Source organism: Anabrus simplex, chromosome 6 (genome assembly GCF_040414725.1).
Source record: "Anabrus simplex isolate iqAnaSimp1 chromosome 6, ASM4041472v1, whole genome shotgun sequence".
Lineage (NCBI taxonomy): Eukaryota > Metazoa > Arthropoda > Insecta > Orthoptera > Tettigoniidae > Anabrus > Anabrus simplex.
In genome coordinates, this window is record NC_090270.1 from 74075281 (window position 1) to 74197176 (window position 121896).

The 121896-nt window shown below is 42.0% G+C and overlaps 1 protein-coding gene across 1 annotated transcript; it reads left to right on the top strand.

Annotated features, from left to right (window-relative positions):
- The first annotated feature begins 4352 nt into the window (after nucleotides 1-4352).
- LOC136876143 (uncharacterized) lies at nucleotides 4353-108886 on the top strand. The gene is made up of 6 exons (XM_068228300.1): nucleotides 4353-4507; nucleotides 93617-93697; nucleotides 97500-97587; nucleotides 97708-97781; nucleotides 100548-100713; nucleotides 108640-108886. Exons 2-6 carry the CDS (start codon nucleotides 93623-93625, stop codon nucleotides 108738-108740), a joined length of 504 nt encoding a protein of 167 aa, XP_068084401.1. The 5' UTR covers nucleotides 4353-4507; nucleotides 93617-93622; the 3' UTR covers nucleotides 108741-108886.
- Nucleotides 108887-121896: the final 13010 nt, after the last annotated feature.

Below are 121896 nucleotides of genomic sequence, written 5' to 3' on the forward strand. Positions count from 1 at the left end.
GATAGGATACTTCCCTTGCCATGCCATAACTTTAGTTTTCGTTCTGGATAACCGAAGATTATAACTTTTACAAATGGTGTTTAACTGATGTATTGATTTCTGGAGTTTATCTTCATCATCTTGCAGGACAAATTGATCATTTGCAAAGAGCATACTGTAGTAGTTATGTATGTGTGTGCTTTCGGTTTTATTCCAGAGTGCAAGTTCGTTCACAGTTTCTGATTACTGATATCTACATACTGAAGTGTTGGATAGAGGTTGCATCCGTGACGTACACCTTGATTAATTAACTAACTAATTAATTAATTAATGCTGGAGTTGTAATTTAATTCAGGCCACGGTCACCATCTCCCCCCCTTGCGTCACCGATTATCTCCCAAGCATTAGTGCAATATTAAACTAATCATTATCATCATCATCATCATCATCATCATCATCATCATCATCACGTACTAAAGACCAAGCCTCCTATCTCCTCTGCCACTCTCTTAATTTCCTTGTACAGTAATCTGTTTTCTCCGTTTACGTTGTTCAGGTCTGCGAAATATGATTTTTCTGGGTCTTTATCTGTCTCCCTTTTCCCGGAATTTTCCTTCAAAACCATTTCTGAGGGACTTATCCTGTCTCTCGGAAAACTTAAGAAATGAAATTTCCACTTCCGGAGGTGCGCATGGGCCTGAGGTTTACTCAGCCTGCACCAAAACTGAGTACGAGGTTAATTCCTGGGAGCAAAGGCGGCCGGACGTAGAGCTAACCACTCTACCCCATCTAGTGCCGAGGTTACGGATAGTGACCGTAAGGCAAAAAAAAAAAAAAAAAAAAAAAAAACCGTACGTCTCTTTGCTGTGGAGATGTTGCTTTCACACTGCAACGGTTTTTTGCCGTGGAAGCTCAGTGCCTGTGTTGATGCTAGTCATACAAAAGAGTCCTGAAATGGATCGTGAACAAATTATTGCGTTATAGTTATTTCATCGTCGCCGAAGGAGACAAAAACGAAATCCTCGTCTTTGGGTGCATCCTATCATCAGAGGAGGGAGGAAGTGGGATTATTTTACACATTGTTTGAAGATCTCAGGAACGACCAAAATAACGTTTTTTAACTACTTCCGTATGTCAATTTCTTCCTATCATGAATTACACGGCAAACTGAAGGATGTTCTTCAACATCAAAACACGCAATTTAGAAATTGTATACAACATATTTAAATATTTCTATACCGGTTTAATAATATATATTTTTTATGGATCTGTATTGTGTAATAATATCGTGTAACTGAAAATACGCTTACCAAACGCTTTTTTTTCTTTGTCTTCAATTACATCAATATCTGGTTTCATTCCTAAGCAAAGTTCACGCCAGCATTTCTTGTTCCATTCCGATCTTTATAAATTTGTATGTATGTATGTATGTATGTATGTATGTATGTATGTATTATTATTATTATTATTATTATTATTATTATTATTATTATTATTTTATTATTATTATTATTATTATTATTATTTGCAAGTTGCTTTACGTCGCACCGACACAGATAGGTCTTGTGGCGACGATGGGACAGGAAAGGGCTAGAAGGTGGAAGGAAGCGACCGTGGCCTTATTTAAGGTGTGAAAATGGGGAAACCACGGAAAACCATCTTCAGGGATGCCGACAGTGGGGCTCGAACCCACTATCTTCCGAATACTGGATACTAGCCGTACGTAAGCGACTGCAGCTATCGAGCTCGGTATAAATTTTTAGTTTTGTCCCACAACACAGGTAGAGGACTAGAGTAATCAGAATTTCAGAATCTACGTCAGCCATTTCACAAAGCCAACCATAGATCCTAGAATGCAATGCATTACGAACAAAGAAAAGCAGTAAAAACACTGTGATAGTAATGTGTACAATCTAAACTAGACACAAGTTATCTCTCGCGTTATCTCCTCTACAGCTGCCGCACGTTTAAAAACCGTATAGTGTGAAAGCATGCATTTAGCTACATGCGCCACTGAGTCAACGGCAGCCGTCCATTCCAGTGGCAATTCACGGCTGCTATACTCCTGACGCTGAACGTTATACCCATGCGGCAGCTTCTGATCCCAAAACTTGACCCGCCCTAGTGATAATGAGGGTTGACAGTCGTTCTCTTTCCTCTGCACACAAGTGGTGTGTGTCGTTTAAAAGGCAAGTGAGAGCTGTCAAGAGCAAGGTTGTCATACTGTATTTGGCGTCGATTATTTAAACATGTTAGCATTTCAATTATTCTTAAGAAAATATAAATATAAAAACCCGATCATGAACCACAGCACAAACCAATATCGCCGAATTTTTTGTTTCGTGCATAACCCGTGCAGTAGTCGCAGATGTTAGAAGGAAGGAAGAAGGAAAGAAAGAAAGAAAGAAAGAAAGAAAACAGAAGGAATTGACAAATAAACTCGACGAAGAACTTTTAAATAGCCGTAAATGATCGCCACGAGCTATTTTAAATACAAATAGCAGGTCTCCCTAAATTACTTTTATGCAGCTAATATCAGTGTTTCGCTTTCGGTAAAGAAAGCTAAAGTAAAATCACGAATTATAGACTGGGATAATAATAATAATAATAATAATAATAATAATAATAATAATAATAATAATAATAATAATAATAATAATAATAATAATAATAACTCTTGCCTACGTTGTTCTTCGTAACGTATTCGTATGCATTACATATCAGCCGTTGACTTTGCATTTTAAAGTTTTATTCTCCTTTCTTTTCTTTGCAGATCTGCTACTACTTGGTTGCGTATCACTCGTGGGCGCGGAACCAGTAGTATTCGGTCGAGTGCCACTGCTACTGGTGCTCGGTTGAAGATCGTTTGTGTGCACTGGCAGATATAATTCAGGTTCTGGTCCGTTAATTTCCAGGTTTGAATCCCATGGCCTCCACGTTATTACATGAAGCTAAGTGAAAAGCAATGCACTTCACAAATATTAATCAAGTAAATATTACAAGACCTTCAAACAGCGAACAAAGCACGTGCGAATTGTCTGAGTTGGCAACAGTGCTACACGGATTTCTGTTAGGGAATGAGAACTTCCGGTTTAAAGCCCATTAACGTCATAAATCACCGTCTACTGGGCAAGCAAATGGCCGAGAGATCAGACGTTTGCCGAACTGTTTGAATGCTGATGGGTATGCGTTGCCCGTCTCAGCTATACACGGCGACGGCACTGTGACCGTGTTATGTACGCCACTGAAAGAATGTGGCCGTACGGTTCTTTTGCCGTACGGTCGAAACCGTGTTGTGTGAAAGGAGCCTAACCGCACTACCAACTCGCTCGGTGCAAAGTATACCTATTAGGTTACTAAAAAGTGACCATTACTAGAACGTAACGATCTCAATTTTATTTCAAGAAGTAAATTACGTGTAAAAATATTAATTACTATTTTTATAAAAAAGAATGATTACAAGTAAGAATTACTAATAAAGTATTCATAACAAATAATTTGATTGATTTTACTCAGTTACTTCCAAACTCTGTTGATAACGTTGTTCGAGTGTTGCTTTGGATTTTTCCCCCTACTATTTTCACGTCGCACTCACATCGAAGTGTGGGGAAGGGCTAGGATTGGGAAGATAGTGGCCGTGGCCTTGATTAAGGCACAGATCCAGCATTTGCCAAGTGTGAAAGTGGGAAACCACGAACAACCATCTTTAGGGCTACCGTCGGGGGAATTCGAACCCACCATCCACTATGTAAATCCTCTTTAAACACATATTATACATTAATGTAAGATCAAGTATATCTGTTCTCCTTCATACAATGCCGGAAATAGCATATGGAAAATTGGTTAATATTTTGAATGCGAGAGTCTCCGTGGCTCAGGCGGCAGTGCACCGGCCTCTCACCGCTGGGTTCCGTGGTTCAAATCCCGCTCACTCCGTGTGAGATTTGTGCTGGACAAAGCGGAGGCGGGACAGATTTTTCTCCGGGTACTCCGGTTTTCCCTGTCATAATTAATTCCAGTAACACGCTCCAATACCATTTCATTTCATTAATCATTGTCCCAGAGGAGTGCGACAGGCTTCGGCAGCCGGCACAATTCCTATCCTCGCCGCTAGATGGGGCTTCATTCATTCCATTCCTGACCCGGTCGAATGACTGGAAACAGGCTGTGGATTTTCATTTTGTATGCGAACGACTCATTAGTACCCTAGCTCGTCCACGCCTGCTGTGTCAAGATGCTCATTCTGATACAAGCGCATGACCTCGGTAACCAAATTCTTTAATGCACCAGCATCATGTCAATGGATAGCACCCATTGTCCGAGTTGACGCAATGGTATAATTGAGTGTTCTGGGAACGTGGTGATGGTGTGGATGGAGTAGTAGGGGGCCTTGGCTGGCAAGGCACGACGTAAACAGCTCTGGCTGGCAGAAATCCTGTTCTGCAACTCTGGCCAGCTACGGGGGGCTCAGTCGACTTAGTTTGTGTGTGGAGTGCAGCTGACGCTAGACAAGGCTACTCTAAAGCAGGTAACGAATATAACGTTCTTCTTTACATGTAACAATAACGTCACTTACTGAGTGAACATATGTGCGTATTAGTCCTTGACGCTCCTTGTGATCTACTGACACATCTGCGTGAGAGATATTGTGCAGCGATTATAGGAAAGATTTATCAGTGGCGGTTCGCGAGAACGCACTGTACTACAAACAGTATAGTGAGTTTTTACAACTTTCTGAAAATGAAACGATTTAAATTTTGACCAGTGTTTATGTGTTGTCTGTAATATTGTTCATTCATCTTTAATTTGAAACTGTGTACTATACTTGATTTCTTGGGGAGAATGTAGATAAAATGAAGGATTCCACATTGAGAATAGCCACTGTAACAAAATATTTGCCTTGAAAAAACTACTGCACTTCGGATCCCATTGCTTTCGTGATTCTTCCGTTATGATGATGATGATGATGATGAAGATGATGGTGATGATAGCGATTCCAACAAAAACCGAAGTTGGAAACCAAGAAGTGGTAAGAAGGCGGTTCACAGAAAGTGAATGTGGTAATACCGGGAAAGAATTAAAGTTCAAGAATGTAAACGGTTGAAATAATGTGGTCCACAGCCAGCCGAAAATAATAATAATAATAATAATAATAATAATAATAATAATAATAATAATAATAATAATAATAATAATGTTATTAGTTTTACGTCCCACCAACTATTTTTACGGTTTTCGGAGACGCCGAGGTGCCGGAATGTTGTCCCGTTGGAATTCTTTTATATGACAATAGATCTACCAACATGAAACTGGCGTATTTGAGCCTCTTCAAATCTACCAGACTGAGCCGGGTTCAAACATGCTCACTTGTCAGTAGATCTGCATTTTGCCGTCTGAGCCACTCAGCCCTCCATAAATGTCAATGTTCTTTAAACTGAAACACCAGGTATACAAATAACTAAGAAGAGGTAGGATGCAATACTCAGGATGAACTAATACCCGTGGAATATAATGTCATTTGTTTTTACGCCCCACTATCTATTTTTACGATTTTCGGAGGCGCCGAGGTGCCGGAATTTAGACCCGCAGGAGTTTCTTTTGCGTGCCAGTGAATCTACCTACACGAGGTTGAAGTGTTTGAGCACCTTCAAATACCACTGGACTCAGCCAGGATCGAACCCACCAAGTTGGGGATTAGAAGGTCAGAATACCCGTGGAAATGTCCACAATATCTTAGGACTGTACATATCGTAGAAATCAGTTCTAACTAACGCTGTGCTGTAAGCAGGTTTTGAATGAATTGTATGACATATAAATTATGCACAATTGAGTTTTTCACCTATTCAATACTAAGTTGTATTTACAATATTTACATTACATGGGAATAGTTTCAACCCTACTCGGGGTCATCATCAACCATATTAAAACATACACAATATTTGTCGAAATCCTAAAACATGTTTTCTAGCAGTAATAATCCTTATGAATGTATAATTTACAATATGAAGTGTGGTTGAAATGTTGCAATGAAAATGAAATATTACGTGTGATGTAGGTGAATAATAATTAATACAAGTACATTATACAAGCTAAGAAGTCTGGAAGTCTCCATATTACAAGCCCATTCAAGTGCTAAAATGTATACAATTTCTCCCCAGTTCTAGTGTTCGTTGAAGGTTGTGTGTTCATTTGAATTTTTATTATCATTATTACTATAATTATTTTACAATTTACTTTACGTCGCACCAACCCAGATAGGTATTCTGGTGACGATGGGGTAGGAAAGGGTTAGGAGCGGGAAGGAAGCAACCGACAGCCCCAGCAATTGCCTGGTGTGAAAATGGGGAAACCACGGAAAAACATCTTCAGGGCTGCCGACAGTGGGGCTCGAAGCCACTATCTCCCGGATGCAAGCTCACAGCTGTACGCCCCTAACCGCACGGCCAACTCGCCTATTGGAATAAATTATGATATGAAATAAGTTTATGTCCAATTTCAACCTTTCGATATACCGTTGATAAATGTGGCGTTCGACCGCAATGCCTTGTTAACTCGCGGCGCTAGAGCCCGTAGATGCCGGCAATGAGGGTACAGGCTCGACTGAACGGCCGTTCATTTCTGCGAGATAGGTAGGCCTATAAGCGGAATAAAATTTATCGCTAATTACGTCTAGGAAGGCACATGGCTCTAGGGTTCACTCAGCCTAGAATAGAAATGAGTGCCAAGTTAATTCCTGAACATATAACTGGTCGAGCATAGACTACTCTGTTCTCGACTGATTTGAAGAGTTAAAAGAAAATTTAAAAACTCTTTTAATTTAGTGTTCACTTGAGAGTAAATGAAATGTCGTATGGCTTTTTTAGTGCCGGGATATCCCAGGAAGGGTTCGGCTCGCCAGGTGCAGGTCTTTCTATTTGACTCTCGTAGGCGACCTGCGCGTCGTGATGAGGATGAAATGATGATGAAGACAACACATACACCCAGCCCCCGGACCATTGGAATTAACCAATTAAGGTTAAAATCCGCGACTCGGCCGGGATTCGAACCCGGGACCCTCTGAACCGAAGGCCAGTACGAGGGTGATATTAGTAAGTTAATAAGCTTGAATGGGGTTTTTACGATGAGGAAATATCATAATATGAGGATAACGTTGGAATTCTAGAGAAAAACTTGGGCCTAGATTTACGGCCACATGGCCTTCCTGACTGCAATGAATATTCCACAGTTTAGAAAGTACATGCAATTTCTGTGGTCCTGTAAATTGATACCAGGCAGTGAAAAATAACGTTCACTAGCTAATGATTTATTTAGAAGGATTAACGGACCTGACCAACACGGAACCGTCATCAGCCTTGCGACAACTGAAATACAAAACCAGCCTCTTACGGTCTGAGCTCCACCTCAAAACCACAACCAGCCTGAATAAAATCCGACACTATGTTTCATTGGATCATACCACACTTCGCCGAACCTACGAGGTCCAAACAGTAACTTAATGAGCCCAGGTGACGCGACTGCGCTCTGTGTTTCTGCTTAAAGATTGCTGCGCTGACAAGCTGGATATTGTCTAGTACATTCTGCATTGGAATGTAGATATGATTTCAGCCAGTGTCGCTTGCCTGTTACGGCTCACGATCTTCAAACACTCCTAGTTAACCATCCTGATGTCCCAACACTCTCCTCTTCATATTCAGCTGCCTGCGAGACTGATTACCTCGGATCGATTTCAGTCGCCTTGACAAAGAATACTGCAACGTATTCGAAACGTCGGCAAACTGTACGTAATGTACAGAAAACAACACGGTTCAATCCGGAAAATAAACTAAATAATTCTACACACCGTGGAGGCTTCACCTCTTAAGATACAACGAAAATTTTTCTGATGGACTGCATATGAATCGGAAGAGTATCGTCACATAAATGGTATTATTTCTTAACACCCAATTTATTCCCCGAAAATTCTGTTTCGATTTATCTCCGTTCCAGCCGTCAATCCAGAATTAAAATCCCTTGTCCAGCCTGGAATCGAACTCGGAGACCTCCAGGCAAGATGCAGGCATACTACCCCAACACTACAGTGCTGAACATTTATTCATGCTCTTGGGGTTTATTTGATGACTTTTTTTTAATAAGGCTCAACTCACTCTTAAAATGACAGTAACATTACGTAAACAATAAACATGGAAACAGATTTCACATAGGCCTATATTATATGGATCACAATAACAACACGAATATTAAGTATAGGCCCACCTACATTATTGATAATAAATTAAAACTCTAGGTGTGTAGTAAATTAAGTTTAATAATATTTAGTCATAAGATGTCCGACTCATTGGCTGAATGGTCAGCGTACTGCCCTTCGGTTCATAGGGTCCCGGGTTCGATTCCCAGCTGGGTCGGGTAGTTGAATCGCCTCTGATTAATTCTTCTGGCTCGGGAACTGGATGTTTATGTTTGTCCCAACACTCTCCTCTTCATATTCAGACAACGCACCATACTACCAACCACCACAGTAACACGGAATAGTGATTACATCCGTCCATATAGGGTTGGCGTCAGGAAAGGCATCCGGCCGTAAACAGGGCCAAATCCACATGTGCGATGCAGTTCGCACTCGCGACCCCACAGGTGTGGGAAAACGTGGTAGACAAAGAAGAAAGAATATTTAGCCATAAGATGATCTTATGGTGTGTTGCTGTTAGCTTCCATTCGGGAGACAATGGGTTCGAACCCAGCCCTGAAGATGATTTTCCGTGGTTTCCAATTTACACACCAGGCAAATTCTGGAGTTGTACCTTGATTAAGGCCACGGTCCTAACACTGTCCTATCCCATTGTCACCTTAAGAACTGTCTGAGTCGGTACGACATAAAACAAACAAAAGTACGGCTTTATGTACAATGATTTATAATAATATTTCAGAACTGTATAATGGTTGAATGCAATATGATTTTGTATAATAGCAGGATTCTTAGACCGAGTCCTGCCATATAAGAAAGAAAATAAGCAATAATAAACACTTCTTCGCCGGGCTGAGTGGCTCAGACGGTTGAGGCGCTGGCCTTCTGACCCCAACTTGGCAGGTTCGATCCTGGCTCGGTCCGGTGGTATTTGAAGGTGCTCAAATACGTCAGCCTCGTGTCGGTAGATTTACTGGCACGTAAAAGAACTCCTGCGGGACTAAATTCCGGCACCTCGGCATCTCCGAAAACCGTAAAAGAGTAGTTAGTGGGATGTAAAGCAAATGACATTATTATTAAACACTTCTATATAGTTACTGCAGAAAATGCGTCAGCCATTCGTTCACTATAATAATTAGTTCCGGTTTTAACTCGAAAGAAGAAACAAACCAATTAGCATTTTCTCATCATATATTATAACTGAATATCCAGTTACAAGCCCTATTTTACCAGTAGTATATTAGGGCTATAGATAATGAGACTAAGTTAATACATGAAAATTACATTTAATACGGAGATGAATTATAAATGAGGTGGAGCAATTTAACAAACACTTTATAATAGCATCTTCTCTGAAATACCATAGTGAGAGGTGCTTGGTATTCAATATTACACATGCTTAAATGCATTAAACATTCATTTCTACTCCTGTCAAAAATTGGACTCTCAAATAAAAGATGAGGAACAGTGTGTGTCATTTCACAGGTACAGCTGTAGGGCTTCTGAATATTGATTTTAAATCTCTCGAAGTACGGTCCAAACTTTCCATGTCCTGTCAGAAACTGAGTTATATTATGTTCATGTTGCAATAACCTACGTTGTAGTCTGTGTTGAATATTTGGAAAGGACAAGTCCCTCGTTAACCGGCCGTTTGTGCTGGTGATCCATTGGTTGTTCCACATATCTTGTGTATACCCTCTCAGTTTCTTTTTTTACAAGAGACACAGGGCACTTTTCATATATTAACAAAGCGTCAGAAGAAGTAGTAGCTGCTGTGGCAAGTTCATCAGCTCTCTCATTTCCTTCCACTCCGTCATGCCCTCGGACCCATTTCATGCATATATGTTTACTGTAGCCTAATATGTGTGATATTTCTTAGGTTAACAGCTACCGGATGAAAGTTATATCTTTCTTAGATTGCGTTCAAAGCTTCCTGAGAATCACTCAATATTTGCGCAGCACAACTGTGTTTTTTTAATTTGAATAACTGCCTGTTGTATAGCCCACAGTTCTGCTTGAAAGACTGAACATGAGGGAGATAGTCTAAATTTTTCAGCATACACCTCACTGTTATTCTACAGCACTGCAAAAGCACATCCTACAAATCAACCATATTTTTCTTTGCTAATCTGGGACCCATCCGTATAAATATTGTAATGATGTGTGTTGCACATTTCTTGCACAAGATTATTGACAAATTTACTTCGGTGATCTGCTGTCAATGCATTAGCTTGCAGCTCAGGAGTAACCCTTAAGATCCTATCAGGATACAAAACACCTTTTTTTTTGTTAATGTGAGCTCAGCTTTGACAATAGCTGTTAAATGTAAATGTGGGATTCCCACCACAACAAGGGCTGCTTCCGTGGATATTGTACGGTACGTACGAGTAATTCTGAGTACAAAACCTCTTTGAATTTGGGCTAGTTTGGCTTGAACCCACTTCCTTTACAATACATTATGTTAAGCAGATGCACCATACAGTAATAACGCTTCAACTGGTCCATGATACATTGTCTTTGATAGCTCTGGATTAAGACCCCATGTCAATTCGGTAGCAATAGTGAAGCCAGAGAGCAATTTGCTAGCTTTGATAGACAGAGCGTTGAAGTGAGCTCTGAATGTTAGTTTTCTGTCTAAAACAACTCCTACTGTCGGCGCAGAAAGTATGTGCGGTCGAGTTTAAACGTTAATAACATTTGAACCAGTCCACCAATCTAAAATATAATCTCGCCATCGTAAATCTTGTTTTATTCTGCGTTCATTGGTGGTATTTGCATATTTTTGTTATGTTTCTTGTGAAAGTTATGTTAGGCGGAATGCAAAAAGTACCCATTTTCTTGCCCGTTTTTTGTAAACAACAAACTTCGTAGTACGATTACATGAAAACGCACTGTCCTATTTTCATGAAATTTAGTTATAATATAGAATGCACTATTTTAAATACATTTCTGAAGTTTAATTACTTTACACACTTTGGCAAAAAAGTTATTATCTTTGTAAAAGGCTGTCCGCTAGATACTCGATGATCTTCCGAAATCGAAATTGAGTTCATCAGAAAGGTCTGACGTTTCTTTTTTGTTTCAAATCGTTGTATACCGAAAGAGTACAATGATTTCTGTATATTATACCGATTTTTATTTGAAAGCGAGCGAGCGATATGCAGTCAGGCGTGTCAAGCAGCTTGAGCATAGGGTTGTCCAGTAAGCGGGCAAACCCCGATGCGTGAGCTCCCTTTTAAGATAAGATGACCAGCAGGTGACTTGTTTGTGGTGTAGTTATTTGCGTTCATCTTGGTTTTCAATATCACTGGCTGTACTGCTCAGTTAAGACATAGTTAAAATGTCTCCAAGGTCATGTCTTAGGGAAGGTGAAATACGTATGATTGCAAGTGCAATTTGCTTTTTCGCGCTAGAGGGAAAAAGGCTACGTGAAAACCGATATCCTGTGTACCAACGCGTGGTAGATTATCTTGGTATTTTGCTCTGATCAGTGCAGAAAGTTAAAGCGGAAAATGCGAGAAAAATTCCTATGCTGATTTATCGACCCCGTCTAAGAGGAAGAGGATGTTGAGCGGACGGACGAGTATAAGTGGGTCAATTCACTATTGGAGTAATTCGCAGGTTTATTCACAAGTTCTTTCTGGCCAAACTGTTTCCAGCTATTAAAAAATTGAAGGTTAAAGTGGGTATAAAGTGTATTACGCAGATGAGACTTAGTGCGGTCAAAATCACGTGGTTACATATACCTGGCAAGAAAACGTAACAGGAAGCATTGAATTGAAATTCCTCAAACTACGACTACTATCGCGGTCATGTACAGGAGGTTTTTGGATTGAGAGGGCGCTTTAGAATCCCATCTCGGAAAATGTGTAATTATACTACATACAGATAACTTAGTGAAGACAGCTTTTTGAAAGTGGCGGAACTCCACTTTGTAGGAAAGAAATGGACTGGAGACTATCACAAGGAGAACGGATTCTCTGCATTTTGAAGAATGCTTTCTCAAGATTTCAATGAAACTCCCACCGAAGTCGGCTATTGTACTTGATCAGGCACCTTACCATACAGAAACAAAAACAACGATGGCTTGGCTGAAGACTAATATTTACTGGATAGAGAAAAGGATCATTTATCTATCTCCCGATGCCTATAACTTCAATATAGTAACAAAAGCCACCCCGATTGATCACGCTAAGCCTTGTTTTGGAATTCCGCAAAAGAGACTTGACCAAATTACGAAAGAATTGCGCCAAGATATTGAATTGATACGGTTGCCTGTTGCGCATTGCGAGTTAAATGCCATAGAACTCATTTAGGCTTACGTGAAAAATAAAATAATAAGCCTCCAAGGTCATGTTTTAGGGAAGGTGAAATACGTATGATTGTAAGTTCAATTTGCTTTTTCGCGCTAGAGGGAAAAAGGCTACGTGAAAACCGATATCCTGTGTACCAAGAAATAAATATATGCAAATGCCACCAAGGAACACAGAATAAAACAAGCTTTACGATTGCATGATTATATTTTAGATTGGTGGACTGGTTCAAATTTTATTAGCGTTTAAACTCGACCGCACATACTTTCTGCGCCGACAGTAGGTCTGACATTTGATCCACTAGTTTTATAGCTTGTCCATTCATGTGAAATACAGGTGTTTTAACTTTTCTCTTCCTCGTAATGAACATGCCGCTTGTTTTTGAGGGTTGAACTCCAATTTATTTTCAAATCCCGAGTAGTAAATTATATGCAGCACTGTATTCGCTCGAAAAGTCAAACTTGAAATATCATCACTTTTAAGTAGGAGAAGAGCATCGTCTGCATAAGCAATTATGTGACAGTCAGTCGGTAATTCCAAAGTCAGTAAATCATCCTAGAGGATTGTCCAAAATTCTGAACTACATGCAGAACCTTGAGGACAGCCTTTTGTGACATTTTTGGTAAATGTACTACCGCCCATTGTGAGCTTTGCCTTTCGATTATTAAAATAGTTTCGAATTATTATTACATACAAGTTTCTAGGACCTCTTTTTTTTATCTTCAGCTGATGTAATATTTTCGGCCACCAGGTATTATCAAACGCTCCTGAGATATCTAACGATATCAGCAGAGCTGTCTTCCTTCCTGAAAAACCCTTCTATCCATTCGACTACCAGTCGTATTGCATCCTCTGTTGACTTATCAGATAGAGAGAACATTACTTAGAAAACGTCATTAAACGCTCTTATGCTTTCGAAAGGGTTAGATTATGGTTACTATACTTCAGATAAACTTTAGAAACTCCATTTCCAAGACTCTATTGATTGAATTAAGAAACGTAGAAACATGCGAAGCTTTTCACAGAATTCTCATGATACCACTGATCTGCCCGAACACGCAAGCTTCTTGGTATCCATTTTCTGGTTTCCAAGGACGAAGGAGACTGCTCACAACTTCATCCCCAGTGGCATTTAAGAAATTCGAATTAGTGCTTTTGATTTTCAAACGTTCAAAAGCTTCGAAGATTGGTAGGTTGTATTTATGGATGTACATTTTTCTAGTTCTAAAGAGGATGTTACGTACAGTCTGACGTCAGCTGTAATATATCCATACTGAAGCAAGGAAGGAAACTATTTTTCCTGGCTGATAGCCACCAGAAGCACAAGCTTTAGCTAGAATCAGAACGAGTGGGACGTGACTTTTCATCGAAAGATCCCCACACGTTTGGGCTGGTATGTTTCCCTCCTTTTTCCTAGTGGTCTATAACGTCGCAGTATCACATCAGTCTGCCAAGCCCACTGAAATGAATTTACCAACCGATCCAATGAGCAACACTTCCACACCATTCATCACAGGGACTAGCCAGGGGAGAAATATTTTTTTCAAGATCTTGTGGCAAACTGTTCGAGATGTTAGACATTCTATGAATAATGTGTGAGACGCAAGGGTGCACATTTTGAACACATGCTGTACCGGTGCAGTTATATACGTGTTGCCATCGTCTCTTTACATGTTATAATGGCGTATGCCGCCTGTTGCCATTTCTTGATGGATGCAGTATTTTTGTATCCGTCTCTTGGCACGGGCCAAAGTGAAGTGTAGCTTCCACCAAAGTCCCAGTCTCATCCATGGCTGTGACAATATGGAAGCTGCTGGGGTATAGGTGGTGCCGAGTAATGACATTCGGAGCACAACTAGTGTCTGAGTGTTGCTCATAGGATCAGTCGTGCTGCAGTAGCACCTTCTGGCCCAGTGAGGAAAGCAATGGCAAACTGCCTCACTCCTCATCTTACCTAGTACGCTTCATTTGGGCTCTGCCATTGGTTTTTGCGGTTTCCCTATAACTGCATAGCCTTCAGTGGTGCTATTTGAGGATCCAACCAGCCTCTGGGCTGATGATCTAACAGACAGACAATGGCGTATGTTGGTGTTCAGTGCATGTAATTTTAGTACTCTTTGCTTTTCCATTATAACGTGAAACATCTATCTCCCTTAGTTCTTCAACTGGGATAAAAATAGCAACAAATCACACCCAAAAGTATTTTAACCTATTAAAATGGGCTTTATTCCGGAGATAGTGGGTTCGAGCCCCACTATCGGCAGCCCTGAAGATGGTTTTCCGTGGTTTCCCATTTTCACACCAGGCAAATGCTGAGGCTGTACCTAATGAAGGCCACGGCCGCTTCCTTCTCACTCCTAGCTCCTTCCTGTCCCATCGTCACCATAAGACCTGTCTATGTCTGGGCGACGTAAAGCAATTTTTTTTTTAAATGGGCTCTCCTCCGCCTCTGTGGTGTAGTGATTAAAGTGATTAGCTGCTACCCCCAGAGGCCCGGATTCGATTCGCGGCTCTGCCACGAAATTTGAAAAGTGGTACGAGGGCTGGAACGGGGTCCACTCAGCCTCGGGAGGTCAACTGGGTAGAGGGATCGGGGGTCCGATTTCTGCCTCAGCCATTCTCGAAGTGGTTTTCCACGGTTTCCCATTTATAGCAGATGAGGCTGCTTGGGCGAGGTATTGGTGTTCCTCTCCAGTTGTATCCTCCGATCAAATGTCTCACTGCCCTTGAGACGGTAGAGGTGGGATCCCTCGCTGAGTTCGAGGGAAAACGGACAGTAAACGGATTAAGAAAGAAAGAAAATCAGCTCTCAGAAAGGAAATTAGGAGGTGGTTAGTGCCATGTGATTTATATTTTAGGAAAACACAGTTTGCACTATTTTGATCACTTAAGGAAGTGTTCTGAATTTCATTGCTCTAGCTCTTACAGTTGCTAAGAAAAATGTTCCTAAATCATTAAAACATTTCCCTTTGGAAAAATCAAATTATCCTAAATATCTTTCAATAAATGAAACTCAAATTGATAACGATTTTTTTTGCATCTACCGAACTTTTTTGAGATACATCTGTGGGGATAAGTCAATAAGTATGGGATTCAGCGAATCGAAAGGGGGAAACCGACCCAGGGCCTGTGAAACTACTACGAATGAAATAATCAGTTCTCTAGAGTGGAGAGATGAGGCCTCTTTGACAAAAAGAGCCTTCTAAATGTGTCTCAGTCATGGCCATCCATCAATCAGTAGTTCACATCACAGCCTGCACGGTTGCTAGGTAACATCACGTCACACATGTATCGCTAGTTACAGATGGCCCGCAGCAATACTAAGACATATTTACGTCAAAATGTCACTTTCAGAAATGTTGTGTTAGATGACAGCTAAGGGGAGTGCCAGTGGTGCCGCCATATTTAAATAACCATTTAAAATACACGTTTGCCATAGGTGTACACAAGTATTATACAATGACTTAGCAAATGTCATGGGATAGTCGCCTAATAGCGTGTGGGGCCTCCTCTGGGCCTGCGAACTGCAGTGAGACGCCGTGGAAGGAGTCGACAAGTCCCTGGTAGTCAGGGGCGTATTCTCCTTGAATGCAAGGCATTCACTGCATGCGTTATGATAACACAAAGAACTGTCTGATGTACGATTTTAGGTTGTTTTAAGTCAAATATTAACGATTTCATCTCTCAGAAGTTCAAAAGGTCCGCGCAACTGTACTAGTTCCGTTGCTTGACTACGTGTGGTGCTGGTGTAGTCTCGCCGTCTACTCCTCTCTAGGAGTAGGAAGAAAGAGACAGCATGGCGGAGTTAAGGCTGCAGGCATTCAATCTTAAAATTACATTCGGTGGCAGACGTAGTTCTGAAACCCTCCGAACGATGTCGCTGCAATTGAAACTTGGTCAGAATTTGTCACCCCATACCCGTGGTACCCTCTGCCATCTGTTAGCAACTTGGAGAAAGTCGACATGTTTACAGCGAACGGGACCCACAGATCATCCCCCAGCGAGAACCCAACGTGACGAAACTGACCAATGCCACTGAGGTGACTTTCCTCCAGTGCTTCAGTTGTGGCTAACTAGTGAGTTAATTCATTGTGTGTTTTGCTGATTAGTGAGTTCATTCTGTATGTGCTGTTCCTGTTTTCGGTCTTTTATTATATTTTGCGCTTATTGTGGTATTAACGATGGATGAGTCTAAAACGGATATAATTGTAAATCAGTTTACTGGCCGTTCGTTTGATGAAAAGATTCAAATAGTTCAAGCCGGGAGACCTCAACCTTCCCTCGTATATTTATCCTTTACCGGGCGAGTTGGCCGTGCGTGTAGAGGCGCGCGGCTGTGAGCTTGCATCCGGGAGATAGTAGGTTCGAATCCCACTATCGGCAGCTCTGAAGATGGTTTTCCGTGGTTTCCCATTTTCACACCAGGCAAATGCTGGGGCTGTACCTTAATTAAGGCCACGGCCGCTTCCTTCCAACTCCTAGGCCTTTCCTATCCCATCGTCGCCATAAGACCTATCTGTGTCGGTGCGACGTAAAGCCCGTAGCAAAAAAATTCTTCTTCTCCTTCTTCTTAATTTGCTTACCCTCCAGGGTTGGCTTTTCCCTCGGCTTTTCGGACTCAGCGAGGGATCCCACCTGTATCGCCTCAAGGGCAGTGTCCTGGAGCTTCAGACTCTTGGTCGGGGAATACAGCTGGGGAGTATGACCAGTACCTCGCCCAGGCGGGCTCAGCTGCTATGCTGAACAGGGGCCTTGTGGAGGGATGGGAAGATTGGAAGGGATAGACAAGGAAGAGGGAAGGAAGCGGCCGTGGCCTGAAGTTAGGTACCATCCCGGCATTTGCCTGGAGAAGTGGGAAACCACGGAAAACCACTTCCAGAATGGCTGAGGTGGGAATCGAACCCACCTCTACTCAGTTGACCTCCCGAGGCTGAGTGAACCCCGTTCCAGCCCTCGTACCACTTTTCAAATTTCGTGGCAGAGCCGGGAATCGAACCCGGACCTCCGAGGGTGGCAGCTAATCACACTAACCAATACACCACAGAGGCGGACTCTCGTAAATTTAAAAATAGAAAACAAGAATTGTGTACGCACGTTCAATCCAGGAACTTACAGTAAAACTGTTTGGCTCGAGTTCACTTAAATGTAATTAGGGTGAGTAGAATTGAAATTTACTTAATACATTGTGTTAACTGCATGGTTACTAGTTGCATGCCCCAGTGGAGATTCCAGGATACGCCACTGCTGGTAGTCCTCTGGACGCAGCTGACACCAAATCATTTGCAGAGCTGCCACCAATGCTGGTCTGTTCGTGGGTGCAGGATACACGGCACGGAGCCTGCGTTCCAGGACATCCCAGATATGCTCGATAGGTTTCATATCGGGGCTCCTGGGTGGCCATGGCAGTCGTTGGACCTCCGCTGCATGTTCCTGGAAAAATTCCCGGGCGACGTGGGAGCGATGTGGCGGCGCGTTACCATCTTGAAACACCGCAGAACCGTCTGGGCGCTGGAAGGCCAAAAATGGGTGGAGATGGTCTCCGAGCAGCTCAACATACCGCGTACCATTCAAAGTCTCTTCCAGAACAACTAGGGGCCCCATTCCATACCAGGAAAATGCACCCCAGACCATAACAAAGACACCAGCCCCCTGGACCACACCTTCGAGACAGGCGGGATCCATCGCTTAATGTGGTCTGTGCCACGCACGGTCCCTCCCATCGGCATGGTGCAGTTGAAATCGTGATTAGTCCGACCATATCTCTTTACACCATTGTTCCAGTGTCCATCCCTGGTGACTGGTGACAAACGCGCGTCGTTGTGCCCGATGACGTTGGGTTAACAGTGGCACCCGTGTGCGGCGCCGGCTCCTATACCCCATAGAACCCATGTTCCTACGGATTGTCCACTGGGAGACGTGTCTAGCACGGCCTGTGTTGAATTGAACCATGATTCGTTGCACGGTTGCCCGTCTGTCACTATTGACAATCCGTCCGAGATGTCGCCGGTCACGGTCATCGAGGGTGGCTGGACAGCCGGTCGTTCGTCTGTTGTGAACGGTGACACCCGGATTCGACCATTCACTATACACCCTGGACACGGTTGATCGTGTGAAGCCGAATTCACGCACCACTTCCGAAATCGTACGTCCCATCCGTCGGGCACCGAACACCATACCCCGTTCGAACGGTGTCAGCTCACGACGACGTTCCATGTTACACCTGTCACATGCACAGCCACTGCTCACAAGGTCTCCTATACAACTGCCGCTGGCACAGGGGGCGTGTGGTGCGCAGACAACACACCTGCGCATCAGTGCTCCACTATCCCATGATATTTGCTCAGTCAGTGTATATTTTTGGAGAATGAATTCGGACACTAATATTTTGCACTGGAGTCGGCTATATAAGTAGGGAAAAAATAATTCTTTTGTGACAGACCCTTTTGTACTTAATGTCCAGGGTTGTTCTCCAGTCATGGAAAGTTTAAAAGCTACTATGCAGGTGATTTACTTGTGCTTTTGCGGATCTTCACAAACGGTGGACCATTTACTGTTCGACTGTGCCATGTTTGGAAAGACAAGATTCGAACGTGAGTGTCACCTAAACAATTGCAATGTGGAACTTTCAAAGCCATTATACCATCTGTTTAGAAAATCCTGCTGCTACAAACAGTTTCTTAAGTTCATTCCCCACATCTTCAATAATTTAGTTTCCTAATTTTGTGTCAAGGACAATAATTTAAACAACTGATCAAAACTATAACCTTAATATAATCATGTACATTGGCTTCAAACTGTAAGGATATTTAATAAATAAATAAATATATATTTGGAAACATGAAAGCTTACTCTGTTCAAATAAGTTAATTTTGCTTTTTTAAACGCTGTTTATTCGGGGCGTCGACCTAAGATCTTTTGCCCCTACTTTGCACCATATGGTATGAACCTGCAGGTATTTGGAAATTGTGGAAGTGTAAAGTGTTCAATGTGAGGAAAGGAACATTAAGGACGACACAAATACCCAGTCCCCAGGCCAGGAATATTAATCATGTACAATTAAAATACCCTTACCCGGCTGGGAATCGAACCCGGGGCCGCCGGCGGACGCGTTGCCCCCTACACCGCGGTGCCGGACTAATTTTGCTTACTTTTCACGCTCAGTACCCCTGCTGCCAGTTGCCTACCGCATCTCTCCAAAACAGCACCCTCCAATTCCTGCGGACATTTTCAGGATTCGATCCTGTAATCTGGCACTGGGGGTGAGCGTCTAATAATTTGTTCCCCACAGATGCCCAACTATTCCCCAGTGGGCAGAGTGGGAATCGCTGAGAGATTTCCCCACAGATGTCCAACGATTCCCCAGTGGGTATACTGGGAATCGCTGAGAGATTTCCGACCAATTTCACAGTGCGAACAGTCATAACATGTGCACGTTGGAGAAGAATAGTAGTTATTAAGAATCGATAATAATCACCGAGGGTAACAAGCTAAAGAATGCGATTTGCCCGTTCTTGACATCAAGGGAGTTCATGCCAGAAGTGGTGATAACTCCGGTCAACTTTGGCTCATAATAACGGTGACCTCATTATGGGTGTCTTGAAAAGCACTTGCCAGTAATATTATGGTGCCGCCTACTTTCGATGACCTTGTGGCTTACGTCATGGAGCGACGTGCGCGTGTGTATATGTGCACCAGGATTGCGATAAATTGTCACGTGACACCAGATCAAAACAAAAACTCAGGCTCGGCCACCACGTTTAATTCTTTTTACAATGAAGAGTTGAGCAAAGGGAACCTCTTCTTTTATAACCGAAATAATTTGCTGTTTTTCTCAGGTGAAAATGCCAACCCACGATCGGTCGAGATTCGAACCTCGGCCGTTCGGCCCGTAACCGTTGATTACAAAGTTAATACAGGATGGCACAGGGAAACGGGAAATTATGAAGTAACGTAATTTGCAAGAATAAAGAAGAAAAACTACAACCTGTTTTCCAGTCAATGACCGGGTCAGGAATGGAATGAATGAAGTCCCATCTTGCTGCGGGGATAGAAATTGTGCCGGCTGCCGAAGCCTGTCGCACTCCTCTGGGGCAATGATTAATGACTGACAGATGAAATTAAATGATAGTGGAGAGTGTTGCTGGAATGAAAGATGACAGGAAGAACCGGAGTACCTGGAGAAAAACCTGTCCCGCCTTCGCTTTGTCCAGCACAAATCTCACATGGAGAGACCGGGTTTTGAACCATGGAACCCAGTGGTGAGAAACCGACGCGCTGCCGTCTGAGCAACGGAGGCTGCTTGCAAGAATAAACACAGGATAAAATATTTTTATTGATGAAAGTACATGTATACAGTGTGCCATTTATGTTTTTATTACAAATTGTCACAAACTGTCACTTTACTTCTTAAAGACGACATCGGAAAGATGTGCTCCATTTCGGCGTTCACATTTTAATAACCTGTTATGAAAACTCTCGAATGCTCGCTCTAGCACGTGTCGAGGAATGGCAGTGCTTCTGTTTCAGTTCGTGGATAGTTGCAAGTTTAAGATGTCCTCATAGAAAGAAGTCGCCGACACTAAGATCAGGTGATCTCGCAGTTCCGCGAAATGATGCCCCTTCCAAAGAGTTGGCGAACGGCTTCCATCGATTGTCGAGCAGTATATGACGTGGCTCCGTCCTGCTGAAACTATATGTTTTCGATGTCCAGAGCGTACAGTCTTGCACTACCCCAAAGCTGCATCATTACTAAATGGCAACGCGCTCATAACAACCACGCATCGGTTCCGGAAACCTGCCGGTACTGCAGTGATGACAACACCAACGTTTAACATTTGCCATTCCCCTGTATTTCAGAGGATTTATTCATTACAGAGTAACTGCAATCAAAACTGGCAATACCTTGGGTACATGTATAAATATAATGATCTCCTAAACTTGTGTCTTCTAAAGCTTCCACCGTCATCAACTCACCAAAAGCATTAAACAGAATTAGGGAGAGGGTACGAACTTATCTTACTCTTTTTTTTTTTTTTTTTTTTTTTTTGCTAGTTGCTTTGCGTCGCGCCGACACAGATAGGTCTTATGGCGACGATGGGACAGGGAAGGGCTAGGAGTGGGAGGGAAGCGGCCGTGACCTTAATTAAGGTACAGCCCCAGCATTTGCCTGGTGTGAAAATGGGAAACCACGGAAAACCATTTTCAGGGCTGCCGACAGTGGGGTTTCTCACCTACCATCTCCCGAATACTGGATACCGGCCGCACTTAAGCGACTGCAGCTATCGAGCTCGGTACTCCTTTTCTGATAGGAACTGGATTGATAAGACGTTCTCTCAAACGTACAACTGCATTTTGACCCTTGTAGAGGTTCCATATGATATGAGTTGTTCTTCCACTCCTATATTCCTTAATAATAATTTATAGCAGGAAACTCTTTCAAAAACAATATACAATGTTGATCCCATTTCAACCAAGAGAACTTTGAAAGAAAGTCTTCTGCGATGACCGTCTTTCGTGCAGTGGAGTGTACCTTATGTACCGGTTGCCGACGTTTCGAATACTTATTTTTTTTGGTGGGGGCGGTGGGCATGAGAGCCGAAGGGCATAGTCACTGGTTTCTCGCCAACCGAACAGGTGGTCGCGTGGTGGATCACGTAGCTGTCAGCTTGCATTCTGGAGATAGTGGGTTCGAACCCCACTGCCGACAGCCATGAAGATGGTTTTCCGTGGTTTCCCAACTTAACTGAGACCACGGTCAACTCCTAGTCCTTTCCTATCCCATCGTGTAAAGCAGACTGAAAAATCTCTTTATATACACAAAACACAACACACTCGACTACCAACCACCATAGAAGCACACAGGACATCCCTACAGCCGGGCTAAGTAGCTCAGACGGTAGAGTGCTGGGCTTCTTAGCCCAGCTTGGCAGGTTCGATCCTGGTGCAGTCCGGTGTTATTTGATGTGCTCAAATACGTCAACCTCGTGTTGGTAGTTTACTGGCACGTAAAAGAACTCCTGCGGTACTAAATTCCGGCACCTCGGCGTCTCCGAAAATCGTAAAAGTAGTTCAATCAATCAGTCTGCATTCAGGGCTGTCGCCCAGATGGCAGATGTCCTATCATTTGTTTACCTAGCCTTTTTTTTATGTTTTCAAAGAACTTGGAAATTTATTGTACATTTCCCTTAATAAATTATTCCAATCCCGTACTCCTCCTAGAAATGAATATTTGCCTCAATTTGTCCTCTTGAATTCCAACTTTATCATCATTTTATGATCTTTCCTACTTTTAAAAGCTCCCTTCGAGCCCATTCGTTTACTAATGTCGTCCTATGTTATCTCTCCACTGACAGCTCGGAACATTCCACTTACCTTTCTGAAAGAATGTCTCTTGAGGGTCCACCGTTTCAACACACAATGTCCCTTATTAATTTACATAAATATTGTTACATCATTAATATGTCCTAAGTTAGTGGGACGTAGAGCCAATAAAATTATCATTTTCATCCTTATTTGTAGGCATGATAATAAGCTTCTGAAAACAAGGTGAAATTCTTTACTTTTCGCAGTCTTCAGAAGAAAATCTCATCTGTTCACGAGCAATACTTCTCTGTCAAAATATTAGAGACGTCTTGCTCTCTAATGAACTTCATTAACAGAGGAAGTCTTGCTCGTGAATGGTCGAGCCTTTCCTCTGAAGACTCGGAGTCGAAAAGTAAAGTATTTCACCCTGTCTTCTTGACATGGCAAAAGCCAAAAGCTTATTATCATGTCTATGATTACGGATCGTGAAAGCATCATTCTGAATATCCCTGCATTTCGCTGCCGTCAGGAAGTGCATCCGGACGGAAAGCAGAGCCAAGTCCAAATATACGACACAGTTCGGACTCGCGACCCCACCATAGCCGGAGAAAAAGTCGTGGAAGAAGAAGAATATGAAGTGTTATTTTTGTTTTACGACCCACGAACTGCTGTTAAGGTTTTCGGAGATTTGTCTTTGATGCTGTGGCGGTAAATGTATCGACACAAGGCTGCGTATTTGAGCACCTTCAGAAACTACCAGACTGAGTCGGGATTCGAACGACCACCTTTGGCTCAGAATGCTCTACCATTTGAGCCACTCAGCCCGGCTAATACTTTTGAAGTGGTTAGACAAAAAATGAGAAATTAGCGTGTAAATCGTAGAGAAAACTAGCGATAAAAATCGGGAATAGTGTGAGTCTTGGAGAGGACAGACGATGAGCCTGCCAAGTCTGACAGGGCGCACGCGGAATGTACACACGAGATATGAGCACAAGCAACAACAACATGGAGTAACATTCCGACATGCACTGCTTGTTATTCTCAGCATCACGGTAAGGAGTGTACGTACAGTGATTTCTTGCCGTGCGATGGACATCATTTCGATCACGAGGGATGCATGTTTAGTAGAGTGGTATGACTGTTTTATCTTTAACATCACTTCAATTGCTACACATTTTTGTCGAGAGAGCTTCGAAACTGAAGGATTACTGCACTGCGAAGGTCTGCGAATGTTTAAGATTTCGCGCTTGATTATTCGTTAACAACATTATATGCAAACCTAGCCTAGGTCAATTTTTGGCGAGACGTAGTGTTTCCACTTTTGGTATAGCCGAGAGCAAGTTTCTTACTTTCGGTGACCTGTCTCAGTCTGGTCTTTGGCTTTGACAAAATAGAAGTGTTTGAAGTAGTTTTTTTCCTAATGGTTTAACCTCGTACTAACACATCGAAGACTTTCGGTGACGCAAGGAGAAAAGGCTGGGATTGGAAAGGTAGCGGCCGTGGCTTTAATCAAGGTAAAGCCCTAGCATTTTCCCGGTGTGAAAATTGGCTGTCGACAAATCCACCATCTCCCGAATGCAGGAGCGATGCTAGTAATACCATTCCTTATACAGCGATTCCCTGTTATGAGTGATGTGAAAATGTCACTCTTTGGGTCTGTTTGTGTGTACATTCCAGTGGGCTTAGCAGACTGTTATGAAATAGCACCTTCTGGCTTAGTGAGGAAAGCAACGGGAAATTACCTCTCTCCTCATTTCCTTAGTACGCCTCTTAACTAACACTCTGAGTGGCTCAGGCAGTTGAGGCACTGGCCTTCTAACCCCAACTTGGAAGGTTCGATCCTGGCTCAGTTTGCTGGTATTTGAAGGTGCTCAAATACGTCAGACTCGTCTCGGTAGATTTATTGGCACGTAAAAGAACTCCTGCGGGACTAAATTCCGGCATCTCGGAGTCTCCGAAAACCGTAAAAGTAGTTAGTGAGACGTAAAACAAGTAACATTATTATTATTATTATTATTATTATTATTATTATTATTATTATTATTATTATTATTATGTCCGGCACCATGGCTAAATGGTTAGCGTGCTGGCCTTTGGTCACAGGGGTCCCGGGTTCAATTCCCGGCAGGGTCAGGAATTTTAACCATCATTGGTTAATTTCGCTGGCACGGGGGCTGGGTGTATGTGTCGTCTTCATCATCATTTCATCCTCATCACGACGCGAGGGTCGCCTACGGGTGTCAAATCGAAAGACCTGCACCTGGCGAGCCGAACTTGTCCTTGGACACTCCCGGCACTGAAAGCCATACGCCATTTTTATTATTATTATTATTATTATTATTATTATTATTATTATTATTATTATTATTATTATTATTACTATGTTACATCTAGACTGTCTAATGGTGGCAGTCTTGGGAACCCGGTCGTCGGGTTGAATACTTGATATACGGCTGCATCCCAAACGGCTCCCATTTCCCCCACTCGGCTCTGAGGTTTGAGGTGTTATAACATCCCAGATGGCTTACCAAATTCCTGCTTTTTTTTTTTTTTTTTTTTTTTTTTTTACAGACTTATGACTGCCTACGGGAAGTCGGTAGGTATTGTTTAAAATGTGTTGGTGTAATGGTTCATGAACTAGTCGTCATAATTTAGCATAAAGAAGGGTTCTCTTCAATCGTCATGAAACTGCTGAACAGCATGCTTTTCAGGCAAATATGATTTATAAAGTTGAGTCGCGTAATGTCATCAGTACCCATCTGACCGATAAGGTCCTCAGCCAGTGGCGGCGCGTTCTCTATGTTCAGTGATTCAGTGAACCCCCTAGAAATACGGTAGATAACTTTAGAAAAATGGTTTATCAAGAGCCTATTACTTTAATTAGCTCATTATATTCGCGCACGTTGCGACGATTTTGACACCAACACTGGTTGCTCTCCGGAACCAGTGAAAAGGTTCAATTTCAGGACTGCGGGCGCGGGGCTATGGGACGTAAAGAGAGTGCGCATGGCGAGGGGCTGTGAAGAGCGACGAAAACATAACCCAGGAATCGCTGGCAACTGGACTAGCGATAGACACGAGCAGCCCAGAAATTAGCCGAAGCACTGTCACAGCGCGCGGTTAAAATTTGCTGTAAGTGGTAGGTTTTGAAGGGATTTTAATTTCATGTTTAACGATTGTGAGGTAATTAACCGCAATGAGCCATCATATTTGGGTAACTACGGTTTGAAACTTTTCATTAATAATACACATTTTATGAAAAGTAAACAGGAAAATACGTCAACACACGAATAACAGTAGCCTGCCTAACACATTCTTGAAGCAATTATTCCTACGCAAGCAATGTCATCAAAATCAGAGGAAATTGGATCAGCTGAAAGTAATTGCACCTCATATTCTCTTTCATACTTCATTGTTTGGTAACTTCTTCGAGCTGTAGCTGCGTGCCTTCAAAGGGAAGTCGCGTTGCCAATCAAGCAATGACACTATTTTACATCAATGTATATATCAAGTAACAATAAATCTGAACACGTTATTTTCCACAGCAGTGAAGCCCGCCGCTGTCCTCAACGAACTTCCTTTATTTCCTTGATTTCTTTCAATATATCCAGACCATGGCAAATATTACGATGGACAAAATATAACTTTAATGAACTTGTTATGAAACGCTTCACAACTGTCCGTGGCAACACAAGGGGAAGATGAACATTCAGTCCACGTTTGGGGAGGGGTGACAGTCATCTACTATAGATTTACAATTGATATATAATTTTCAAAAAATAGTCGAACACTTTGTCAGTAGCGTCACATATAGGTAGAAGCATGATTTTTCCGCATTAATTTTTGTTCGATTTCGCGAAAAGAAAAGAATTTTTCGCGTTATTTCGCGTATTAGGGCTGACCCCATCGCTTTAATTTCGCTTTAATGATTTCGTAAAATTATTCACAAAATGTTTAATTCGTGAGATTTGTGAATTATTTATGTGAAAGATAGATAAAGAGAAACAAAATTGTTAATCATTCGTTATGCCTTATGTAACTAAATATTGATTAGAACTATAATATAGGCCTAATCAAGTTTAATAATAAATTGCCCTTTTCACTATATATGGCCGCAGCTGTCACTCTATATCGCCATACCATTAAGGGTTCTTAAAATTTTAATTAATACGAAGAGATACTTCTGTCAAATTGAGAAATCGTTCTTCTGCCATCTGTTTCTCTTCACACGCGTGATATTCGAATACAATTTCAAGATCGTTATTTTCAATTAATTTCGCTGCATTTTCGCAAAATAAGTGCATTTCGCTTTAAACTGGCCTCATCGCTTTAATTCGCAGTAATTCGCGAAAACAAAATCACTGATTTCGTAACCAGAATCATATGATTCTTTAAGATATCTCAAAATCGCTTCAAAATATTTTTGTCGCGTTTATCGTTAAAGCGAAAAAATCATGCCTCTACGTATAGGTATGATAGCCATTAAAGCTTCAATAAACAGTTCAGGACGTCTTTTGGCTGCAGTATGGCAGTTCGAATAAATGTTTCAATACCTATTTCAAACACTTCGTTTCCGAACGCTGTAACGATACCTACTAACGGAATTCCCTTCCATCAGCTCGGGCCTATATGCAACCTACATACCTTTATTTGTCTTAATTATAATCGGCCAGTATCCAGTATTCGGAAGATAGTAGGTTCGAACCCCACTGTCGGCAGCCCTGAAAATGGTTTTCCGTGGTTTCCCATTTTCACACCAGGCAAATGCTGGGGCTGTACCTTAATTAAGGCCACGGCTGCTTCCTTCCCACTCCTAGCCCTTCCCTGTCCCATCGTCGCCATAAGATCTATCTGTGTCGGTGCGACGTAAAGCAACTAGAAAAAAAAAAAATTATAATCGGCGCCTCAGTAGCTTTGGCTACATTGTGCTGGAACCATCTGAAAAAATGGAAAAGTGGGAAATTGGAAAATGAATGAAACTGTATGAATTCTAAAGGGTTCATGGCATCAATGACGAACAAAATGTTTCAAGCAAGCATTTTCCTAATGTGAATTTGGTGAAATAGAGGGAAGTAGCCAAAAATCGGCATGTTTCGACATTTGATCATACACATTTGGCTTCCTGTAGGACTTAGCATGAAGTGGAGTGAGTGATAAATGTGGCCTATCCGTGATTTGAAATCAGGTACCGTGCCATCCCAGAGGTCCAATATCTGGAACGTGGAACAAGCAAGTTCAAATTCCGGGGTGCTATACTGGAATTGTTTCCTGTGGTTTCTCCTTATCAACATCAGGAAAACACAAACATAATTCTTTTCACACTAACCACAGCTATTTCCTTCCTAATACTAGTCGCAATTATAAATAGACCAGTTTGAAACGTCACAACGCTTTAGACGATCAGGATCATTTCGTTCAGATGCTAAGCACGTAAGTTTGTAGACCGAGAGGTCCCAAAATCCCTAAATGAAACAAAAACATTAATAGCAGAATATGAAGCTGGAGGTAAAAATTCCTGAAACTTCGTTAATTTAACCGTAATATTTTACACGTGTTTTACTACCTATAACACAAAAATTAGATAAAAGAGGTCCGGCTCCTTGGCTGAACGGTCAGCGTAGTAGACTTGGGTTCAGAGGAACACGGGTTCGGTTCCCGGCTGGGTGGGAGATTTTTTCCTAGCTCTGGGACTGGGTGTTTGTACTGTCCTAAACATTCTTGCAACTCTCACACCACACACAACATTACAAAACACGCGCAGTCGTATACACACCAGATGCTGCCCATCTTCGTCGGAGGGTCAGCTTTACATGTCGTCGGACACTCCCGGCGCTAAAAGCCATAGGCCTACAATAAATAAATAAAAAATGTAGAAAATAAATTCAAATGGGGCTGTGTCGAGGCCATGACTGCATGTTTTCACTTACCACATGATACTATACGTACTGTAGAAATAAAGTATCTAGTCGATATGCGTCTGTGAAATTTTATAGTTGGATTCCAGCCCACTATCTCCCGGATGCGAGCTCACAGCTGTGCACCCCTAACCGCACGGCCAACTTACCCGGTGTATACATCTTCAAAACGCAGTCGATGTGCATCGACACTCGGCCACCTTGACTTGGAGAGAGGCGCTCCAATAAGCGTTTTGACGCTCAGCGTTGGTGATTCTGGACATTTTGGAATTCTGACAAGCCGCTTTTGAATGAGTTTTCGATTATTTTAAAGCCATTTATTGTCCGCATGTCGTGAAACTTCTCGAAAGGAAGTAAATCGCACTTCTTCGCACCATAATTTTCGCAAATGCTCACTTTTCAGTAAGTTATACAAGTACATTGCAAAAAACAAACGTCTCCTCAAATGATGTGCTACCATGCTGGAGTTAAAAGCTATAGTAATAATAATAATAATAATAATAATAATAATAATAATAATAATAATAATAATAATAATAATAATTGTTCCGAGGTATCTGTGGAACAGCAGAGATAAAAGAAGGTGCGGGGGTGAACAGGTCTCAGGCTACGAAATTAAAGTTAATTTAAAATTTAACCAGGTTATATTTTCTTTGCAAAATCAAGAAATAACAAGCATGGCAGGTACAGAGTAGCAAGACAACAAAGGTACAATCACAGTATTTACAGGATTTGGGCTTCGAGCCCCGAACTCACAATTCTTGAGCAATTAGCCCAGTTTTACCCCACAACAAGTTTCAACAGAGGGTCAGAAAACCCCATTCATACTCAGGAGCACTTGCTCCAAATTACACAGTAAAGCCTCCTTGAGGCGCGCAGAAAACAAAATTTTCAAGAAATAGCAACTCGCTCTCAAAATTTAAGCCTGTCAAAGGCCACACCAAATTCCACCTTAAAGCTGTCCTCTAAGGACATAAACACAGGGGTAAAATACCCAACCTACTAAGGCCTATTAAGTGAGAAAAGGTTAATTACATGGCCTCTAAAATACCAATTTGAGAGGAGGCGATCTGCACTCCTAATACCTTTTGTTTAAAACCTAATCTGGCTCTAGGCCGCTAATGCAAGGGCTAATCCCATACTAAAGAGGTGACTTTAGAGTGAAAAAATTTACATTACGTTAAGGCAGAAACGGTTGAGAAAAAAATAAGTTCACCTCAATGCAATATGAGTGGGAGCTCGAGAGGGTTAAGCACTCTCTATCCCAAATTTTTAGTTTAAAAAGATAGAATTGAAACTAAGTGTCTTTACATTTTAGAGGAAAGTTACATGGTGAAAGACTTCGGACCTGCCCCGAGAGTTAAACTGCTGAGCTAGCAAGAAAAGAAGTTATTAAACGGCCATTACCTTGTTGTTGTACTGCTGCCCGAAGAAAGAGGCGCTTCCCGCCCCCTGCTACGTACTTTACACTTTGAAAGTTGGTACTGAAGTGGCGCAGGGACCCGAAAATCAGCAGTTTATATACTCTCGTGGAAAGTTCGAGGCGTTTCAGGAATGAAAACACCCGCCCACAATCATTTTATTGAATAACCAAGAAAACCCCTACACAATATGAAGAAGAAACACATAATTAGTGGAAAATTAATTCAAGAAATTCGGGATTGGCTAAATTCAAAACAAGGGGAAAGAAAGGGTTAATATTGCCAACTTATACAATGACTGAAAAAAATTTAACAAAGAACAAACTTATGAATTCAAAATTTCTCCAAAAACATAGTTCTTTCACTTCGCACTAGGGTGCACCATTGTAGTTCTTCAGTAGTGTCCTCTAGAAGAGAATGTTCACACTTCTTACTACAGGAAAAACAAAAATACATCGAAAACGACCCAGTTCAGAAACTTCAAAATTTCCAAGTAGTGACATCTTCTGAGAAACTTGAAAATTAATACAGTAGATAAAGTTCAGACTTCCTCCAGTAGGGGAGTTTCAACTGGCGCAAAGTTTGAATTAGCGGCGTGGAGGTGTACCGCCCGGTACAATAATAATAATAATAATAATAATAATAATAATAATAATAATAATAATAATAATAATAATTGGTTTACGTCCTACTGATTACAACTTGATAGTTTTCAGAGACGCTGAGGTGCCGGAATTTTGTCCCGCAGGACTGACATATTTGAGCACCTTCAAATACCGCCGGACTGGGCTCAGAAGGTCAGTATACTAATTGTAACTCGCGCGGAACGGCGACTTTTAGTACCGTAAGATAGCGGCGCTTTGTGTCACCCGATACCGTCATACTGAGGTATTGAATACTGTCATCGTACGAGTTGTCTGAAATTTATTTCAATTTTAAAATTTTCGTGTTTTTGTAAAGCTCACCTGCCCAAGTGTTGTTCCGAAACTGTAGACTAGCAGAATTAATTCTTTATTACTCCAAAGGGCTGGTTGGTGGAACACCAAGCAGCTTCTTGGCCCCATGCAAAATGTCTGTTGTTCGCGTCATCATTAGCCACAGGATCTTCAATTTTATGTGGAATTCGAACAACAGAGGCGTGACATTTTATTTCAAAAATCCCCAAACATTGACCAGGATTCAAACTGTGGTTGCCTTCTGGCACGCTGCTAACACATCCCAGGTCATCGGTTCGATTCCAGTCAAATCCGGTAGATATGCCTATTTATATAGTAATAATGTTTGCTTTAAAAGGCTTAAAAACTAGACCATCGACCTTAAATATTTGGAAAATGAATTACCCTTATCAAGGCTTGTCTTATTTGTCGACACAGAAAACGAACCATCGTGCAAGCATTAGATGTTCAGATGCCGAGCTGGGTAGCTCAGGCAGTACAGCGGGTTGTTGGGTTCGATCCTAGCTCTGTCCAATGGTAATCAAAAGTGCTCAAATACGCCAGCCTCGCATCGGTAGAATTACTGCCACGTAAAAGACGAAATTCCGGTAACTCTGCGTCTCCGAAAACCGTAAAAGTAATTAGTGGGACGTAAAACCAATATCATTATTACAAACGTACCGACATTATCAAAGTGATCCCCATACGCATAAAGTACAAAGGGTCCACGAAATCGTAAAGCTATCTTTACAGCAGCCGTAAATCGAAGTCCTATTAATATAAACTTAACACAAACTTCCCAGCATTCGACTGCAGCGGCTTATTACTACTGACCACATCCGATCCACCACCAGTCGAGATAAGCAGTAGAAGGAAAATGTGCTATTACTGGCAGTTTCAAAACTTGGCGCCTTCCTTCGTGTTACTAGAAGGTGTCCATGAACCAGTTCCCGTATTTAGTGCGATGACTGCTGTCCACTGATGCCATCGCCATGACGAAAGAGCTGCATTCTACGCGTCACCGCGGCTCCACTCCCACGAGTGTCAGCTGGGCGGCTTTGGGTTCATTCTCAGGCAAAGGTAACGGGGTTGAGTGGCGGTTAAAAGGCGTATGAATGCCAACGTCATAATTAAATGAGGTTATCTATTCTAGCTCCGTCGCAATATGTTCAATCGGTGAAGAATGGTGATTAACACGATGTGAAGAAATATACGTATTATTTCTCTCTGTGGGCTACATGTAGTTCACTGCCTTCTCGGTGTTTCCTTCCTGATATATATACAATTTGCTTTTCGTCGCACCAACACAGATAGGCGACAATGGGATAGGAAAGGCCTAGGAGTGAGAAGGATGCGGCCGTAACCTTAATTTAAGGTACAGGCCCAGCATTTGCTGATGTGAAAGTGGGAAATCATGGAAAACCTCGGAAAACCATCTTCAGGGCTGCCAACAGCGGGGTTCGAACCCACTATCTCCCGGATGCAAGCTCACAACTGCGCGCCCCTAACCGCACGGCCAACTCACCCGGTCTTTCCTGATAAAAACAGAGCAAAACATTTTCATGAGAATATTTGCGACGTAAATGCAAAATGTTATTTACAAAATGTTATTATTCCACTTTGCTCACTCCTTTTTAGAAGAACTTCTACTTGCTCCAAGTATCAAGTACCAAGGGATTAAGTTCGGACGTTATTGATGTATTATATATACAGGGTTATTCGGGAGGAAAGAGCAATATTCTAGGATATGATAGTACTCGTCATTGTGATCAAAAAGTTCGTGTGAACATGGGGTCAATGTGAGATGGTTGTCGAGATCGCCCCGTTTGAATGTAAACATTAATAACCTGGGAAAATAAGTTTATTGTTTTAATTGCTTTTATGCTTTTCTTTCTTCCACATCAGTAATAACAAGATTACAATGCACAACATTTTTTCTCCATGTCGTATCATTTTGTGGTCTAGTGACAATGATTTCACAATAAGTTCTCAAGGATCTCACCATTGACCTCAATGCATTTGTCAACTCGCTGCGAGCGGGCAGTTCATCTCGTGTCTTAAAGTTTCTTCTGTAGACTTCATTCTTCACCCAACCCCGTAAACAATAATCTAAGGGGTTGAGGTCGGGAGACCTGGGTGGCCAGTGAATGGTACTACCTCGACCAATCCACCGATTAGGAAATGTGGTATTGATATGTTCCCTTACCTGGTGCCAATGATGAGCAGAGGCTCCATCATCGTGAAAGTACAAAACAAAACGTGTAGCCAAAGTACACATGGCTATCTCGACAACCGTCTCATATTGACACCATGTTTATATGAACTTATTTAAAATCACAATGACCAGTACTATAACATCCTAGAACATTGTCCTTTCCTCCCGAGTCACCCTGTATATACAGGGTGGTCGGAAACAACGTGAACTAGGTATAAGAGCGTTGGCCATACCGATAAGTGATTTGAAAAAAAAATACGTAGATTGCTCACAGCGTTGTCATTTTATCAGCTGCTGAAGTTAGCCTATCAGGTGCTTCGCGGCCGACTTCAGATGGGCTTTGCGAGGCGGTGTTGCTAAATCTGCACTTGGCTTATGACTGGATTGAGAGCGCCAATAGAAGAAATACACTTCTCCAGGGGAAGGTCTTGAACAAGGATCTCCCTGCTGATAGACTTGGTCCACAGCAAGCACGTTACGGCGACATTGGCTGAAACCCACAATGTATTAGTGTTTGATACTCATTTGTCGGCATGGCTCTGCAGCCCGACCAACCCACCTGCAGATTTAGCAACACCGCCTCGTAAAGCCCATTTGAATTCGCCCGCGAAGCGATCTGATTGGTTAAATTCAGCAGCTAGTAGAATGACAACGGCGCAAGATATTGACGTACCTTTTTTTTTCAGATTACTTGTTAGTAATGGCCAACGATCTAAGGCTCATAAACTCGGTTCACGTTGTTTCCAACCACCCTGCATATACTGTATATGCATTTTGTTCATAAGAGTATCAGTACACGTACTCTGTGTGACCACCAGGATCCTAAATTTTACAGAAACGCTAGTAGACGTAATGTTACCATTTGAAGAAAAAATCAATTATTCGCAAACGCAAATGAAAACCATTAATTAACGTGGGATTTCTGTTACCTTAACACTGATGTGTGACTGAGGGACCATCATCAAGTGGCAGGTAATAAAACGGGAATACTTCAAAATGTCTTGAATATAGACACGTAAAATAACCAAACCCCAGCCCCGAATGGCACCTACCAAGCGACCGCTGTTCAGCCCAAAGGCCTGCAGATTGGGAGGTGTCGTGTGGTCAGCACGACGGATCCTTTCTGCCGTTATTCCTGACTTTCTAGACTGGGGTCACCATCTCACCGTCAGATAGCTCTTCAATTGTAATCACGTAGGTTGAGTGGACCTCGAACCAGCCATCAGATGCAGGTAAAAGTCCCTGACCTGGCCGTGAATCAAACCTGGGGCCTCCGGGTAAGAGGCAGTCACGCTACCTCTACATCGCGGGGCCGGCTAATATATGTACATGTTATAAATATCTTTCTTCTCTGAGGCAACCTCAATAGCCTGCTCAAAGTGTCTTTCATAACACTATAGCAGCGCGCTTTCTTGGACGAATGGCGATAACGTCTGTTAGTCCCCGTAGAAGATACACAGTGAACAATATACAGTTCATTTATAATTATTAAGCCTAGTACTATTTGGCTACTATTACATTCTACTAGGCCGTTATTATTTAGTCTGAACAGTGTTTAAAATGCGCAAATAGATCAGCGAAACATTTAATACCATAAATAGGCTTATTCATCATACAGTGCAGTTAAACTTAAGAATGGTTTATAGTAGCTGTGACCATGGCAGAGTACACTCGTGCGGTATACGACTGACAATAACGCTGTTCTGACTTAAAAGTATAACATGATGGCGAGAATGCCGATTTTTTGCTACTTCCCTCTATTTCACCAAATTCGCATTAGGGGTGGATAATGGGAGACTATTAGAAAAAATGAGTGCAATTGGACTAGACAGAAGAGTGGCTGCAAACAGATCTCGGAGAATTAGAGTAGGCGAAGCTTTACCTGACCCTGTAATAATTAAGAGGGGAATTCCTCAAGGCAGTATTATTGGACCTTTATGTTTTCTTACATATATAAATGATATGAGTAAAGAAGTGGAATCAGAGACAAGGCTTTTTGCAGATTGTGTTATTCTACAGTATATAGAGAATAAGATTGTGAGCAACTGCAAAATGACCTCGATAATGTTGTGACATGGACAGCAGGCAATGGTATGATGATAAACGGGGTTAAAAGTCAGGTTGTGAGTTTCACAAACAGGAAAAGTTCTCTCAGTTTTAATTACTGCGTTGATGGTGTGAAAGTTCGTTATGGGGATCACTGTAAGTACCTAGGTGTTAATATAAGGAAAGATCTTCATTGGGGTAATCACATAAATATGATTGTAAATAAAGGGTACAGTTCTCAGCACATGATTGTGAGGGTATTTAGGGGTTGTAGTAAGGACGTAAAGGAGAGGGCTTATAAGTCTCTGGTAAGACCCCAACTAGAGTATGGCTCCAGTGTATGGGACCGTCACCAGGATTACGTGATTCAAGAACTGGAAAAAATCCAAAGAAAAGCAGCTCCATTTGTTCTGGGTGATTTCCGACAAAAGAGTAGCGTTACAAAAATGTTGCAAAGTTTGGGCTGGGAAGACTTGGGAGAAAGGAAACGAGCTGCTCGACTAAGTGGTATGTTCCGAGCTGTCATTGGAAGGATGGCGTGGAATGACATTAGTAGACGAATAAGTTTTAGCGGTGTCTTTTTGTATGAGTTACGCAACTGCAATATAAGAACTTTTTCTGCTACTCCGTGCTAGTCTGCAGGATCACCTGCTGCGTCCGTTGTCTGCACACCGCAAATAGTAGGTAGACGGGCGTGTGGTGATGACGTTACAGGGCTCTGAGCAGGAAATAATTGACCTACGTACCACTGTCATACTCGCGAAGTTCTGTCATCTTTCCAATCCGTTCACTTATTGTTCTATACTCATGTCCTCCTTCTTCCTTGCCCCTGTTGGTAAAAATTCAAATACACCGTGGTATCGTCACTTGTCAAAGGTGAAGAATAACCTCGTTCAGTTCAATGGACGGACGCACGAGTGGGGAGTGTGCGTATTGGTGGACTTCAGGCGTACTTCAGGCTTAATATGTAAGATTGTATCTACCACGCGTGTTTGTGTTGTCATGTTCTTTTTATCGCGTCCTTGATGCCTATTTCTTTAACATTTAAATCAACGTCGCATATCCCCTGAATACTAATACAGTTACTTCGATGTCCCAAACCCATGGGCCTATTTCTGAACGTTGTCCTTCATCCGGGATCAATGAATGAATGAATGAATCAGCAAGTTAGGAGATGCACGTACTGATCCGAAGAGTTATCAGTGTTGAACCATACTCTCTCATTTGCATAATAAATCGGTAGGCGGTGTAGAAATTAAATCAATACCTTTCGGTAGCTATGACATAGAAATGCGACCACACCAGAGAACTTGTTAGTCCGCCGCTGTAGTCTATGCGTTAGCAAAGTAATTTACACCTCTGTCACAAATTTTAAGGGACTAGAGCGGGGAGTTCTAAGCTTCGAATAATATAGTTTCAAAGAAAAGGGATTAAAATACCACAATCAGTCTTCCTAGAAATAGTGTTCCTTCCAAGTCAAAGCCGGAAAGATGTACGTCACGGCAGATTCATTCCCAATCGGAGTACCAGTTAGCTATAAAGGCACACAATAGTGCAGATATCACATCGACAAAAATAGTCAGATAAAAGATATCACCTATCATACACAGGTTCTTTGATCGGGATGACCCCAAGCTCTAACACGAAGAAGTAACAACAGAACAGTTTTAACTCACACAGTGTCCCCTCACCCTCGTTCCTCCTGTGGATGGGGGCGTGTTCCCTGCCTGTCGTAAGAGGTGACTAAAAGTGGCACCCCCTCACGCCCCAGGCTGAAAACTTGGGAGCGTAACCACGGACTCCCTAGCTGAGATGGGTATTGCTTCCACTTGCACCAGAACTTCACTTTCCTATCCGATTATTGTCCTTTCAACCTGGACAATATTAGGTTTGCGAGGCCTACAGAATTTTCAAATTCCATGCCCTTCGTGGCTTTCCCGTTCCTTTGTCGATGTTTTCGTGCCCTTAAGCTCATCTTTTCAAAGTAATAAGAGAGTTTCGAATCGCGTTTAGTTGTATTACTTTTGTTGCTACTATGGCTATATTCAGTTTAGTCGATGACCGTATATTAAACTCCTCACTTTCAGTCCTAGAGGTTAAAGAAAGCGTAGGGTTCTGACCTCCAAAACCATCACTGGTCATCAGGTCAGAAGTAGTATAATACTACCATGAGTCTCATTGACATCAATTTTACTCGACTGGCTCGACGTAATTGGTTATTAACTCATCTCCCGCGCTGTACGGCTCCGTGGCTAAATGGTTAGCGTGCTGGCCTTTGGTCATAGGGGTTCCGGGTTCGATTCCCGACAGGGTCGGGAATTTTAACCATAATTGGTTAATTCCCCTGACACAGGGACTGGGTGTAAGTGCCGTCTTCATCATCATTTCACCCTTATCACGACGCGCAGGTCGTCTATGGGCGTCAAATAAAAATACCTGCACAAGGCCTCTCCGGAGGCCACACGACATTTCATTTCATTATCTCCTGCGCTCAAGATTGTGGGTTTGATACCCAGTACAGCTGGTTGGCATTTAAAAAAATACTTAAGACAGTTTACCGGTGGCACGTTAACGAATCTTTTCTCGGGCAATGTTCACGCACTCCTGCAGTTCTCAATTAATAATGTTATTCGTTTTACGTAGGTGACAATCATTTAATTTACGCAAATATACCTTCAAATACCATCAGACTGAGACGGGATCGAGCCCGCTAACTTGGGCTCAAAAGCAAGCTTCAACCATTCAGTCAGTCAGCCGCGACCCTTCAGACTTAAGACACCCATAGTAATTGGAAGATCACCATTGCCTAGTTTTACACAGCTGATTGTGTAGTACAGTGGTCGCCTCGCGGATAGAAATCTGTTCAATGTTCAAAAACAACGTAAAAAAAGCAACATATTTCTGAACACTTTTTAAAATCCTCAGAATTTCGCATATTGAGCAGAAAAGGAGAAGACTGCGTAGCCGAGGCATTGAAGGTGTCGTCGACTGGCCTGGAAGAACGTGGGTTCGATTCCCCAATTGGAATTTGAAAATGTACAAACCAGATTTCCACTTCTGTAGAGGCAAGTAGACGTAATGTGTAGATATAAACTCGTCGTTGTCCGGCTCCATGGCTAAATGGTTAGCGTGCTGGCCTTTGGTCACAGGGGTCCCGGGTTCGATTCCCGGCAGGGTCGGGAATTTTAACCATGGGTGTATGTGTCGTCTTCATCATCATTTCATCCTCATCACGACGCGCAGGTCGCCTAAGTGAGTCAAATCAAAAGATCTGCACCTAACGAGTCGAAGTCCTCGGACACATTCCGGCACTAAAAGCCATAGGCCATTTCATTTTTTCAACTCGTCGTCGGCACTGAGTTGTGGCCAGTATGTATGGATTTATTCGTTAATTTTTGTACTGGCATATCTCCTTGGCAGAATGGGCAGCTTGGTGGTCTTCGGTTTAGAGAGCCCCGGGTTCTATTCTCGGCTAGATCGAGGATTTTAACTTCGTCTGGTTAATTTTCTGGTTCCAGGGTCTGGGTGTTTGTGTTCGTCTAGTACAATCTTCATATACATACAGAACGTCAGAGTGCAAACCACCATAGAAACACGACATAGGCACCCGGCCGTAAAACGGGGCTAAATCCATACAAAAAGCCCATCCATGATAATTGGAAATAGGCGAGGAAGCAGATCTAGTCGGTGGAAATGGGCTGCAATTGTGACTTTGGAAATAGTCGGGAAACCTCGCTGTTTCCAGTTCACTTTCCACTTCAGGACAGATACATGATCTTGAGGTTCATTCAACCAACACCAGAAATGAGAAATATGTTAATTTCTGGTGGCAACGATGGCCAGGTGTAAGGTTAAATTAATAATAAATAATGTTATCATTTTTACGTCCCGCTAACTACTGTTGACGGTTTTCGGAGACGCCGAGTGTCGGAATTTTATCCCGTAGGAGTTATTTTACGTGCCAGTAAATCTACCGACACGAATCTGACGTACTGTATTTCAGCACCTTCAAATACCATGGGACTGCACCAGAATCGAGTTTACCAAATTTGGGTCAGAAGGCCAGCGCCTCAACCGTCTGAGCCACTGAACCCGGCAAGGCTAAACTAGTGCCGAGGTTGTACAGAGGGAGAAACGTCACCTTTCACTATACCAACGGTATTTGAATTTTATCAATCAAATCAATCAACCAATCAATCAATAAATCACTACTGATCAGCATTTGGGGCAGTCGCCCAGGTGGCAGATTACCTATCTGTTGTTTTCTTAGCCTTTTCTTAAATGATTGCAAAGAAATTGGAAACTTACCAAACATCTTCCTTGGTAAGTTATTCCAATCCCTAACTCCCCTTCCTATAAAAGAATATTTGCCCCAATTTGTCCTCTTGAATTCCAACTTTATCTTCATATTGTGATCTTTCCTACTTTTAAAATTTCACAATTATGCGTAAAACTGCTGGTATTGAGACATGATATAGAATTTTTCAAAAATGGTGCAAATTAACATTTAAATAAATGAATAAAACAATGTATAAAAAGGTCATCGTTTTTTATCATTTTCTGATTAGAAGATGTTTAATAATAATAATAATAATAATAATAATAATAATAATAATAATAATAATGATAATAATAATAATGTTATTTGCTTTACGTCCCACTAACTACTCTTTTACGGTTTTCGGAGACGCCGAGGTGCCGGAATTTAGTCCCGCAGGAGTTCTTTTACGTGCCAGTAAATCTACCTGACGTATTTGAGCACCTTCAAATACCACCGGACTGAGTCAGGGTCGAACCTGCCAAGTTGGGATCAGAAGGCCAGCGCCTCAACCGTCTGAGCCACTCAGCCCGGCAGATGTTTCACGTCGCATCCGTTTTCACCCACACATAGAACAAAATAAGTTTTCAACAACTGTTACATTATTTATCGTATTCATAATTATTATTATAAAGTCAATGCTGAGTCGTCCGACTCCATAGCTAAATGGTTAGCGTGCTGGCCTTTGGTCACAGGGGTCCCGGGTTCAATTCCCGACAGGGTCAGGAATTTTAACCATAATTGGTTAATTTCGCAGGCACGGGGGCTAGGTGCATGTGTCGTCTTCATCATCATTTCATCTTCATCACGACGCGAAGGTCGCCTACGGGAGTCAAATCAAAAGACCTGCACCTGGCGAGCCGAACTTGTCCTCGGACACTCCCAGCACTAAAGTCATACGCCATTTCATTTTTTTTTTCAATGCTGAGTCTAAAAAACTGAACTCTAACCACTAATGCATTCCTGTTTAATGAGCAATTCTAAAGAGGAATAAGAAAAATGAAAAGCTGAGCTCCGTGGATCAGGAACCTGTTGCATTTAACTTGCTGAATGCAATCTGTAGTACAGCAGTAAAAAAGCACCGCCCCCCCCAATTACCGAACAGCTGATTTCGTGGTAATAGGCCAAAGGACTGTGGAACTTGAGATTAGCTCGCCACTATTGTATTTCTGTTGAGTCGAACATCGTTGGCCTCGATGGACATTGTAAATTCTCGGATCCTAAATATTTGAAATGATCCACCTTCTCCATTTTTGCATTCCCGATCTGAAGATTACTCCCTTAGCTTTCTTCCCAACTGACATCACTTTACTCTTGGGAACGTTGTATTTATTATTATTATTATTATTATTATTATTATTATTATTATTATTATTAACTGTGACACACATCTGTATCTATGCACTAGATCTTGATAAACGGGTTGAAGACTTCAACAGGCCACATCACTTACTCCTGCATCTAGGCTACATGCGACTTGTTCTAGCCCAACAAGCATGTTATTGCTCAACAAGATGTATGCTTGTGCGATTTAATTACATACTACATTTTTTTTCTGTGGACGAGTTCTCCATAAATATTCTCTGATCGTACACTGGGTCGTTTTCAACTGTATATAGAGGTCCCGGCCTACTTAAAATGTTACAGAAAGTTTCCTTCCGATATAGAAATGACCTTTTTACAGTTAAATTTATATTGCTTTTCTAGAAATAATTGACCGAGCAAGTTAGCCGTGTGGTTAGTATCACGTAGTGTGAGCTTGCATTCGGGAAATAGTGGGTTTGAACCGCATTGTCAACAGCCCTGAAGATGTTTTCTGTGGTTTTCCATTTTCACACCAGGCAAATGCTGGGGCTGTACCTTAATGAAGGTCACGGTCAGTTCATTCCCCAACGAGCTAGAATAATATAGAGAGGCGGAAGCGCTGCCTGGATGAACCTAATAGAACGAACGTCCGCCATGTTTCCTGTGGTCACACAAGCAAGTAGGCATGGCCTTTAAATGACGAAAAGTGTAGAAAATGCGCATTTTAGAATCGCTGGGAGAGAATTAAAGACCGTTGCCGAAAGCTTGAAGCATGAAAGCGAATACCGCCACTTCATCATATTGCGGCACGAGGCCAACATCACGATCGGTTGATTGTAGGGTAGTTCGAAATCATCGCACAGTGACATACGAATAGGCCTCGAAATCGGAACAAGAGCGTTACCCTGCTTGGACATAAATATTTATGACAGGAAACCTCATTCTGTTCATATTTTTAAAATTATTGCATCCTCATGAGTACTGTGTTTCTTTCTTAATCTGTTTACTCTCCCGGGTTGGTTTTTCCCACGGACTCAGCGACGGATCCCACCTCTGCCACCTCAAGGACAGTGTTCTGGAGCGTGAGACACTGGGGCGGGGGATACAACTGTGAGAGAGGGCTGCACCTGCTATGCTGAACAGGGGCCTTGTGGGGGGGAGAAGGAAGCGGCCGTGGCCTTAAGTTAGGTACCATCCCGCATTTGCCTTGAGGAGAAGTGAGAAACCACGGAAAATCACGTCGAGGATGGTTGAGGTGGGAGTCGAACCCACTTCTACTCAGTTGCCCTCCCCAGGCTGATAGAATCCCGTTACAGCCCTCGTGCCCCTTTTCAAATTTTAGTGGCGGAGCTGGGAATCGAACCCGGGCTTTCAGGGGTGGCAGCTGCTCACGCTAACCAGTGCACCACAGAGGCGGCCCATGAATACTTTACCACAATAATCGTTTAGTGTAATTATTTATTATAATGTAGGGGGGATATCATGTTTCTCCCATTACCATATCATACTGGGATTACTAGCTGAAAGGTAAGCTTGAAAGTTGTCCATTATGAAGTGTGGCATAGTTTTAAAAACCAAGGCAACAGACATCTACAATAAAGGCTGTATACATTTCAAAAATAGCAGTAAAATGCTGTATTTATCATATTTGGTGTACGTTTGAACGAAATAAGTGGGTTTTTTTTTGTTTTTGTTTTTGTGGTTACGTTTTCTTGGTGGTGGGCACTCTATTTCCTTTATTTGTAAATGGGAATGAAAATTAAATAGGGCTGGAAATGTACAGAGCATAAGCAACTGAATTGAGTGGGATACCATTTATCTCTTTTCGCCCTCACAACGCATTGTTCGGTTAATTCCTTGTTCTTTAAACGAAATCTGAAACAAAATTCGACAAATAATTACCGTGGCTATCCGTACTTTCGCTAAGTAAACAATAAAATGGATTTAATTACAAACAGAAATTACAAAAAGGAAACTCGGCTATAATTCAGTAATACTTACTTAAAGTACGATATATCCTTGGTTTTATTACTCCGATTAGTACAACCATACGCTGAGCTTACGGCTGGCATTCTTGAAAGCGAGAATCTGTGTTTTCACTTCTTAGGAAATTAAATTGACATGCACGATCTCCCTGTCACCTCAACATATGCTCTCGCGCCAATTCGCTTTGTTTTGACAACCGTTAACATGGCTGCCCCTTATCAATTTGCTTCAAGCAGGGAGCGCTGATGACAGGCTTACAGCCCCTCTATGTTATTCTAGCTCGTTGACATTCCCAATCGTAGCACTTAACCATCCTTACATCACCTAAACTTCCAATGTGTCGGTGCGACGTAAAACAAATAAAAATAATGGTGAATCGCTCAACATCACCACTATAATACATGATAATTGCAGCTCCGGTGGAGAGTCGTACGCGTGGCGCCCTGACGTCTCCAAAAATCGTAAATGTAGTTAGTGGGACATAAAACCAACGACAACTTGTTTAAATAGCATTTGTAGTTGCTGCGTTACATAAAGTTGAATTGGTGTAAATTTTAACTAACGAGAGGTGGATCTTCCCACTTAAAAGGAATTTCTATGCTTTATAAATCTAAATTCCATTACCCCTCTCATCAACAAGCAAGTTGCTTTAGCCTACGTCGCACCGACACAGATAGGTCTTACGGCGACGATGGGACAGGAAAGGGCTAGAAGTGGGAAGGAAACGGCCGTGGCCTTATTGAAGGTACAGTCCCAGCATTTGCCTGGTGTGAAAATGGGAAACCACGGAAGCCCATCTTCAGGGCTGGCGACAGTGGGGTTCGAACTCACTATCTTCCAAATAATGGATAGTAGCCGCACTTAAGCGACTGCAACTATCGAGCTCGGTCTTCTCATCAACAAAGTCGTTAATAGTTCTTAACCAATTAACAGTTACAAGGGCCGAAGGTGAGCCTTTACGTATGAGCTGAAATTAATTTCGAAAAAGAAATGGGTGAATTTCGTATTTCTTTTTAATTCGAATAACATTAAGACGAACACAAGGTGCGACTCCTTGGCTGAATGGTCAGCATTGAGGATTTCGGTTCAGATGGGTCCCGAGTTCGATTCCCGGCCGGGTCGGGGATTTTAATCGCGGCTGATTAATTCTTCTGGCTCTGGGACTGGGTGTTTCTGTGTGTCCCAAAACTCTCCTCTTCATATTCATACAACACACCACACTACCAACCACCACAGAAACCAATAATGAGTACATCTCTCCACAAGGATTGGCGTCAGGAAGAGCATCCGGCCACAAAACAGAGCCAATTCAACATGTGCGACACAGTTCGCCACCGCGACTCCACAGTGTGAGAAAAGTGGTTGAAGAAGAAGAATAAAGACGAACAAAAGCTCAGTTGAAATGAAATGAAATGGCGTTTGGTTTTTAGTGCCGGGAGTGTCCGAGGACAAGTTCGGCTCGCCAGGTGCAGGTCTTTTGATTTGACTCCCGTAGGCGACCTGCGCGTCGTGATGAGGATGAAATGATGATGAAGATGTCACACTCAGCCCCCGTGCCAGGGGAATTAACCAATTAAGTTAAAATTCCTGTCCCTGCCGGGAATCGAACCCGGGACCCCTGCGACCAGAGGGCAGCACGCTAGCCATTTAGTCATGGAGCCGGACGCAAGCTCAGTTGAGGGCCTATCATTCAAACAGTCGACGCCATCCAATGCCCAGATGTATTGACTCGTCCAGACGACGCGGTGTAGCCATCTGGTAAGTATACATCATACATGCATCGAAAAAGGTTTCTGATGGTATGTTTTTTGTTGGAAGAAGTTGAGAGCGGTAAGTAACTACAGTATCCTAAACTTCCACTTACCACATTATTCCGAAGAATGCAAACATATTCATTCAACGTGGCGTGAAATAAAATATTCTCCTGGATCAGTGTCTGTCTACAATACCTTCGTTTCTGTTTTTTTTTTTTTTACTGCAGCTGCAGTTCTGTACTGAAGTACTGTACGTGGGAGTGTTTCTTTAGAGTGTTACTACCATGTGGCTGTGATGTATATCTCAGGATTTTAAACGCATGTCTCTTTTACATTTCGGCCTTCATGTTGTCATACGATTACAGATAGCGAGTATTACGCGTCTGGTGGATGACGTCATACAACCTGCCTACTGCTGCGCTCGGCATGGCCTCCTGTTGCCGTGACCAAATTTAGCGAATGACGCGATCCATCTCTTTCTTTTGGAGATCTTTGAAGTTGGAGGCCGCCCAGATTTCTGTTGTTCTTTCTTCCCATCCTTCCCTCGATAGTCTTTCGGCGTTCCTTACTTCTACATAGTATTTAGCTTGTGTAAGTTCAACCTTGCAGAGGAGAAAACCAGTAAAACAAGAATCAGAAGCGTCACCGACACATACGGTATACGAGTAAGAGCTTGATCTTTTCTCCAAATAAATACCTATAATGCAGAGTGAGATGTGTTGTAAATTTTAATCCCGCTGTCTTACGCATTCATAATGTGCTTCAGAGGAATTAAACACAGTGCATTAATAGTTTTTAAGGGTATTAATAGCAAACCAAATACTAAATACAAACTATTTATAGCACAGATCTCAATGAGCCAGGTTGAGTGACTCAAACGGTAGAAGCATTGTCCTTCCGAGCCCACGTTGGCGGGTTCGATTCCCGGTCAGTCCAATAGCATTTGAAAATTCTAAAAAAAACACCAGCCTCATGTCGGTAGACTTACTAGTACGTAAAAGATCTCCTGGGTGACAAAATTCCTTCACCTCGACGTCTCTGAAAATTGTCATGTAGTTATTGATACGTAGAAGCAATAACTAGATAATTAACTAGCAATAATTAGATCTCAATGGAGCGAATAACTTTCGTAATTACAATCGAATAAAGATTTATCTTACAAACATGACAATAGAAAGTATAGAACTATGCGGTGGTGACCAGTATATGAAGAAAATCTGTACCACGTGCTTTGTTAGTTGTCCAAGTCAATGATCTATTGTTAACAGACATCAAAGTTTAGGGTGACAGGAGTTCGGTGGCTTCGTGAGTAATAATAATTCCGTTCACTCTACCGTTGTTTTCATAGCCAGCGAATGATGATAAAAGGTAAGGTTAATTAAGCTTAAGTCATAAACCTTTTGGATAGGGATAACGATTTATCGTACTTGCTGCCATTATTTACATGGGTCGATTAAGAAAACTGTTACCAAACCAGTCAGAGAGCCATCCCCCGCGTTATAAATGCTTTGAGATTGTCGCTGAACCGAGCTCGATAGCTGCAGTCGCTTAAGTGCGGCCAGTATCCAGTATTCGGGAGATAGTAGGTTCGAACCCCACTGTCGGCAGCCCTGAAGATGGTTTTCCGTGGTTTTCCATTTTCACACCAGGCAAATGATGGGGCTGTACCTTAATTAAGGCCACGGCCGCTTCCTTCCCACCCCTAGCCCTTTCCTATCCCATCGTCGCCATAAGACCTATCTGTGTCAGTGCGACGTAAAACAACTAGCAAAAAAAAAAAGATTGTCGTTGGAATTACATCCACATATCCAGATAGACTATGTGAATTTGTTCTCAAGGTAATTTAATACCAATATCGATGGTCGGTTGGAAACTGTTGGGGTTGAATTTCCGTATTCATGAATGCTCGGAATTCTGGAAATAAAACTAATAACACAATCTAAGTACTACAATATCTGATCAGCAGCTTCACATCTTCACTTCATATCTACTGCGACCTCGAGAGATAGTAAATAGAAAGAACAAGCGTGAGGAAGGTTCAATTTATCTGATATTCTCCGCTGTACAGTACATAGCTGCAGTAATATGAAAGCTATCCAATCCAACTTGACGGTTTATTCATCTTGGAAGAGAGGATTCTTCTTCTTCTTCTTCTTCTTCTTCTTCTTCTTCTTCTTCTTCTTCTTCTTCTTCAGCCTTTAACCAGCCGTTGTTGAATGTCGACCAACGCTTTCCAACTACCTGCTTGATATCATCTATATAGTCATCTCTTTTGGGGTCTTGTACATTCCCGTAGATTCCTTCAAAATGAAATGTTTCAGCTTTCATTATGGGGTGCTATCGCGTACATAGAGAGCAGCTTGTGTTGCATGCATTCTGTCCAGTCAGCTGTTCTCTACGTGAAAAACAGAAAGAAATCTCTTGACCAATAACTTTGGGGAAATTTTACGAGCATCATTGCCTTTCCTCTGATGGGTTATTTCACAACCTCTGCTCTCAACACCCGCAGCCTTAGTCCTTTTATGATATATTTTAGATCTACACGCTTACATAAGTTTGTGGAGGGCTGTCGATCAAGCTCTGTGGATATAAGGATTTACTGTATATAATAACAACCTTAGTAAAGTAGTCTGTTAATAATTGGCTTTTTAATCCCAAGATAGCAGGTTCGTTCCCGACTGAGGCCTGTAACATTTAAAGCTGTTTTAATTCGACAACACTATATCGTTGGATTAATTCTTGCAGGATAGAATTCTAGCAACTGGAGGTATGTTACGACTATACAGTTAGAACAGAAATTAAATAAATATAATCATCATCGTTATCAAAATTTATGTGCTGTGGGTCGAATTAATTGGCTAACTGTAAGCTTGCATTCGGGGAAATGATGTATTCGAACCCCACCGTCGGTAACTCTGAAGTTAGTCTCCAATTTCACGTCAGTTATTTTCCTTGACTCTCCTCTGTTAATAGTAGGCCTACTAGTGAAACCTGTATTAAGCAACCAGCGATGGTTCCACGAAAAAAATGTATTTTAGTGGGGTGGTCTCTTGACAGGGATGTGCATTTTACTGTAAAATAACGTTAAGTAGTTTTCCTAATACAATACTATGAAGATGATTTAATCGCATTCAGTACGGTATTGAACTGAATTGTATTTATTATTATTTATTTTCCTCAAATTGTACATGTACATGTACAATTTAGGGGTGGTAGATGGAGAAAGGGCAAGCCCCACATACACGGAAGTGCCTCCATCTCCACATGTGTACATAAACTCTACTGAATATTTACATATAAACTTATGTAGATAATTTTAAGTTTACATATTTACACTACAAACACTGTGCCCTTAGAATAATAATTATCTTGATTTATCCTGAAAATATTAGAGTAAGAACACCCAGCCATTTATACTCTCACTCAGACCCCTGTATACACACTCATTCACAACCACCCCCACACGCACACGCATACACATTCGCCCACATACACCTGTACTTGCACTCATCCTTCCTGCAATTCTAATTTATACAAGTTATATACATCGCATATGGGTTTCTATTTACATATACATTTTCTTTACTTCACGGAGGAAGTGAGGAAGAGGAAACAGCTTTACCTCTGATGGTAGGAGGTTCCAGGTACGAGCAGCCCTTGCGTAAAACCCATTTAAATATGAGGTTGTTCTAGCGAAGGGAGGGACAAGAGTAACTCCTTGGCCTCTTTTAACAGAGCGGTAATTGAGCTGCAGGCGGTGGAAAGGGGAGAGGTGTGTGTTGTCTGTCAGGGATTTCGTAAGGAAGGCTACGTCTATTTGTGTTTGTTGGTTCATATTTAATATAATTTGTGTTCATACTTCTGGTTTCTACTTTTCACTGTTGCGTTTGTAACACACATTTAAAAAGCAATTTCGCTTTTCAGACTCTCTATATAAGTGAAGTGAAAATTTCGCTGAAACGTTCAAACACCCCGCCGTACAACGCTGGACAGTCGAGTACCTAGAAACCCTAGCTTTAATACCATACTCACCATTTGGGGGGGGGGGGGAAGGCAGATATACAGACGTCATTTCAGTTGTAGGTACATACTATATGCAATATATTTAATCTTAGAAATTATATTTTACTGAACTCGAGAGCTGCAGTCGCTTAAGTGCGGCCAGCATCCAGTATTCGGGAGATAGTGGGTTCGAACTCCACTGTCGGCAGTCCTGAAGATGGTTTTCCGTGGTTTCCCATTTTCACACCAGGCAAATGCTGGGGCTGTACCTTAATTAAGGCCATGGCCGCTTCCTTTCCACTCCTGTCCCTTTCATATCCTATCGTTGCCATAAGAACTATCTGTGTCGATGCGACGTAAAGCAACCTGCAAACAAACAAAATGTATTGTATTTTAAAAGAGGTCAGGTCTGGAAAATGCCTGATTGTTGGTCGGAAAGAGAGGTGGTTCTTAAAAAGAAGGACTTTTTGTTTTGAAAAATCGGTAGCTAACAACGGTGGACTTTTAATACGGGTCTTACGCCTATACTTGAAGGATATCTATGCCACAGACGCCTGGTTCTTCAGACCATAAATGAAGTCGACATGAGCTGGTCTTCAAGAAAGTTGACTGTTACAGCTGTCAAAAGGTTGCTAGGTTAAGCAGCCTAATGTTTGACTTCTTTGGCTGAATGGTCAACGTATTGGCCGTCACTTTAGAGGGTCCTGGGTTTAATTCCCAGCCTGGCCGAACATTTTAACTGCGGATGGTTTTACCTGGCTCGGGGATTTAATACACTTATCTTCATCTACACACCACACTACCAATCACCACAGGAATACGCAATAGTGAATACATCTTCGGGAGATATGGGTTCGAACACCACTGTCGGCAGCCCTGAAGAGGGTTTTCCGTGGTTTCCCATTTTCACACCAGACAAATGCTGGAACTGTACCTTAATTAAGGCCATGGCCGCTTCCTTCCCACTCCTGTCCCTTTACTATCCCATCGTCGTCCATAAGATCTATCTGTGTCGTTGCGACGTAAAGCCAGTTGTAAAAAAAAAATGCGTCCTCTGTATAGCGATTGCGTCAGTTAGGGTATTCGGCAGTCAGACTTGGTCAAATCTCCGTCACGTGCCAACCCCGATAAATCGGGAAAAAGGCCAGGAGGAATCGAACCATCAGTTGTCTCAGTGCAGTCTTAATCCCACTTGGCCAGCGTTCTATTTTAATATTCTGGTTGTATATTTGAATGCAATTTTTCCCAACCGCATGAGGCATCAAGGCCTGAGTCATCTCATCACCCACAAAGGCAACAGTTAGGTAGATATACTCACACCAGTATTCTCGTGCCTGATCGCTTGTGGTTTTCCTCCGTCATACTATCAGAATGACGACATACTTGATCACAGCAGGTCTATGTAGTGACGCACCACTTGTGGGCCGTTATTCTACTTATTCTATCGTAAGGACTAAGACTTCGAAATGAACGTCTTTAGCCTATGATTCACCAATGACGAAACTTGAAACGTTATAAGTGTATTGCTTGATTTCGCTTTGACGTTGGAGTATCGAATTTTCAACAAGACTAACTCAAGCTGATTCTCGATAGCACATCGATTACCACAAAACTTTCTAGTCGAAAGCCGTGAAGTAAGTGTACTTTATACGATATTATGAACTAAGAGGGTTTTCTTACTACAAAGTCTTATAAAAGTGTTTCAAGAACTGCATCGAGCGAGTTGGATAGGCAGTATGTACTATAAAATTGCACTCTTTTCAATATTATTATTATTATTATTATTATTATTATTATTATTATTATTATTCTTTCACGGCTTTTTTCCAGTTATCTGGAGTCGGAATTTTTGTAGATGAAGCTCTCTTTTACGGCCGGATGCTCTTTCTGACGCCAAATCTATGTGGAGGGATGTGTTCGCTGTTGTATGGTTCTGGGGTGGTTGGTAGTGTGATATGTTGTGCTTACGGAAAGAAGGGTATTTCGTTCTCTTTTTTTTTTTTTTTTTTTTTTTTTTTACCAAAATGTGACAAATTACAGATTGCATACTACAGCCTTAAAAGTAATACAATAATTTCAATACTTAATTTATTATCTTTTCTATGCTATTCGTTTTTTCTTGTTATTGTTTTATATTTAAAAGCTACGAATAATTGGAAAGTAATACAAAATAATTGGTTTTGGGACATTTCAGTCAATCACCACTGATCTGCATTTAGGGCAGTCGCCCAGGTGGCAGATTCCCTATCTGTTGTTTTCCTAGCCTTTTCTTAATTTATTGAACGTCTCCATTGGCAAGTTATTCCAATCCCTAACTCCCCTCCCTATAAATTAATATTTGCCCCAATTTGTCCTCTTGAATTCCAACTTCATCTTCATATTGTGATCTTTCATACTTATAAAGACACCGCTCAAACTTATTTGTCTACTAATGTCATTCCACGCCCTACCTCCCATGACAGGTCGGAACTTAATCGAGGAGCTCGTCTTTCTCCCAAGCCTTCGTAGCCCAAACGTTGCAACATCATTGTAATGCTATTCTTTTGTCGGATATCACCCAGAACAAATCGAGTTGCTTTTCTTGGGAATTTTTCCAGTTCTCGAATCAAGTTATTCTGGTGAAAGTCCGATAGTTGGAACCATACTCTGGTTGGGTCTTACCAGAGACTTATATGCCCTCTCCTTTACATCCTTACTACAGCCTCTAAATATCCTCATAACCATGTGCAGAAATCTGTACCCTTTATTTACAATCCCATTTACGTGATTACCCCAATGAAGATCTTTCCTCGCTTAAGTGCGGCCAGCATCCAGTATTCGGGAGATAGTGGGTTCGAACCCCACTACCGGCAGCCCTGAAGATGATTTTCCGTGGTTTCCCATTTTCACACCAGGCAAATGCTGGGGCTGTACCTTAATTCAGGCCACGGCCGCTTCATTCCCACTTCCAGCCCTCTACCGTCCCATCGTCGCCATAAGACTATCTGTGTCGGTGCGACGTAAAACAAATATATAAAATAAAAGATCTTTCCTTAGATTAACACCTAGGTATTTACAATGATCCTCATAAGGAACTTTCACCCCATCAACGCAGTAATTAAAACTGAGAGGACTTCTCATATTTGTGAAATTCATAACCTGACTTTTAACCCAGTTTATCATCATACCATAGTCCGGCTCCATGGCTAAATGGTTAGTGTGCTGGCCTTTGGTCACAGGGATCCTAGGTTCGATTCCCGGCAGTGTCAGGAATTTTAATCATCGTTGGTTAATTTCGCTGGCACGGGGGCTAGGTGTATATGTTGTCTTCATCCTCATCACGACGCGCAAGTCACCTACGGGAATCAAGTCAAAAGACCTACAGCTGGCGAGCCGAACTTGTCCTCAGACACTCCCGGCGCTAAGAGCTATATGCCATTTCATTTCATCATACCATAGCCTCCTGTCTATCTCACAACATTATCGAGATCATTTTGCAGTTGCTCACAATCTTGTAACTTATTTATTACTCTGAACAGAATAAAATCATCCGCAAAAAGCCTTATCTCCGATTCCACTTCTTTACTCATATCATTTATACAGTATATACAAGAAAACATAAAGGTCCAATAATATTGCGTTGAGGAATTCCCCTCTTAATTATTACAGGGTCAGATAAAGCTTCACCTACTCTAACTGTCTGAGTTGTATTTTCTAGAAATATAGCCACCCATTGAGTCACTCTTTTGTCTAGTCCATTTGCACTCATGTTTGCCAGTAGCCTCCCATGATCTACCCTGTAAAATGCCTTAGATAGGTCAGTCGCGATACAGTCCATTTGACCTCCTGTCAGTCATTAATCATTGCTTCAGAGGAGTGCGACAGACTTCGGCAGCTGGCACAATTCCTATCCTCGCCGCAAGATGGGGCCGTCATTCATTCCATCCCTGACCCGGACAATAATTGGAAAACAGGTTGTAGGTTTTCATCACTTTCGTACATGCGGCTTCTTCCTCTGAATGCAGGAGAGAATACACAAATGGGAGACAATATTTGGCTGTTCTTCCGATTTCTGCTTGGCTGAGTAGCTGATCCCATAAAAACGAAAAGCTGAACAGATATGTACGGACTATATTTAAATGTGCCATCAACATTCCACATACGACTTCTGAACAATAGTCTGTTCTGTCGGGCTGAAAATATTATTCTTCCGCTAGTAAGATCGTAATTTTCACCTCCATAGGAGTCGTAAAGTCAAACGTTGTCGCCAAATATCGTATTATTTAAACCTATCTGGATACTGGAATTATACAGTTTTGCCTTCAGAGCAGATCTAACGGTATGCATTGGCAGCTATTATCTTTTCAAACCGCTTTCGCTTTCTAAATGAAGGGGAACGAACAGGTAAAGGTCAATATGCGAGTGTCTCACATCGTTAGGAGTTCATGGGGCAAAATCACTCGATGTGATGTTTCAGAGTGAAGTATTAGAGGAATGAACTTCAGTTAATAAAACCTGGAAGCCGTCCTACTTCTCAAGGTGTGTGCACAGCTGACGTCATCACTCGGCTTCTCCAGGGCCAAGGCCGAAGTGCAAATTCTTAGCGAAGAACAGAGCTCTTGGACAAGAACCAGCAGCCTCCGTACGCCATACGCTTACACCTCATGAAAAAACTTTGTTACTAACAAGTGATATACAATTATACTTGACAGGAGGATAAAACTGTACTACTGAATGAGGTATTAAGGGTGGAGTTATACAAATAAATACAAGAATATGAAGTAATTCTGAATAATTACCACCCCACCCCCTTCCTTTCCTGTCCTAGACCTTACCTATCCCAGTGTCGCAGAAAAAGTGCATGTTAATGTGACGTTACACTGCTATAATAGGGCTGGGATGAGTGGTTCAGACGGTTAAGGCGCTGGCTTTCTGAGTGCAAGTTTGCAAGTTGGATCCTGGTTCAGTCCGGTTGTATTTGAAGGTGCTCAAATACGTCAGCCCATGTCGGTAGATTTACCGACATGAAAAAGACACCTGCAGGTCAAAATTCCAGCACCTCGGCGTCTCCGACAAATATTAAAAGTAGTTAGTGGGACTAAAAACAAAACATTTTTTTTTTTGCTAGGGGCTTTACGTCGCACCGACACAGATAGGTCTTTTGGCGACGATGGGATAGGAAAGGCCTAGGAGTTGGGAGGAAGCGGCCGTGGCCTTAATTAAGGTACAGCCCCAGCATTTGCCTGGTGTGAAAATGGGAAACCACGGAAAACCATTTTCAGGGCTGCCGATAGTGGGATTCGAACCTACTATCTCCCGGATGCAAGCTCACAGCCGTGCGTCTCTACACGCACGGCCAACTCGCCCGGCATTATTATTTTTATAACATATCTACCCCTTAGTCCTGTTTCTTGATACGGAGTTGGGGATGAGGTGAGATGACTTTATATGGCATCCTATAAATCTCATATTTTGTCCCGTATTGGCTCAACTCAACTAAGGTTAATTTATAAGGAGATTCCCACCTTCCAATACTTCTCAATTTCTTGTAATAGTTTTATTCATGATGAGCATTTTATTTTATCACCATAATCATTACATGTGTTTTAATTGGCTTGTCATTTTGCCATTTTGTCAAATCTTTTACCTGAAGATGTTCCATAATCGGAACGAAACATGTCCTATTTAGTGTACATCTAGAGATTAAGCTAGATTATGTCATGTAAACAATAAAACTATTATAAGAAATTGACAAGTATTGAAAGGTGGGAATCTCCTTATAACTTAACCTTAGTTTATATGGCATGTTCTACGATCGGATGCCCTTCTTGACGCCAACCTCAGTTGAGAAGTTATTGAAGATGAAATGAATGATAGTGAATAAAACTGGGAAAGGAGATGGAAGAAATCGGCTTTGTCCTTTGCATAGGAACTGTCCCGGTATTTGCCTGGAAATGAAAATGGGAAACAACAGAAAACCATTCTTAGGACAGCCGACGGTGGGGTTCGATCTCACTCGTCTCCCGAATACAGAGCTTGGTTCCATAGCCTTAGCGATTTAACACGCGCGGCCGCTCCGTTCGGTCAGTCGAATAATAATCATAATCATAATAATAATAATAATAATAATAATAATAATAATAATAATAATAATAATAATAATAATAATAATAAAATAATCCCGGTCTTTGGCTGAATGGTCAGCGTAGTGGTGTTCGGTGCATAGGATCTCAGGTTCGATGCCAGTCTCAGGAAATAGGTGCTTGCGCTTCATTTACACAACACACCAAACTAAATAACTACTACAGAAACACACAGTAGTTGAATCATTGTTGGTAGTGTGGTGCGTTATCTGAATATGAAGAGGAGAGTGGTGGGACAAACACCAATACCCACTCCCCAAGCCAGAACAATTAATCGGTCGCGATTCAAATCCTCGACCTGGCTGGGAATCGAAACCGGGACCCTCTGAACTGAAGGCCTCAACGCTGACCATTCAGCCAAGAAGTAGGACACGCAGTGGTTGAATCTCCCTCCATTTAGGGTTAGCGTCAAGAAGGAAATCCGGCCGCAAAAATTCGTCCAAAACGACATGTGTGATACAAATCGATGGGAAAATCCCATTGCATTATGTGATACCTTCTCCTGCACATTCCACAGTGTCACTAACTGCGCAGCTAGCACCATCGCTGTGTGTCGGAAGATGCAAGGCTTGCTCGGGCACCCGCCCGTAAAGCGCACATTTTGCCCATGAACGCAAAGTTCCGCCACTGGTCCGTGGACGACTTGAGAGGCATAATGATTCGCGCTGTACCATATGGCAGTCAGATGGGAGGGTTTGTGGCTGGAGAATGCCGGGTGAACGATACATACCAGCGTGTATAGTGCCCGATTGGAGGTAGGGTGGCCGTGTGGCTGTAATTTTCATGGAAGAGACTTGATTCTTTCACGGTACTACATAGTACGTTAAAGGTGGAAGAATATAAGGACATTTTGACCAGCAGCGTGTTGTCTACAACAGAGGACCACTTCAGAGATGATCACTGTGTGCTTCAGCATGATAATACCCCCTGCCATAAAGTGGGATCGGTTCGCGAGAGATTTGTGGACAATAACAATAAGATTTTGGAAATGGACTGCCTTCCCCCAGAGCTCCGACCTCATTCCCATCTGGGATGAACTTGAATGGCGACTTTGTTTCAAATCCCAACGACCCACCCACTACGCTTGGTACACCGCGTCAAGGAGAATAGAATCGTTTCGACACCTGATGGACAGTCTCTCTCTCAGAGTTCAAACTGTAACGCAGGCTAAGGGTGGGTCCATACCATAGTAACGTCCGCTTCTGAGCTGTATATCCAAGGCACTCATGGAGGGCAGTTTCGAGTAGATGTCTGGATACGTTTCATCAGACGTTATAGTTTTTAATTATATCGCTAAATTTCAGAACAGTAAATGGGTTGGGGAGTACGCTCAGTTTGTGCAGGCAGGGTAACAGAATTCACTTCTGGTGAATATTTGAACTAATCATAGAGCATTGATCCTTGTAAGGTCATCTGTTCGAGATAGGAAGGTTTCAGAGATCAGCTTGTAACAGATAACTTAAAAAGAGGTATGAAGTCGTTCATGTGCTACTTGATCGTGAAATATTAGCAAATGTATGAAGTCAGATTCTCTCATACGATCTTCCCCTCCTCCTTCGGCTTTATACTACACCCTGATAGAGTCATGGATGCTAATTATGCCACACGTATGAACTTGGCCCTGTTTAACGACCAGATGCCCTTCCTTACGCCAACTCTGTGGGAAGGGATTTTTTCTCTATTGCGGGTTTCCGTGATGGTTGGTAGTATGTTGTTTTAAGTGTGCATATGTGAAGATGTGTGTATTAAGACAATTGCAAACACAGTAGTTAATATGACCTAGCTAAAATCTCCAGTCTCGCTGGGAATCGAATCCAGAATCCTTTTAATTGAAGGCCGTGACACCGACCATTCATCCAAGGAGATTGGGATTTTTCAGATTAAAAGGCCTATAATACCGAGTGGAGAGACTGCGCGTATTAACGGGCTACGGCTTTGGAGCCAAGCTCTCTCTTCATTCAGGAGATGAGTGGGTTCGAATCCCGCCGTCGGCTGTCCTGGGTGGTTTTCTACGGTTTCCAATTTTCAATTCCAGATAAATGACCGGACAATCCCTATTCATAGCCACACCTGTTCCTTCCTCCTTCTTACCTCACTTCATTTACCATCATTCATTTCATCTTGATTAGCTCCTCAACTGAAATTAGCGTCGGGAATGACCTCCGGTCGTAAAATCATGGCATACAACTTCATCTCAACTCATCCCTGATCCCGTATCCGAAAATGGGACTGAATGATGGAAATACATTGAAAGGCGTACAATACAATCCTATCAGTCTGTAGACAGAATTATGAAATTATAAATATTTTAATTTTTGGTCATTTATATAAACCACTGTTGAGAGAGAAATATGATTTATTAACCCATAAAAATACTAATCATAATGATAATGCACGGGCTGCCAACAATGGACGAAGTGGACAAGAGTCAAATGAAAAATGTTAGAGTTACAAAGATGAGAACGTATGTTACCAGTGGGCATTATAAATGATGTTGACAGGTTTTAGATAAACTGAATCGATTTCAAAACATGATGAAGAGGACTAGCTTAGCCCTGTTACTTCGATCGAATCTAGGTGGTGTTTACGTTTGCAGTAAGGTATCGTTGGGTTGTATACCTCTCCTTTCTCGGTGTTCACTTCTTCAGGCTGGCCAAAAATGATGTTCACACCTGATAGTCAGGTCTATTATGTAGCCTTGCTTGTTGTTAAAGGCAATTATGTCTATTCGCCTGCAACTTCCATTTCATGATATGCCTTGGACCTCTTAATGCACGTGTCCAAAATTATACAAGTAAAAGTGAAAACAGCGAAACTCTTCTGTTGATCGCAATCTATATGTTAAAAGAGTTCACTAAAAAACAGTTTTGGCAAATCCGTCCGTTCTACTGGACCAATTTGCTTCATTTTTGTTTAATTCTCTCCGGAATTACCTGCCGGTGAATCATGAGACATTGATAGGTCTCTAAGATCAGCCAACCTTGAGTAATCATAAAATAAAATCATTAAATGATCACTCCAGTAACTGCAGGCGGAGGCTTACTCTAACCCGCAATACATTCTGTACTTAGCAGGTTGCTAAGCAACTAACACTTTCATTAATATTCTGATCCAGCGTCCTTAGTAATGTCATTGCATGCAGCCATGTTTGATTACTACCTGTCAAACCAGAGAGTATACACTTCCTCTGATCACGGAAGAATACTATTCCTTGCTAGATACTTTTTCCCAGCTTCCAAATGTATGCAACAAATGGCAGAGCATTCCTAATAACTTACATGATGCTAAGATGATGATGATGATGATGATGATGATGATGATGATGATGATGATGATGATGATGATGATGATGATGATGCTTGTTTTTAAGGGGCCTAACATCGAAGGTCATCGGCCCCTAATGGGACGAGATGGACGACATGATATATGACAGTTAACATTTTAAAACGTATCCACTGACTAGAGTTGGTGATGAAAAATGAGTATGAGATTAAAACAATCAGTGGATCTAATTCGCAATGCCTTATTTTCGAATAAAATAAGAGAAAATACAGGAGACAAAGGAATAAGGCATTGCCTGTTAGTACAGATATATATACATACTTTACGTTAGACGTTAAAATAACACATTAAAATACGCTACACAAACTAAAATGAAGTCAATAGGATGATAAAAGCGCAATTGACACAAAGACACTAGCACATGATGCTAAGAGAAGAAAAGTCTACGTACAAACAGACCCCATCATGACATGTCTTAGACATTATCTGGGAACACCTAGCTACATGAAAGAGTGAAGGCCATGTATCTTAATCAAGTTCTCTGCCTGGCAAAACACGCTCCTTCGAGACTAACCTATGAGCTCACAAGACACCGTTCTATATAGAAGAACTGAGATTAAAAATACCATTGCCTTCTACGATACAGTACCAAGCTTTGTACTTGAGGAACTGCAGGATACAAAAGCAAATTGGCCTATATGGATAGATTTTTATCAAACAGACGGCATGATGACGTCAGAATGGCTATGAATTGCGGAATACCATAACGCGCTTTTTATTCAATGTTCATATAGCCATTGAAAAGGGCAGACAAAACAATATAACTACGACAGACACACCAAGACGAGTTATCTGACCTGTTTATAACAGCACGGGTCCTCTAGTAATTTTGTAAAGCACTCGTAGTAATGAAACGCAATACCGGCAACACCATATTAGTTCGCAGCATGAACATTTATCGCACACGTTGTGTAAGTTACTGAAAATAAGATCACATTAAGCCCGTTTCATGAATCGCTAACGTCTGACAGACGTGACAGGCATCTAAAGTCATCTTCCCTACTCTCCTTGAACGTGACGGAAGTGACTCGCCGAGACAGCGCTGTAGACCATATAAAGGTAAATGAAGACAAATATCATTGGGGACTTGATTTGCATGTAGAGGAGATGTAAACAAACAACGAGGATTTATAACTCGCAAGAGTTGTAGATTACCGCAGTCCATGCGTATTGAAGCTTCACGGATATTCTCCCTTATGTTTATCCTGAATGCCGACCAGGGACGGTGTCTCAAGTACGATCAAGTTCTTAAAACATTTCGTTCCTGGTGAAAAATTTCAGAACCAAGGAACCTTACAGTAGTTTTATTCATGAGCGTAAAAATTCGTTTCACAGGCCACGTAGCTCTTGATTTTTTTAGTTCTTCGACTTCTACAAAATGATTTATTTCATAATAATAATAATAATAATAAATAATAATAATAATAATTGTTACCGTGTTTTAGCGGTAGGTAGAGGTGAAAGAAGGTGCGGGTGTGAACGGGTCTCAAGCTACGAAAGTGAAATTAATTTAAAATTTAACAAGGTTATATTTTCTTTTCAAAAACAAAGAAATAACAAGCATGGCAGGTACAAAGTAGCAAGTCCAAAGGGTAGTTACAATATTTACAGGATTTGGGCTTCGCGCCCTGACTTCACAATGCTTGGGCAATCAGCTCAGTTTTACCCCAAACACAAGTTTCAACAGAGGGGCAGAAAACCCCATTCATGCCTAGGAGCCCTTGCTCCAAATTACACTGAAAAGCCTCCACGAGGCATACAACACTCAATTTTCAAAAGAGCCACTCGCTCTCAACTTTAAGCCTCTCCCAGGCCACACCAAACTCCACCTTCAAGCTGTCCTCAACGGACATAAACACAGGGGTAAAATACCCAATCTACTGAGGCCTATTAAGTGAGAAAAGGTTAATTATATGGCCTCTAAAATACCAACTTGAAAGGAGGCTCTCCGCACTCCTAATACACTTTATTTAAAACCTACTTGGCACTAGGCTGTTAATGCAAGGGCTAATCCCATACTACAGAGGTGACTTCAGAAAAGAACAATTTACATTATATTAACGAAGAATAGGTTGAGAAAAATAAGTTCACCTCAAAACAATATGATTGGGAGCTCGAGAGGGTTAAGCACTCTCTATCCCGATATGCAGTTTAAAAGATGAAATAGATACAAGTTTCTTTACATTTTAAGGAAGGTTACATAATGGAAAAAGCTTCGGACCCGCCCCGAGAGTTAAACTGCTGAGCTAGCAAGGAAAGAAGTTATTAATTGGCCATTACCTTGTTGTTGACCGCTGCCGAAGAAAGAGGCGCTTCCCGCCCCCTGCTATGTACTTTACACACTGAAAGATGGAACAGAAGTGGCGCAGAGACCCTAAAATCAGCAGTTTATATACTCTCGCGGAAGGTTCTAGGCGTTAGGGGAATGAGAACACCCGCCCACAATCACTTTATTGGAGAATAAAGAGAAACCCCTACACAAGATGAAGAAGAAACACATTATTGGTGGAAAATTAATTTCAGAAATTCGGGATTGGCTAGATTTAAAACAAGGGGAAAGAAAGGGGTAATATTGCCAACTTAACCAATGACTGAAAGGAATTTAACAAAGAACAAACTTTTGAAATAAAATTTTCTCCAAGGAACAGTACTTTTTCTTCGCACTAGGGTGCACTATTGTAGTTCTTCAGTAGTGTCCTCTAGAAGAGAAAGTTCACACTTCTTACTTCAAGCAAAACAAAAACACATCAAAAATGACACAGTTCTAAAACTCCAAAATTTACAGGTAGTGACATCTTCTGAGAAGGTAGAAAATTAATACCGTCAATAAAGTTCAGACTTCCTCCAGCAGAGGATTTTCAACTGGCGCACCTTTTAAATTAGCGGCGTGGAGGTGTACCGCCCGGTACAATAATAATAATAATAAAATAATAATAATAATTTTATATTTGTCCTCGGTTACAGATTGCATGGTTTCTTCTAGACGACTTACGAGCTATCGTCATCGTCGTCGTTCACGAAGTTAGAAGTGAAGATGAGAAAACAACGAAAAAGTACTTCTATCAGTATAGAGAGTGAAATTTTAAACTTTTATCTTAGAAATTGTATTGCCTGTCGCTGACTGTAACTCGTACACGGTGCAGCCAGGAATAAAATCAAGCCCAATAGGATGGCATTGTCTGTATTACTATTGCTGCTGTCCTTTGCTTGACGCTTTTCGAAGGAAATAGATAGTGGGCTTCAAAATTTTAATACTACGCTGTAGAAACGTACCCTGACTCGACATGCAGGGAAGTGAAAGTCTCCTTACATAATCAGAACCTACAGTAAGAAATCTTTACCGGTAAGGCTAGAACTAGAATCTGCAACTTGAACAAGATCATGATATTACGTGCTTCTTGTTTCAAATGTGTCGTGCGCCATGGTAGATCCAAATTCTCTGCTTAGTAGTTCGTATTTACGGCTCAGAATTATAACTGTAACGGTTCAAATCCCGTTACAAGATGATATCTGTATTATTATTATTATTATTATTATTATTATTATTATTATTATTATTATTATTATTATTATTATTATTATTATTATTATTGTTGTTGTTGTTGTATGGTATTATTAAAGTGTTGTACTGAGATGATAGTAATCAGTCATCTGGATGGAGAAGCAGGAGTCACATGGATATTTATTCGTCAGTGAAACAAAAAGGATACATTACCAAATTACGCTTGATACACCTGCACCAGACACCAACTCAAAGGAATACGTCGTAATTACACTCAAAGTGTTGAAGGTACAGTCAAGTGAACCAGTGAGGGATACATTTCTTGTATAACTTTTAAATGTCCGTTCAAGATGAATTGAAATTTAATGCCTAGTTTCTTTCAGTTGTAATATCGTAATTTTATATTTTCATCTGATTTATCGCAGCAAGTCTTACTATTTTTTCTATACAATTAAAGAATATATTTTGTTCTATCAAATTAATTTATCGTTTTATTTCAATGGTAGAATTAGATAATCTCAAATTTAATGGGGAAATAAAATGACAATTTCCTTTTCCCAGAACCTATATGGTATGTTGTCAAAAGTAAACTTATTACCCCACGCCCAGGAGATATTCAAGATTCTTCATATATATATATACTGTTACCTGTATTTGAGACCCTATTAATCTTACATAACTACAGCAAGCACTTAGGGTGGGTAGTATGAGTAGAGCACTCACTACTAAATCGTGCTTGTAGCACCCAGCTTATTATTTTATTTTTTTACATTACTGAGCTCAATAAAATTAAGCAGCAGAATAATGTTTTTGAGAGGAAATGTATGACAGTTGTGGTAATAAGGATAGTTACACTTTACCCCCGAATGGGTCTAAGGGTCGTGCTTTGAGCTGCCATTCTACAAGATGTTCGGAAACTGTATATAACAAACGCGTACGGTTTGTAGAGGGGACTGAGTATGTAATGTTTTGAATGGAAACCAATGTCAGGAAACATACAGTTTCCGTGCTAAGGATACAACTATTTTGAATTAATAAAATCACCCGCTTCTGTTTAACCCTTGGGGGTGTGAAAAGTAAAGGCTTTCCTCTTAAAGCAATAATCGATCAGTATGATGCTTGTTGTTTAAAGGGGCATAACATATAGGTCATTGGCCTCTAATGGTACGAGGTGAAACGAAATGACATGATCATTAAAATTTTAAAATTTATCCACTGACTAGAATTTAAAACAATCGATGAAGAAAAATGATTACGAGTTTAAAATAATCAATGGATCTAATTCGCAATGCCTTATTTTCTGATAAAATGATATAGTTTACAGTAGTATATGGCATTGCCTTGGCATTCAGTAATGTATGCTACTCAAATTAATATTAAGAACACATTAAAATATACAAACACAGACTAAAACAGTGTCAGTAGAATAAAACGCAGTAGACAATAATATAAAGAATAATGTTCATATAAGATTAAAACACCCCACTATCCCTCATAAAACGGATGACTAGGGCTGCTGACTGCTCGTCATCTCGTAGGATGAGGGAGATGGTACTCGGGAGTTTTAGACTACGGCGCAGATCGGCCAGGTCCACGCACTCTGTAATGATGTGCACCACGGTAAGATGACCACCGCAAGTGCACACAGGACGGTGTTCCCCCTTCAGTAAATAGGAGTGCGTTATTATACCAAGCCCGATCTGAAGACGACATAATAACACCGCTTCCCTCCGAGAAGCCGGAAGGGAAGTCCTCCATACCTTCGTTATTCCCTTTATTGCTCTCAGCTTATGTGGTAGAGCAGTGGCCTGCCACTTCATCTCCCAATGGGACTTAAAAAAATGTCTCTGCTGAGAGCGAATATCACTGGCTGGAACCTTATAACGGAACGAGGGCAATGTAACAGCCTCCTTGGCAGCCTTATCAGCCAACTCGTTTCCTTCTACACCCATGTGGCTTGGGAGCCACATAAAGCAATAACTGTCATCACCACCGCGTTGATTCTTTCACTATCCGTAATCTTGGCACTAAGTGGGGTGGAATGGTTAGCCTTATACCCGAACACCTATGTTCCTAGGAATTAACCTGTAGTCATGTTTAAGGTAGGCTGAGTGGACCTCAGAGCTATTCGCCTCTTCAGAATTGGAAATCTCATTTTTATTTTTATTCCGACTTTCTGATGGGAAATCAAACCCACGTCTTTCCGCATGTACTCAGTACGCCTTTACAGCCTTAGATAGGCCACCTTTAAAATTGCAAGCTCTTCAAAATACCACGCATTTAATAAAGTATGTAACTATTAAAGTGATGTTACTGTTTAAAGTGTTTTATTGTCAACATCGCAGCTACATTCACGAATATTGTATACCAGCATCTGCCATAAAGAGAGGGTCGTCAATCTTCGTCCATGTACATCTAGTACGAGATGGAATCATGCAATCATATCATCAGTTTCGTAAGCGATGTTTACTATAGCTCATTCCACGTTCAGAAAACAGTATTGCTCTTACGGGCCTACAAAGAGTGAACACCCGCCCCCCCCTCATCTGAGACACCCATAGTTCATAGTGATTAAAGGATATCTTACCGTACTTTGCAATATATTATTACAGATAAAAAGCATGAGGCATTTTTTCCCGTGAGTTTCTAAAATAACTACATAGCATTTTATTTTTCATCGCTTCGTTCCTTCATTTTCCTTCTTCTGTGTGGCTCTGGTACAAGCCTCGTGTAGTCCCTCACTCTGTGAACCGCCGGCAGCTCACTCCTGTGGTGAAATCATCTACAGTATTTATTTGTTGCGTGTGTGTTTTAGGCTTTAAACCAGGGCGTGAGAGTTGGTTGTATATTGCATAGTGTTTGTGTGTGTTCTATTATTTTCGTACTGTACAGAAGTTGGTACTGAAGATTTTGATGTTGTGGTGTGCAGCGATTCGTCATGGCATAATTTGTTCTGATAAAAAAATTGCCGTGTTTTTTATTTGTGCTTGGTTTTGTTATTTAGCTGTTCTGCTCTTTTACGACCGCATTTAATTTTTACTATTGTTTATGTGAGCGATACGACAGCACAGTAGTACCCCGCATTGCCTGAGGAAATTTATTAAATGCAATTAAATGCATCCCTCACCCCTCGAGCCCATAAACATATTTTTTTCTATTTTCTGCCCCAATTTGCCTTAGACTTCAATGATGAGGACTTGTATGAGCCGTATTGTACCTCTGATTTCGTACAAATCAAAAATAGCCCATTTAAAGCCCCGTCCCCTTTAGTTCATGAAAGTAATGTGCAGCTTAGTTTCTTCCACTTTTTAACTTGAACTTAAATACTGAATTTCATAAATTTATGTGCCGCCGTTTTCCCGTGATGGTGTTGAGCAGAGCCGTTCCACATGGCAACACCGTTGTCATAAGAACAATACTGTTTTCTTAACATGGAATGAACTATAGAACACAGTACATGCATAGTGTATCAGGGAGCGAGTCATATAAGACTATCGCAGCAAATGAAGAATGTTTTTAACAGTTCACATGTAAACATCATACAGCACAGTACAATAGCAAACGTTCAACTATTACTACTACTAAAATGTTTTCATTCCTCCCCTGAAGGAGGAGGCGGGCCTCTTAGACGGTGACGCCGTCTCTCAGGCCGGGAGATTTGTCACGGTGAAGGAGATGCTCGGAGAAGGTGAGGGAGTTGGCGACCGTGGCCTGTACTAGGAACTGTCCCGGCATTCGCCTTAGTGCAGGAGAATGGAAAACCTGGGAAAACCATTCTCAGGACAGCCGACGGTTGGGGCCAGCCGTGAGGTCCAGCCCTGTCCCGTCTCCCGAATGCAGAGGGGTAGAGCCAAGGTAGATCCGAGGTCCACCCCTCCTCTGCTCGGTTGGTCGGTCAGAGTGCAGAGCTGTTGGACCATGAACCAGCCGTGGCCACCTTATGGACCCACTCTGCATCTACCGACCAAAAACGCTAAAAAATGAGTACGTTGGTCTTCCAAGCAGAAGTATGTGAGTCCATAGGTGACTGCATAGCCCAATACGGGAGGCAGAGATGGCGGGTAGTCCCTGGTGGAGCAGCCACTGTTCTCCTATTTCGCTCTTCTTTTCTACGTTACCTCTTATCGTTCGCTATTCGCCTACGGTTTTCTTCAAAAAGTAGTGTGCCGCGATGAAGTAATGATGTCCAGGATGAACAGTTGAGGGCTGAGGTCAGTTTGGCCCATCTTCATATTAGCCTTAATTACATTCTATAACTGCTTACTCTGACCTCCCATATAACGTTTAACCTGTCCCCCACCCCCTAGCCCTGTTAACTCAGAGTAGAACACTTGCTTGGGAATGCGAATATCGGGCATGCGTATTCCATGCCCTATATTTTTAAAGTTTTAATAGCATGTTTTAATTTAATTAATTTTTAATAGCAATGAAAAGAGAGTTTAGAATTTAATATTATCCTTTTTAGAGAAACTTGAACTTATCCAGGGGATCAGCTACCCAGGGATTTCACTCCGACGTTATTGGTTTATTAACATTACGTAACTCTCTTTTTAAAATGCTATTTGTTCTGGGCGTCGACCTATAGAGATCTGTATTGGAATTGTTGAAGGTGAGGAAAGGAACGTTGAGGATGACACAAACACCCAGTACCCAGGTCAGGGATATTAATCATTTAAAATTAAAAACCCCTGACCCAGCCGGGAATCGAACCCGGGGCCGCCGGGTGATAAGCGGACGTGTTGCCCCCTACACCGCGGAACCGGACTTACGTAACTCTACAGAGCGTAATAGTAATGTATGGCCAAATTTTCAGGACACATTCCTCCCACATAGAAGAAGAAAATATGTTATATGGATTTTGGTCCGAAAAGGCTTTGTTTCCATGTGAGAACTCATTTTCTACTGCTCTACATAGTAAGTTACATTAATCATGGGAAACACAGAGGAACTGAACGTACCAGCATACCACATGAAATGTTTGAAATGTTCTCCGTTAACATTGATTCATGCATCAACCCGCGGTCTTGTTCTCTGCCGCCGGTAGATGATCACATGAACTTCATACATACTCGCAGTTAATGGAGATTGATGGGAAGCCTGGTTCACTAATAATGGGAAATTTAAATAATATGGATTCGCCTTAGACATTAGTATACCAATAGAAGAACTTTTCAGTGGACTGATACTTACTTAATCTGTTTACCCTCCATGGTTGGCTTTTCCCTTGGACTCAGCGAGGGATCCCACCTCTACCGCCTCAAGGGCAGTGTCCTGGAGCGTCAGACATTGGGTCGGGGGATACATTTGGGGAGGAGGACAAGTACCTCGCCCAGGTGGCCTCACCTGCTATGCTGAACAGGGGCCTGGGTGGGGGATGGGTAGATTGGAAGGGATAGACAAGGACAAGGGAAGGAAACGGCCGTGGCCTTAAGTTAGGTACCATCCCGGCATTTGCCTGGAGGAGAAGTGGGAAAAAACCACTTCCAGGATGGCTGAGGTGGGAATCGAACCCCCCTCTACTCAGTTGACCACCCGAGGCTGAGTGTACCCCGTTCCAGCAATCGTACCACTTTTCAAATTTCGTGGCAGAGCCGGGAACCGAACCCGGGCCTCCGGGGGTGGCAGCTAATCACACTAACCACTACACCACAGAGGCGGACTTCAATGGATTGATACTAGAACAAAACGAGGGACTGTGCAATAGAGAAGTGATAGACTTCATTTTAAAATAGTTAATAAATAAGGTTCCGGTAGCGAACTTTTATCTTACAGTATATCACGACAATTGTGTCTAATGAGAAGCACATGTAAAATAATACTTTAACAGTATACCGGCAACTATTATTTTAAAGGTCATGTATTTCAATTAATTTAGGAAACATGTAATAGCAATAGAATGAAAGGTTTCAATATGCCAAGAGTATTTTGTAAGAAGGCTGATGAAGGGATTAGAATAGAGTCCCGAAACATGTACTAAACTAAATAAAATGTAGATAACAATTTATTGTCACAAATAAATATTGACTAGGCGGATCCATATAACATAGTGTTACGAATAAAACTCCATCTGTTTCATTACTCCAATTAATTTCAGTATGACCTAATATATATATACAAATCTGATGATGATGATGATGCTTGTTGTTTAAAGGTGCCTAACATCGAGGTCATCGGCCCCCACACACAATTCTAACCAGCTGTGAATGGCCACACTTATTAATTACTGTATATTTACAAATCCCTCCCTACACACACACCACGGAGTCCCGGCCGTTTGGAAATTATATACCTGGGGACGGCTATGATCCTTACTTTCACTTTCCCCAAATCCAGTCACCTCCTACAGTCGCTGTGCGTAGACCACTGGATTTGAACACAGGACCACTGGCTACACAACACACGACGACTGTTTGTTGGCTCGACTCCACATATAGTCCAGTACTTCACACGGTCACATGCAGCGAACGACTAAATAACTCAACAGTATTCAACAGCAGGACGATACTCACAACAGCGAACATTAACACAGGTCCATTTATCCTCGCACTCACGATAGCGGGTTTCCTCGCCGGTTCACGGCGATCCTCAGTCCACAGAATTACACGAACACACAGTACAGTCTTCCGTTCTGTCGTCTCCAGTTCACGCACTCAGTGGTCTCTCCGACACCACAACAACAGCTCCTGGTTCAGACCTCGGTGGGACACTAGCGACAGCCAACTCCTCTGTCGCCTTCAGCCCAGCTACCGAACCCCAACACACTGAGTCTAGCACTGACTCCAAGACCAACATTGACTGACTGTCCGCGGCTAGCCCCCTTTTTATAGCTCGCTTGATTTGAGCCAGAAATTTCGCGATGGGCGATGTCACTAAAGGCAGAACTACCAAGAAACTCACGGGTAAGCCGACCGACGAGAACAATACACGGAAAGGCCGGCTCCACCCTACAAGCCGGCTGGGAGATCCCAGATCGTCTGAGTCACTAGCCCCTTCCTGGAAGTACCGAAAGGGGCTACCACGGGGCTGGCACGTAACAATAGATTATTATATTTTGTCAATGCGGACCAATAGGCCTATAAAAATGATCAAGATTATAAATTCTGTTCCGTTAAGCACGAGATGAGAAGCAACACTTTTTTTTTAACATCCAGAATACCGTCTCTCAGCCAGACAGAAGCGACCATGTGTGAGCGATTTCTCGACACTACGCTCAGGTCCACTGTTCGTTTCTTCCTTGCTATAACGGTTGTGTTAGGAACTAGCTTGCCTTCTGCTGGCTGCATGGAATCCAAAGCCATTCGAAGTACCTTATTCTAGCACCACAATGTTGTTTTGAGACCTCGTTTTTATTTGGATACACTAGATTTTCTTCCCTATTTTAGTCTTTTATGCCAGCTTTTATGGATTTATGTTTTTTGTACAATCGTCTTCTCTTCTTTCTGAAAATATCCAACTTCCATCAACAAATCAACATAAACCAACATACTTCTTCTACTACTACTACTAAATGATTTCATTCCTCCCCTGAAGTGAGAGGCGGGCCTCCTAGACAGTGACGTCGTCTCTCAGGCCAGGAGATTTGTGTCGGAGAAGAAAGATATGTGGAGAAGGTGAAGGGGTGGGCGACGTGGCTTATACTAGGAACTGTTCTCGGCATTCGCCTTAGGGCAGGAGAATGTAAAAACACGGAAAACCATTCTCAGGGCAGCCGATCGTGGGGACCAGCCCCTCTCCGTCTCTCGAATGCAGAGGCGTAGAGCCGGTTGGAGTGCAGAGCAGTCAGACCACGGACCAGCCGTGACCACTTGTGGGCCGAGACCTTCTCTGCATCCACCAACCCTGACATACTCCTATCATTAAACACATTTTGATACAGTTTCCAGTGTTTATCACGTCTATGAATGGTCACAAACTTAATGTCCACGCATGCAAAGCTGTGAGCAAAAGCTAGTAATTTAATTATAAAGCTTCAACCTTTTCAATAGCAAGCTTATTCTTAGAACTCCATCCCAGTCTACCTTCATTCATCCTACTTGTCTCACTAGTCAACAGGAGAGAGCTCTGGTTAGAAGTTTAAATATAAATTGTGGCAGGTGTACGTTCTCTCATACTGAAGTATCTTTGTGAACGTAATACACAGCTAATACTTCCAGTTCGTTGGCCGGGCATTTCAAATGTATGGAGGATCTGTTTAATCGTTAGTTATATACAGAGAAGCGTATAGCGAGATCATGGCGAAGATCAACCACTGTAGCAGTCTTGTATGAAATACATCCTTTAATCTGGCTTCGTACATTTGGTGCGGAGTATTATACACAATGCGAAGGCTGGGGTATTAGTCATGGCAATGTTGAAAACATTTCTTAGCAGACAGCGTAGGGGTCCCCATACTTCGAAAAGCGTAAAATTAAGCAATTTCCTTAATTGTGCCGGAAGTTGAAGGGCTAAAGGGCCCTTGGATAGCTCTGTCAAACTAGAAAAAAGAATTCGAAAATCACTCCCGGCCTAAATGCAGCTCCTGAAAAATAGCCTAAAATCGCTTGTTTCTTTGCTCGTTTCCTTTTTGACTCAAATCCTAGCCGCATCACAGAAATAATTATGTAATTAAGTTAATGTGTTCCTTGGTTCAATAACCAGGCCTTTTTTACATTTTTTGAAAAATGTCCAAACCGAATGTAGTTATAAGGGCTCAAGTGAGGCTCTGCATCGACTCACATTAGCGCTCGTAGTGCTGCTGAAGTGAAACTCTGCATCGACTCACATTAGCGCTCATAGTGCTGCTTAAGTGATTCTCTCCATCGACTCACATTAGCGCTCGTAGTGCTGCTGAAGTGAAACTCTGCATCGACTCACATTAGCGCTCGTAGTGCTGCTTAAGTGAATCTCTCCATCGACTCACATTAGCGCTCGTAGTGCTGCTTAAGTGATTCTCTCCATCGACTCTCATTAGTGCTCGTACTGGTGCTTAAGTGAAACTCTCCATCGACTTACATTAGCGCTCGTAGTGCCGCTTAAGTGAAACTCTGCATCAACTCACATTAGCGCTCGTAGTGCTGCTTAAGTGAATCTCTCCATCGACTCACATTAGCGCTCGTAGTGATGCTTAAGTGAAACAATGCATTGACTCACATTAGCGCTCGTGGTGGTAGAAAAAGGCAAACTGCTCATCTAATACACCGCCGTCTCGATCCTCTTATAGGAGGATCGAGACGGCGGTGATCTAATAGACCAGATAACGATGATTAAGAAAAGGATTGTAATTTTTAGGAATAAATCCGTATTTACGCGAATAATCCCCGCACCCTAGCTTTAGGAGGGCTCTTAAAAAAAATGCCAACATTGACGCAAATAAAACCGACACTCCAATTTCGTGGCTCAAATTTTTAAAAAACTATGCGGGGATTATTCGCGTAAATACTTTATATTCTCATACTTTATTATATTTACCTAAAATTCGTAGGTCATATCCCTAGGATGTATTCAGCATTGAGTTGCTTGCCTGAAGGGCTAGGACTATGGATTTTTTACACGAATATGGCATCTATCAGACAAACGAACATATACAGACGGGAGTGGGGAGCGTAAGGCATTGTGAAATGTATGAATAATGCCGAGTAAGTTAAACAGGCGTAGTATATAAAGTGAGGAAATCAGCCATGAAATCCTTGTGCTACATAATGTTTATTCTGAGAGAGTACAGTGCCGGGTTGAGGCACTGGCCTTCTGACCCCAGCTTGGCAGGTTCCATCCTGGCTCACTCCAGTGGTATTTGAAGGTGCTCAAATACGTCAGCTTCGTGTCGGTAGATTTACTGGCACGTAAAAGAACTCCTGCGGAACTATATTCTAAAACCTCGAAGTCTCCGAAAACCGAAAAAGAAGTTAGGGGGACGTAAAGCCAATAACATAATTATTTAGAGTACAGGAAAACTCTCAAAGTAGTCCCCTAGATTGTCCAAAACACGTTGCCAATGATGCGGGAGACATCGGATACCAGTCGCTTCACCATGTGTGTGAATTTCGCAGTCTCATGTTTCACAGTGTTGGCAATGTCCTCTCGTGTCCCAAACCGTATCCCACGCAATGGTTCTTTAACTTTGGGGATGAGGTCAAAATCGCGCGGAGACAGGTCCGGTGAGTACGGCGGGTGTTCCAGTACTTCCCACCCCCAACTGTGCAGTTGTCTCCGTACCGTGTCGTCTCAAAACTCACGAGTTTCAAAACTCACGAGTCTCATAACTCACGAATTCCAGGAAGAGGATTAGTGAGAACAAGTTTCTCTACCTAGGTCAGTATCATAACTCACGAATTCCTGGAAGAGGATTAGAAAGAGTAAGTTTCTCTACCTGCGCCAGTCTCAAAACTCACGAGCAAGGCCAGTCCTTCTTTGAATGGATGGGTTAATCGAATACTTTTAATAATCAAATAACTTCCATCCGATTATTTAAATAATAGAATAAATAATCATATAAAATAATAAAATTAGTTTCAAATATCATTCACTTATATCGCGCAGAATAATAGGATGCGACACGGATATATATATATATATATATATATATATATATATATATATATATATATTTGGTTTAAATGTCTCTGGTAGATAACCAATTGAAGTAAGCGAATAGATAAACCCTTACGAAAATTAGAAATACCGGTACGCCTTTTTCCAAATGAATCTCAAAATGTTGAAACTGAGTGAATTAACTGGCTTGACTCTAATATCTCTAAATAAAATTCCTCATTCAAGTAAATGCCGCCTTCTGGCGCATTATGGAGCTAAGCCCCAGTACTAACAACTGACAGTTTCTTTTAACTAGTAGTGGGAAATATACTTACTTTAATTTTACTGTATGTCGTCCAGCTGCATGCATATATGTTCAGCATGCTGGCCTTTGGTCCAAGGGGTCCAGAGTTCGGTTTCCGGTCGGGTGGGAGATTTTAACTTTCATTAGTTAATTCCTATGGCTCGGGGACTGGTGTTCGTGCCGTCTTCAGCATTAGACTTCATCTTCGGTAGGGCTTCATCCTCACAGACATGCAGGTCACCTATACGGTGTCAACTCTAAAGACCTGCTACCAGACCACCCCGGAGGCCACATGCCAGTATTATAAATTTATGTGAAATGTAAGAAATGCATTATATTAACTTTAAGACAACAGCAAAATATTTTTAAAATAATGATAATAATACACCTCGATCTCTTTCATTCACTAACCATTATTTTTTCCCCTGGTTTGGGGTGGCAGAATAACATTCACAGTATCCCCTGTCTGTCATAAGAAGCGACTAAAAAGGGGCTCCAGGGGCTCTTAAATTATTTAAGAAAATACTAGATAAACAACTGATAGGCAATCTGCTACCAGGGTGACTGCCCTGTCGATGGAAAAACATGGGTTGAAGGGAAGCGTGAGTCACCTCATCCCTCCTGCTGTCATCGCAAGCACCTGCTGTCCGGATTCGTGAATTTTGAGACTCATTGGAATGTTTACTTTAGCTACCAGTTTGTAGTTGTGAGTTTTGATACTGTTTGTTACTAATTATAGCCCGTGAGTTTTGAGACTCGTGAGTTTTGAGACGTAACCCTCCGTACAGCCTCTGCTACATGGAATCTGGCGTTGCCATAAAGGAGGATGATCCGGTTGTTTGTTCCTAATTGCAGGATATAAATGTCTCTGCAGGAAGGTTCTGTAGTACGTGCTGTCACCGTTGTGCCATGTGGAACGAAGTGACAGGCAATCATGCCTCTGTCATTATAAGCTGACCATCAGGTTCACGGGGGTGAAAGGTTGTGCTGGAACTTCTGTCTTCTTGGTGATCCTGCATGTTGCCGTTCTGCAGACTGGCGTTTGAGCTCTGGTCCATACGCCCTTGCCCAAAATTAATTCCTCACATCCATTTTCCACGGAGCTAGACTCACTACTGCAGTCCCATCCCCCTGTGCGTGTTACTTGTTCAATACACCGCACCGTACCGCCATCTCGTGGTGTATCCCTGTAGTATGAGCGTTATGCTTTCCAGGATATATGACCATTGTGTGGTAGTACCGTGAAAATCTGAGGAAAAAACCAGTTGCCATGACTTACGCTCCGACCCTCGTACCAGCTGAAATATGACTGCCCTTGGGCTCCACCTTAAGATGGCATTAAATGACCTACATACCAGATTGCTTCTGTCCCAATATTATGTTTCTACCATCGGAACCGTCCGACTCGTTGGCTGAATGGTCAGCATACTGACCTCCGGTTTAGAGGGTCCTGGGTTCGATTCCCGGCCGGGTCTGGGATTTTAACCTTCATTGGTTAATTCCAGTGGCCCGGGGGCTGGGTGTTTGTGCTGTCCTCAACATCCCTGCAACTCGCACACCACACATAACACTATCCTCCAGCACAATAACACGCAGTTACCTACACATGGCAGATGCCGCCCACCCTCATCGGAGGGTCTGCTTTGCAAGGGCTGCACTCGGCTAGAAATAGCCACACGAAAATGTTATTATTACCATTAGACCCAGAGATTCAATTGTAAGGAAAAGTTGTACACATAGATAATTAATCTCGGCTCTTACTGTTTTTAAAAGAATTCCCAAATTATAAAAAAAATCAACCAATTCCTAAGCCTTGAACTTTTAAAAAATGCCCACTTATGAACTAACTATTTATGTAGGATATTTCAAATTAAGCACATGCAGAGAGGAATCCACTCCTTAGAGCCCAAGGAAACTTTCTTGGTTTAGTTTTTCAAGTTTACCTTCGAATATTCCCTCCCCCGCAAAATGTTATCAACAAGAAAAAATGTAAGTTTTGTTCCCATGTTCTATGGACGGTATAACTATTATTGCTCAGCAATCTAAAAACAAAATCGAAAGATACCAAGTCGATTGCTGCAGTAGTTCTTGAGATAATGTACCTCATTCTTATGAAAGTGAAAGTTGTGGGAAATGCCCATCTGCAAAATTTTAACAACCTTTTTCATTTCTTCAATGATTTTCCAGGATTTTCATTTTATTTTTGCTATTTGTTTTACGTCGCACCGACACAGATAGGTCTTATGGCGACGATGAGACATGAAAGGCCTTCGGGTGGGAAGGAAGCAGCCGGAACCTTAATTAAAGTTCAGCCCCAGCATTTGCCTGGTGTGAAAATGGGAAACCACGGAAAACCATCTTCAAGGCTGTCGACAGTGGGGTTCGAACCCACTATCTCCCGGATGCAAGCTCACAGCTGCGCGACCCTAACCGCACGGTCAACTCGTCCTAGTATTAATCCGTGACATACGTTACAACGTGTGATATTTCTCACTCAGGTTTCGACGTGCCACCTTAGATCCTTACTCTCGCTAAGGGTATGTTCGATGTATCCAGTAGGACAATCTATTCGCGAGGAATCACACTTCCGACTCCGTCATGTTAAACAGCTCTTTGTGAGGTGTTGTTTTCTTTTATCTTTTCTTGGTTTTACGGGCAACAATATCTTATTGCCGGGCGGGCTGAGTGGCTCAGACGGTTGAGGCGCTGCCTTCTGACCCCAACTTGGCAGATTCGATTCTGGCTCAGTCCGGTGGTATTTGAAGGTGCTCAAATACGTCAGCCTAGTGTCGGTAGATTTACTGGCACGTAAAAAGAACTCCTGCGGGACTAAATTCCGGCACCTCGGCGTCTCCGAAAACCGTAAACGTAGTTAGTGCGATGTAAAGCAAAATAACATTATTATTACAATATCTTATTTAAAAGTACTGACAGCCAAAATTAGCAAGCAAAAATATTGCAGTTCTGATTAGCTAATATAGATTAAACATAGAATTTGAACCCACTCCCTTAATGAAATGAAACGAGGAGAAGTTCCGGTCGCCAGATGCAGGTCTTTTGAATTGACGGCCGTACATCCAGCCCCCGTGCATTAACCAATTATGGTTAAAATTCCCGACTCTGGCGGGAAGCGAACCCGGGAAGCCCTCTCACCAAAGGCCAGCACGCTAACCATTTAGCCATGGAGCCGGACTCCCTTAATGAATTGAGATATCTATAGTTAAAGCCTAAATACACTGAAATAGCCTGCTTGGGGATCCTTTATTGCAGTCTACGTCCCCTTGATCATAATAAAAGAACGTACGCAACAAGGAATGAGACAAAGCCGTCTTCCCGGATCAGAAACTCATTATGGTGTGTGTTCAAGGATCATCCAGCTCTCAGTTCATTTTCACGAACAGGTAAATACGACCGGATGTAGAATTTTAACGTTTCTTTTTTAACTAATTATATACGAGGCAGATAATCTCCCTGCTCTGAGTCACGCGGCAGGATGTACGAGTAGCTAAACTCAGCCTCTGGGCACCTGTAAATGGCGAGCAGACAAAGAACTCCATTCTCATTCTGAACTCACTTGTTGATCACATTAATGGTTTGAAATATCTTTGTACATTTCCAGACTCAAAAGATGAGCGGACGTTTGTACGGAAGAATCAGCGTCAAGCTTTGTATATCTCGTCTTCTATGAATGCTATAATTTAAACTTATTCTAGAAGCATAGGTGCACCATTTAATGGCAAAGTGCAAAAAGCAAAGAAGTAGACCTACCTGTCAACCTAGGAATGAAAACCTTGTACGCCCGATTTAACTAATTCTACAGGAGAAGCAGAAAACTGTTTTTCTTTAGATTTCAAATTCTCTCTCAATACCTATGTTTATTGAATAACACCTTAGAAACATGCATGTATTGACAACTCACACAATCATTATTTAATACACCTGTTAGTGGATACACGAGTTCAGGGCCGGAGTCAAAGGGCGGCTACTGGGGGAGGGGGAGGTCTAACACCCCCCCCCCTCCACAATGGAAATTTTACAAAAAGAAACTGACAATAAACTAAATAAGCATTCATAGGCATAATTGTAGAACCAACAGATCTGTTGAATCTATTTTCTAAGAAGCCTCGAAAGTTGGATTTTATATTGTAATCTGAACATACCATTCGCTGTAGAACTGTTGACCTTGATCATATTGTTCTTGTTCTGAATTTTAATGTCAGATTTTGTAGTGTGTTGCAATCTGAATATCAACATAATTCACTAGTATCAGTGTCCTCCAAGCGCGCACCACACACGCACCTTCGTTGCGTTTTATCAACATGTTGTAACTCCCCCCCCCCCCCGGTAATCGGCCGATCCTGGCTACGCTACTGCTCGAGTGTTTCTCATTTTTTCCGCTGCTAACAGCTACGAGGTTTTTCATTATATTTCAATACATTTTCAGAGAATCTAGTGTAAATTATGTTACATGAAAGTTAGGAAGATTTGTAAAATTTCATTCTTTTAGCCGGGATGAATAGCTTAGACGGTAGAACGCTGACCTTTGAGCTCAAGCTGGCAGGTTCGATACCTGCTCAGTGCGGTGGTTTTTGAAGGTGCTCAAATACGCCAGCCTCGTGTCTGTACATTTACTGACACGTAAAAGAACTCCTGCGGGACAACATTCTGGCACCTCGGCGTCTCCGAGAACCGTAAACGTAGTTAGTGGAACATAAAACCAACATTATTATTATTATTATTATTATTATTATTATTATTATTATTATTATTATTATTATTATTATTATTATTATTCAATTTTTACTTTAAAAATATTACTCAATGTATGTGGCCGCAAGAGGCAATTCTGCCAACTCAGGTATCCGTGGTCACCGGAGGGCAGTAAAATTCACTTTATCAAGTTTTCATCATTTAGTAGCTGGATGTACGAGTTTTTCACCTTTTGATCCAAATATTTCAATTTCGGAAAATATCCAACTTACGAGATTTTCATTCTTAGATGTCGTTATCATATAGTGCTCGTAGTCGGGGACTTTCAGCCTAACATATTTTATCTCTGATATTAAAAATTATCTAAATTATAACAGTTTGTACAAGTTTCCTTCTATTTTAAATACGTTATCTTGTGGTTTTTAAGCAACGGTAGTCTATACCCCCCAGAAGCCCAGAACAAGTTCATTTCGACCATAACCTGTAAAAGTAACTTTTTTGGGCCAAATTTTCACGAAATAAAATTTTAAACAGTCTTCTTGAAAACCGTAGAATTTACTTTTTATATAAACGAAACGACACGAAAACGTATAAGAAAAATTTTATTTATAATATTTTACAAATTAAGACCACTCTTGGTACCTTCCTTACTCCATCGTCATTGTGCGACGTGAAGCAAATAGCAATAATAATAATAATAATAATAATAATAATAATAATAATAATAATAATAATAATAATAATAATAATAATAATAATAATAAAGAAGAAGAAGAAGAACGTACTGACAGACTGAAAGAGTGTAAATGAATTTAATTTCTATTTCAGAACAAAAATATAGTTTATAACTGAAGAGGAAGCGTATAAGTTAACATCTACAGTTTAATGTGGAGATATTTAAGACTTTAATACCTACGAAAACGTTAAGCTCGAAGTGGGCGTCAAAACTCGCCCTCATGAACACAATCGCAGAGAAAAATTTCCTGTAAAATGGAGCACAGTAGTATAATGGGAGAGTTGTGCGGCACCTCCGCCGCCACACGCCTCCGCCCGCCTCCTCCTCCGCCGCCGCCTCCGCCGCCGCCGCCCGCGGGAAATTTGAATTTTGGCGGGAAATTTGAATTTTGGCGCGAGATTTGAATTTGTAAACAAAGCCACGTGCTTTTTGACAGCTGTCATCGACAACAACGCATCGCTAACCTCACTGCTGCCATCTTGACGGGCCTAAACCTCACTAGTGCCAACTTAACCTAACTAGCGCGAGGTAAACAAAGCCACGTGTTTTTTGACAGCCACGTGCTTTTTGACAGACAACAACGCATCGCTAACCTCAGTACTGCCATCTTGACGGACCTAAACCTCAGTAGTGCCAACTTAACCTAACTAGCGCGAGGTAAACAAAGCCACGTGCTTTTTGACAGCCACGTGCTTTTTGACAGATTTGTAAACAAAGCCACGTGCTTTTTGACAGACAACAACGCATCGCTAACCTCAGTACTGCCATCTTGACGGGCCTAAACCTTAGTGGTACCAACTTAACCTAACTAGCGCTTGGTAAACAAAGCCACGTGTTTTTTGACAGCCACGTGCTTTTTTGACAGCTGTCATCCGCCATTTTTGAGCACAGTGCTGCCCTCTATATCGCAGTAGCTGCAAAATTCGTCACCTGTCATCGGCAGTGCTGCCATCTTGACGGGTCTAAACCTTAGTGCTACCAACTTAACCTAACTAGCGCGAGGTAAACAAAGCCACGTGCAGCTGTCATCCGCCATCTTTAATCTATAGAGCACAGTGCTGCCCTCTTTGTGGTGGCGGATAATTTGAAAAATGCTTTTTTGACAGCAGCCATCTTGCATCGCAAACCTCAGTGCTGCCCTCTTTAGCTAGATACCTGTGGTGGCAGACAATTCCACGTGACAGCAGCCATCTTTAATCAAGAGAGCACCGTGCTGCCCTCTATGTGGTGGCGGCAAATTCCACGTGCTCTTGTTTGGAAACAAACTCACGTGCTTTTCTGACAGCTACTACCCACCATCTTTAATCAACAGAGTATAGTGCTGCCCTCTATGTGGTGGCGGTAAATTCCACGTGCTCTTGTTTGGTAAACATAGCCACGTGCTTTTTTGACAGCTGTCATCCGCCATCTTTAATCAACAGAGCACCGTGCTGCGGGCAATTTCATCACCTATCACCCGCCTTTTTGACAGCCGTCATCCACCATCTTTAATCAACAGAGCACAGTGCTGCACTCTATGTGGTGGCGGCAATTTGAAAAAATCTATGTGCTCTTGTTGGGAAACAAAGCCACGTGCTTTTTTGACGGCTGTCATTCGCCATCTTTGAGCACTGTGCTGCGGGCAATTTCGTCAGCTGTCATCCGCCATCTTTGAGAACAGTGCTGCACTCTATGTGGTGGTGGTAAATTCCACGTGCTTTACAAACCTATGCGCTTTTCTGACAGCTGTCATCCGCCATCTTTGAGAACAGTGCTGCCCTCTATGTAGCGGTGGCAAATTCCACGTGCTCTTGTTTGGTAAACATAGCTTTTAATCCAGAGAGAACAGTGCTGCCCCGGTGGCGGCAAATTCCACGTGCTTTACAAAGCTATGTGCTTTTTTGACAAAAAAAAAATTCTGCTCTCGAGATACTTACCGAACAAGACGATACTATACTTACGAAACTGCTCATCACCTTCTTTCTTCTTCTATGAGTAATAAACAAAAACTCTATCTTGCAAATAAGGAGTGGGAGGAAGGTAATACCTAACCTAAAATAAAAGAATATGCCAATTCTACATTATTTATTTACATCTTGTATGTACAAGTTTTATCTCGAATCATTTTACCCTAGTGATGTTTTGCGTACTTCTCGATGCAATTCTTGAATGTACAAGTTTAGACTTGCCGTACTACACTCTCAGCGTACCTCTTTGTGATGTAAGACAGCGTAACGTAAGTACACACACCTCTAGCATAATGTTTATGTAAAGTAGTACTTATCAATACTACTATGCCCCCAGGCTAGCGTGTTGGTAGAATTTGGAATGACAAACCGCTTACAATCATCGCTATTAAGGGCTACCTTACTAATTAAATGTGTGTACAACTGGTGCTTCTTGCTTCTAATGACAGACATTTGCTTATGCAAAACAGGTGGATTAATTTTAATGCAATTGTTATAGTTTTCAAAACTTAGCTGATTCTGAACGACATTCTTTTTAACCCCCTTCAATCTCTTTATTTGTAATTCATTTAAGAGTTTTATGCAATATGACTTGGATTTAGTACCTACAAATGAATCGATAATATTCCCAGCACATTCATCTTTCATTTTACCTAGAACCTTTTTGTTCACTAGCGGTAGATGATATTGATTATCTGCAGGATAGTTACTTGTATCAAACCTACCCAAGTCAGGCTTTATATCATTGTAATAGTCATCAGTTTTGATTTGATAAATAAACGAATCGGTATCTGTGTAGAGCAATTGCGCATTATGCGCGTACTTCTTCATCATATAATCGTAATGGAATTCATACATGAGTGTTTTAGCCAATTCAAGTACTGCAAAGCCGACGTAGGTAGGTTTGTCATACTTAACCTTGACACGATTCATCTGTATAATAACTAAATTCTCATGTATGATGGTGCAGCTATGGAAATTTGGTTTACTTATTAAATAGTTAGCACCATACCTTTTCTTAATATTATTCCAGTTTGTAATCAATTTTACATCAACGCGTTTGTCAACATTCTCCATAGTCTTACCAAACACACTGTTATTCATGAGCTTGTAGAAATCTTTTTCAAACTCGTTAACCGCATTCGTTCTTAAATTATTGTTCAGATCGATATATGGCTTTAGCCACGGTGACTGATTAAATTCTAGTACGCGATGAATTTTGGATAACTTCAAACCATGCTGCAAACACTGTTTTAAATTTCGGTAATGAATGATATACTTAGATTTATCGCATAAATTAGCAATGAGCATTTTCGTCGTTGATGCAATGTACGGGGGCTTCATATTTTCAGGGCAGAACGGTAGGTCATTATGAGAAGTGTGTAACTCTTTAGGATACTGTAAGTCAACTTCGAGGAAATAACCTTTATCAGCTTCATCGCCTAGGGCGTGTAGCTGTAAAGCATCAATTTCGCACTGCGTCAGCCAGCGGAAACCACTCACCGGTAGATGCTGACTCATCGCCCACCCATACTGATTATTAGCATCCAGATAAACGATATACTGAGATTCCTGACTAGAATCGAAACTCGGCATGTACTTATTATTAGCCCTCGAATATCGCCCGCTGCACTGACTCAGACCGCCTCGAATGGATGCTTTTATAAAGTGCACCATATCGATATCGGTTAGCAGTTCTAAATTCACACGCGTGTATTTTAACATCGCGTCCCAACTTAACCCAGGTGCAGTAAAATACTGACATGGGTCAAGGCTGTAGGTGTTCATGCAAACACAGCGAAAATTTTCAAAAACATCGGCTAACAAAAGTACATCTGTCTTTAAATATAAATCGGAGTATTCACCCAGCGTTTGAATGTGGAACTGCTCCCAGATATGTTGTGCATGTAAATAGTCATCATCACTAATATCTGCTGAATTCAGCGAGCTGTAAAAGGATTGTTTCGATGGTAAGGCACGTTCTTCGAGGCGGTCTAAGCAGTCGAGATATTCGTAACAAAAAACACCCTTACGCCGAAGTAAATTAAACTGCGCTTCTTCGGGGAAAACGCGTCGAATTTCCGTAAATTGGTCAGGCTGTAAATGACTAGAAAGTTTATCGAGGCTACTCGCCATAAAGCGAAACGAGTCAAGGAATCTCAGTTTTATAGAATGCTCAGCATCTACTTTTACAGACTTTGCAAACGCAATGTACCGCTCTTTATTCTGAGGGATTATATCTACTTTTTCATCTGAAGCTCCAAATTGTGAAATGATGAAATGAGAGTCGTAACCAGATAAGTTATGAAAAATTACAGGGATGAATTTAGGAACTCTATACTTAAGATTACAGCTATAATGAGCGGCACATCTGTAGAAACCAGTTAAATGATCATGATCATGATCATGATCAAAAACTTTAGGGTCATTTTCGGAAAATTCCCCATCACAAATGCTACACTTTGTAGCACGTTCATGATCATTTAACTGAATGTCGGTGAGTGGCTTCATAGGAATATTACTATTCAGAATACGACCGAGACGAACTGCATCACTTTCAAGTCTTTCTAAAAATACTTTAGCAGCATCATGTCCTCGATACAGCTCTAACTTGTTAAGCGTACTATCGTAACTACACTTGATGTAATACGCGAAGCTATACGGGACATGCATGTGCGTAGTATTAGTGAAAGAGTTGTCAGGATTAGGTGAGCATGTGTTGCATGGCGTGAGGATGGCTTCAAAGTCTGCATAAATCACGAACGGTACCCACATCTGCTTGTGAAAATTTGTAAATTTTAAAACATTATTGCCTGTAGTAGGTATCTCTGTACGTACATGATTGCAGTCATTCTTGGAGTGCTTCGTTAACTGATCTTCAGTTTTAAAATACTGCAAGCATCCATCACATAGCCACTTTTTACCATTACGTTTTGACAACTGACTGCCAACAAGTCTACTCAGATTTTTAATCCAGCAAAAGTGGCTATTCTCACTGTTTTCAATATAGAGTAAATTAACGTGAGTACTCTTCTTATGACATGTATAATACAGAGGACCTACTACAGACTTTTTCTCTACACCATATACATTAATACTAATGTTATTTAGTTCCTCAAAGCGCTTAATATCTTTTAACTGTACAGGAAATTCTATACTATCGAAATTTAGCTGTGTTGAATAGTGTGGATACGATGATGTTCTCTTAGCTACGTCTGATTTCGCGGGATTTAAAGCTGACATCACCGCCCATGCAAAACATGCTTCGTCATTGTTTCGGATGTTTACGACAGCTTTTCTTTGCTGAATCCATGTCGGCAGCTCAATGTGCGAAGATCCACGCATAGGATTGTACTTATTGATGTTAACTTCTAGATACATTATCTCAACTAAAGCCCACCCTGATTCCTTTTCCTGAAATTCCTCGCTCTTAGTTGAAATAATGTTAGAGACATCCCTAAGTACATCGCCAAAATTAGTCGACTGACTTATGATAAAATTCTTCGTATTAAATGATTTAATGTCCGTTATTTCGGATTCATCCGTGCTTTTAATGTACAAGGCGAAAAGTTCAAAATTAACTTTAAATAAACTATGATTGGACAAAGATTTAGCAAGAAGCTGTTGTACATCCGGTTGAACGCAATTTAAAAAGTTTGAAGTGCTCTGAAACTTTTGACTGGTGCGAATTCGGTAACTAGCAATCCTACTTTTAAATGCTGTATTAATTTCCTCGATGTTTGCGTTACTACCACTTCTACACGCATTATTTTTATGTGCATTACTCCGTAAGTGCCCCTGAAAATGCGAAGATGGTACATCAGTGTTACAGTGCTCGCAGTGAATAGTTTGAAGTTCATGATTTTTTCTAGGTTTTTTACTACTAGTACTTTCTACAGCTACATCAGTAGCTGCACGCTTTTTCCCTACTACTACCTGAGGGCAAGTAGATATTTGATGTACCTCAGCTAAGTGATCCTCATATCGCTCTACGTTAGCGAAATACACACTACAAACTTTACATAAAGCAGATGTTATGCTAGGGTGTTTTGATTTCATATGGCGCGTGAAGTTATCACGCCTTGCAAACGTTACATTACATTCCTCGCAGCAGGGGGACATCTGTTCATGATTTTTTCTAGGTTTTTTACTACTAGTACTTTCTACGGCTACATCAGTAGCTGCACGCTTTTTCCCTACTACTACCTGAGGGCGAGTAGATATTTGATGTACCTCTGCTAAGTGATCCTCATATCGCTCTACGTTAGCGAAATACACACTACAAACTTTACATAAAGCAGATGTTATGCTAGGGTGTTTTGATTTCATATGGCGCATGAAGTTATCACGCCTTGCAAACGTTACATTACATTCCTCGCAGCAGGGGAACATCTGAAAAGAGAACGACCGATAGAGATTAGGTGAAAGTTACGGAAGAAACCAAGTTTCAGCGTATAGAGGTTGGACATGGCTGTGAGTTAGGCCTATAGCATGAGGATTGAAGAGAACAACTAAAGTTACGATGTTCGGAAGAAACCAAGTTTCAGCCCGTTGAGACTAGACATGGCTATGTATACGTGTTTGAAATTATACCACGTCTATAGTATGAGGATTGAAGAGAACAACTATTTATCAATAGACTAAAGTTATGATGTTTTAGAAGAAACCAAGTTTCAACCCGTTGAGGGCAGACATAGCTATGTGTGCGCGTGTTTGAAATTGTACCACGTCTATAGCGTGAGGATTAAAGAGAACAACTATTTATCAATACTCTAAAGTTACAGAAGAAACCAAGTTTCAGCCCGTTGAGGGCAGACATAGCTATACCTCGTCTATAGTATGCAAGAACAACTATTTATCAATAGACTAAAGTTACGATGTTCGGAAGAAACCAAGTTTCAGCCCGTTGAGGGTAGACATAGCTATGTACACGTGTTTGAAATTATACCACGTCTATAGCGTGAGGATTAAAGAGAACAACTATTTATCAATACTCTAAAGTTACGATGTTTTAGAAGAAACCAAGTTTCAGCCTGTTGAGGGCAGACATAGCTATGTGTGCGCGTGTTTGAAATTGTACCACGTCTATAGCACGAGGATTAAAGAGAACAACTATTTATCAATAGACTAAAGTTATGATGTTTTAGAAGAAACCAAGTATCAACCCGTTGAGGTCAGACATAGCTATGTGTACGTGTTTGAAATTATACCACGTCTATAGCATGCAAGAACAACTATTTATCAATAGACTAAAGTTACGATGTTCGGAAGAAACCAGCTTTCAACCCGTTGAGGTCAGACATAGCTATACCTCGTCTATAGTATGCAAGAACAACTATTTATCAATAGACTAAAGTTACAATGTTTTAGAAGAAACCAATTTTCAGCCTGTTGAGGGCAGACATAGCTATGTGCGCGTGTTTGAAATTATACCACGTCTACAGTATGCGGGTTGAAGAGAACAACTATTTATCAATACTCTAAAGTTATGATGTTTTAGAAGAAACCAAGTTTCGACCTGTTGAGGGCAGACATAGCTATGTGCGTGTGTTTGAAATTATTCCTCGTCTATAGTATGCGGGTTGAAGAGAACAACTGTTTATGAATAGCTTAAAGTTATGATGTTTTAGAAGAAACCAAGTTTCAGCCTGTTGAGGGCAGACATAGCTATGTGCGCGTGTTTGAAATTATTCCTCGTCTATAGTATGCGGGTTGAAGAGAACAACTGTTTATGAATAGCTTAAAGTTACGATGTTTTAGAAGAAACCAAGTTTCAGCCTGTTGAGGGCTGACATAGCTATGTGCATGTGTTTGAAATTATACCACGTCTATAGCGCGAGGATTAAAGAGAACAACTATTTATCAATAGACTAAAGTTATAATGTTTTAGAAGAAACCAATTTTCAGCCTGTTGAGGGCAGACATAGCTATGTGCGCACCACGTCTATAGTATGCGGGTTGAAGAGAACAACTATTTATCAATTGCTTAAAGTTATGATGTTTTAGAAGAAACCAAGTTTCAACCTGTTGAGGGCAGACATAGCTATGTACGTACCCCGCGTGAGGATTAAAGAGAACAACTATTTATCAATAGACTAAAGTTACGATGTTTTAGAAGAAACCAAGTTTCAACGAATAGAGGTCAGACATACCTTAAAATCTTCGCGCTGCAAACTGTTACTCGGATGTATAAAATGCGTGCGTTCAAGCCTGAAACTCGAATGATAATATTCTGGTCGTACCTAAAAAAAAAGAAGAAACATATATGAATGTAGTGTAGGGTGCATCATCTAACCTAATTATCTTTACAACTCAAAGTTCGAAAACATACCTTTAAAAAAATGCACGTGCTGCAGGCTGTTACTGGGATGAATAAAATTGCGTACTTTCGAACGGTACCTAAAAAAAAAAGAATAAACATATATGAATGTAGATGTCTAGCGTAGAAGTTGCTTTGCAAAAAGTAACTAACAGTTCTACCTTACCTTAAGATAAAGGCTGAAGAATAATATTCACAGCAGACGGGAGATGTGTGTGTACGTAATAAACGCATACAGAGAACTGTGAGCACTTCGCGCAGACTGCAGCGGCTAAATATTCTGCTTGTTACCAACCGGATGTGAAAAAATCGCTGAGCTGACAACTGCGGTACAGTCGGAACGAATGCAACAAGAGCTCCCACCTGCAGGCTGACGTATTCGAACCTCCTGTTGATGCCGAGGTGTCAGAATTTAAGAGTTCGAGCCTTGGAAAGTTAGCGTGTGATCCTCGACTTCTCGAGGGTACATACGCGGTATTCCTTACCTGTAGGTATTGAGCTAAAGCTAGATCATGTAATGACGATCGCGCAGGCCCCCTCGCCTAGCATTTACGGCTTCTAGTTCGAACCCGCTATCCCCGAAGTAGCGAGAATGATTGGAGAGTGTTGAGGGTGATTCATTCGTCGGATGGAGGCGTTAAGCTATGTGTAGGCTTCTTCTAGTCGGGGTACGCGATTCAAATCCTGGCAACTTATACCGTCGGGAAGGGCATCCGGCTAGATCATGCAATGACGATCACGCAGGTCCCTCACCTAGCATTTGCGGCTTCCAGTTCGAACCCGCTATCTTCCGAAGTAGCGAGAATGATTGAAGAGTGTTGAGGGTGATTCATTCGTCGGATGGAGGTGTTAAGCTGGCTTCTTCGGTAGGAGTAGGCTATGTCGGGTTATCGATTTAAAATCCTAGTCAGGAGGGGCAACCGGTCGTATAAAACTATGGTGTGAGGACGTTAAACCTTGTGCAGACTCCTTCGAAAATGATTTTTTGAGTACAAGACTTGACGGTGATTCATTTGTCGGATGGAAGCAATAAGCCTTGTGCAGGCTTCTTCAGCGGGAGTAGGCTATGTGTCGGTACCGGGATATCTAGTTATAAAACCCGCTACAACAAATTTATCGCGTATACTGCGATTTAAAATCCTAGTCAGGAAGGGCAGCCGGTCGTAAAACTATGGTGTGAGGCGGGGTGTGCAAGAAAGCCAGCATTAAGTAAGGGCTGTTGATAGGAGGCGTTAAACCATGTGCAAGCTCCTTCACCAGGAGAAGCCTACATGCCGGTACCGTGCAGGCTCTTTCGATAGGAGTAGGCACTGTGTGTGTTTTAACCTCTCCGTACAATCATGATATTTTACGTTAGGAACTTACATAGGCTAAATGCTACACATTCCGTAGCAGAGCCAGGAATCGAACTCGGACCTCCGAGGGTAGCAGCTAACTACTACACCACAGAGGAGGACTATTTCAGAATATTTTACAACCTTAATTGGTACTGTGTTCCAAGAGCTTGAATGGTACTCAGCTAAGAAGACCTTCGCGAGTTACAAGCCGCTTATCAGCATGTAGTGTCCTCGTTCAAGGTCGAGCCGGAAGATACGTGTACAATTTCAGCTAACACACGCATTCCACACAACTCGCTCAGAATGACTGTGCCGATACTTCGAGGACTGTAGAACAAATCTATAGCCTACAGTATGCATGCCTCTCACCCGGTAGTCTCGGGTTCGAATCTCTTGGGAATAAAAATGTGTTTAAATCGCATGAATTTGTTGAGTTGTCCTTCCTGATGCAAAACTAGCAGTATCTAACCTCATACACTATAGTTTTACGACCGGTTGCCCTTCCTGACAACTCGGATTAAAAATCTGTTTTGCAACGTCTAACACGGGGAATCGGGGATTTACAGCTAGATGCACTTCTTAGATTTTAAATCACGAACTATTGTTTTACGGCCGGATGCCCTTCCTGACGCAAAACTAAGATTTTTAAATCACAAGAATTTGTTTTAAGACTAGTCGCCCTTCCTGATGCAAAACTGGCAGTATCTAGCCTCTCACGTCATACACTATTGTTTCGACCGGTTGCCCTTCCTGACGTCAAAGAACTCGGATTAAGAATCTGTTTTACAACTTCTAACACGAGAATCGGGGATTTACAGCTTAAAGATGGCGGATGACAGCTGTCAGAAAAGCATATAGGTTTGTAAAGCACATAGAATTAACCGCCACCACATAGAGGGCAGCACGGTGATTAAAGATGGCGGATGACAGCTGCACATAGCTTTGTTTCCAAACAAGAGCACGTGGATTTTGCCGTCACCGGGCAGCACGGTGATTAAAGATGGTGGATGACAGCTGCACATGGCTTTGTTTCCAAACAAGAGCACGTGGAATTTGCCGTCACCGGGGCAGCACGGTGATTAAAGATGGCGGATGACAGCTAACAGAACTTTTCAAATTACCCGCTACTACAGAGAGCAGCATGGTGCTCTGTTCATTAAAAGATGGCGGATGACAGCTAACGAAATTGCCCCGCATGAGGGCAGCACGGTGCTCTGTTCATTAAAGATGGTGGATGACGGCTAACGAAATTGCCCGCAGCATAGTGCTCAAAGATGGCGGGTGACAGCTGTCAAAAGAGCATGTGGCTTTGTAGAGCACGTGGAATTTGCTACCGCCACATAGAGTGCAGCACTGTTCTCAAAGATGGCGGATGACAGCTGTCAGAAAAGCGCATAGGTTTGTAAAGCACGTGGAATTTACCGCCACCACATAGAGTGCAGCACTGTTCTCTCTGGATTAAAGATGGCGGATAACAGCCGACGAAATTGCCCGCAGCACAGCGCTCAAAGATGGCGAATGACAGCTGCACGTGGCTTTGTTTCCCAACAAGAGCACATAGAATTTTTCAAATTGCCGCCACCACATAGAGTGCAGCACTGTTCTCTCTGGATTAAAGATGGCGGATGACAGCTGACGAAATTGCCCCGCATGAGGGCAGCACGGTGCTCAAAGATGGCTGATGACAGCTGTCAAAAAAAAGCACGTGGCTGTCAAAAAGCACGTGGATTTGTTTATCTCGAGCTAGTGAGGTTAAGTTGGTAGCACTAAGGTTTAGGCCCGCCAAGATGGCAGCACTGCCGATGACAGGTGACGCAAGAGGGCAGCACAGCGCTCTGTAGTTTAAAGATGGCGGATGGTAGCTGTCAAAAAGCACGTGGCTGTCAAAAAGCACGTGGCTTTGTTTACCTCATGCTAGTTAGGTTAAGTTGGTACCACTAAGGTTTAGGCCCGTCAAGATGGCAGTACTGAGGTTAGCGATGTGTTGTTGTCTGTCATAAAGCACGTGGCTTTGTTTACAAATCTGTCAAAAAGCACGTGGCTGTCAAAAAGCACATGGCTTTGTTTACCTCATGCTAGTTAGGTTAAGTTGGCACCACTAAGGTTAGACCCGTCAAGATGGCAGTACTGAGGTTAGCGATGCGTTGTTGTCTGTCAAAAAGCACGTGGCTTTGTTTACAAATCTGTCAAAAAGCACGTGGCTGTCAAAAAGCACATGGCTTTGTTTACCTCATGCTAGTTAGGTTAAGTTGGTACCACTAAGGTTAGACCCGTCAAGATGGCAGTACTGAGGTTAGCGATGCGTTGTTGTCTGTCAAAAAGCACGTGGCTGTCAAAAAACACGTGGGTTTGTTTACCTCACGCTAGTTAGGTTAGGTTGGTACTAGTGAGGTTTAGGTCCGTCAAGATGGCAGCAGTGAGGTTAGCGTTGCGTTGTTGTCGATGACAGCTGTCAAAAAGCACGTGGCTTTGTTTACAAATTCAAATCTCGCGCCAAAATTCAAATTTCCCGCCAAAATTCAAATTTCCCGCGGGCGGCGGCGGCGGAGGCGGCGGCGGCGGCGGAGGAGGAGGCGGAGGAGGCGGCGGGAGGAGGAGGAGGCGGCCGAACCCGCTTATTATACTACTGAGCACAACCTGCAGGTTCTCATTCCTCTGCCAAAAAAGCACGGCTCAAAGGCAAAGAAAATCGTTTGGTTACCTTAACTTTCTCCAAATGAGAACCTTCGAGGTCAAGAGTATCGACCGCGGTTTGATTTGCAAGCGTGTCTTCTGATCTCAGCCTACACAGAGCCCAGTCACAGCATCTCTCTCTCTCTCTCTCTCTCTCTCTGTTGTGTGTAAGAGCCGAGTGCTCCAAGTAGGTCATGGCTCATTCCTACAGCCGCAGGAGAGAAAAATGTAAATCACGCGTTTACAGGATACTACGTCATATAAATAATCGATGGCAATATTCTAAATGATGATCATAAATATTATATACACATTGCTCTGTGTGAGCTAAGGGGCAGTTGAAGTGTTCTAATTAACGAGGAAATCATATTGAGGCAGGATGGAGGAGAAAGACAAGATTAAATTGATAAGTAAATTCGTGTTCTCTTCCCGAGGTGCTGCAACTCTTTTCGGCCACACCCCCAATAGAGATGAGCTGCGTGTGCCTATTTTTTAACCACGTGCCAGCCCTTCTGCCAATCTTAAATTTCGAACCCGGGCCTCTGATGATTGAAGCTAATAGCGCTAGGTGGTTCACTGCGGGGGTGGACGCTAAATTGATAAATCGGGGGTTTTCACTGTTTTGTTGAGATGGCTCCCCCATGTGCATGCACCTGCGCTGTCGAATATACACCATACTTACATCTTTTTTTTTTTGCTAGTGTCTTTACGTCGCTCGGACACAGATAGGCCTTATGGCAACGATGGGATAGAAGAGGCCTAGGAGTTGGAAGGAAGCGGCCGTGGCCTTAATGACGGTACAGCCCCAGCAATTGCCTGGTGTGAAAATAGAAAACCATCATCAGGGCTGCTGACAGTGGGATTCGAACCCACTATCTCCCGGATGCAAGCTCACAGCCGCGCGCCGCTAACCGCACGGCCAACTCGCCCGGTCATCTTTATTATAGAGACTGTTACGCCTTTCAGCGTTCAGTCTGTAAGCCTCTATGAATTTACTATCCGCCGCCTCAATCCTCTATTTGCAGCTAGTACTGTGGCCTCGTTTGGTTCTATACCTCTTATCTTTAAATCGCTAGAAACTGAGTCTAACCATCGTCGTCTTGATCTCCCTCTACTTTTCTTACCCTCCATAACCGTGTTCATTATTCTCCCAGGTAATCTATCCTCCTCCATTCGTCTCACACGACCCCACCACCGAAGCCGATTATGCGTACAGCTTTACTCATCGAGTTCATTCCTAACTTATCCTTTATCTCCTCATTTCTCTGCCATTGTTCCTACCTGTTTGTACCAGCAATCATTCTCCCTACTCTCATGTCTGTTACTTCTAACTTATAAGATATACTGAGTCCACCCAGCTTTCACTCCCGTGAAGCAAAATTGATCTGAAAACAGACCGATGTAAAGATAGTTTCATCCGGATGCTGACTGTTGAAAGTGAAATAAATACATTTGGTCTTGAAAGAAAGTTCATAAAATGTTTCATGCAGTAGATTTGAGTCACACACGGAATGGTAATCTATGCGGTATGAAAAATGTAACTTCTTTTAGTGCATTCTTACAATAATCATATCCCACAGAAGAAGAATAGATCACAACCTTCTACACGTCCACCCCCGTAGCATAATGGTTAGCACTATTACCTGGTGGGTTCGATTTCCGGTACTGCCGAAACATTTAAGAATAGTAGGAGGGCTGGTATGTGGTTAAAATGGTACACGCAGCTCGCCTCCATTGTGTGCCTGAAAAGAGCTGCATCCCCTCAGGATATGGACAAGAGTTTACTTTTATTTACCTTCTACACATATTCGTCTTGTATCCGCTTATAAGGAATTTAAAGTGTAGCTATGTATTAATATCTTGCCATAGTTTTGTTGACATTTTGGTTGCATTAATACAAAGGATATTAAGTATAACTAAAGTATTCGGAATAAACGTGAACTAAGGGAATGTTCATTAATAATTTCACTTAATTATCCGTTTAACTCCCAGGGTTGCTTTTTCCCGGACCCCACCTCTGTCGCCTCAAGGGCAGTGTACTGGAGTCTGAGACTTTGGATCGGGGATAAAACTGGGGGGAAGGACCAATAACTCGCCCAGGCGGCCTCACCTGCTATGATAAACAGGGGCCTTGTGAGGGATGGGAGAATTGGAAGGGATAGCCAAGGAAGAGGGAAGGAAGTGGCCGTAGCCTTAAGTTAGGTACCCTCCCGGCATTTGTGTGAAGTGGGAAACCATGGAAAACCACTTCGAGGATGGCTGAGGTAGGAATCGAACCCCCCTCTACTCAGTTGACTTCCCGAGGCTGAGTGGACCCCATTCCAGCCCTCGTACCACTTTTCAAATTTCGTGGCAGGGCCGGGAATCAAACCCGGGCCTCCAGGGATGGCAGCTGATCACACTAACCACTACACCACAGAGACGGACTTGTTCATTAATTACTTTGTATTAAAACACTATTTAAAATGAAATAGTCGAGGTCGGCAATTATTGTAAGAAATGCAATGTAGAGTCATGATTTTATCGAATTTAATGGCTTTCTATACAGGAAAAGGATGCAGAATTCTAAAAATGTACTAACACTTTCCGGTTCCTTTACAAATATGCTACACCTGGACTTTGCGTAAGGTCGTATTAGCCCACATTTCATTAAAAATTCATTAAACTTAAAACCAAAACCAAACTCCACGGCACTTAATGCCCTTGAAAGGGCTTTGGCCTGCACAGTGACCACTGCTCAGCCCGATGGCCTACGGGCCGTGTGGTCAGCACGACGCACCCTCACAGCCGTTATTCTGGGCTTTCGAGACCGAGGCCGCCATCTCACCGTCAGATAGCTCCTCAATTCTAATCACATAGGCTGAGTGGACCTCGAACCAGCCCTCAGGTCGAGAGAAAAATCCCTGACCTGGCCGGGAATCGAACCCGGGGCCTCCAGGTGAGAGGCAGGCACGCTACCCCTACACCACGGGGCCGGCTCATTAAATTTAGCCTCTCCTGTAACTTGGAGCAATCTCTCTCGTCCGCTTCTGAAATGCTACTCTTGGAGTTCCATACTAAGGAATAAGTAGGCTGGACTGCCCAGACAGGTCAACGAACACGCCTTGAGTATGTTAATTTTCAACCTCCGTGGTTTCGATTCCCAGCCGGACTGTGGGATTTTAACCATGCTTAATTCCAATGTCTCGAGGATTAAGGTTATGTACTGTCTATATCCGTCTTTGTAACTCTCACACAACACGTTCCTCAACTACAACTACATGTGGATATCACATTACAGAAACCACTCGTCCTTCACTGTGGGTCTGCCCAAGAAGCCTACGATTGCCACATCAAGTTGTTGTTGTTATTATTATTATTATTATTATTATTATTATTATTATTATTATTATTATTATTATTATTATTATTAATGTATCGGTTCTTCATTTCTATTTTTGTTGCAGGTTATCATGCCGATCCTAGACTCCTGTTGCTGCTGCTGTTCGCTCAAAGTCGGCACGATCATCAGTGGGATACTCGGTGTGGTAAGCACTTCTCTTTCTTAATGATTAGAAGCCACGCTTTCCAGTCTTCCAATTTATAATAATAAATAATTGGTCTACTGTCTGACTCTTGGCTAAATGGTGAGCGTAGTTGCGTTCGGTTCAGAGGGCTGGGTTCAATTCCCAGTCTCGTCGGAGATTTTAACTGCGTATAGTTAATTTCTTTAGCTCAGGAGTTGGATGTGTTGTTCATCTGAATACAGATATTCACTTACCTACAACACATCACACTACGAACCACTACAGAAATACGTAATAGTGAATATATCCCTCCTTATAGGGTTGGAGTTAGGAAAGGCATCACCGAGCGAGTGGCTGCACTGTCGGCAGCCCTGAAGGTGGCTTTCCGTGGATTTCCATTTTCACACCAGGCAAATCCTGGGGCAGTACCTTAATTAAGGCTACGGTCGCTTCCTTCCCACTTCCAGTCCTTTCCTGCCCCATCGTCGCCATACGATCTATCTGTGCCTGTACAATGTAAAGTAAATTCAAAAGAAAGTAAAGGCATCCAGCCTTAAAACTAGGCTAACTCGATACAAATCGTCAACCCTAAGTAATTGAGAAATGGCCCGGAAGAAAAATAAGAAAACATAATCGGTTTACTCACAACATCAAAATATCTTATCACACTGAATGAATACCGATAATAAAATACGTGATTTAAGAAAATTAATATGACATGGCTCTACTAAGATGTGCTGCTTCTAATTTTCAAGTCCTGGGACTTGGCATATTACAAAGAAAAGAGAGCCAACCCTGGATCACTAAATTGTAAAAGCTAAGGACATCAAGGAGGGGCAGAACAACTAACGAATCCATTCTCAGTGGATTTAGGGTAAAGAAAAGGCTATCTCCATTTGTAACTGGAGAATTCTGAAATTCATATAGGTCGACGGCAAGGATACGACCTGAAAACAACCATTGTTCAGGATAAAGTTGAAAGACAGAAGTCTAGAGGAAGATACCCAGTGCGGTGGATAAACCAGGTGAAAAAGAGAACTAAACAAACGCTGGAGCAATTATGGTGTGGTAGTGGTGATTATTGTTTTAAGAAAAAGTACAACTAGGCAACCATCTTCTATTAACACTAATCAGAACGGAAAAAATTGATGTGGCCCGACACTTCGAAAAATGAAGGTATCGACCAAAGGAAGATAAGGGCCACAAAGGCGTGAAAATGAAAGACTCCCTAGGCCTCGCAACCTAATACCGTCGGGGTATTCCTGAACAACAAGTTTTGACCAAGGGAGGTGATGAAAGTGAGAAGCCTGGCACAAGAAACTGGAAGCAACGCCACGACTCAACTAAGGGCCCCATGGCCGCATGATCCCTTGGGGCCTCTTTTAGTCGCCTCTTATGACAGGCAGGGGACAGTGGATGCTATCCTACCGCCCCCACCCACAGGGAGTCTGGAGCAATTAGGCCATGAAGGAGAAGAGTGGGTGCAATGCAGGCAACTACTCAAGCACATTACATGATAAGTCTCCCTTTATCGATGAAAGAAGGAATTAAAAAGTGTGTAAGTTGTGTCGTATAGTAGGACAACTTTGAACAGATGAGGTTGATTCCAATGTACAACGCGTTGATGTTTATGAAATTATTGTTTTAGCGGGAAAAGGGTTCTGAAAAAATCGCACAGGAGCTGTTTGAAAAATTAAAATATTCCCAGTATGTTTTAGGCCTACAACTTATTCTACGCTATTTTTTTAATTCACTATCGTGCTGTTCGCGACGAATGACTGCACGAACTAGGATGATATTGGTCGCAGAAATAAGGGAAACAATAATTATTGCGGCATCTCGCGCAAGTGATAAACGCTGTATTTTTGCATTCGCAGGTTTTTTTTTAAAAATACATCTATCACAAAGCAAAATTCGTTGACGTTCATGAACGATGTCCTGTCATCGCACAATTTGGCCGCAAACCACGCGTATTTTAACATGCTGCAGAAAATTGGTGCCGACAACTGATGATGTACCAGAGGTTGAATTTTTATATATTTTCTGCACCGAGCTCGATAGCTGCAGTCGCCTAAGAGCGGCCGTATCCAGTAATCGGGTGATAGTGGGTTCGATCCCCAGTGTCGGCAGCCCTGAAGATGGTTTTCCGTGGTTTCCCATTTTCACACCAGGCAAATGCCGGGGCTGTACCTTAATTAAGGTCACGGCCGCTTCCTTCCAATCCCACGGTCGCCGTAAGACATATCTGTGTCGGTGCGACGTAAAGCAAATAGCAAAAAAAAAAAAAAAAATCTTCTCTGGTTATGGAAGTTATTGAAGACACCTTCATTTATGAGAGATGTGAAATATTTGAAAAAATCGTCCATGGGCGAGATTCGATCCAGTGATCCTGGGGTTACGAAGCGGAGCACTTGCCGCTGCGCCACGAGCTCGTTTTCTTTTTCGCAAACATAGCTTGCACATAAGGGCACTGCAATTTTTCATTAATTAATTTCTCGGAAACGGCTCGGAATTGCGCCTTCCTACTTGCACCAGTTATACCCCTGGTCATGTCCTACATGTGTATTAAGCATGGATCGAATCGGTCACCCACGTGCATAGCCTCCCCTTGCCAGCTATCCTCATCCTCCATAGCAATGCCCGAAATAGGACCTGGGTCATCCGGGCTGGAGGCTTTACCAGACGTGCGTCATATGGAACTCCGTCTTTATATGAATATGCAACGCAGTTTCATCCAACTTTAGTTGTAGATTCCATTTCTTTATAGTCTAGAACATTTAACACATGGACCCAATGATGAAAGATACGCCTAACCACTGAAGTGAAATAACGGCAACAGGGGAAGAGAGTTGGTTGGATTTGGGTTCAGTGCCCCAAAACACATATTTGGCATGACTCCAATCGATATTCCGAAACTACACATTGGTACGGCGAATTTATAACTGCAGTAGCAGTATCTTACTTTAGTCCATCTTTTTAAGATTTTACGCACATACCCCTAGTGTCACGAAGGCTCGGATCTTACTGCATGGCTCGACTACATTATGGTAGGTCTTGGTCGCTCTATGAACCATTTTTAACTCTATTGTATTGTGTTACAGAAAAATATAGCTTTCAATAATGCCTCCCTCTCATTTATAGCTGTGATAGAATGATTTAAGGGCTGCTTTGCCCATTGAAAACAAAAAATCACCACCTACAGAGCATTGATGCTGCCGAGGTCTGGATGAAACCGAATTATGGCTTTTCGGATATGATCGGAGTGAACGATCCTGAAGATGTTACCTATGAGGATGCTGAAGTTACACTTCCTGGCCCACTGAAGAAGGCAGGGGAAAATTACCTCATACTTCACACTGCACAGTATGTCTCATTAGAACCATGCTTCGGGATTTTCAGATTCCCTATGACAGCATAGCCGACGGTGGTGCTTTTGAAGGATTTAGGTAGTCCCCGAGCTTAAGACTTCATGAACACCATTCCCAAATCATGTGCATAATATTACTCAATTGAACAGTTACCTCAGATTATTTGTGTGTGTTCAGATTTTATTTGTGTTGTACTTCCTAGATTATAAGTTCCAATAATGCACAGTAATTAGCTGTAGTGAATTATGCTCTGTCTAAAATTATTTTACATACATTATTAGGCCTATTTTTTTTTACTGAAGTTAAACTTGATCGATCCCTGAAGAATACTTGGCATATTCCAATAACATTCCACTGTACTGAATAAAATAAGCTTCTCATGTAATCTTACGAGTGGAAGAGTTTGTATAAATTCTTAAGGCCTGCATACAAAATGCTCAATTTCTTTGTTGCAGGTTATCGGCATTGCAACCCTCGTCATTGTGCTGGTCACAGATGCCAAGATGAAGACGATTGTATGGGATACTTTACCCACAGATGTCGGTAAGCTTCTCTACATATCGGAGAAAACCAGATAACAGTCCCTTATATCCTGCTTTGCTTATGATACATGGCTAAATAATAAAGGATCAAGATTCATTCCTCCTTTCTTTCTTCTTTCAGTGAAAATTATACTTGCCATAAACTTGGTGATGACAATTCTGATCTCATGTCTGCTGATTCTCGGAGCCATTAAGGTATGAGTATTCTAAGGCTATCTATTGAATACCGAAAGGAAAGGGAAATTCAGGGTACCATAGGGTCGTGTCAAATCTCATATTGAGGGGTAGATTAGCTATACATTCTTATCTATCCAAATAAGCCTGTCATTAGCTTTAAAGAAAATTATCTTAAATAAGTAAACATCTAATCGTAATAATAATAATAATGTTATTTGTTTTACGTCCCACTAACTACTTTTAAGGTCTTCGGAGACGCCAACATCTAATCGAGGGAAATTTTTATTTGCATAAGTAAGCAATATTCTGAAAGAAAAAAAGCCTGCCATTAACTTTCAAAGACAATTATAAATCAGTAAAAATCTAATCTTGGGAATGTTTATTTGCATAACTAAGTGAGATTTTGAAATCATGATACTAATATAAGTCTGGAAGTGAGTGTTCTACAAGGAACCCATCCTAATTTCGAGGTCGGTACGGTTGAAGCATATTGTTGTTGTTGTTTATGATGATGATGATGATGATGATGATGATGATGATGATGATGATATGATAAGGTTCGAAGACAAATCTAAATTAAAGCCAAACCTATTTTTTCGGAAGACGGGAGCAAACGAAGATCTGAAAGAATGAAGAAATGCTGGGCACTAGAGAAGAACAACACGCAGAGAAATTATTGATTCAACGTACCCCAAAGAGCGTGAAACGAACTAAGGAGAATAAGAATAAGAATAAAATGAACTCAACTACCGTGTGCAGGCATGTTTAGCTGACGCCATTTATGCTGTCTGTGTGCCAATTTCGACGTTCCATTGACTGAGTTTTAATTACATTTGTGGAGTAAACTCCAAATGTATCACCAGAGATCTTTTACTTGTCCACATCGTACGACGTGGAGTGCCAAATAGACTTTCTTCCAACTTTTAAACATCCACATACCTCTGCGATGTTTAAACCCATGATTTTGGGATCCGGAAGCCGACACTATCACTGATCCATAAAAGGAGCCTTAACGGTTCTGAAAGTGCCACACACAGTCTAGATTGCATACACAGTGTTAACTATTAATGGAAAAGTCACACTGAAATAACCAACGTCGATTCACCACTCATCATCATGTACTATAGGCAAAGCCTTGTCGCTGCAACCATTATTCTCTCTCCTCCGCTGTTCTCTTCACTTCCTTGTAGTTCCTGTACATCATCATGTTCTTCATGTCTTCACTGTATGATTTTCTAGGTCTTCCTCTGCCTCTCTTTTCAATATTTCTCCTTTTAAAATGTGTGTCAGGAACGTATCGTGTCTCAGGAAATGGCTTATAATATTTTCCTTCTTTCCATCTCTTTAATGAGTTTTCATTGATTTCTTTTAAAAATCAGTCCAGGTCGTTCTGGTGATCCTCATCCACATCTCCATTGCCTCAAGCCGAGCTCACTTCTTTTTCCTAACTGTCCAGCTTTCACATCCGTACAATAATACAGTCCACATAGAGGACAGTGTCTCAGTGCTCAGGTACTTAGTAGTAAAAATGTATTTCTTAGTTTGGATAGCTTGTTTAGTCAATGAATGCATCCTTTTATTTATTTCGGAAGCACATCTGCTGCCCTCTGTGACAATGCTTCCTGGGTAACACAACCGACCTTATGAGCAACATTTTCACACCATTCATAGCAGGGACTGGCTGCTTAAGGAATAGCATTACTAGCATCACTCATACCTCAGTCACTTTCATATTATCAGAGCCAAGAATGTGACTGAGACAGGTCAATGAAAGTAAAAAAAAATTAATCTGGCGCATACCAGAAGACATAGTGCACTGTAAACACTAGGTCTTACCAGCAGAGGCACATCGCTTTTTTATGGACAGTGTTTTCCAGAAACAGCTAACACTGTGCATCTGAACTAGACGTTGTATGGCGCTTTTAGTGATATCAACAACATTGTTCATTAAGTGGGATAAGTTCCTCGTGAATTAATTCATGGTAAGTGATAGTGTTTAAATATGATGTCCTCATGTGAACTTATCAGCACACCTGGACGTGAAAAATCGTCAAAAATTCCAATGTCGATGTTTACTTCTTTAAATAGAGTAAGCTTTCCTGAATACAAAAATATATAATATATGTGTGTATGTTCCTGCAACAACAGTGTATTCGAAATGGCTATTTAAATATGGCGGCACGACTACCACTCCCCCTCAGCTGTCAGTTAACATTACCCTTCCAAAAGCGACATTTTTAACACTTCCGGTACACTTTCCTTAGGAATCATAAGAGCTGGAAGTCAATTATCACCAAAACAGATAGCTTTTCCCGCACCAGTATATGCAAATCGAGACTTTCCCCGACTCATCGTGTATCCCAGGAAACAGATGAGTACGAGGGCATAATTTTCGCCCTGGGACTCGTCATCTACTTATCCTTTAAAAAAATTAACGAATATTTTCGTCATTTGTCCGTGAGCTCTTGGTGCCTTGATGTTCTACGTGCTTTTGAGTTGCTATTATTTTTGTTATTGTTGTTTATTATTATATTCTAATTAGTTTTGTTCTTTGGTGGTTGTTATATCATTCTCGTTTTCGTAATATAGCAGTTATAATAGTTAATACAGGTGTTTACATATTTAAGGATAATGATTTCTCGAAAATGTAGGCCTAAGTTTCGTCCTACCTGTGAAAGAGGGGGTGTCACAAGTATTGTGTCTGTGTTTTGACATGCAATTATTTTGTACCACAGTGTTAATGCATTTCAGATTAGTGTATTCTGCTATTGCTCATCGTTTCAGCGCAACAAGTTCATGATGCTGCCGTGGGTAGTGCTGGCGATCATGCTGGCCGTGGGTATGCTCATCTCAGTGATCTACACAGCAGTGGTACTGTTCGTCAATCATGACCGCCCTGGCAATGTGACCGCGGCTTGGCTGTGGTTGGGACTCGGCTTGCCAGCAATAGGTAATTATTTTCCTTCCAACGGCTTGCCAGCAATAGGTAATTATTTTCCTTCCAAGTTAGCATAACATCGGTGACATCATCCCGTTGATTTGCCCGTTAAAACAACGAACATCATCTCCACCACCTTGACAGAAGAAAGATGTTCCGTGGATTTCGGGAGAAGGTGACTTCGAACGCCACTGTCGACAGCACTGAAGATCTTTCTCAGTTGTTTCCTATTTTCACACCAATCATATGAGTTTGTATTTTACCGAGCTCGATAGCTGCAGTGGCTTAAGTGCGGCCAGTATCCAGTATTCGAGAGATAGTGGGTTCGAACCCCACTGTCGGCAGCCCTGAAGATGGTTTTTCGTGGTTTCCCATTTTCACACCAGGCAAATGCCGGGGCTGTACCTTAATTAAGGACACGGCCGCTTCCTTCCAAGTCCTACCCCTTTCCTGTCCCACCGTCGCCATAAGACCTATCTGTGTCGGTGCGACGTAAAACAAATAGCAAAAAAAAAAAAAAGTTTGTAACTTAAGTCCTAGACCTTACGCTTTCCATCATCGACAAACTACCTGAGCTGGTGCGACCAAGAGTTTGTATGCACGGTACGTGAAAGGAGAATTATACAGAGTGTATCCATGATGATGTTACAAACTCTCAGGGATGATGGAGGACGACAAATGGATCAATTTTAGATAAGTAACCATATTCCGGAAACGATCAAGTCAAAAATTAAGCAAAATTCTACTCATTTAAGTCCGTTTACCAGCGAAGTTCCACAAGCTTCTCCATTTACAACAAATGTTCGAAATGGCGTCCCCCTGCGTCAATGCAGGCATGGCATCGTCTCACGAAGTTCTGTCGTACCCGTTTGAACAGCGTAGCAGGCAGCGAGAATTCTTTCCAAGATATCCTCTTCAGTCTCGAGAGGTGTTTCATACGTAAGACTATTCGCATGGCCCCACAAGAAGAAATTCAATGGGGTGAGATCAGGTGAACGAGCAGGCCACGAAACAGGACCTCCTTTGCAGGAAATGTCTGATCCAGGTGTTCATGAACCCTCAGTCTAAAGTGAGTTGGGGCTCCATCATGTTGGAACCATATGCGTTGACGAAGGGCAAGTGGGATGTATTCCAGGAACGTGGGTAGTACATTTCTGAGCACCACTGTGTACACTGCTGCATTTAGGCGGGGAGGAACCTTCTACGTAATCATTATGCCTGCCTACATGTTGACTGAAGGTTTGTGCTGATGGCTCTTCACAACTGTAGCGTGGGTATTCTCATATCGGCCCAAATATGACTGTTGTGACTATTTAGCATCCCGTCCCTGGTGAAACAGGCTTTATCTGTGGAAAGCACATACGCAGGAAAGTAAGGATCGACTGCAAGGCGCTGCAGTACCCATTGGCTGAACACGACTCGAGGTGCAAAGTTAACTGGACTCAGAGCTTGTACTTTGGCATTTCACGTAATACTCGCTACACAGTCATTTGCGAAACATTTATTTCACGTGCAACTGCTCGAGTGCTGATTGCAGGCGAGCAAGCACTGCATCTTCTAAGTTGGGAATATGTACAATTCGTCGTCCTCTTCGGTCGTTGTACTGTGGTATCAATTGTCCTGTTCCACTTAATCGTTGGAACAGTCGTGGAAACATGATGTGATCCGGATGTCTCCTACGTGGATATTTGGTCCTGTACAACCGTTCGGCTTCTCTGCTGCTTTCATTTGCTTATCCATACACGAACGCCATATCTGCGCAAGTTCCGTAACCGGGTACAACTCCATTCGGATAGGGCTGATCAACGTACCACTTCAACGCGTAAACACAGATTGAAGCCTACAATACAGACATCGCACACCGATCACGTCAGTTCACAGTAAGCCATCTGCATTGGAGTCGTTGAGTTATTATCCTAGCCTCCTCTGCGCGTCGGGATTGTCTCCCCTACTGTAATTTTAGCAGATGTTGTGGCAGTACAGTCCGAGGTATCAGACCGATTTTTGCTTTAACTTTTGACTGCCGGCCGCAGTGGTGTAGTGGATACGGCGTTGGTTTACTAATCCCAAGTTAACGGGTTCAAACCCGACTGTGGTCGGTGGCTTTTAAGGGTCTTTAAAGGCTACAACCCCATGTCGTCGTCTTCCGGCACGTTAAAGAACTACTGCGGGACGTTTGTAACATAATCACGAATACACCCTGTATTTTGATAATAATTAAAATTAAGTCTGATAAAATTATAAATGCCACGAACACACAATATCATGAGGTTCTTTTACCTTTTTAAGCCACTGAAAAATCCACAGCCTCTTTCCAGTTTCAACCGGGTCAGGAATGGAATGAATGACTCCCCATCTAGCGGCGAGGATATGAGTTCAGCCAGCTGCCGAAACCTGTCGCACTACTCTGGGGCAATGATTAATGACTGAAAGGTGAAATGAAATGATTTTGGAGAGAGTTGCTGGAATGAAAAATGACAGGGAAACCGGAGTGCCAGGAAAAAATCCTGTCCCGCCTCCTCTTTGTGCAGCACAAATCTCACATGGAGTGACGGCGATTTAAACCACGGAACCCAGAGGTGGGAGGCCAGCGCGCCGCCGCCTGAGCAACGGAGGCTCTTTTTTTCTTTTGAGCGACTATTTTACAATAACAATGTAATTGGTATAACGTCCCACTAACTACTTTTACGGTTTTCGGAGACACCGAGGAGCCAGAATTTAGTCCTGTAGGAGTTCTTTTACGTGCCGATAAATCTATCAACATGGGCTGACGTATTTGAGCAGTTTCAATCATCACCAGACTGAACTAGGATCGAATCGGCCCAAAAAGCCAGGGCTTTAACCGTCTGGGCCACTCAGTTCGACGACTGCTTTACAATGTGATCGACTTTGTCAGTTACAACTGCATGTTTAACGAGAGTAAAATTGATTATATTCTACTTTAAATTCACTCGGTTTTCTTTCTTCGCCTTTTTTTTGTTTCTTTCTTTCTTTCTTCCAATCATCTTTATTTATTTACCTTGACAATGAATCTTATTCTAAGTGAAAGGAGAGACTGCAGTTTACATAATATCATGCTACAAATAATCTAACCATTCACAGAGATCAGTTCACCTAACCCTAAGGATATCAAGTTAACTCGACTTGTGTGTAACCAAAGCCACCTGAAATACTACTCTAGCAGGCTCAAATAACGTGTGTGTGGTCAGATATTATACTGATTAGATGACCTGCTTTCGTAAGTGTTCAAGACTATGGCCCTTGTGTAACAGATAATCACCAGCAAGTTTACCGCATACCGGTACCACGAAAACGTGCGAACCACTTGCATTTCGTGTACAGGAAACTACAAGCCATATTATCTTCAATGCTAATTTGTAGGAAGAACATTTTTTAAGAAAGGTTCCTCGCTTGAAAGATAAAAAATAATCAAATGCGGACGATGACCACGAGTTCGTTCCTCATAGAAGATGATTATAGCAGAAGCTCAGTGGTAGTTTTAATATTTTTTTGCTAGTGGCTTGACGTCGCACCGACACAGACAGGCCTTATGGCGACGATGGGATAGGAAAGGGCTAGGAGTGAGAAGGAAGCGGCCATGGCCTAAATTAAGGTACAGCCCCAGCATTTGCCTGATGTGAAAATGGGAAACCACAGAAAACCATCGTCAGGGCTGCCGACAGTGGGATTCGAACCCACTATCTCCCGGATGCAAGCTCACAGCTGCGCGCTCCTAACCGCACGGCCAACTCGCCCGGTTTAATGTTATTTTAAGAGGAAGTACAACTGGGTAACTAGCCTCTATTGACACTAATCATAAGGGTAAAAAGGAAGAGGCCCCTCCCTTCGAAAAATGAAGGCAGCGGCAAAAGAAAGCGAAGGGCTACGAAGGGCATGCAAAATAGACTCCCTAGGTCTCTCAAACCTAATACCTTCCCGTCGGAAGAGTACAAGAAGTGACTAAGGGAGATCGCATAGTAAAGGTGAAAGTGAGGAGCCTGACATAAGTAATTGAAAATAGTGTCACACCCAAGTAGGGGACCCGTGGTTGCCAACCCACGCTCCCAAGTTCAGTTCCCCTGGAGGAAAGGGAAAGTTTACTTGGCGTAAAATCCTTCCCCTACTTCACCCCTGAGGCCACGAAGACTTTTCGGTAAAGTAATACTAGAATATAGCAAAACTAGGACCATCAACGATATAGGATGTGGTGTCAGTAATCATGTTAATATGCATAAATATTAGTAGAACTAAGTTAACCCAATGCTCTCAAGATAAGTGTATTTATATCTTAAACGTTTAAAGCAGTGTTAACGTTGACCTAATGAGTTAGCTACGTCTTTCGGTTAGCGTAGTCGTGAGCTTGCATTCGCGGCATGGTGGGTTCGAGTCCCACCGTCGGCAGCCCTCGGGATGGTTTTCTGTGCTTTCCCATTTTCAGACACGGCTGCTACCTTCCCAATCCTTGCGTCGCCAAAGAACATCTTTGTTAGTAGGACGTTAAACCATCAGAAAAAAAAAAAAAAAAAAAAGTAATAACGTTTATAAATAGGATTACACGAGAATGAATGGGTTATCTACTTAAAGCGCAAGTTACAATGTGGAAAACCTTTCGGTCAGGTTACTGATGTTGTTTTGCGTCTAAAAAAACGATCTCCAAGATTATCACTCCTCTTAACGTTAATCTTAAGAGAAAGAATGCTGATTGCTTGGAAAATAATGTTATCGAATGAGGAAATGGAGAAACCATGAAAAGTAGAGTCCGTAAGTCTAGCAAGGTAAAATATTCTTGGGGTGGGAAGAGAACAACAATTGACTAAGGTGTGGTTGAGTAGGAAAACCAAAAGATAGAAGCCTGGCACAATAAATGGAAGCAGTGTCAGACTCTGTTAATTCCACGCACTTCTCACAGATTAAGAGTAGCCTATATAATGGAACCTGAAGTCCCTTTCTTAAATAAAGTGTTGGTAGCTTTACTGAGCAGAATTGTGTACGATGGTTGTGATTACCCAGTACGCTCTGGCGGCTAGTGCACCCTCGAGACACCACTGCAAACCTTCTTTGTAGGACAATACAATGTCGGTGCACTAGGGCAGATGTGTACCTCTAGTTGTATAGATGCCTACCTTTGGATTTTGTATCAAAAGTTGCCCTACAAAGAAGGTCTGCAGTCAGTAGCGTAGCCAATATCGACCGATAGCGGGGTGGGGTTATAGTTAAGAGCCCTGCACGGATGCCGATATCCACGAAGTCAGTGTCCTAGCGGATACAAACTGTATGGCAGTGCGGATAATTTTGCTCATAATTTCTAAATAATTACGTTTATTGATTTTGACTCAGGTATACTCTTATTTTTGCTTGTGATTAGGGGATCCTTGACATTGGTATGGGAGAACAGTGATGTATAAAGAGTCTTGAGAGCATAAAGCCGTAAATATGACCTAAGCCTAACTGGCTCTTGCCAGCAATTAATGGAAGGAACAAAATTCAATACGTCGGTAGATGTAGCAAGAGAAAACCCCTCATAAACCTGCGACTTAAGGGGTTCTGGTGCCAGGTGTCAGGCCTACGTTATTATGTTAACATATCTGTCCGTTTCAATGCCTTGAGTTTAATATCCTGTAGTCAAATATTTAAATTATCCGCGGATAACCATTCGCGGATGCGGGTGTGGATGAAGAAAGTACGGATGCGCAGGGCTCTAGTTATAGAACATCATGAAGGGTGTGTGTGTGTGTGTGTGTGTGTGTGTGTGTGTGAGAGAGAGAGAGAGAGAGAGGGGGGGGGGGTGCGCGCATGCATGAGTGGACCCTTGAGACACCACTGCAAACCTCCTGACAAGTGAATTATGTTGATATTCAGTTTGCAGTTCACTACAAAAGCTTACATTAAAATACAGAACAAGAACAATATGATCAAGGCTAACATTTTTACAGCGAATGGTATGTTCGGATTACAATCTAAAATCCAACTTCTTAGAAAATAGATTCAAGAGATCTGTTGGTTGTACAATTATGGCTCTGTGAATGTTCAAAAGAGCCAACAAATTGAGTCGACAGTCACTGGTTTATTGTCAGTCTCTGTTTATTTTCTTTTGTAAATTTCTATGGGGGAGGGTTTTATACCTCGCAGTACCGCCCCCCCCCCTTGGCTACGCCCCCGCCTGCAGTGGTGCCTCAACGGCAAATTAGCCTTCAGCGCCTTGAAAAGATGTCCAACTGACGAGCAGGCTGCCATAATGGGGCAAAAGAGGCCTAAATATTAGCTATCATTGAAATTAGAATTATAATTCCATTCTGGGAATGTTTGATATAAGTTGAAACTGGTTTCTTAAACAGATGCTCTTAATTTTCCTTTACTGCTATGCGAGTATTTTCACTTAAAAATTTCAAACATTATCGTGTGTTGTTGGCCTGGCCTGCTGCAAAGTTCAGCACTATTGGTAGTGCGTCGCCCTCCGGACCTCAAGTTTGTGGCATTTAAACGATCTTCGGTGACGCATTTGATGTTTAGACTACCCGAAAAAAATAATTAAAAACTCAGCTGTACACCGCCCAACAGAGTTTCTGCTTCTTTACTGCCTGACAGAGTAAATCGCAATGTTAAAACTTACACGCAGGCAGCCTAAATGGCATTTCATAAGAATGCCATTATTATTATTATTATTATTATTATTATTATTATTATTATTATTATTATTTCCGCCTCTGCGGTGTAGTGGTTAGTGGGTTAGCTGCCACCCCCGGGGACCCGGGTTCTATTCCCGGCTCTGCCATGAAATTTGAAAAGTGGCACAAAGGGTGGAACGGGGTCCACTTAGTTCTGGAGGTCAACTGAGTAGATATAGTTCGATTCCCACCTCAGCCATCCTCGAAGTGGTTTTACGTGGTGTCCCACTTCTCCTCCAGGCAGATGGCGGGATCGTACCAATCTTAAGGCTACGACCACTTCCTTTCCTCTTCCTTGTTGATCCCTTCCAATCATCCCATCCCCCCACAACACCTATGTTCAGCATAGCAGGTGAGGCCTCCTGGGCGAGGTACTGGCCCACCTCCTCAGTTGTACCCTCCGACCCAAAGTCTCACGCTCCAGGTCACTGCACTTGAAGTGTTAGAGGTGGGATACCTCGCTGAGTCCGAGGGAAAAAACCAACCCTGAAGGGTAAACGGATTAAGAAAGATATATTATTATTATTATTATTATTATTATTATTATTATTATTATTATTATTATTATTATTGGGAGCGTGATTAGCTCAGTGGCTTAGCTGCTGGCTTTCCACCCAGAATGCTGAGGTTCAAATTCCGGTCGATCCTGGGTTGACAGTTTCGCCTCATATATTTGCGTGGCCTAAAACCCCTGCCAATACCAAAATGGGCCTGGGTGGTTCCAACGATCCCGGAAATAGCTGGGATGAGGTGAGAAAGAAATATTTTTTAAACTCAAGTAGACGCCACTTAAAATTATGCTTTCTAAAACATATCGGTTCCGTTCACAATCGCAAAAAACTATTTTGTCTATTTTTTTTTACAGTTGATTTACGTCGCACCGATACAGATATGTATTAGGGTGACGATGGGATGTGAAAGGGCTAGGAGTGGGGAGGAAGTGGCCGTGGATTTAATTAAAGTACATCCCCAGCATTTGCGTGGTGTGAAAATGGGAAATCATGTTCAGGGCTGCCGACAGTGAAGTTCGAACCCACTATCTCACGAATGCAAGCTGGTAACTACATGACCCAAACCGCACAGCCACTTGCTCGGTTGAATATTGTTGACAACCGTTCGAAATGTTAAAAAGAAAAATCCCCATATAACACGATGTGGCCACGGTAATGATTATGCTAAATATTTCTACACCAGCATTGAAAGCCATATCATTGTAATTCATGTGCTTTGTTTTTATGAAAACTAATAATGACATTTTTCTCTGTTCATCTAGCTATCTACGTGTACCTGTGGGTGGTTGTGTTCAGCTACTACCAACTTCTACAAGAGGAGGGCGGTCGTGGATCCTACGGCAAAGCTTCCTGGCGCCGATAGAAAATACTTTTATATTGTTTTTTTTAAATGTATGTTTGTAAATATGAATGTTGTAAGATTTCTTTTATTTAATGTTCTGTATGTTATTGTGTAAGGTGAATTTAGAACTATTATTAAACTGTTAGGTCCTGTCTATTTTTACATTACCACAGTTTACACTTGTTTTAGAATACAGTTCCCACTATCATGGTACTTGAGAGAGGTACACTAAAGTGGAATCCAGAGAGATGTATGCTGAGAATTCAACGCGAAGGTCTTGGATCCTCAACAGATCCACCATCAGCTGACATAGGTAGTCTAGCAGTCACTGAAGAATCGTACAACGAAAATGTGGGACTAAATTTCCCGTTGCTTTCGTCATCGGTCCAGAATGTACTGTTCCATATCGGTTTGTGGTCGTGGTGGTGGTGTTGGTGAATATTGTCTTAAGATGAAGCTCAGTTAGGTAGCCATCATCTGTATAACATTAATCCTGAGAGAAAAATGGAAGGAATCCGATATTTCGAAAAATGAAGATGCCGGCCATAGAAATACAAGGGTCACGAAGGGCGTGAAAATGAGAGTCCCTAGGCCTCGCAACCAAATATCATCGGGGTCAGAAAAGAACAAGAGTTGACCAAGTGAGGTCGGATAGGATAGATGAATGTCAGGAGTCTGGCACAAGTAAGTAGAAGCAATGTCAGGACTCAGCTATGGGCCTGTGGTCACCAAACCACGCCCTCAATTTCCTGAGGCCCCTTTTAATCGCCTCTTACGAGAGGAAGCGAATACTACGGGTGTTATTCTAACGCCCCCATCCACAGGAGGACATATCGGTTTGCCAAGCCCGCTGAAATGCATACACTCTCACATCATTCATTGCAGAGACTGGCTCCATGGCGTACAAGCATCGCTTATTCCCAGTCACTTTCAGATTTTCAAACTTAAGGATGAGGCAGACAGATCCATGAAAGTAACAAATTACACTAAAAAAACCCTCTGGGTTATGCGAGAGAGAGAGAGAGAGAGAGAGAGAGAGAGAGGGGAAGTGTCTTAACGCGGTGTTTCGCCCACAGCATGCTACTGGGCTCATGAAATTCTTCATTGAAAGTCGTGGTCGTTGTGATGATTGTTTTAAGAGGAAGTACAACTGGGAAACCATCCTCTATTAACACTAATCAGAACAAAATGGGAGGGATCGGCCAAAGAAAGACAAGGGCCACAGAGGGCGTGAAAATGAAAGACTCCCTAGGCCTCCATACTTAACACCGTCGAGGTTGGAAAAAACAAGTTTTGACCAAGGGAGGTCGGTTAGGACAGATGAAGGGGAAGAGCCTGACACACATAACTAGAAGCAATGCCAGGACTCAGATAAGGACTCCTTGGTCGTCCACCCACGCTCCTAAGTTAAGAGCCCTTGAGGCCCCTTTTAGTCGTCTCTTACGACAGGCAAGGGATACCGTGGGCAGTATTCTACCACCCTTATTCACTGGGAGTCCTTAATTAAACAGTAACAAACTTGATCTAACGCATACCAGGAGACAGAACGCTCTGCACACTGTATCTCACCAAAGATGGATATTGCCATTACACAACGTACCGGTTTACTTACAAGGCTTGGCCGGAATCTCGAAATGAATAAGCAAAACTCTTTCGTCCGTGTAACTTACACGATTTTATTACATACCCTGTTGAGTTTCTTTATTTGCATTTAAATAATGTTCAGATGAACACATTATCTATGAAATAATCGATATCATTCGAGATGTTTGCGCTCAGTTAAGGACCTACTCACCAACGCGACGTAGTTAAGCCTTATACGTGCATGAAAAGTGTTTCTTATGGCATTTTTTGTATGTTGGTAGAAGTTTAGTGCAGTAACTACAGTATTCTAAAGTTCCACTATTCAAGTTTATTTTAAAGAGCGTAAACATGTGGAATTCGACAAAGTGTGAAATTTGTTTTAATAACTCTAACAGGTTAGGATTATCAGGAAATACAAAACATGATGTTCATGATGATGTTTGTTGTTTAAAGGGGCCTAACAGCTGGGTCATCGGCCCCTAATGGTACGAAGTGCAACGAATTAAAAATTAAAACTTCAAAATGTCAACTGACTAGAATATAAAATGAATGGTGATGAAGAAATGATCGTGAAATAAAAACAATCAGTGGATCCAATTCACAATGTCTTAATTACTGGGATGATACACATTAACTTAAGGGGTCCAAAATCCAGGTCACCAGCCCCTCATCATGGTACTAAGCACAGGTAACGTAGACTCATGGTATTTCTCGCATGGTGGTACTAATCACAGGAAATGTTGACCCATGGTATGTCACACACAATGGCACCACTTACAGGTAACACAAACTTATGGTGTTTCGCGCATAAGAGTACTGCTCACAAGCAATGCAAACCCGTGGTGTTCCTCACATAATGGAACTAATCACGGTTGCCGGCTTGATCCGTGGTCTTTCTCACCTAGTGGTACTAATCACAGACCACATATACTCATGGTGCTGCTCACATAGTGCTACTACGCATAGGTAACGCAGACCCATTGTGAGCACAGTGGATCTGACCAGTGGAATACACACGATGACCATTATCAAAAACAACACCCAGACTTGTAATGTTTCGCTCATATTACGTAACGTAGACCTATGGTTTTTCTCGCAAAGTGGTATTAATCGCAGGAGATGTAGACCCACGGTGTATCACACGTTATGGTACCACCCACAGGCAAACAGACCCATGGCATTCCTCACGTACTGGTACTAATCACAAGTATTCTTATCGTTCTAATGTACATGTCATTGGTCGCCCCTTTAGTCGCCTCTTACGACAGGCAGGGGATAGCGAGGGTGTATTCTTCGTCTGCGTCCCCCAACCACAGAGGGTAAAATACAAAACAAAAGTGACGATTTTAAGTAGCATGTTTGTCAAAATGAGTCCAGGTTATTTTCGCTGTGTATCAATTATCTTTATTTTCGCTGTGTATCAATTATCTCTAGCTGTGACTTTCACATGCCTTTGCTGGCAGGACCTAGTGTTTACAGTGCACTATGTCTTCTGGTATGGGCTAGAGCAATTTTGTTACTTTCATTGACCTGTCTCTGTCTTATCCTTGGCTTTGACAATATGAAAGTGACTGAGGTATGAGCGATGCTAGTAATGCCATTCCTTGTGCAGCCAGTCCCTGCAATGAATGGTGTGAAAACGTTGCTCATAGGGTCAGTTGATGCATGCCTTTCAGTGGGCTTGGCAGACTGATATGCAATAGCAACTTCTGGCTCGGTGAGGAAAGCAACGGGAAACTACCTCACTCCTCATTTCCCTAGTACGCCTCTTCAGTGATGCCTAGGCCATCTATGACAGCTGATGGCAGAGCTGTTGAGGATCCAACCAGCCTTAGGGCTGAAGACTGAACATACACATACACGTGACTTTCACATCCTCTTGTGTGTTTTCACAGAATTCATCTGTCCACTAAGCTCTATATCCTAGTATGCTTACCTTACATATAATGGCATTCTTCACTTCTTTGCCTGGAGATCTATTTTATTCCATTAGATACAGTTTAGTGGCGTGCACTGCTCGAACCAAGACGGAGCAAATTGTGCCTTGTTGAATATGCAACCACCATCACGCATGAGTTGAGCGCGTAATCTAAAATGACCGAGTTTGTTCCAATTTGTTCGGCAAGGCATATTCGAAGTGAAGTTTGCTGACTAGGGATGAGCGTAACTGAATATGTTTGAAAAAAAAACTGTAAAAATAATATTACTCATTGCTTGCTTTACTGACGGTGGAAGCAATGTGGTTCATCCAGAGATGAGCAAGCTCTTGTTTACAAAGAGCAAAGGCCGGGAATTCGGAGGGAAAATGGATGTTGGAATAGTTGAGTTAACCATTAGTTTTGAGCTTAAGTTTACCATGCCATGTAAATCGATGAACAGCGTTATGGATAACATTCAAAACAGTAAATATAAACTAATCAAGAGAGATGGACTCAGTTCAGATATTTGGAAGAAGTTCCTGCTTGTGGTCACTGCAGACAGTCAGCAGACAGGGTATGTTTCCTGTGAAACGTGCAATGCACTGTTAACATATAAATCCGGCACAACTCATTAAAAAAAAGAAAAAACCACGTTCGCTAGCGTTTCTCACCAAGCATTGCCCAGCAATACAAAGCAAACCATAACTAGCGCATGTGTTTTCATGTGTGCTAATTTTAGCAAAACAGTTATTGCTGATGTGTTGCCACATCCTTCCACCTTTAGTATAAATAAGGACGGAGAGAGGGGAGCACTTCTACCTGTGACTGTGATGGCGCGCGAAGGAGAAAGTATCAAGGGGCAAGGTCGAACGAACATAGCTCGCCTCACCTTTGAGAAGCAAATTTCGGTCATGGTCATGCTCGACAAATATAAACCGAGCATAGAGCGTGTTTTGCATTACACTAATACAGTTGTCCCAGGAATAATTATCTTCGTGACCTATTGATGGCATACCCTCGACGAATCCATTCCTCCAAGTAGGCTGGAACCAATGTAACGTTCTCTTGTGCTACACAATCTCTGGATATGTCCGATTCTTTGAAGTATTCAACGCTTCACATAATTGCCCACGTTCGCTTTGAGGTTAAATACAAATAAAAACGGGATCTGCCTAGCGGTATCCTACGAGACCGCAAGTACACCGCAATTTTGAATTACAGTTTTGGCCACCCTGAGAATGTTTATGTTTTCTTCTTGTATAAATGGCTCACTTAACATTCTGATGTGTCTTCAGTAACAAGACGGTTTGAAGTTATCTGTCATGGAGTTCCCCGTGCTCCGGAATCTTCCAGCATGAACATCCGTATGAAGCCGGGCTGAGTGGCACAGACGGTTGAGCCTTCTGACCCCAACTTGGCAGGTTCGATCCTGGCTCAGTCCGGTGGTATTTGAAGGTGCTCAAATACGCCAGCCTCGTGTCGGTAGATTTATTGGCCCGTAAAAGAACTCCTGCGGGACTAAATTCCGGCACTTCGGCACCTACGAAATCCGTAGACGTTAGCGGGAGGTAAAACCAATAACATTACTAATTAATTAATTAAACAATCATCCGTTTGAAGTATCTAAACTATGTACATTATGTGGTGGCATTTCTGTTGACTGTCCGCACGTGAAAAAGCATAGAAAGTTGACGTGAAACAAGTACTCTTACTTACATAGAAGTTAAAACGGAGACTCTGTAAATCTGAAAAAAGCGACCATTTTTGTGTCGTTATAGGTCGGCTGTGATGAAGAAAAATTCCTTATCGTCTCCGCTAGAGCTTGCATCATCTGTGCCCACAGTATTGCCACATTCGGTAAAACTAAGAAAACGACGACCTTAATTTTTGTTACAATTAAGCACGACTCCAGGGAATGCTAAAAACCTTTTGACCGCACTTTTGCTTGGCCCCAGACCAATCGTCTGACCAATCCAGATAGGCCCACACACAGGATTCTTTTCCAGGGAGAATGGGGAGGGGAACAAATCAGAAAGCTAATTTTATCTTGTGTGACATTTTATATTATAATATAAGTGAGATTCGGTTACTGTCGGATTGCAATAACGCTTAGCCTATGACATTTTTAATATGAAAAGACAAAATTGTATTGTCATGTTTTTATTTACAGTTATCTGAAGTACTCGCCGTTACACACACAGACGAAACGAACATATACTGTACATTTATTAAAAATATAGTCATAAAATTTTTGCCGGAAAATGTATTTTCTAATAATAATAATAATAATAATAATAATAATAATAATTGATTTACGTCCCATTAACAACTTTTTGGTTTTCGGAGACGCCGAAGTGCCGTAATTTTGTCCTGCAGGAGTTCTTTTAGGTGCCAGTAAATCTAGCGGCACGAGGCTGACGTATTTGAGCACCTTCAAATACCACCGGACTGAGCCAGGATCGAATCTGCCAAGTTGGGGCCAGAAGGCCAGCGCCTTAACCGTCTGAGCCACTCAGCCCGCCTGTATTTTCTATATATGATATATATTTACAAATATACTTTTCATTTTTCGTATCCTAATTACAGAAGGACGCTCCTCTGTCTGGCGTGGTTCTGTCGGCGCTTTCCTCGTCTTTGAGAAATTTTAGAAAATTTATCCTACCGCAATTTTGAATATAGTAGAAGTTGTAAATTAAATTTTAACGAGAAAACTCATATCAAAATAGATATTTTAAATTTTACACTTTATGCTTTATTTTACAAAGTAGTATTTAAATTTGAATTTCGAAACAAGATTCACACTAAACTTCGATCTGGGCTTGCCTTAGTCTAAATACAAAGTTTCTTGCATGATGATAAAACAGACAAATACGAATCGATTTACTAGAGTCATTCGCCTTAAATGGATCAGAAACGTGTAATCAGCTCAAATAACCGTAAAAATACCAGACAGGTAAAACTTATTGTTTAATTTATCAAACTCGCACAGTACTCAGCAGGAAAATAAATATGAAATTAATATAAAGGTAAGAACAGAAGGTTACAAAATGAAGTCAAGTCGTCTAAGAGACCGTGCGAAAATTCCAATTACGGCGTCAGGTTTCGTATTCATATGCCTGTTAATAGCTAGACACCCCAGGCCTTCGGGCTGAGTAGCGGTCGCTTGGTATGCCATGTCCCTTTGGGGCTGTTAGTTTGGTTTAATAACCAGATGTGTGTACATTTAGTCTCTCTTCTTTCATTGTCGAGTGCAAGTTAAGTTCTCAGTCAACACTTAAGCTAAAATTTAGATCATAACTGCAAGTTGTTATAGGAAGAACAGCAAATATTTGAAGCAGTATTCGAATGTTTGGGAGTAAACCCTCGAGCACTTCTGTAATGCTTCGACTGCGTTCTTTGGCCTGTCACTCAGGTCAACGTTTTCCCATTTTTCTTCAGTCTTTCGAATTCATCTTTCACAATACTTTCTGAACTTGAGAGGTCACTACTATATGAGCGAATAGTTGACTGTATATCAGAGAATCGTATGTCTTGCTAGGTTTCCAACAGTTTGTTAGGAACTCAAACTTCTGTCTGGGATATTTTTCACTTTCCAACATAGTTGCCAATGTCAAGGCAATGAAATTCACATGACTGCTCCTGTATTTGTACTGGGGCACTGATGTACAGCTGCTTCTGTGCCTCTATACTAGTACTTGAAGATGCTAATTATTCTCTGTGTGTGCAACTATTGCTGTCTATTGCTTTCTACATAGCCTACTTTTTCCAAATATATTACAATAATACAATAAAGCTAAACAGAAAAATATTTATAACTAAATTATTCATTCTTTATTCGTCATATTCGCTGTTATCCAAATTCACAAAATTTTTAGCATTTCTCTGGGCAAAATTCATTATTTATCTGAGCAAGTCAAGTATTTCAGTGTTGGCGTCTCCGAGAACAGTAGTTAGTGGGACGTAAAATTAACAATATTATTTATTTTAGTTCTAGAAAAACTCAACTGTATTTAGTATAAACTCAACATTTAGGGTGCAGGTACCAAGTGCTATCTGAATTCAGATCAATATTATTTTTCCTTTTTTTTTTTTTTTGCTTTACGTCGCACCGACAACAGATAGGTCCTATGGCAACGATGGGATAGGAAAGGCCTAGGAATTGGAAGGAAGCGGCCGTAGCCTTAATTAAGGTACAGGGAAACCACGGAAAACCATCTTCAGGGCTGCCGAAAGTGGGGCTTGAACCCACTATCTCCCGATTACTGGATACTGCCCGCACTTAAGCGACTGCAGCTATCGAGCTCGATGACCAATATTCTAACCTGTGTTTGTTTGTCCAACCCTTGTCCCGGGGTCAGGTATGAGGTGAGATGAATCTGTCGTGGCGGGTTTTATTACCGGATGCCTTTCCTGGCGTCAACCTCATCAGAGGAGTTAATGAGATGAAATGAATCGCGTGATATATGATAGTAGGAAGAGAGAGGGTGAAACCCGGTGCCGACACATAGCTTACTCCTGTCGAATAGTACCAAGGGGTCTGCTCTAGGCTTAACGTCTCCATCCGACGGTGTCATATGCCCTCACTCCATATGAGCACTGCTGAGAGGTTTCGAATTTAATCAAGGCTTTTGGAACGCAATCTAATGATTAGATATTGTATACGTACCACCATTTCCTCTACCCTACCGGCCAACATTCTGATGGTGAAATTTTTTCACCCAATCGGACTCGAATCGGCTAACCACGATGTCAGACCGTATAGACTCTAACGCCTTAACGGCCATGGCCACCAGGTGGACTCAATACCAGACCAAAAATCTCACCGAACCAGATCAATGATTTTGTCTAAAAACGGACAAGAAATTAATTCCATATAATGCGCTGCTCTACCGTACCGCCTCTTAATTCGCCTAGTTTGGCAACCCTTGTTTATTTGTGACATCTGAGCCGCGAATAGTAAACGGAAGTTCTACCCATTTTATCATTTTGGGTAAATATCGGTGATTTCCACTAGAAAACCTTTAAAGCAAAGCATTCTAGCCATACTGTATTTTCTGTATAATCATACTACCTGCCAGAGATGGTGATTGGTGGTGATTATTGTTTTTTAGAGGAAGTACAACTAGACAACCATCCACTAATCGAAGAGAAAAATGGAATGGGTCCGACACTTCGAAAAATGAAGGTATCAGCCAAAGGAACACAAAGGCCACGAAGGGCATGAAAATGAAAGACTCCCTAGGCCTCCATACGTAATACCGTCGGGGTCTAAAGAGAACAAGAATTGACTAAGATAGGTCGGATAGGATAGATGAAAGCGAGGAGCCTGGCACAAGTAAGTGGAAGCAATGCCAAGACTCAGCTGAGGGCCCCGTGGTCGCCAACCCACGCTCCAAAGTTCAGAGCCCCTGGGGTCCCTTTTAGTCGCCTCTTACGACAGGCAGGGGATACCGCGGGTGTTATTATACCACCCCCACCCACAGGGGGGAACCTGCCAGAGATATGGAGTATAAACGTGAATACGCCACTCGCACGTTAGTTCTATTAAGGAAAGAAGCCTACCAAGTGTATTTAGAATTCAATTTATTATAAAAAAAGGTGTGGCTGCCTCTTACTCGGAGGCCCCGGGTTCGAGGTTCACTCAGCCTACGAGATCACAACTGAGAAGCTATCTGACAGAGAGATGGCGGCCCCACTCTAGAAAGTCAAGAATAACGGCCGAGAGGATTCGTCGTGCTGACCACACGACATCTCGTAATCTGCAGACCTTCGGGCTGAGCAACAGTCGCTTGGTAGGCCATGGGGTTTGGTTTGGTGTATATTTTATCCCTGTTAATCTTCCAAACAAAAGGAGCATGTATACAGGGTCAGCATTACATTTCTTAAACAAATGCTCAGATGCATATTCTTCGATGAAGATTACACGTATTAGTACACGTATGTATAGGATCGATGTGCACAGGACAGAATGTGCCTGGTGTGAAAATAGGAAACCACGGAGACTGGGGTTCGAACCCACTATCTCCCGAATGCAAGCTGATAGCTACATGACCCACACCACACAGCTACTTGCTCGGTCGGGCACTATTAGTTATTATTAAAAGTGCATTGTAATTTTACAATTCCTGATACAAGGAAAGAGTTAACAAAGTATTATTAGGACCCATTATTATTATTATTATTATTATTATTATTATTATTATTATTATTATTATTATTATTATTATTATTATTATTATTATTATTATTATTATTATTATTATTATTTCCCTAGTACGCCTCTTCAGTGATGCCTAGCCCATCTATGACAGCTGATAGCAGAGCTGTTGAGGATCCCAGCAGCGTTAGAGGTGACAGACTGAACATACATAGGGCCTACACTATTCACAATAATAGTAATATTGTGCATTATCTATCTATCCATCCATCCATTATCTATTGTATTATTTCGTTTCAGAATTTATACTTCAAAAATTCGACTTTCTTGTGATAATATTTACGTAAACGTAAGTGATAACTATAGTTCAAAGGACAATTATTAAAATAATATACAGTCGAAGTTTTCTTCAGCAAATGTTGTAAATTATTTTTGTTTCTGATTTCTAAAGTGTTCCTGTTAGGCTCATTACGCCCGCTGGCGTGGAAATGAAATTCCAATTTGACATCAAGTGGTACGGATTGTCCTGGTGTAAATATTTGAGGATTACAGGCAAACCGTTAGCAGGTAGATAACGACCTACTAGGTGGTACGAAATGTCCTAAAAAATCAAGCGGTACGGAATGTCCGTAGTACGAAATGTTCGGACACCCGATAGAACAGATAACAAGAGAGGTATCATTCATCAAGAACGGATTTCGTCAGTTTTCGGTCGCTGCGCCACGCCAGTGATCAGAGAAACTACAGAATGCAATTAATTGAGAAACAGGGGTACTATATTTCTCACAGTTTTGAACGAGAAACTGTGTCGTACTATACATTCGGAACTCACTCTCATTATGTCTTGATTTTGTTCAGCTTTATCGTAGGTACTTATTACTGCCACATGCTTTCGGAGAAAAAAAATCCGGTTTAACGAGCCGTATTAAAGGTGTGAATGTAACGGCGCACAGATTAATGGCGAGGGGGAGGGGGGAGGTTGTTATCAATAACACTGAATTGATAATACTAATGTTATTTTTACGTCCCATGAACTAATTTTACGGTTTTCAGAGACGCCGAGGTGTCGGAATGTTGACCCGCAGAAGTTCTTTAACGTGTCACTAAATCTGCATACACGATGCTGACGTATCTGAGCACTTAAAAGGACAGAACCTGACAAGTTGGGCTCAGAAAGCCATCCCCCTGTGGGTGGGGGCGCTAGAATAACACCCGCGGTATCCCCTGCCTGTCGTAAGAGACGACTAAATGGGGCCCCAGGGGCTCTGAACTTTGAAGAAGCGTTGGTTGGCGACCACGGGACCCTTAGCTGAGTCCTGGGATTGCTTCCACTTACTTGTGCCAGGCTTCTTACTTTCGTCTATACTATCCGACCTCCCTTGTTCAACACTTGTTCTTTTCCGACCACGACGCTCTTAGGTTTGCGAGAACTAGGGAGTCTTTCTTTTTCACGGCCTCTGTGGCCCTTGTCTTCCTTTGGCTGATATCTTCATTTTTCGAAGTATCGGATCCCTTCCATTATTTTTCCCTCTGATTAGTGCTATATAGAAGATGTTGTCGAGTTGTATTTCGTCTTAAAACAATAATCACCACCACCAGCAGCGCTCTACAGTCCGAACTAATCAGCCCGACACATTAAACTGACTGACCATTGTTGCCGGTTGTGGGATGTTTTGTGTCTTCAACTGCCACTTAATACCGCTGGTTAGTGTTGCTGTTGCAAGAAACTAACACATCAGCGATAGCTAAACAACGGCTACTGTTCAACATACTTCGTACGGTCTGAACTGACTCTCAGCATACACGATGCTGTCGTATCTCAGCACTTAAAAGGACAGAATCTGACACGTTGGGCTCAGAAAGCCATCCCCCTGTGGGGATGCAGACGGAAGTAATTAAATACACCGACTACATATTTTTTTTCACAGGGAAAGCACCATCAGATTATGAGACGCAATCTCAGTAAAATGAAATGGAATAACATTCCAGCTCACACAAGACTTCTATTTAAGAGCGTGTTGATGTTTAAAGTAGATTTTTATACCTCTAGTACAGGGCCTCTCAGGGTGCATGCGCGTGGTGTATGCACTGTGCACGGTGCAAAAGACGACTTGGCTTGATTGACCAGAGTGCAGACCCCCCACTCCTCGATTTGGAGCAATAGCGCTTACTCTTTCTTTCCTCACGCCTCTCTCGCTCGCTCCGCCTGTCTCCCTCTGCCCCACTTGCGCCGTAGCGCTCCAAATCCGGGCTGAGTTGAGCCGAGTATAGCCGAGTAGAGCCGAGCTTAGCCGAGTAGCCAAGAGACGAAGCGTTAATCCGAGCTATACCGAGCGGCACCGATGCACAGTGCACGGAGCTCTTGCGCCTCGCTCTGCACGCGTGAAATTTTGGGCGTTTGAGAGGCCCTGCTCTAGTAGAACGTTCCTGTATACAACATGGGAAGGATAGAGTATTACGGCAAAAAATAAAAAGGAACAGCAACGCTGCGAGCATTAAATAATAAAAACAATAATATTTGAAATCCATTTTTTTGCTACTTGTTCAACGTCGCATTAACACATGGGATGTTTTCGGCGACAGAGGGATGGGGAAGGCCTAGGACTGGCAACGTAGCGGCCGTGGACTTAACGCAAAATTCCAGCATTTGCCTGGTGTGAAAATGGGAAACCACGGAAAAGCATCTTCAAGGCTGTCGATGGTGGAATTCGAGCCCATTATCTCAAGAAAGCAAGCTCTCCTCTGCGCGACAGTGGAATTCGAGCCCATTATCTCAAGAAAGCAAGCTCTCCTCTGCGCGACACTAATCGCATGGCCAACTCGCTCGGTTTTGAGATTCTCATAAGTATCAGGGAATACGCATAAAAATCTACTCTTAAAATATTAACATATGATCTCGAAATTCACGAATACGTCGTTAGTAGTTTCCTTTGTTAAAATATATCTGATATGAAGGAAGAAACTAAGGCTACAGTAAATGTGATTATTCTAAAAGTTGTTAAGTATTGAAAAGTGAAAATCCACAGCCTGTTTCCAGTCATTCGACCGGGTCAGGAATTGAATGAATGAAGCTCCCATCTAGCGGCTGCCGAAGCCTGTCGCACTCTTCTGGGGCAATGATTTATGACTGACAGATGAAAGGAAATGTTATTGGCGAGTGGTGCTGGAATGGAAGATGACAGGGAAAACCGGTGTTCCCGGAGCAAAATCTGTCCCGCCTCCACTTTGTCCAACACAAATCTCACATGGAGTGACCGGGATTTGAATCATGGAACCCAGCACTGAGAAGCCAGCGCGCTGCCGCCTGAGCCACGGAGGCTCTCGTTAAGTCTTGATGTGATATATTTTAAAATTATCTATGTTGAATGATCAATTATGATAATATACCCTAAACATAGGGTTGCCATACGTCGTATTTTGACTTACGTGTCCGTGTCTGTACTATACTTACGTAAACGTCCATATTTTCTTTGAATTATACTTTTATTTTTTAATAACAAGATAATGACAGTATACC

Coding starts and splice junctions, on each gene's coding strand:
- LOC136876143 (XM_068228300.1), top strand. CDS start 93,623: ATGCCGATCCTAGACTCCTGTTGCTGCTGCTGTTCGCTCAAAGTCGGC. Junction 97,782..100,547: donor TGATTCTCGGAGCCATTAAG/GTATGAGTATTC, acceptor TCATCGTTTCAG/CGCAACAAGTTCATGATGCT. Junction 100,714..108,639: donor ACTCGGCTTGCCAGCAATAG/GTAATTATTTTC, acceptor CTGTTCATCTAG/CTATCTACGTGTACCTGTGG.